Genomic DNA, 101,130 nt, shown 5'->3' with positions numbered 1-101,130 from the left:
TCATATTATAACGACAAATCAACTTCTCTGGAAAAAAAATCACTATCAAATATATATGTAACATGTAGGGATGGCAACGAATACCGATTTTGGTATTCGAATATTCGGTCATCCTTCCGAACAAATATTCGGATATTCGGTCAACATCTGTTGGAAAAAAATAAAGAAATCAACTTTGTTTACCGTACCATTACTCTATGTTTTTATGTCGGTTTTACCGAAAGTTGAACGGAAGTGACTTATTGTTGACACAGCGTTTCCGTCGCTAATTCGAAGTTGATTTTGTTGATTATTTGTTATTAGATGATGATCAAATATTCGTGAATATATGTTTAAAAGTTTGATCGAACAGAGGAATCGGACTTGTTTTATTGAAAGAGAGATGGGCAGGGGAATCGGCGAATTCGAAGGTAGATGGGTTAATTCTTGCGGGTATTGAACGGTAACGGCCACGTCTAGCTTTCAGCGTTAATAACGTCAACATTTTTAAACGTTCATATAAATTTTGATAATTTTGGGTGACTTTTGTTTATTTGATATTGAGACTGTTCAAAACAAGATGCAAATGTTAAAATTGAATGATAATTTTTTTTTAAACTTTTAATATTGTACATATTGGGCGAAATACCAAAAACATTTCTTTAAGCAAAGTATATGATTGAATATTGAGTAATTAATTAAAGTTTGGACCTTACGATACGCAAATACTCATTAGAGGTTGAATAAATTATTTTCTAAAAGGTTTTTTGATTGGACAGCGTGATTGTAACCATACAATACGCATTTACTCAATCTGATTAGAGCAAACAAAAACATTTTCGATTGGAGAACGCGATTTACGACAACAAAAATCTGTTGCATAAGTTCTTATTTGTTTTTTACACCAAGTCGGTCTTTCCTTTACTCATTTAATCTTTGATCATTTTAAATGTAATTCGAGTCATTAGATCAAGTGCGGGTCGGTGTTTTAATTTCCGATGCGATTTGCACCTATCATAATTTTGACACAAAGTGACTGTCTTTGGTCAATTAAACTTTCCTAAGTTAGGCAATTAGTGGGATTTATGACATGTGTACTGTCATCACCATAGCGACGCATTATCGCGACTACCGGAATAAACACTATGAGATGAGGAACAACTTTTTTAACAATGTTTAAAGCAAATTTCACAAATACAAAATCTTTGAAATAACTCGATTTTTTATTTCTTTCTTCCGAATATTCGAATCGGAAAATAATATTCGAATATTCGGTGCGGGACCGAATATTCGGATATTCGTTGACATCCCTAGTAACATGGCATTCAACTCAAAATAAATCGAAAACAGGGTGCACAGCTTTGCACGGCCATAACTTTATCAATTGTACAGCGATTTTCCATGAAATTGGTGTTATTAAATGCAGAAATGATTTTTTTCTTTATGGAAATATACATATCTTGCAATATGTTTACAAATACTGGGTCAAATTGAATGAAATAACACGATACACAAATCGAGTGACCTACGCGTCATCGATCAAACCCGATCCAAGACTGAAATCTGCACGGAGTAAAGGGCATTTTCGCTGAAATGTCCACGGACCTCAGTACGATAATTCAATAAAACCTATAAAAAACATTCTTACCGTTCTTGCCTTTACATTATGCATCAAAACTAACTTCCATCGCCTTCTTCTTCATTATTTTTTATCGAGTGCACCGGCATTGTCTCCCATATGGCCATCGCCCCCAGAAAGACGTGTTAGTTGGTTACGGGGGATAGTGCAAGATACAGGAGACACCCCGTTCCAGAGGTGACCCTGGGTCTTTTAGTGCCCGGTGTATAGCACCTAGTACACTGCACCTCGGTTTAACGTCTCATGCGAAAGACGAGTTAGTAGGTTAGGTGCAGCGGGGGATCGAACCAGCGATCTCTGGATTGTGATTGTGTCCAGCGCCGTTTGAAACCTGTGTTTACAAACATTTCAACGGGCCGACATTTTAAAAACACGAGTGATTTCATTGGTCCAACGCGAAAGTGTGTCTTTTCTCTTGAAGATTTCATACTTGAATCGGGTCTGATCGATTAGAAGAAGGTCACTCGAGTTGTGTGTCGTGTTATTTCTTAAAATTTTACCCAGCAAATTTTAAAATATTACAAGGTATTACATTTCCACAAAGGAAATTCATTTCTGCGTTGAATTAGACCGAGTTCATGGAAATCGCTGCACAATTAAGTTATGGCTTTTCAAAGCTATGCACCCTGCTTTCGGGTCAGTTTGAGTTGAATACCTTGTTAAACATGTATGTATATTATATTAGATAGTAAAATTGTTTTTTTCAGTGAAGTTGATTTTTCGTTATAATTTGTTGATTTTTCATCAAAATGATGTTTTTACTAATCAGTACCATAGCCACACGCTAAACACCTCTGTCTGGGATACTTTAAAGTTGTACTTCAGCCGACAACGACTAATTTTGCGTAAATAGGACGAGCACACGATAAATATAAAATGGTTTTTATGATTAATGACTTTATTTTCAGTTGTCTAATATTATTAAATTTGATCTGAAGAGAAGTTGTGAAATTGTGAAAACGATATTGACACGTACTTTAGGACTACAAAGTTTAAAGTTATTGCTATGTTGTTGTTGTTTTTGAAATCTGTAATAATGTTTATATTATTTTGTTATGTTTTTATAAAATGCACATATATTGTATATATTAAACATAACAATATGCATACTACTGAAATAAAAGGTTAAATTTAATGTATTTTGTTTAACTAACAATGACACTTATTCTTATATAGTATACCTATGACAGGTCCGAACTTTATGCTAGTAATCTACAAAGCGGCTAACTGTTGATACACCGATATGAAGTACTCTTCATAACAAACAAAATGGCGTCCTGCCGTAAGCAGAACCCAGCCGATAACGATATAAACTGTCCCATCATATAATATTGTAACTTATTTTGTGGATAAAATAACAACGGGTCGATGTGTGTTCTTTGATTTATTACGAATATTTTTTTATTTGAAGACAAAGGTTTAATACACCGATACGCGATATCCACAGGCTAATTAATAAAATCACATAAAAAAATAAAATAAAATGTTCTCCTTAACACATACACTACATGATATTTCATAAATCAGTATTAACGCGCACACACCCATGGGCACACACTATGAAGTACCACATAAATGAGTTACTTGAGCTGAACACTGCAGCTATTGAAATAGTAACACAACAAAAAGCGGAAAAAATATATTAAGGCAAACAAAAGACATACGCAAAACAAAAGCAAGTGTAACATGCATGTCAATCAAACGCTCAAAGAGAGATAGGCCTATAAGCTACATCAAACTTATTGATACATACTGTAAGAGAATAAATGAATTGAAATTTTAGTGATTATTTGAATGCTGGGAAATCTAGACTTTAAAATGGAAATTGTAAAAAAATGGAAATATTTAAGTATGCTACTAAAATAATTCGTTGGACATTTAACATCAAGTAACAAATAAAAAATGAATCAAGTGAACTCACACCGGCGAAAATAGGCATTGATTGCTATAATGTTTAGTGACTCGCAACCCTTTTTGCATTTCTCACAACTTTTATATGACAGGTAGTCCAACGTCATACAAATTCGCGATAAAAACAGCAAAATAAATGGTCGTAAAAAAATTTACGCGAAACGCATGTCAGTAACATATTTGATTAAAAATAAAAACCTAAATTGACACCTTATTTTAAAGTAATTCATAAGGTTTTGACAATATGTAATGTCTTTTAAACTTGACGATGTCATTTCCCATCAATGCCAACTTGCTCATTCTGGGACATTGTTTATTAATATGAAATAAGGCAAAGCCTCAAAGCGAGCTCGATTTATGTTAAATAGAAGAAACTAGCAAAAAACTTTAATAAAGATAATATTTGAATCAAAATATTAAAGTTTACCTACGAAGGTCAGATCGAGATTCGAACCCGAAACCACACATGAGCCATCTAATGATACCGGCCTGGGTTGCTCTACAATTAAGCTATCTGACCTTTTAAAAAAATATAAAGGTAAACTGCAATGCTGTATAATAGCATGATTACCTTGCTTAGGAGAATAAGGGATTCGCGGGATGGAATGAGTGGGGAGAACAAATCAAATTGAAAGCCGATTCTTTCTGTGCATTAGTTGATGGTAACTATAATGCTCGCAGAAATTTTTATTCTTTCGTGGCTGCTCGATTAGCTACCTTAAAAAGTAGAACTTCATTTCCCGTGACTATAATATTAAAAAGGTAAAAAGAGCAAACAACTGCAGTTTGTCGGACATCCCCACTTTTATCCAAAACACATTGAATAACACAAAGCCCTTTTCTGTATTTACAAACTTCATTGTATTTTAATGGAAACATCATCAATGAGCATACGTTTGCTTAAGATATTCATTTTATTCATTTTTAAATACCTTCAGCGCTTTGATTTTTTATTACGAAATGTATTATTTCGTAAATAGTAAATGTAGTAAATCGTGTGACGTCATTTCTGTGACGAAACACAATAGTTTTAGTTAGATTATCTGGAATGTATGTCATGTCGGACGTGGTGGTTTTTAACATTAAACTATTTGTTTAAAATAAAGCATCGAACGAATGCAAAACGTATTTCGGATTGTGTGTTTATCATGCATAAATGTAAACGTCGATAGGAATACCATAAAATAGTGTGGTTTAAACTAAGTTTCGATAAAGACAAAAATTCTATGACAATTTAAATGCACAGTTTGAATGTACACAGACACACAAAACGGAATACATTTAAAAATCCGGGTTATCTTAGTGTAATGATTATAAGGAAAATATAGTAATAATAAATCATCTTATTACATTTTAATTGACGTTTCGGCTTGAGTCTTTATTAAAATTTACAATTACGACCAGGACAAATGGATCTTTCTATATCATCTGCAATTGTGCTGAGGTATTTTAAGACGGCTTCCTTGATGTCAGCTTTGATTTTTTCATCTGCGCAGTTTCCCTTATAGATAAGCTCTGCAAGAAGGACCATATCGCCCCACGTCGGACCTGGAAGTATTTTGAATGTATTTGTCAAAGTAAAATATACTTAGCTATATTTATGCAACAACGTTTACTTCATTTTCGCAAGAAATGCCTCTTACAATGAACTCTCCTTAAAAGTGGACTTGCTGCAGACTAGCTTTTATGTTGAACGTATAATAGAGATATCCACAACATTTAAGTTTTTACGACGGTCGCAAAAATATAGTCAAAAATTAACAAATTAAACGTACGTTTGCAGTCTGGGAACTTATCCAAAGGATACCATTTTCCACTGTCCTGGCAGCTTAGTCTACCAGTAAAGGAACGACCCACGACTGGAATGTCAAACCCAGACTGACACAGCATAACGTAAAGTGGCCTGGAATTGATGCTGTCGTAGGTCATGGCGCCGTTAGTAGGGGGTAACAAGGGCGGACAACTCACAACTGAAATAGTTCGAATAAATGTGTTTTATCAATGTTTCGACATCTTACAGCTTTGAACTATATTAAAATTTGAAATACTAGGATTTTCAAATAACAAGAATAGTTGGATAGTGGGTTAATGGTTTACCCGATATTTGGCCAGAAAATAAGTGTATGCTATAATATGTTATACTGTATTTATTAATTGCAAGCAATTTATATAATAATTGTAGATCACACAAAACTGACGTCTCGATGTGTGATGATGTTGTTTTAAACGAATGTATAATTTATAATATATTACTGGACTTCATTGTACATGTATGTGTTGCTGTTGTTAAGATCTTTTTTTCTGTTTTTACTTGACCTTTATGATTTCTACAATTGTTGGTCGTCAGCCATTTGTACCGTGTTCTGAGTATATAATTTGTATATAATTAATGAAGTAAATCTACATACAAAGCCGTTGAAACAAATATATAACCTAGATTATTGATAAATAAACTTGAATTACGTGAGAAAAGTATTTAATTAAATGTAACTTTCTAAGGGACTACAAATGCGTCAAAATACGTATCTAAGTGGTAAAGGGTTAATGTATGTTACTATTTATATACAAGTATTAGCTATATAAATAATCGACTAATACAAACTTAAAATGAGTCTTAACAACGTTTTCAATATAATTATTTTATACTCATCAAGTAATCGATAATTACAAGTTAAACTTCTCTTATAATTCATTATTCAGTAACACCCTTCTATGATGTTATATATAACGTCATTCTTTAAAACAATCTGATTGTCGCATTTATTGCTTAAGCTATTTGGGCGAAAGACGAGTGTTTCTTATTAATTCTCAAATAAAATCAACTGTATTCAAATAAATATAATTCACATACGTTTTACTTCAACGGTTACGCGGCATTCTGACAATAGCGGATGGTAATTTCCAGCGGTGTCGGTCACTCGATATTGGATGATGTAAATACCCTCCTTAACCACATCTCCTTTATTAAATCCCGAAAGCTTAACAGCTTTCAGACTGTGATCAACGTTGTCAGTAACTAAAGGGTCCGTCCAATCCAATGGCGCGTATGATGTGCCTCTGACAGCGTAAACCACGTGATTTGTACACGTGATTACCGGCGGTTCATCGTCTTCATGGAATATAACCAATAGAATCGATTTAACTTAATATACACAGAACATGTAATGTATTTCTAATAATTATCTGAGCGATGCTCAACATCAAATACAATCCGAAATACGGTATCCGTTAAAACAGGTTACCTATGCATCTAGCAGCTTTCGTCGTGTTCGACCATTTTTCGTCCGATTGACAGATTATGACGGATGAGCCTTCCAGTCGGTAACCTTTATTGCATGAAACATAGCATTCGGTGTCAAACTCGTAAGTTTGACTTCTACAAGAAACATATCCGTTAGCGGGTGCGAAAGGTGCGGGACAACTTTTTTCTACAAATAAACAAATATATACTGAGCGATAAACCCCCCCAAATATAGCCAGGTGTTATCATGCAATCTGATCAAAATCGTATAACCGACGAAGAAATAAATAAAGCGATATTGATGCACATACGTTCACATTCCGGTAATGTGGTCCAGTTCATTAAATTACTCTCCCCCTTTTCGCATGTGGCTTTGACAGGTGCTCCAATTGGAATTCGGTAGCCATCTATGCATTCAAACGTGCATTCGCTACCATACAACATATTGTGTGTGCATTCACGTTTGCGACGAGTTGCCGACGACGAGGGCTCAGTACAAGCACAATCTAACGTGGAAATATTTGTAAGTATATAATTTATAACAAAACTGACTATATAGGTAATACGTTATATAGCATGATCGACTGACGCCCCTTAAGAAGAGTAACATACTCTTAGATTGAAATTTCGCAACAAATAATATACTAAGTTTATATATTCAATTCGATTAAGCACTTATATATAATGACATACTTTTAAATAAGGATTATGCGGATGTTCAACAAGGTAATACGTTATATGTTGTAAAACATAATTATACATGATTATCATTGGACTGGTTCCATCTATGTACGGAATATCCAATTATTTTCAGTTTTGCACATAAGTTTGCACAAACTGTTGCAGCTATGCCTTCCTATTCGATTATCTAAACATTTTTTTGTTCAGCGGTCAGCGTTTGAGAAAATGCACCAATTAGTAAACCAGCTTCAACCAAAAGTGTAATTCTAAATGTATCATAGAGTAAAAATGACAAATATTTATATCTATGCAAAATGTATCGAAGCCATATCCCTTTCTTAACTATCACCGAAATATTGTTATATTTGAAAATTAAAGGGAAATCAACAATTCATTTAAAATGAGTGCTCGTATTTTGAAGAATTTGCATTATGTAGTAAACATTTGTAGTGGCAAAAAGATACTATCTTCCAAACTTAATCACAGCAACTATGTGTTACTATAGCTTTAATCTTAAGATTATTCAGTTGTGTCAAGTAAAATTTACCAAACATAAAAAGTTGACCAAGTTGAACGATGATCTTTAATACCATGTACACTTATATGTCATTCATTTCTAAAAGTGTCAGTAGTTAAAGAGGATTTCAGCACACAAACGTTGGGACTTAGTGCAATGTTTAATGCCTCCCACTTAGTGTGGGACATAAAAACGCCTAGATTGTAGATTTGTTATACATCAAGAAAAAGTGGACACTGGTTTGTATTCTCGATTATAATAATAATGACGATGTAAACTGTATTTACGTTGTTATAATGAAGTTTTAATTAAACATATTCAGTTGATAACTCACAGAAAACTTTGAAACCAAAATAACATGAATCCTTCCGTCCGTACGAGTCTGTTATTGTGTGCGTACAATAGTAATTTTGACCGTCTATTGAGCCCCTGAAAGACCCTCCGTTCGTCATGTTACCGGAACAGATCAGACTCCTATAACAGGAATCATTTTTTTTACATGGAATTATCACCATTTCAAAATATCAATTAGAATGTAAATATGGGTTGCTTGTTTCCAAAGTCCGTGCATTACACTGCAATAAAGCATGGTATGTGTATAATAATTAACTATATGGTTAATTTTCATAACGAACTCAGAAAAAGAGGAATTCGAAATCAGATTGCGTCGTGAAGACATGGGTCAAATCAGAACACAATAACCAAAATTCACATGGCATACTTGTGACTTTATTTATGAATTATTAGCTAAGCTTGTCCATTAGAAACGCAAATTATAAAACCTCAATGATTTCCCAGGAAAGAGAGGCGTTCTTTACCATTGTGCTTTGTCTCCAAAAAGCCTGGAATAATTATTTGACAGAATTAAAAAAAACTTATTTTACATGAGAAATATGTGTTTCCTGAATATCAAACTCATGGAAGTATCCTTGCTTATGATGAAGTTATTACCTAGACATAATAAATACCTTCCCATCAGCACTGAATGTCAGTCCATGACCCTGAGTGAAGCACTTCCGATTACAATCTTACTTTATTGAAATTCACATTCTTGACAAATTGGCAGCGTCGTGAAAACAACGACGAGACAGTTAGATCGTCTTAAATTGTTCAGACAAAATTAGTGAGTAATGTTAGAATAATGCCACATGTTGCATAATCAAAGAAATTAAGGCAGCTTTAAGCTAATTGCTTGCATTTAACATTATAATATCATAGACTTGATAAACATTTAGTCATTTGTGTCATCTTCCGTTTGAAAATAAATGGCATTGAACATTACATCTATCCTAATATCGCAATAAGTTGACAGACACGTGATGGAAAATGAATTAAGCAATTAAAATTGAAGAGTTGAACTCATTAATTACATGTTTATTAGTTATTTACACTACAAGCAATATACCATTCGTCGGTTGCAAACATGTTCAATCATGGTTGTTGATGTTCGTTTGAAAATCAACGATTGGCATTTAACATATCACTTCGAAGCATGATATTGCTGCAAAACGTTGTAAACCGCTTGATCAAAATACAATTAATGCAATATAAATGGAAAAGTTTAATGTATGTATAACCTTCCTGTTAGTTTATGTTATCACAGTGAGTGTAGATTAAGTTCAATTCAAAGACCTTACCACTCATTCGTATCGAAGACACTTTCAAACACAAAAGGTGCACGTTTTTATGGTTTCGCGTTTAAGGGGCCTTTTCGCGTTTTGGTTTATTGACAAAATTTAAACAATTGTTTCAGATTTGCAAATTAGTTATGATATTTGTGAGGAAACAATAATACTGAACATATACCATGCTCTAAAATATCTATTATATGCATCTTTTGCGATTTTAAAACCTGAAAAATATAAAGCATCGCAACGCGAAACGATTGAATAATTCTGAGTTTTCTCGGATAACTGAATGGTCTAAGCGACAGACTTTTACTTCAGGGTCAGTTGTGCGAGCCCAGTTGAGGGTAACTTTTTTCCTTAATTATATTCTTGTCTTTTTAATGGATCTTTTTAGATCCAATGTTTACATTTATCAATATAAAGCATGTATTGACAAACTTCAATACATGTCAAAATCTGTGAAAAGGTCCCTTTAAAGCGTTCCTCACACTTTTAAACTGGCCGCATACATGTTTCAGCTAAGGGATTCCTAAATACACCCGTCACCAAGGACTGATGCCCCTATTGCAACTGAATGAGTCCTTAAATAACTTCGATAAGGACGTCAATATTGTTTGTTTCCAAAATATTTAAAACTGTCACACAGATGTATTCACCTTATATGAAACGTATCCCAACCGCGGTCAAGTTATACGCTTGTGTACGGCATTTGACAAATACATTAATTGATACGAAGAATTGAAAATTATATTCTAGAAACTAACGCGCTTAGAACATAGTGAGACCTTACACCCATGTCTGAGAAAGAAAAACGAAAAAGCAAAATGAACGTAGATCGGAAAAGCAGAGAATCAGTTAAACGTACAGCATGTAATTCGACACCGAAAGTCACCGCGACGATGTCTGCTTACTTCTATTGGGTAAAGAATACATTTAAGTATTTCTCAACGCGTTTTATGTCATTGTTAAGTTTTCTAGTGCGTACTTTATGGGTATACGAATTAATATCCCGGTGTTGTGTCGGATTACATTAAATGTGGTGTAGCAATTGAATCAGTAAAGTATTTTAGAGATCGCTTACCGAACGTTATGCATTACAACTAAATAACAATACGTCGTATGAAAGGCATGCTGATTTAATCAGTGTATATTCGTATAACGTATAACTGGAGATTGTTCTCTAAAATATCTTTAATTTTATTGCGAATTTTGAATCGGAAATCAAATAAATTAAGACTATATTTGCGGACCATTGAATTCTCAACACTCCCCTGATTTTACCGCAGTGTATCAATGAAACAAAAGCTTTTGGTAATGAAATAACACCAATATTACAAACTGGAATGTCTGCTTAGTTTAACTTCTACCAAATAAAGGCCGAATAGTCACATTGGCATAATACTCATGACGAAGCCCGCAGCCTTGTTAATATTTTTTATAATATATATATATATATATATCAGTTTAAGTAATGTATGTACTCTACACATTAACCGATATTTATATTTACTTTAAATTGATGCTTTACTTTAATAAATAATGGTATAATTAGCTTAAACATGCACTTCCAATTATACGGAATTCGTACACTGAGAAATGGTATAACATTTCTGATAGATATCGCCTCTACAATCCAATTCACTTGCACTAACATTAGAGTCACCTTATTCTGTATTTAAGTAGGCCGATTTCCAAACAGTATGGCACCCTCAAAATACACATAGCAAACACTTACAAACGGAATCAATTATAAAGGTGTTTTGTTGTGTATTCTGCTTATTACCTTCCTACCACGTTTCCAGTGCTGGGAGGCTCTGTCCAGGAAACCGTAACTGATGTCTGACGGCGTTCGGCGTAGTATTCAGCTTGTATTTTAGAAGGAGGACACTGAGTGTATGAAGGAGGTGGCCTTAAGTCCTGTACGTCTGATGTTTCTGTAATCAAAGGTAGCAACGTTACACATTAACATAGGCTCATGCCCCCTTTTTGTCATATGAATACTTTAAATAAAACTACTCTAAACAGAGGCGACTCACTGACTTTGCTATACTTCAGTAAATGTTTCCTTTAAATTTGGAATTTATAAATGTTAAACAATAATACAAATTTTAAATAGGACACTCGTAAGGTTTTGGAAAAATCATAAACCATTGGTATGATATTTAGGAATCCCGCTAAAGCATACCAACCTTTAACCACTCTTTCACAAAAAAATATTATATACTTTACCACGTTCCTTTCATCTTAAGTCTTTCTCTCAGTCTGTCTGTATATCTTTGTTAAAAATATCACAGGTCTCACCTTTTCTGAAGCAATTCGAAGCTATGCAGTACAGAAGCGAAGCCGCAGGTATCAAGAACCCGAAAAAGCCCCAGAAAAACCTAACTTTATTTTGATGCTTCAATTTGATCAACAGTGACATAATTTAAATTAAAATAAATTACCAATTATCCAGAATTTGTTAACTGAGAAAGTATATTATATTTCTGATAGATTAAACCTATAGAATCCAATACAGATGTTTTGTCCTGCACAAGCATGAGAGAGACCTTATTTAGATCTCTATTGAAGTTTGCCGATTTTCAATCAGAATGACTAAATCATAACACACGCAACTAGAACACAAAACGAAATAAATGACACATTCCTTTTGTAATGTATAATGCTTCTTACCTTCCTACCACGTTTCCAGTGCTAGAAGGCTCTGTCCATGAAACCGTAACTGATGTCTGACGGCGTTCGGCGTAGTATTCAGCTTGTATTTTAGAAGGAGGACAGTATGTGTATGAAGGAGGTGGTCCTAAGTCCTGAACGCTAGATTCTACAATCAAATATTAAGAAACATAATGCTAATGTTAAGTTGTGGGAAAGTTATCACCCATTGGTATTCTTTATGGGACACCCACTTAAGCAAACCTGCATACCACTCTTTCACGGCAACTATTAAATATGCATGAACCAATTATTTGTTTAAAAATACATCATTTCATGTAAAATGCTTGCATGAATAATATTTAAGGTTAAAGAAGGCATTTTCTTTTGTTTACATGGATTTCTTTGAAAATTATATTTTAATGAATCTTTAAGCAACAAGGGGTTACGAACTTTAAAATAATGTAATACATTTTCTAACCAAAAACGTATACCATGAGTAACATGAAACAATTTGTTTTTTAAACATAAGTAATTGATGACAACTGAGTGCAGATATCTTATTTAGGGTCGGATAAAGCATTTTATGTTTGTTTAAATAGGTTACTCTGAAAATGCTATTTGTATGATTTGTTTTGCAACAAGGGGTTCCAAACTTAAAAAAAATGTTATTGGGTTTTAACCCAAAACTGGTAATATGATAATACTTAATGACATGCATGAAAGCACCAAAACATGTATAATTGTATTGTTTATTCCTGAAAATTCATCTCCCCTATTCACTAAAAATACCAATTTATCAGAAAGTTCATAAAGAATGTTGCTTCCTTTTTTCAACAAGCATATAGCCTCTTTACCTTTTTATCCAGCCAGAAGTTCTTCTCAGCCACTTAAGAGTTTCGTTGCCTTTCTTTTACTTAATGAAAACATTTTCCACACTTTGAGGCATTTTATTAAATACTGCATGTCTTAACAACACCCAAAGATTAATAAATTTAGATATCAAGTACTTCCATACTTGCATGACCATTCTAGGCGGGCAACCTAGCCACCCTGATATGTTAATTTCTTTCTATCAATCTGTTTTATTTGTCATGAATCATTTTATCGGAACACAATTAATGTTTGTTATAATTTTTACATTTTTCAATGAACTGATATTGTTATTGACTGATGAGAGCGCCGAAGGCGTTGAAAGACTATTTGCAAGATACAGGGCAGTTTCTTTTAAAGTATATGTTCAGGGAACAGTTGACTGAATACAAATCAAAAAGGCTATCAAAAAACATTTTTTTTTATAGAAAAGATGCAAATAAATGAAACAAGAAGTGATGAAATATTTCAAAACATCCTATATCAATCAGGAAATCAGAAACACGTATCAAAGGAGCCTGGTATTTTGCGAGCAAGTAAATGACCGGATTTAAATGTTATTTCTGATTTGCTGGACGTGTATTTATGCTCTTGTATTAATTTGAAGAAAAATAGTTTCCTACACATCTATCTGTTGTTTGTTTTTTGAAAAAATGAAATAAATATTTCTCATAACTATAACACGCCATTTGAGATATTTGTACTGGGTGGTAATTAACGTTATCAATACATAATTATTATTTACCAGACTAAACGACTTAACATATTCGGAAGCTTAGGTCAAAGTTATATCTTTGTTTTTCGTGTTGTGTTTGTTACTTCTCATTATACAGTGACGATCGTTTGTTTTTCATTGAAGCAGAAAGGAAACATAACACATATAGACAACCTTGGTCAGTGAAACCTTCTTAGAAAAAATGTTCACAAAAAACGTATATTTTATATAAATTATTTTTACCATAACCATGATATTTTCTCTTTTTTTTTTGTCTCAGAAAGGTGACACGTTTCTTAAAATTTTCTAAGAGTTGCCGGATTTCACAAAAAGGTTAGACACCTCTAGACCTGTTTTAAACAGTTGTCGGCTCTTTCGGCACGAAGCTTTTTCGGCCCCAGTTTTTTTCAGGCTCATTTGGCTTATATAATTGTCTAAAAGACGATTTTTTTCGACAATGTTGTTGTGATTTATGAAAACAAAATTCCATTTTCAAGTCAAACAATAATAGGTAAGGTACAATTTAACTTGGTAAACAAGATGTGTTTGTGAAACACAATGTCCCCCTATATGACGTTTGACCTTGAAGGATGACCTTGACCTTGACCCTTTACCACTCAAAATGTGCAGCTCCATGAGATGCACATGCATTTCAAATATAAAATTGCTAGCTTCAATATTGCAGAAGTGACATTACATGAGCAATTTTGACCCATATATTTATCCTTGAAAGATGACCTTGACCTTGACCTTTCACCACTCAAAATGTGCAGCTCCATGAGATACACATGCATGCCAAATATCAAGTTGCTATCTTCAATATTGCAAAAGTATTCATAAAATAAGCGATTTGGGCCACATATATTTGACCTCTGACCTAGAAGGATGACCTTGACCTTTCACCACTCAAAATGTGCAGCTCCATGAGATACACATGCATGCCAAATATCAAGTTGTTATCTTCAATATTGCAAAAGTATTCATAAAATAAGCGATTTGGGCCACATATATTTGACCTCTGACCTTGAAGAATGACCTTGACCTTGACCTTTCACCACTCAAAATGTGCAGCTCCATGAGATACACATGCATGCCAAATATCAAGTTGCTATCTTCAATATTGCAAAAGTATTTATAAAATGAGCCATTTTGGCCACATATATTTGACCTCTGACCTTGAAGGATGACCTTGACCTTGACCTTTCACCACTCAAAAGGTGCAGCTTCATGAGATACACATGCATGCCAAATATGAAGTTGCTATCTTTAATATAGCAAAAGTTATTGCAAAATGTTAAAGTTGGCGCAAACCAACCAACAGACCAACCAACAGACCAACAGACAGGGCAAAAACAATATGTCATAACCTTAGGCTTGATTGGTCATTGTCGGACGGGTGACTACTTAAATGTTCGCCGGGTACTTTTAAGTAAACTTAAATGTACCCCGGGTAGGCGGGAACGCTGCATATATTAAAACGTACGCGGCCAATTTAGACTGTACTCGAGTTTTATTCCGGCCCGAAATCCGATGTCGTAAAATGTGCTAGGGAATACGAAACACATTCTATTTGAACGAAACCTGCCTAAACACGCTTCTTTAAGTGTGTGTTGGATAATTATGAGGCAATTTGACAAAAACATGTGAAATTAAGATGACCATAATAAATTTTAAAACAAAATACTTAGTAGCCCACAACGACTAATCTAGCGTTATAATTTCTGGGTACAGTTTAGTATATTCTCTGTACCCGGGGTATATCTAAGTTTACTTAAGAGAACCCGGGGTACATGTTAGTAGTACCCGAGCCGTCAATGACCAATCAAGCTAAATTCAGTAACCAATTTTATCAATACAATAAAATAATCGAACTGTAAAAGCATGAACCTTTCAACAATAAAGAAATACAGTTTATTGTGCTGTGTAGTGTTTAGTAAAATATACAACTGAAAATTAAGCCAAAGTCCATATATTTTTGAAGAAATGTGACACTAACTTAAAAGATCCCATTTATAACTGTATGAGTTTAATATTGTTTTCAACCATAATCATTATCTATATTATTTATTGAAATGCACAGTATTTGAACACATAATGTTCCGTATTGTTTTCCATTTACAAAAAAAGATGATTGCAATGTATTCTTTTGTTTGATGTAAATGATGCTAGTTAATTATACTATAGTAAATATAGTTCACTTGTTGAGAAGCATTATTAAAAACTGATTGATTGCTTATGAAAATTAATCTACACCAAATGTGTGATTATATTATGTATTAATGTTTTTGTTGGAAGTTTTAGGAACATATATTTTATTAAAAGCCAATAAACACTCAACATCAACAAATATTTGTAACAATATTTCGAAAAATAAAGTTAACACATAAAAAATCAATCTTCGTTATAGCAATAGCCAAAATGTCAACGCTATACGTTATAACATAGATTGAACAAGATAGAAAATGCTCTTTTTAGTTTTTCGTGGGACAACATATTCAACACATTTTAATGTACCGTGTTAGTGTTCATGTGTCGTATGAATAGATAAACTGTTGTTGGAAATTATAATGAAAATATATTATGCCACAAAAAACTATTACATATTTTGTTATGGGTTAACTTTATATTACCAAATATTTTTGCGAAATATTCGTTGATTTGGCACATCAAACAATTCCAAGAATAGGGCACTGGCAGATGTTTCTTTGGAAATATGTTTTCATGAATCGTATGTTTAAGTTAACAAATTATAATATTTGTTCTTCAAATCAATTGAGGTCCCTGTGGTGTTATGGCTAAGGTATCTGCCTAGAGACCGAGTGGTAACGGGTTCGATCCCCACTGTGGGAGCGTTCTTTAGATTTTCCACAAAGACACAAATTACTTATTCTAGGCCCAGGAAACGGACTCTACAGCGTGTCATAAGCCTGAGGTTTTCGATGCAATCGAGCTCAAATAAATAAGTTGAAACTAAATCAATTGAGCATTTTAGAAAATTCTCAGTTATGCAGAATTGTATGATTTTTTAATGCAGTGTGTTGTCACATTATGTTTTCAAGCAAATTAATAAATGCATCTGAACTTGTTTTATGAGTGTGATCATTAAAATGCCCAATCAATATAAAAAAAACAATCAAATTCGTTGAACCGATAATCCCTGCCAAATTTGTGTTTATGAATGGATGCAAATCTCTTGATATATGGTATCATCCTAAAATAAGGTAACTGCAGGGTAATTGTTTTTTATGCATTTCAATTCTCCTCATTGTTATCTATATGTCCATGTTGTTTCATGTTGAAATCTTATCTGAAATTTAGTCTTGAACATTTATATCATACAAAAACAACAAAGGGCAAATTAACTAAGAAATGAAAGTGTAGGGTTATGGTTCTTGTACATAGTACTTATTCCTATTGATTAAAACACACCCATGAAGTTTCATGTAGACATATTGTATCGTATCTGAGATAAAGCCCTACATATTACATCCTACAAAAAACAAAATGCAATAACTTTCATTTAAGAAAGTGTAAGGTTATGTTTTTGTGCATTGCACTTCTCTGGATTTATATCTATACGCCCATGAAGTTTTATGTTGAGATCTTGTATAGTTTTTGATATATAGTTCTGAACAGTTTTGCGACAGGCGGGCTGAATGACAGACGGACAACGCCAATTCTATACCGCTCCGCCCTTCGCGGGTGGTAACAATGAAAACAATAGGATACTGTTAAATGCTTTAAACTCGTAGATGATAAACACAGCTATAACCGACTGCACTAAACTGAAGCTGGTGTCAAGTGCCACTTTTCGGCCTCAGCATATATATATGGTTCCACTTTGCAATTATGTGTTGACTACCAGTCAGTGCATGACGCCATAAGTAATCTTAATACATCAGGAGGTGCTTGGCAACAATGTTCAGTCCTTGTTTCTTCGATTTTTCTGATGTTCTTTATTTGGATGTTTTCTTAATATATTCACCCCGGCCCACATTTGATTTTTTGTATGACTTATAACACCAGTTATTAAATACATTTATTGTATTCATTAAACAATTAATTTCAATAAAAATATAATTCAATGTTTTTCATTGCCTATATATGTAGAAAATAAAATAAATAAAAAGAGATTTTGATTCTTATGTATTATTAAAATTTACAAATAATTATGAAGAGATAATAATTAACTGTAAACATTTGTTTTCATATTCTGAGATTAGAGAGCATGCATCATTTTGGACCAAACCTTTCTTTCGATCATTCCAACAAATGCACGTTTATTAAGATCTTTATGAAATACTGTTAAATAAGTACTTGTTTATTAAAGTCCCCGTTCGCGATAATATATATGGGCAGAATCCTAAGAAAACGTGTTTTTATGGAGGATACCACTGAAAATCCGGTTTAAATCGGTTGAAAACAAACCATATAGCGATTTTAATTTTGGGGTCGAGTACGGTAAAGTACGAAAACGACCGAATTAATATTCATGATTCGACATGTTTATTCAAACCTATACAAACAAAATTGCGGATACGGGCGAATAAAGCGGAGAGAAGGTACGAACAAATGCAAATACATCTGTTACAGACGGAAACTGAGTTGCAACGCTACGTTTTTGCAAAATCTATGTATTTTTCTTCCATATGCTAATAATGTTAATCGAAGCTATATATAGATTTAATTTGCATAACTCGCGACGCTGCAATGATTTTCGCCTATTGCATGTAATAATGATGATTTATATATTATTTTATCGATTCAAAACCGATTTTGACCAGGTTTTCGATGTCAAACTCGATAAAAATATATTTCAATAAATTTATGTAAAGTTTATTTCTCGCTATACGATTTTTATGCAAAACAACGATCTATTCCGCGAACGCGTACAGAAACAACAGTATGTTCAATAGTGCAACTGCAAAATCTGCCAGACTCAAAACACTATTGACTATCTGTAACGATTGAACCAATTTCTTTGTTATTTAATGTTAATTACCGGGCCTCATTTGTATAGAACTTTACATTTGTCAAGTTATGTAAGTTTTCAGAGTTTTCTGTTTGGTGGTTATAATGGGGGTTTTAAGCAAGTTTTTGTTTGTCACATTATTCAGTGCGGTAGAAGATACATTTTAAGCCAAAACACGATTAAATACATTTAGTTTTAAGAAACTTCGATCTTCATATTCTTGTAAATTGTTATGTTTTTCTGTAAAGTAAGACTTACGGGCCTCAGTAATTCACGCTTGTAGTCGGACGATATCGGGTGATGTGTACATGATCGATTTATGTCTAATTTTTTTGGTCAGTTGAAGAAAAGTTGTTCAGTTCGAGTTCATGGAGAGCATGTTTCTCGATTTTTCGGTAAACGCTGCTGGGTGGTTACACGTTTACATCGACAGACTATTTGACATACACGACATTTACATTGCGACTAGAGCACTAGCTGGGAAGTAAGTGTCCACAGCATACGGCATTTGGGTCAGTTATTTTATTATCCATTACATTTTTTTGATACTCGTTTTGCTAGGTGAAATAAATTGTTGTTTTATTTCAATATTGCAATTTATGCTTATAGGAATAAAGTTAATTTTTGTTTGCATTTTTACAAGTAAACGCCGAAGTCGTGTTTCAATTTTTAAATATTTGTCAAAAGCGGAAACTTGCATTACCTGGGTAGTTGTTTGCTTGTGTACATAATCCTATGTACGCGAGGCATGTATAATAATGACTGTTTTAGTGTCTTTATATCATTTATTTTGTGTAGACGCTTTATGTATCCATTGAATTAAAAAAACATTTGAGTTTGATTTAATTCAATATTACACATAACGGTGGAGTATCACATTTAACATGTAGATGATTGTTGGTGAATTGTATTATATGTACAACGTTTTGTTGCACACAATGCATTTAATATATGCATTCAAGCGAGTAGCAATACTTTATAAGAAACTTGTGCATTTATGGAAGTAAACACATTTGTGACACATTGTATGACATTGTACCATTTATATTTATATGGTATGACTGTAAGACAGTCGTTGATGACAAAGTATTTACTAATGTCATTTATTTTAGCCGTTTCAAAGTGGTGAATCGTATGGCATGATAGACGTCAGGTCGTCAACGCACCGTTAGCGTTACGCCAGTGCTACATGAGCATCCACAAGTCTACAAGGCGTCATACTCGTTGACAGTACCTACGACACCTCGTTAAAAGGCGGCAATACAGGGAACCATTCGCACCGGTATACGACCGGTCACGTAATACGTCATCAGTACGTTCTACTTCCGGGCATAGTCTGCTCGGCGTTTGACAACGTTCTACCTACTTTCGGGCATAGTCTGTTCGGTGTTTGACAGAACACTACTTCCGGGCTTGATACAGCTCGGGTATCTACAATCTACTTCTGGGCTTGATACAGCTCGGGTTATCTGCACTCTACTTTCAGGCTTGAAACAGCTCGAAGTTTGCTACTTCGCAGAACACTACGACCGGTGATCAGTTCCGGTTCTGGTCAATGACGGCTGGACATAAGTTCAGGTCGTGACACTCAATATTACTCCACCGCTACATATACCGTTCGACTTTATCATCCACAGTTGGACTACGTCATCAGAATTTTAACTGGCCATTAACTTTGATACGTTGTTGTTTATTTCTTTTAATAGTCATATCATATTGTAAATCATTTATTTTAATGTTGTAAATAAATTGATTTATTGTTCACGTGTATTGGTATCTGGTTCTGGAGGGGTTATTGCGCTGGGTTATCACAGCTTCTGCAATCCTGACCGTTACACTATCATTTGTGATACCTTCGGTAAATATGTGGCGCATGCGGTCGTGGTTGCTTAACCCATACGAACAGGCCAAACCATACTCCTACCCCATCAAATTGCAGAGGATCAAACAGTCATCTAGCAAAAAAGTTTGCTATATCCTTTTTAGGTGCAGATTTTTTTAGCTGGTTGAAGTGTATTTGTTCAAGTAAAATGCTCGAACTCCAAATCTCGACGAAGGTGAATTGTTTCAAAATTACATAACTATGAAATATTTATGTATAATTACATTATTTCACACATACCATTGTGCAACCATCTGTTTTCTTTTCCGATTTGATACATTTCATGCTATCCATTGAATATTTTATAGACACAACACTTGTCGCAAATTCGCGCTCAATTCGATGCACATTGCAACACTGTTAACTCTACTCTTAACGTTTGAGCGATTTAGGTATTATTGGCTTTTTTCGCATAAACAAGGATTAGGTTCAATGTGCAGTTACAACTTACAATGTGTTTGAAGTTTCAAACACATTACTGTGTTTGAAGTTTCAAACACATTACAATCGAGTTTTGAAACATATTTTCAAAGTAGCAGCCATTTTAAAAGCGTTAAGCTTTTGGGCGGTCACTCAAACGCATACGGTAAAACGTTTCACGCGGAAACGACTCGGCTCCGACTGGGTCAAAATCTATTTTCAAAGCCACTTTTTTAACAAAACATAAATATTTAAGTATTATGTATTTTTAACGTCAAACATAAAAATTAAAACAACGAAACCGTAATAAACACCATACTTACGGACACTAATCACCGTCTGCATTTCCCTTCTTTGGTCATATTGTATGCATTTTTCAACGTTGTCTGCATTGTTCCGTATGCGTTTAATTGAGACCTTCGCTTTTGCCAATTACAGAATTGTTTCACGAACAAAATTCGTTGTATTTTCTAACAACGTTTTTTTGCACTAAAATGGCTTTAGAAAAATGAACTAAAAAGGTCTTAAAAAATTCTTAGAAGAAAATCTTAGAGAAAAGTGTTTTCAGTTAAAAATTGTAAAAATTAGCAAATTCAATGTTAACTACCATACATACTTCGTCTTCCCAAATTCTACGACATTCGAGCGTTTTAACTCATTTGTTGCAACCCTAGTCGCTTAATTTCGATTTGTGTGATATAAGAAAAGACTATTTGCTATTGCAATAAAAAATTCTAATAAAACCAACATACTGATTAAAAGGGAATATTTTCTAAAATATTTACATTTTATATTAGATATTTGCTTAAATGTTTTAAAGTATATATAAAATTGGCGACATTAATCTAAACAAAGACATTTATGTAATAGTATATAATAGTTATGTAATAATTATGTCATAATTTTCAATATAATTGAGTGACCGAGCTATGGGAATAAAAGGATAAAATGAAATACATGTGTATTGTGTATTTTTCAATATGTTATGCACTTAAGTTGAACCTAAAGGCAAATTTATAAGCATTTATAGACAGTGTTCCTCATCAAAATCAAGGAAATATTACATGTTATTAATGTTGAATAACAACAATTGAGTAGTAGAATATTTGAGGTAAACATAAGAAACGAAAATCTTTCAGCTGAAATTGTCCATGTGGTTACGGAAATTACCGATCGTCAGTTTCCGAAAAACAATATGTCGCGGAAACCGCAAAACATGATGGTTGCGCCCAAAGATTTTGGTGTTACTTAATATTTCTGGTTGATACATTAATGATTTTCATTCTCATTTGATCAATTGGTAATTTTAATGATAATAAACTTAAAATATGAAAGCTATTATGTCGTTTGGCAAGAGAGGTAGATCTACGTCTCTGGTTTGGCATATGTCTGTCGATACATCTGTACAATGGGTAATTTCCGTAACCACTCTTTAAATTGTAGCACACACAATTTGAATTCAAAAGTTTAAGTTTAACACATATATTCTACCACTTTCTTTCTAAATACTAATACATGAATGATTTAAAAGTAATATTTCTTTGTTTTCGGTTAGGAAAACTGTCTATGACTGCGAAAAAAACACCAAATGACAAACTGTTTTGGTTACGATATTCGTTTTCTAAAAAGTTTGCATGCCGATGACATTGAATGTTTTGAAAGATAAATATCTCGACTTTCTTTATTGTATGCTTTCGGACTGTTTATTCCAATCAGAAAAGAGCTTTTAAACGTTAGTTAGACCCATGTTAAGCGAGATAATAAAGTACCACTTTTTGTTCACTGCCGATTTGAGACATCACGAGTGTCCTCCCTTGTTGGTTCCTGCTAATTTAATACTTTGTCACGTCCTTTTCATCTTATGTCTGTTTGTTAGTCGGGTTGTCTACCTTTATTCAAATATCAAATGTCTTACCTTTTCTGAAGCACCTTCCATCTCTGCAGTACAGAAACGAAAACACCAGTACAGGTATAAGTAACCAGAAAAAACGTTTTGTTCGACCAGCTTCTAAAAATAATAAATATGCTTAATCATTCTATTGGACGTACAAATATGACAGCAAACTGACCGGATATATAAAACTTGAAATTGTATAACAACTTGACGGAAACGATGTTACACGTATAACCATTTTCATCTTGCTACATATATAATGTTTTCTGCTAATAACGTACAGTGTTTTGTTTTATGCGCGTGGTTTAAAGTAATTAACAAACTAATAACAGCTTACTTACCAATCTGTGCGTCCGAGCTAGTCCCTAAATCTCTCCCCCAAGCGCCCCATTCACACATGTACGTCTGGGTGGAATTATGTCCGCTCTCCGTCTTGCTCTTAACGTCACACCAATGGTGATAAGGAACTGATGTTCCATCACTGTTATCGCAGGAAGTGACGTCACCGCCTGTGGCATTCACAAGGTCAGACAAGAGACAACTCTCTCGTGAAAGAAATAACGGAATCTTCTGGTTATCCTGCAAACAGTAAGTATAAGTTATAATTATCGCAGAAACAAATAATTACTTAAAAACTGCACCTTTTTTTCTACATATATCCCATAATATGAAAACAACTATATCGCATTAATTAATGGATATTCGTGAAATTTAAATGAATATCAGATGTAAATGCCAGTGCTACGTGTCTTACACAGTCAGCTATTTATCAATACTCATATTATTCATTATATTGATGTTTTGCCAGTGGAAAGCATTTATTTATGTGTGAACATTTACCCAAATGTAAATTCAATTTTCAAAGGCATGACGTACTCCTCCTCGAATACGTTTTGCTTCTTTGTGAAATGTTATACAACAATGTTGCAAAAATTTAAAATGTAAAGCATACATACATTTTCATTTTTCCGATGTCCACTAATATTCAGGAAAAGAAACGCACTTATACATATATGAAGGTAGTTTATACCCATCCGTATATTGAGGAAATACGTGCGACTACAGCGTAGAGCAATACACAGCACTTGTGATAATCGAAAAGAGAAACCCGCCCTCAACGCATCACTGAAGCTAGTATACTTGGCATCCATCCAAGTTACGTATTTTCGAGCTTAATTTTTAAACTTCCTTCACATCGGTCTTATTGTGTACTCGCTGTCATATTGCAACCTCTTGTTTCGTGTTTATTTATAATATAATATTACGGTTGGATTCCCAACTGTATGTCATCTGAAAGAAAATCCTCATAAAACAGAATTCGGTAATAAATGAACCCATCCATGCACAACAGTGTTATGAAGAAATCGATAAATAACAGGTGCACATATTACAATGACAGTATTTGTGTTCATTTAAAATAAGTTTAAGACTCCGATATGAAGTCGTAGTGAACTTTCATATGTGTCTGTTCTATGAATCAATGAATCAATGAGTAGCTGTAGCGCCGTGGTTTGCTTTGTATGCCTTAATCTCCGTGCAACTAGCACTGTGAATGGTGAAGTAAACAAGGTCATGTTAGTCACTGATATAAAAAAAAATTTCATGCTGCTATTGCAACCAAAAGTTTGGGAATGTTCCAAAAGCAGCATAATAGTGAAACATAAATTAAAGCACATTTAAGAAGAAATCACGTTCAGTACAATCAACTAACGCACCTGCGATACATAGTTTGATAACAAGACATTGTAGTCATGGTCACATGTTGTATGCACACACTCGCTGAGTATCTTATACTCCTGTCTCCAATTTCTCTTCTTTCTCGCCCATGTGATAGGTACAATTATTTCATTCATGCTTCTTGTTTAAATCAATGGCACCAAATCTAACGTTTTGGTATGTTAGTATATCATTCAAGGTTCCCCTTTTTAAAAAAACGCATTTTAGCGGCAAACATGCTCTTGATTTCACTGGACAAACAATTTCAGGATATTTTTGAAATCGCACATACTGGAATTAATATCCAATCAGAAGTTCTAGACTTCCTGTTAAGTTCATGCGATTAAATCATTGACACACATTGATTGCATTTTATAACATGTTAATGAAAATGTATTTCATTATACAATCATTTATAATCTATTTGTAAACCACGTATTAAACTATCAAATGTATCACATATGGTAAATAATTACTTCAATTTTCCTACATGCCAAGTGTTTATCATACAAGGATAAAGTCAGTATTAATTTATATTTTGTTTTATTAAATATATATATATGTATATATAACGAAATACAAGTAATATACATTACATATTATTGTTAATATTTTTCACCCCGTGAAACATATAACAATTGTCGTGTTTTTCTTTTTCTGAAGATGTTTACTCTATGTTCTCTAGATTTACTCCAAATGCCTCCCACCCTATCATTTGTATAGAAACCATTAAAAAAAATACTCACATGATCTTTAAAATAAGACAGATTTAAATGCGCTTTTCTTATTTTGATTGAAAAGAGCTTTATGAAGATAAGTTTTGCAAAGTTTTTGTATACCAGTAAACATCTCGTTCGCATCAAAAGGCTTTCGAACATAACATGATATAGATAACTGACGCGGTATTCAAAGAACATCAATGATTTAGAGAAAACAATGAACCTTAGTGTTTCCTTAAGTTTGATTTTCAACAGTTTGTCAGTCATAGCACGTCGATCAGTTAAACAACATACACTTCACTTGGGTAAGAGATGTTTACCAGTACTAAGTGCACATACTAACGACAGTAATTGACGTTCGCAAAATAACAAATAACCCATAGCAAGAACGTATTTGGACTTTTATGTATGTTTTATATTTTATTTATAATTGTCATTTGGTGATTATTTCGGTTCTGTCAAATCTATATATACAACTACATGATGTACCAAACAACATTGGTCTCATTTTTGCCATTTATTAACATGATACCGTATTGAAAGGCTAGTTTTTTCTCTTTACAATTATGTTAGATTGATACATAACAATACATGACATGATCAATTATGCAGATATTTGCTTCTTGGAGTCATCTGGCCAGGAGATGAAGATTATCGACGTCTCACGGTCGCCTTCGTTCTAGCTGAGTGGATCCCATTGCGTTATATATGTATGACACGCCTGGCAAACGTCCCCATTCAGAATACGTATTGCTGAAATTATTATCAGTGTTTAGTTAGAAAATTCAACAAAATCGAATGTTCAGTCGCGACGACCATTTAACATATTGGATAGACATAATATAAATAGATGTACTTCATACAAATTCATGAAAGTTCATGAATACAATTATTACAATACTTAAATATTAAAGCACACAATATACAACATACTTTAAATCACTTTTACTACATTTTTACCTATCGGATAATTCGATATTGCCTTTTAATGTCTCTTCAGTATTAGCTTCTTCGGTACCATGTCTGCAATGCAAATCAATTTATGTATTATATCGTAGTATTTGGTCAACAAACTATCTGTTAAAAAATGCTGTAAAGTAATTCAAAAACGAGTATCTTTTTCCATTTCATAACGTAAGAGTACTAAAAGCAACGGTCAAACTGGTATACAAAAACTTTGCAAAACTTATCTTCATGAAGCTCTTTTCAATCAAAATAAGAAAATCAAATTTTATAGATCCTGTGAGTATTTTTTTATGATTTCTATACAAATGATAGAGTGGGAGGCAATTGGAGTAAATCTAGGGAATATAGAGTAAACATCTCGTTCGCATCAAAAGGCTTTCGAACATAACATGATAAACCGTTTGTTTTTGTACTGAAATGACAGTCGTTTTCTTTCAAAGGAAATGAATTATTTTTAACGGACAATGGCAGTAAAGATACTTCGCATTTCCTCAGGAATCATAAAGTCATTCGTTAATCATTATTTGTTGCCTCTCCTGTTAAATATGTGAGCATACAGCAGACGATTTATATTATCTGATATTATCGGTAAACAAATCCTTAAATAGTTTGTAGAACGACTTACCGGCGAGCATGTTCGCATCGTTGCTTGCAGCAATACACGAGAACTGCTATTTCCAATGTTATGGCAACAGCACATGATACGGTAACTATCCATATCTCACCTCCTGTAAAAATTACATATTCCGATTGGCTTAGAGCGGTAGCGTATCCATTGCATATTTTCCGTACACCCCGAATAATTTCCATACACCCCGAGTAAGGAGTAGTCGGTTTAGATATAATCGTTACACAGTTGCTTATGGACTATGGAAAATACACCCTCTACTTTCATACCATACTCTAGCTTCGCTCACGTATAGTATGATATTATTGAGGGTGTATATCCCATACACCGTCAGTTACTTACAGTGTAACTAATAATACTACAATGAACATAATACATTTTAAGTCGAGCTCATGGTATGTACGATAAAATGAAATTTTAAAACACAAATGTAAACAAACAATAAACTAATATATGTTTGTTCACGAATAAGTATATAGAGCGTGTCGATAACATTAATTAATTGATTAAATTAATTTTAATTAGAATATACGGTACACACATATTTCCTTTATCTTTCCTTTTGAAATTGTCATTAGACTTTTATTCTGTTTCATTTTTAATTTCAAAGGTTGTGAAATAACGGGACCTGACATACTGTTTATAAAATGAATATTTGTATTCGTTATTCGGAGCTTATTTAAAAAGTATCCAATTAAATTGTGATTAAGTAATCAAGGCCATTTGGGTGTAAATATTTTATATGTTTCTGTCTAGATGTTTTTATTTTTAAATGTGTTGATCAATAAAACCTAACATTCGACAGGCATAATGATAATAGCCCAACCTTGACATTTATGAGTCCTTCCGCGTTGTGTGTTTGTATCAGTAGTATGCTTGTTATTATGTTCGCGCTACTGTATACAGCATTTGCTACTAGAAAAATAATTTTACATTGACCATGTTCTTCGGGCCTTGATAGTTGAACTGAAACATATATCAGACATAATCTGTTAAATGCTTGTTTTCAAGAAATATTCATAACGTATTGGAAATCCTCACTTTTTACGAAATATATCAGGGAATATGAATTGGTTCATACCATTACTCAAGGATGCGTTACGAGTCTGCAGTCCATTTGTGGTCCAGCCTGATGGACAAGACTTACATTCTGGGCTCTTGAAGTCATCTTTGTAGGTACCACGTGGGCAGCGCTCACAGTAGTAGTCTACCGGATAACTTCCGGGGCCGCATTGTACTGAAGATGTTTGAGAACAAAACTTTATTTAACCCGTTTAGGTTTATATAACTCATTTAAGGATGTATTATGTGTTGCTTGAATGAACTGTTTTAAAGAAATATGAACCATGACTGACATTTTTGTCTTACCACAGAAGAAATCAATCTCCACAGTTTCTGGCGGGCATGAAACCTCTCCATCAACAGATGTGCCGTTGGAGTCAATGTCATATCGCGTTGATCCACCAGTATGGAGAATCGACTCTCGTTCACTAGTCGCTGGATAGTGTAGTAGGCCTCCTCGAGTTTATCATAGCACGACCGAGGATCTAAAATATAGAATTCATCGACCCAAAAATTGAATGTATATGTTGGAAGGAGAAAGTAGACATTTCATAATTCTTTCACGTCTAACATAGTTGATGTACAACGTCTTTTCATTTTACTTTGATTGTATATGTGTAAATTGTTCTCCATTTACCTTTTACAGGTTTGCACGATATTTCAACTTCGAACCCAACCAGTTGAGTGTTTCCGTGGCGTCGACTTTCTTTTATACCAGCCATCATACCGGTCACCTCCAGTGAACGCATACTGCATTGTCCGTTCTGAACGCAATGTAACCCGTCCACCACAACCTGAACGGTTGACCGTATAACAGTTGACACATTCGTCAAGGTGCTTACCGAGACTTCCGGTGTGAGGTCTTCGTACTCACCCGAGTAAATCAGAGTGTTTCCTTCGGCGAGCTTGATCTCTGAATTAACAGCAACATCTTAATGCAGTCGACAAAACATGTTTATATGATAAATCAACAATCGACGTGTGCTACTGAGTAGCGCATTTTCAATGTCCATCTTCATTTAGTTATTAAGGGCATGTTCATGTATCTATAAAATTATGATCTGTAATATAACCTGCACATTCGGGTTTTGATTATTGCGGATATTCCACTCAAAGCCTGTGTCTGGACCGCACACGATGTTGTCTAAAAACAGTTCCGAGTCGAAGGCATAGCCTTCATCACAGAACGGCAGACACTGTCGAGTACCTTGCCCCGTCCATGAGCAGTTCATGGACCCGTGAAGAGGGTCGGATGGATCGACGTCACATTCTTTAAAATAAAGCAACTGTATTAAAGGACGATAATAGTGAGCGGAAGTGTTCTTTAAAAACACATAACATACACATATACTTACATTATGTTATAACTTTTGGACTATGTACTTACGGATTGGAAAATATTTCTAATGGGACAAAGGATATGTATGTTAGTAAAGGTAATATAAGTTACCATAGACGCAAAGGTCAGACATAGTACACGTTTAAATCTCAGTATCGTTGCCTGTACAATTCGACCCGCCATTTTCAGGTGCCGGATCGGAGCACTCCCTGGCTCGCATCTGTTGTCCAGAGTCACACGTGACTGAGCACGATCCCCATGATCCCCAGGAGGTCCAACCGCCGTAAACTGTTAATAAGTGAAGCAAGTACAGAAAGCCAATAGTTTTCGAAAGTTCAATGCATTAATTCAAATAATTTCTAATTTATTAAAAAACACATCTTCATGTTATCGCATGATTTTAACAAACATAAACAAGGCCGTTTGTAATTAAGGCTACACATTTATACACAAATTACATCCTGTAATGGCGTACCAATTTGAATTTCGCAAAAAACGCCATTAAACATTGAAGTGCATTGACACGTGAAGGAATCTACTCCATCTATGCACGTGGCGCCGTTCTGACACGAGTTCCACTCGCAATCCATATTCTGCTACACCTGTCATCCGTGAAACCAGTCATGCACGTGCAAGTGACGATGTTGGGTCCATCTAGACATGTACCCCAATTCTGGCAAGGGGAACTTGCACAGTTGTCAACATCTGTTGATTGAAAGAAGATAAAGACGGGACGGTTGTATACGAATCAATTGTTTGAATTGCATTATCCAGCTCAAGAGATAACAACAACTGTACATGTCACTGTTATTGCTTAACTATACGGATAAATGTATCAGTTTATCTTGCCTCTGTTGCAAACATTGACCAAATAAAGCAGGGTCGAATAAATTGTCCTATCTCCGGTCAACATGAAATAGTGTATTCCTACGCACGCTGTGATGATTAACATGTTCTAATATCTGACCTTTGAAATTTATTTGGACGCATCATGCATGTTGTCGCTATATTATATATAATCCTTTTTTTTCTTCTTTAAAATATATAACCGAACCAGCTTTCCGTATTTATCATTTTTATTTACTTGATTACGCAATTTATGACGTATATAGTGTGACATCATTTCTCAGACGAAACATACTCTCTACTAATAATCTAGTTTCTCTCAGGATTATAAGGAGAACAGTTTGGACATGGTGGTTTTAACTGAATTTTTAATATATATTTTAAAGTATCGAACGAATCATAAACGTATTTCTGATTGTGTGTTTGCCAGTCATAATTGTTAACTTCGATAGGAATAAAATAATTCGCTACGGCAGGATTACGATTTCGTAAATCGGGTTTGTGGTCAGAGTGGTTAGCATTCGATACAAACGCTATACAAATTGTGTGGTTTAAAATACGTTTCGATAATAGGGACGGAAAACCAGAAAATGGATTTCGACAAAGGGATTGAAGAACAGAAAATGAATATGTATATCGTTGTTAATTTATTGTTATAAGCAATGGATTAAAGTTGTCATTAGCCTAAGGTAAATAACATTCAGTTTTTTTTTTACGGCAGCATTAATTTTTTTTTGTCACCCAAAAAAATATCACATTCTCGATTCGTGTTTTATTTCTTCTCATATTTTCAAAAGGAAAGTATTAAAAGGAACAGTTTAAAATAAAACTATTCTTTACGTGACACAATCGGTAGTTATTCGGTCGTAAGGAATGTTGTGTACATTAAGGAGGCCCTACAAGAATAATTATATTGTTATGTCGATTAATAATTTGTCTTTGATCAAATGTGTCAACGGCATAAAGCTGGATATATAGAATACATGTCCGGTGCCGAGATGGAGAAAGTTTATCCGGTTCGGCCCGAAAAAGAAAAATAGGGCTCGCTAAAGCTCGCCCTGTTTTCTTTTTCTAAGCCTCACCGGATAAACTTTCTCCATCTCGGCACCAACCATGTATTTTCTATGTTTGTTGTAAATAAAAAACGATATAATTGTATTTAGAACTTCAAGTTTTCAATTTTACCATCGCATTGACTGACGCTGCGAACGAAGGGGCCATCCACTTCTTCAAATTTTTTCCATGATAACAGAGTGCCTTGTGTATCATATGAACATTTCTTTACGGGAGACAACTCTACATCTTTAGAAGTTGCATCCCAGAGATTCAGTGCTGTCAAACTCCCAACGAATAATAACCCTAGAAGAAATATATCAATAACAACCTGTTCTGTTTGAATATAACAAAATAGACCTTGTCATTTTTAAAAGAAGAAATCTTTGTCAAGCAAAGGGACGGAACGATTAACTTTCTTTTAGTACACTTCCTTTGAACCTTGTATAAATGCTTGCTTTTCTTAATTACGTACCACCAATAGTCAAATCGTAGTCCTCCGGTTCTAACAATGTAGCAAATGTACATGGGTGGGGAGAATATAACTCTTTATCATCAATAGTCACCGTGACGTTACTGTTAGTGACACTTAGGCCGAGGTTGTGCCATTGAAGGTTTTCAAGAATACCAAATGATTTTACGGATGTTTGACATCTGTAAATATGATTGAAATTGTAATTAATGACACACTGCCTTGAACCGGTTTTTCATTTTGTTAATACTAATTTTGTTTTTGTTTTTTATGGGTATATAATAAAGTAATCCGTCCTAAATTTTTACAGGTATTTATTCATTTTACATTTAAGGTATTCAAAAATGAAGTAAATCAAATAAGCTCTAAATGAAGACCATAAGCAAAACATGCGGAGCTTTGATTAAATTTCTGGAAAATCCGTTTTCAAACAAACATTTTCAGGAAATCGTTTTCAACAATAGTTGTCTGATTCATTTTCCATACCCTGGCCTATAAAAAAACATCATATTTATGCAATTATAAACGTAATGAAAGCGTTAATACTATTTAATTTGAATAATTATAAACAGAATTCTGCGCCTTAGATATTAATGGACAATAATATATTGCATGATTAATATTATTTATATGATTTCTCAAGATAATCGTTTGACGAGCGCTAAAACGTGTACAAACATTTGAACACATACCCATGAAGTGTTACATCAATAAAACCCTTCCGAATTTCCAATCTAAACACTGGTTGCCCGTGCGCGTCTGTAATCTCTAAGATGCGGTCACATGTGCTGCAATGCATCCAGAGGTCCGGTAAGAGGTTCGTACAGTTCGAAGTGGGCGTAAATCGCACCGAGGCATTGCCGTATGAATATATATCGCTTGAAAACTCCAAGTCAAAATCTGAAATGTTCAGTATGCAGTACTGAGTGTCCTGTAGATTTGGAAAGAAACGCGCTGTATCCGCTAACAGTTCTTCACTGTGGCTTTAACTCTTTTTGACACAATTATGTCAAGTATTTCGAATTATTAGACGCTATATTATATGTACAAGATAAGCTAGATAAAGCTTATTATTAGTTTCATTAGTTTCAATATGTCAAGTGCATATCTAATGTGAAGTAGTTATGAACGCTAAACAATCGATAATCAAAAATAAACAATTTTACCATAACATTCTTCTCTTTCTGTAGCCGCCACATTAGCTCTCGTGGTTTTTGACTCTGTACACAACATGCATTGTGTTCGTCCGTACAGAGGTGAATATGAGCCAACATCACACGGAGAGCAAGGAATGGTTCCGGTTGGGGAAACATACCCAGGAGTACACGCCTCTATATAATTTGAGAAATTATATTTACTAACCATTTTGTTTTTTATTTTATTTTACTATTGTCACTGAAATGCATGTAAACAGATCAAAACAAAAATAACTTAAAAACAAGTAACAGTATTACTTTACTATAACACATAAGATTTCCTTACCAACGCACTGATCGGCGTCAATAGAGCCATTTGTCCGTGTGGTCGTACGTGTAGGGCATTCAATACACGTAGTTTGTCTTGAGATGGGTTGGTACTGACCCTTCGGGCATGGTCTGCATTGACCTGCGTCGATGTCATGGTATGTCCCGATCGAGCAATGGACTACAATAGTGTTGGCAATATTGTTATTTATGAATATGTACCAAAGTATATCCAACATAAGTACTTATTATTTGTCTTGGATATTTCCCTAAGACCAGATTGATATAATGTAAAAACAGTAGCCTCAGCGTCCAGAATTAAATTTAAAGCCATATATGTCCTTTTTAATTATCGGCTATTGCTTATGTCAAAATTATATCAAGTTTGTTCAAATAAATCATTACAGGCAGCGAGACTAAATGCTGTATACATCTGATGTCAGCTCACTATATCGTTGCTTTTTTAGATACATGCAAAAATGAGGGGTTAGACACACCATGACGTAAGACAAAGAGCACAGCTGTCCGTACACGTTATATTATGCAGAGATTAACAATTATGTGTGCAATTGGCGCACTGGCATTTTATTATAATACAAGAGTCATTTCCGGATCAAAAAACGTTGCAATTATTAATCGGTGAAATGACTTATGTAGAGGAGCTAACGTTCTCCTTACCACACGCAAGCATTACACTGTCCGCAATCGATCCCAGTGAGCACGTGACTTCGGGATTAGAAACATGCATAGAGGTTAATTGCATGTATTGTCCGTGACCTATCTCGAGACGTGCGTTGCTTTCAGCCCTTTTTCAATATATGTGTTTCTGCATCATAATGGCATCACTAGGCGAAAGATTGTTTTCACCTTCGCCAGACACAGTCAGAATCACAGATCCCGTCAGAGTCGTTGGTACTGAACGTCGTTCTCTTGCTTGAAGAGTTTCGTTGAAACAGTAAACCTAAGATAAACATACAGACTGTTTGTGATTTTGAGTTTTCAAGCCTTTAATAATATCCTGCTATCAATGTCAGTAGAACACGTGTCGTGAAATGGAGATGCAGAAAGTGCATTCTTTTGGTTCACTGTGCAATCAAACGGAAAAGGTATCGTATACTAGTATGCCTAAACATTTTTGTACTTGTTTTTGTTCTAAATAAAATTACGAAATAAGTATATCGCAACTACTTATTATGTATGAGTTCATTACACAAAAGCATTTAGTACTAATCATATTGGCGTTCATATTATTATTATTACCATATTTGCATTTCTACAATTCTTGTAATTGGCTGACACTGACATAAATAACTTTGAGATAATCCGAAATTAAAACTATGCTTTATTCTAGTGTGATACAAACATGTGTTGGGTAAGAATTGATAGACTGAAAAACATCTTGAATAATTTGGCCGCGCTCTGTGAAAATGGGGTTTAATGCATGTGCGTAAAGTGTCGTCCAAGATAAGCCCGTGCAGTCCGCACAGGCTACTGTGCAGCCCGCACAGGCTAATCAGGGACGACACTTTCCGATTGTTTGATATTATCTATTTAAAGGAAGTCCCTTCTTATAAAAGATCCAGTTCAGGCGTAAAGTGTCGTCTCTGATTAGTCTGTGCGGAGAGCACAGGCTAATCTGGGACGACATTTTACGCACATGCATTTAACCCCCTTTTCCCAGAGAACGGCTTATATCTTGAATAGCACACGATTAAGAGTATAGAAACCGAACATAGATATAAACTATACGTTAGTAATGTGAGAAGTGTGATGGGTTTTTAATGGTAGCAACAATGTTAGCATTTCTTTTGCACCTCACGCTTTGCTTATGGTTCCATAGTGTTCTATTCCTTCTACATATACGAATGCATATGAGTCGTGCTCTGTGGAAATGGGGTCTAAAGCATGTTGGTAAAGTGTCGTCCCAGATTAGCCTGTGCAGTCCGCACAGGCTAATCAGGGACGACACTGTCCACCTAAGCTGGACTTTAGCTAAGAAGACTTTCTTTTAAGAAAAACTATTATAAGAGCGGAAAATGTCGTCCCTGACTTGCCTGTGCGGATATATAATACTAGTAAATGATAACTTGATAGTCAGTTAATTACTTAATGATAATTTCAGTTAGTGTTATGATTGAAAATGCATTAAACGCATGGAAGACTTGCTCGAAACGGTTATGAATTTGATGACTTATTCTTGAATATCTTACATGTATACGTGTTTATTTATTTCATAAACCAATGAGTGTCTTGCTCGTATATTTCCCTTATTTTCTATTCATTTGCAATGTTATAATATGAAATTTAATTTATACTTGTATATGTCCTTGTCAATGTCAAATAGCTGAGGAAACATGAGGATCAGATGACAATTAAAACAGCATGACATGCAGCTAAGCATGTGCGAAAGTTTAATGGCCATTATGCGCAGACATTCGTTGGTATTTTGCATAAGTATAAATATTCTTATTGCGTAATATGCTGTATTGAATTTCCACAACGCTTACCCTCAACCGTAACAGTAAACCACAGGTCGCCGTGTTTCCTGTGTTATCTTTTGTCATGTACCTTATCGAATGCAAACCGACGTAAAACACTTGTCCTGAGCCGTTTCCTTCGATGCGTTGCGCACTAGAGTGTACGTGCCAATATTTGTAACAATTCACTACCCATTGACATACTTGTTTTGCCTATTAAAATTGTGTTGCTGTGTTAATAAATGAATGATAAAACGATGCATTTGTGATTAATTAATTGACCCTCATGAGCAAATTCACTAGCAATACAAATGCCGTTGCTGAATTTTTGTTCTTTCAATATTGATTGTGTTTTATTGAATGTTAAGATCTTCATTATGATATAACAACACAATATAATTAAACGCAACCACACAAGAATAATACCCAACACTGCCGTCGCTGTTGTCCCATGCCGTCGGTTGCGTCCATTCAACATGGGTGGAGTACAGCTTAAGGGGGTCCGTGAAGTAATGCAGATTCCCTGGACAGCCGGACAGAAAGGGCGGCGCCTTATCAAGCACTTGCGGAGGGCGTCTTCGACCACATGCGGTACAAAGCTCTCCAGAAAGAACCAAAAGAATCACACGTGAAATTATAGCATGATCTAAACAAAATATTTGTTAATCGCTTCAGTTTTGTTATTTGAGATAAATATAAACACTTGTATAATATGTGTCCAAAGCTCATAAACAAAGAAGTATAATCTCGACAGCAGAGTTACTTTAAGATGCACGAGTCATGTTAGTGTTCATGAAAGCGTACGATTCTGTATTCATGCGTGACACGAATAACTTTGAAAACGTTTAAGTAATAAAATGTCAAGCTGACGATATTCACACTGTGAAAGGTTTGATATATCCAATCTGAGCCATACATTTTGTAACATTTTAACAACGCAATCACTTCAGCTTCTGTACCTGAAGTTTCACTTCGTTTATACTCTAATTCGTACCACATTACACAATTGATGTCACTTCTTTGCGTGTCAACGAGGATAAGTTTCCAATTTTAATATAGCAATGCAACCTCAAGTTTCACTTCGTGTATATTATTATTCTTACCACATTACACAATTTATTTCAATTCTTTGTGCGTCGACGACGAAAAATTTGCAATTTAAATTCAGTATTTATGAAACCAAAACCAGGCAACCAAAATTGGTGGACAGTTAGACTATTTTCTTCTTTCTAAAATATTTCTGATTACTAAGATGTCAAAAAAAGAGAGCGAGATATTCAGATTGCAAACAACGCTTTACTGTGCAAAACAATTGAATCGAAAGTTTTCAATAGTTATTTCAATTAAACTACAAGTTACCTACTATAAAATGTGTAAATATATAAATTTGGACCATGCAAATAAGAACTTTGATCGTTCGGATGCATATATATGATAGTAAATTCCACCCCTTTTGCTCCCTTTTCACCAATGTTTTGCAGCTGTAATATATTTTTCAGATTGTTTTCTATTTAAAATAGGTTTTTAGAGCATGCATAAAATGTAGGATACTCTTCGAGTGTGTGCATACAAAATGTGACCATGACTATAATGTCTTGTTATCAAACGATGTATCACAAGTGCGTTAATTGTGTGCACTGAACGTGATTTCTTCTTGTTTACGTGTGCATTTATTTATGTTTCCCTTTAATGCTGCTTTTGGAAATTCCCTCACTGTTTGTGGCAATAGCAGCATGAACAAAGAATATTATTATATCAGTGACTCACATAACCCTGTTTTACTTCACCAGTCATAGTGATTGTTGCACGGGGACTGAGGCACAATTAGCAAACCACAGCGCTACAGCTTCTCATCGATTCATGGAACAGACACATATGGAAGTTCAAAACGACTTTATATCGGAGTCGTAAACTTATTTTAAATATACATAAATGCTGTCATTGTTATATGTTCACCTGTTATTTATCGATTTCTTCATAACTCTGTTGTGCACGGATGGGTTCATTTATTACCATATAATGTTTTATGGGGGTTGTTTTTCAGACGACATACAGTTGGGAATCTAATCGTAACATTATATGGATACGCTCAACACTCTCATATTCTGTTTTATGGCAAATATGTTTATGAACACATCACCATCGAGGAATGCTGGTTAGCTGTTGGGATTCCGAACGTAACATAATCCAGGTTTTTTCGTTTCACCTAAAAAATCTTACCTGTGCTGGTTGTATTGACTTAAAGTTTGCATTCACCAAGCCATTGTTAACAATTTTAAGTTAAGATACTGTGAACAATGAACATTCGAAGAAGAATTTGAACAAAGAATGTTGAGCTATATGCAAATGTATATTTTATTTTGTATGGAATTGAACTGCGAAAACACATTTCGATAAGAAATTAAAAATGTTCCTTATCATATATCATAATATTTAGGGGGGGGGGGGCCTTATTTTTGCATCATATCAATTTTATAATGATTTAATTTATTGTGTTTTTGTTCATTCTTATGTTTGACATTTACTTACTGCAAACAATGTTTCGAGTCTACGTAATCTGGTAAAAGGCAAGGTCATTGTGTGGTCTGCGGGGGGGGGGGGGGGGCTTCTTTAGCCTATTTCTGATCTTTTAATGTCAAATATGCATACAATGACGGAACGAATGAGTTTTAATCAAGGCCAAAAACCTCGAAGTTACTTTATATTTACGTTTCGTAGTATAAACATAATGATCCGAGGAGTATTAATCGAATAATGCATATAAAATGAAAGAGATGTACACCTAAACAAATAAAACATCATTGGTGACAGGTAGCATACATTCGGAATGAAATGAACATTTAATATATATGTCATTAGCATCATATTTTAATAATGTTCATTAGTATAACATACTTAAAAACAGGTAATCATGTTTTTTACGTAGCAAAGCGTCGTTCTCTAAAACAAGTTAATAAAAAAACTTCAATTTATCATTTTTATAACTTTTTAAGTGTTGTTTTGTAATAAAATTAGTTCAGTAATTCACTTTGTACATGAAAACTTGCATCAGAGGTTTATGGTCGTTGATGACGTAAATTAATTATAACAAAATGAAATCTGATAGAGCGAAAAACTGGTCAAAATTTCGACAAAGAATATCAATCATGATTTAAACAGTTTCCGGTTAACCATTACTAAAAAGTGTAACCGGTTTTTTATCATAAGAACAACAATAATACTATCATGACGGTTACATAAGACGTCATGTTAACTGTCTGTGCTTGAACGGCGGAAAAAACCCAGGTGTGTTCAACTGTCACTGTACACCCGTACCGATGAACTTCCTTCGCAGCCAGGATATATTTTGCAGAATTGGGAAATATCCTCATGTTTCATCATATGATTCAGATAGATGTCCCTGAATCGTGGATAGTCATTAATTCGCTCGTACATAAACTCAGCATAGTTGGGGTGATACAGCAACATATTAGTCTCATTTGTCAAGTGCACTGAAATCAAAATGAAATTGTAAGCGCCGTTTTCGTTTCTTCAAAATAACGACATAAGGAAGTAATAATTTTATCATACATAGTGCTGCCTGCAGGAACATAGGATATAAGTGCCTAGTTCAACAAATACGCTTAGAAGATTTTTTTTTAAATCGTCGTATTGTTTCCGCAAAATGACGACACAATGAAGTAATAATTTATAACATATATAGTGCTGCCTGCAGGATCATAGGGTATAAGTGCAAAATTCAATAAATCAACTTACAAGAGCAATCAGATGGTTGAGAGGACCATTTTCCGTCATCTCCGCAGATCACCCATGTGCCCAATCTCCCCGGAAGACTTGGTGCGAACGTTCTCTGGCAGGCTAGCACGCAAAACTGACCATAATCTGAACTCCAGTCATTGCAGAGAATAGTTCCGTGCTTTGGTACAGGCAGCAAATCGCATGGTGTTGCTGAAGAGTCAAACGCATTTGTTTAAACAACGTCATGTTTCTTACGGCTGTGTTTTGCGAAACGTCTTTCACAAAACAATATTAAGCAACTTAAGGTATACTTACGTCTCACTGTGATATTAAATGCACACTCAGTTCTTAAGGCGTTCTTTATTTTGGTGGCAGAGTAATGGATCGTGAAATCGCCCCAAGGGAAAGTGTGGCTAGGTGTCTCATAGTTGGAGACGAGATGTAACTCTGAACCCATAGGATCAAAGAATGTTGGTTCAGTCCAATAGACAAATTGAGACCTTTCTGTCGCGTTCACCCGAATATTATTAGAACAGTTCGAAGCAATTGGTGGTTGTTTATCTGAAACACACGTATTAAATCGTGAATCGTTTTTACAATATTGGATTTGCATTTTGACTCAATATTTTTAATCTTTTAAAATGCAAAAACATTGTAAACTAAAAATTTTATGGTGATAGTACCTTCATTGCAGGTTTTTCCCGCCCATCCAAGAACACATGTGCATTCGAAGTTTTCAATTAGATTTGTGCACGATGCCTTATTCATACACGGTGAACTACTACAGCTGCTAGCATCTGCAACAAAAACAAAAACAATAAGTGACCATATACCCAGTGTTTTAGGACTATTCAAGCATTAAATAAAGTTTTTCTTTTAAATAAAATAGTTTACCGATCGAATGCTACAAATATACAACAAAACGATACTTACATTTGCAAACAAGAGGTTGACCACTCCATTTTCCATCAGTATTACAGATCCGCTCCTTGTTCCCAATCGTTGCATTATAACCATCATTACATGAATATGTAGCTACATTTCCCAGGGTTGTTTCCGGAGCCGTCACGATACCATTGACAATTAAACCCGGATCACCACAATCTATTGCTACAAGAAAGTAATTATAATATTCATTATTTTAACGTATATGTATGTGACCCAGCATATTAGCAGTATAATATTCACTAGAAATGGCGCGGCAGAGGCCGACGCGTATCCCCACGCCACATGTTCGACCCAGGGGCGCCCCAGGGTTGGTAATGGGGCCATGCATAGTTGAGATTGACTGTATTGTCATAAGAGAAGTTCAGTATCAATTAGAAGTAAATCGGTGTAGAAATGAAGAAGTTATAGTAAAAGGCAATTTTGGGTGGGTGTGGTCTATGTGGATGGTGCGCCCCAGGGTTGGTAATGGGGCCATGCATAGATGAAATTGACCGTATTGCCATATGAAAAGTTCAGTATCAATTTGAAGTGAATCGGTGAAGAAATGAAGAAGTTATAGTAAAAGGCAATTTTTAGTGGGTGTGGTCTATGTGGGCGGGACGCCCCAGGGTTAGTAATGGTGCAATGCATAGTTGAGATCGACCGTATTGTCATAAGAGAGGTTCAGTATCAATTTGAAGTAAATTCGTGTAGAAATGAAGAAGTTAATGTAAAATAACCTAAACAAATGAAGAAGTTATAGTAAACGGCAATTTTGGGTGAGTGTGGCCTATGTATGTGACCCAGCATATAAGCAGTATAATATTAACTAGAAATGGTGCGGCAGGGGCCGACGCTTATCCCCACGCCTCATGTTTGACCAAGGGGCGCCCCAGGGTTGGTAATGGGGCCATGCATAGTTGAGATTGACCGTATTGTCATAAGAATGGTTCAGTATCAATTTGAAGTAAATCGGTGTAGAAATGAAGAAATTATAGTAAAATGCAATTTTTGTTGGGTGTGGTCTATGTGGGCGGGGCGCCCCAGGGTTGGTAATGCGACCTTGCATAGTTGACATTGATCGTATTGTCATAAGAGTGGTTCAGTATCAATTTGAAGTAAATTGGTATAGAAATGAAGAAGTTAATGTAAAATAATCTAAAAAATGAGTGAAAATCTCGAACCCGGTCCCACCCCAACCCCCATTACTTTTGACCCAGGGGTCAGATCAAAATTCCAAATAGTGCAAGGTCGCACATATGCTCATAGTTACCATGTGTGTACGTTTCAAGGTTCTTGTGCTAATAGTGTAGGAGGAGATAGTGGCCAGGACGGACGGAAAGACGGACGGACGGACAGACGGCGGAGATAACCACAATATCCCCACGCTTTTCAAAAAGCGTGGGGATAACAATGCATATAAATGAATGTATAATATACTATTGTACAAAAATATATCGCTAATGGTAAATTCATTCACTAGTGTTTCGAAGATTTGTTGATTAGCTAGTTGACGCTTCTTTTATGTTATTTATACGTTTATATCTATACATATCATCCGTAACTCACGTACGTGTATTACACGTTTGGCCACTCCATCCGGGTTTGCAGACGCACGTGTAGATTGTACCACCATCTTCGCATCGAACATAGTTGACACAGGGGTTGCGTGCGCAAACGTTAGCTTCTGAAGGGACAGTAAAATGTACTTAGAATGCTCACAATAAGACTAAAATAGAATATTTCATACTTAGATCCACTAAGATGATTTACCTTGCTCGCAATTGGTTCCTTTCCAGATATCAGGACAAGAACACATATAACTCTCGGGCTTGTTTGTACATGTGCCGCCATTCTTACAAGGGAAGCTGTTGCACGAATTCATATCTGTAGTATAGACAATGACAGCATTACCAAAGCATTACCAAAGAACATTCCAAACATACTTATCTAAATACTATGTTGGTAACTAAATTGTCTGGTGACTTATAAATACTACTTTAAGTCTAAATACCAAATAATACTCTGATAAAAGTTAAAGGATCTTCAAAGATATACACAAACAAAGCAGACTATATTTATTTGTCTTACAAACGCAAACTGGTTCGGTTCCGCTCCATTGAGCCGAGGACTGACACGTGCGTGTGAGGTCACCACCTGTGTAACCGTAACCAAGGTTACACGTGTAAGTGGCGATTCCGCCAAGCAGAGTTGACGTCACGCTAACCGATGCACCACGCACATTACCAGGCATACCGCAGTCGGCTAGAAACATGGTTATATATAGAAAAAAATAATAGGCGGAAACATGGTTATATATAGAAAAAGTAATAGGCATCTCATGGAAAAACGCGTCATATACACTTGCAGGATGTGTGTTGCAACATGCTTAGATAAAGAACAAATAAACGGTGTTTTGCAACTGTTGTGTCATTTATTTATTGAAGTACATTTTCAACATTTACGTGTGCGTATAATAATTTATTTAGTACCGGTAACTACTCAGAATTGCTAAGCTACTTACGTGGCGGTGGTGGGGGTTGGGGGTCCGGAGAACTTCTTCGACCACATGCGGTACAAAGCTCTCCCCAATAAACCAAAAGAATCACACGTGAAATTATAGCATGATCTAAACAAAACATTTTTTTAATCGCTTCAGTTTGTTATTTGAGATAAATATAAACACTTGTATAATATGTGTCCAAAGCTCATAAACAAAGAAGTATAATCTCGACAGCAGAGTTACTTTAAGATGCACGAGTCATGTTAGTGTTCATGAAAGCGTACGATTCTGTATTCATGCGTGACACGAATAACTTTGAATTAGTAATAAAATGTCAAGCTGACGATATCCACACTGTGAAAGGTTTGATATATCCAATCTGAGCCATAGATTTTGTAACATTTTAACAACGCAATCACTTCAACTGGTGTACCTGAAGTTTCACTTCGTTTATACTCTTATTCGAATCACATTTCACTTCTTTGCGTGTAAACGATGATAAGTTTCCAATTTTAATATAGCAATGAAACCTCAAGTTTCACTTCGTGCATATTATTATTCTTATCACAATACACAATTTATTTCATTTCTTTGTGCGTCGACGACGAAAAATTTGCAATTTAAATTCAGTATTTATGAAACCAAAACCAGGCAACCAAAATTGGTGGACAGTTAGACTATTTTCTTCTTTCTAAAATATTTCTGATTACTAAGATGTCAAAAAAGAGAGCGAGATATTCAGGTTGCAAACAAAGCTTTACTGTGCAAAATAATTGAATCGAAAGTTTTCAATAGTTATTTTAATTAAACCACAATTTACCTACTATAAAATGTGTAAATATATAAATTTGGACCATGCAAAAAGAACTTTGATCGTTTGGATGCTTATATATGATAGTAAAGTCCACCCCTTATGCTCACTTTTCACCAAAGTTTTGCAGCTGTAATATATTTTTCAGATTGTTTTCTATTTAAAATAGGTTTTTAGAGCATGCATGAAATGTAGGATACTCTTCGAGTGTGTGCATACAAAATGTGACCATGACTATAATGTCTTGTTATCAAACGATGTAACACAAGTGCGTTCATTGTGTGCACTGAACGTGATTTCTTCTTGTTTACGTGTGCATTTATTTATGTTTCCCTTCAATGCTGCTTTTGGAAATTCCCTCACTGTTTGTGGCAATAGCAGCATGAACAAAGAATATTATTATATCAGTGACTCACATAACCCTGTTTTACTTCACCAGTCATAGTGATTGTTGCACGGGGATTGAGGCACACTTAGCAAACCACAGCGCTACAGCTTCTCATTGATTCATGGAACAGACACATATGGAAGTTCAAAACGACTTTATATCGGAGTCGTAAACTTATTTTAAATATACATAAATGCTGTCATTGTTATATGTTAACCGGTTATTTATTGATTTCTTCATAGCTCTGTTGTGCACGGATGGGTTCATTTATTACCAAATAATGTTTTATGGGGGTTGTTTTTCAGATGACATACAGTTGGGAATCCAACCGTAACATTAAATGGATACGCTCAACACTCTCATATTCTGTTTTATGGCAAATGTGTTTATGAACACATCACCATCGAGGAATGCTGGTTAGCTGTTGGGATTCCAATCGTAACATAATCCAGGTTTTTTCGTTTCACCTTAATCTTACCTGTGCGGGTTGCATTGACTTAAAGTTTGCATTCACCAAGACATTGTTAACAATTTTAAGTTAAGATACTTTTAACAATGAACATTAGAAGAAGAATTTGTACAAAGAATGTTGAGCTATATGCAAATGTATATTTTATTTTGTATGAAATTATACTGCGTAAAAACATTTGGATAAGAAATTAAAAATGTTCCTTATCATATATCATAATATTTAGGGGGGGGGGCCTTATTTTTGCATCGTATCAATTTTAGAATGATTTAATTTATTGTGTTTTTGTTCATTCTTATGTTTGACATTTACTTACTGCAAACAATGTTTCGAGTCTACGTAATCTGGTGAAAGGCAAGGTCATTGTGTGGTTTGCGGGGGGGGGGGGGGGGGCTTCTTTAGCCTATTTCTGATCTTTTTATGTCAAATATGCATACAATGACGGAACGAATGAGTTTTAATCAAGGACAAAAACCTCGAAGTTACTTTATATTTACGTTTCGTAGTATAAACATAATGATCCGAGGAGTATTAATCGAATAATGCATATAAAATGAAAGAGATGTACACCTAAACAAATAAAACATCATTGGTGACAGGTAGCATACATTCGGAATGAAATGAACATTTAATATATATGTCATTAGCATCATATTATAATAATGTTCATTAGTATAACAATCTTAAAAACAGGTAATCATGTTTTTTACGTAGCAAAGTGTCGTTCTCTAAAACAAGTTAATAAAAAAACTTCAATTTATCATTTTAATAACTTTTTAAGTGTTGTTTTGTAATAAAATTATTTCGGTAATTCACTTTGTACATGAAAACTTGCATCAGAGGTTTATTGTCGTTGATGACGTAAATTAATTATAACAAAATGAATTCTGATAGAGCGAAAAACTGGTCAAAATTTCGACTAAGAATATCAATCATGATTTAAACAGTTTCCGGTTAACCGTTACTAAAAAAAGTAACCGGTTTTTTATCATAAGAACAACAATAATACTATCATGACGGTTATATAAGACGTCATGTATACTGTCTGTGCTTGAACGGCGGAAAAAATCCAGGTGTGTTCAACTGTCACTGTACACCCGTACCGATGAACTGCCGTCGCAGCCAGGATATATTTTGCAGAATTGGGAAATATCCTTATGTTTTATCATATGATTCAGATATATCTCCCTGAATCGTGGATAGTCATTGAATCGATCGTACATAAACTCAGCATAGTTGGGGTGATACAGCAACATATTAGTCTCATTTGTCAAGTGCACTGAAATCAAAATGAAATTGTAAGCGCCGTTTTCGTTTCTTCAAAATAACGACATAAGGAAGTTATAATTTTATCATACATAGTGCTGCCTGCAGGAACATAGGATATACGTGCCTAGTTTAACAAATACGCTTAGAAGAAAAATAAATAAATTTTAATCGTCGTATTGTTTCTGCAAAATGACGACACAATGAAGTAATAATTTATAACATAGTGCTGCCTGCAGGATCATAGGGCAAAAGTGCAAAATTCAACAAATCAACTTACAAGAGCAATCAGATGGTTGAGAGGACCATTTTCCGTCATCTCCGCAGATCACCCATGTGCCCAATCTCCCCGGAAGACTTGGTGCGAACGTTCTCTGGCAGGCTAGCACGCAAAACTGACCATAATCTGAACTCCAGTCATTGCAGAGAATAGTTCCGTGCTTTGGTACAGGCAGCAAATCGCATGGTGTTGCTGAAGAGTCAAACGCATTTGTTTAAACAACGTCATGTTTCTTACGGCTGTGTTTTGCGAAACGTCTTTCACAAAACAATATTAAGCAACTTAAGGTATACTTACGTCTCACTATGATATTAAATGCACACTCGGTTCTTAAGGCGTTCTTTATTTTGGTGGCAGAGTAATGGATCGTGAAATCGCCCCAAGGGAAAGTGTGGCTAGGTGTCTCATAGTTTGAGACGAGATGCAACTCTGAACCCATAGGATCAAAGAATGTTGGTTCAGTCTAATAGACAAATTGAGACCTTTCTGTCGCGTTCACCCGAATATTATTAGAACAGTTCGAAGCAATTGGTGGTTGTTTATCTGAAACACACGTATTAAATCGTAAATTGTTTTAAACAATATTGGATTTGCATTTTGACTCAATATTATTTATCTTTTAAAATACAAAAACATTGTAAACAAATTTTTTTATGGTGATAGTACCTTCATTGCAGGTTTTTCCCGCCCATCCAAGAACACATGTGCATTCGAAGTTTTCAGTTAGATTTGTGCACGATGCCTTATTCATGCACGGTGAACTACTACAGCTGCTAGCATATGCAACAAAAACAAAAACAATAAGTGACCATATACCCAATGTTTTTAGACTATTCAAGCATTAAATAAAGTTTTCTTTTAAATAAAATAGTTTACCGATCGAATGCTACAATTATACAACAAAACGATACTTACATTTGCAAACAAGAGGTTGACCACTCCATTTTCCATCAGTATTACATATCCGCTCCTTGTTCCCAATCGTTGCATTGTAACCATCATTACATGAATATGTAGCTATATTTCCCAGGGTTGTTTCCGGAGCCGTCACGATACCATTGACAATTAAACCCGGATCACCACAATCTATTGCTACAAGAAAGTAATTATAATATTCATTATTTTAACGTATATGTATGTGACCCAGCATATAAGCAGTATAATATTAACTAGAAATGGTGCGGCAGGGGCCGACGCGTATCCCCACGCCTCATGTTTGACCCAGGGGCGCCCCAGGGTTGGTAATGGGGCCATGCATAGTTGAGATTGACTGTATTGTCATAAGAGAAGTTCAGTATCAATTAGAAGTGAATCGGTGTAGAAATGAAGAAGTTATAGTAAAAGGCAATTTTGGGTGTGGACTATGTGGATGGTGCGCCCCAGGGTTGGTAATTGGGCAATGCACATATGAAATTGACCGTATTGCCATATGAGAAGTTCAGTATCAATAAGAAGTGAATCGGTGAAGAAATGAAGAAGTTATAGTTAAAGGCAATTTTGGGTGGGTGTGGTCTATGTGGGCGGGACACCCCAAGGTTAGTAATGGTGCAATGCATAGTTGAGATCGACCGTATTGTCATAAGAGAGGTTCAGTATCAATTTGAAGTAATTCGTGTAGAAATGAAGAAGTTAATGTAAAATAACCTAAACAAATGAAGAAGTTATAGTAAACGGCAATATTGGGTGGGTGTGGCCTATGTGGGCGGGGCACCCCAGAGTTGGTAATGGGGCCATGCATAGTTGAGATTGACCGTATTGTCATAAGAATGGTTCAGTATCAATTTGAAGTGAATCGGTGTAGAAATGAAGAAATTATAGTAAAATGCAATTTTGGTTGGGTGTGGTCTATGTGGGCGGGGCGCCCCAGGGTTGGTAATGCGGCCATGCATAGTTGACATTGATCGTATTGGCATAAGAGTGGTTCAGTATCAATTTGGAGTAAAATGGTGTAGAAATGAAGAAGTCAATGTAAAATAACCTAAAAAATGAGTGAAAATCTCTGACCCGGTCCCACCCCAACCCCCATAACTTTTGACCCAGGGGTCAGATCAAAATTCCAAATAGTGCAGGGTCGCACATATGCTCATAGCTACCATGTGTGTAAGTTTCAAGGTTCTTGTGCTAATAGTGTAGGAGGAGATAGTGGCCAGGACGGACGGACAGACGGACAAACGGACGGACAGACGGTGGAGATAACCACAATATCCCCACGCTTTTCAAAAAGCGTGGGGATAACAATGCATATAAATAAATGTATTATAAACTATTGTACAAAAATATATCGCTAATGGTAAATTCATTCACTAGTGTTTAAAAGATTTGTTGATTCATTCACTAGTGTTTAAAAGATTTGTTGATTAGCTATTTGACGCTTCTTTTATGTTATTTATACGTTTATATCTATACATATCATCCGTAACTAACGTACGTGTATTACAAGTTTGACCACTCCAGCCGGGTTTGCAGACGCACGTGTAGATTGTACCACCATCTTCGCATCGAACATAGTTGACACAGGGGTTGCGTGCGCAAACGTTAGCTTCTGAAGAGACAGTAAAATGTTCTTAGAATGCTCACAATAAAACTAAAATAGAATATTTTATACTTAGATCCACTAAGATGATTTATCTTGCTCGCCATTGGTTCCTTTCCAGATATCAGGACAAGAACACATATAACTCTCGGGCTTGTTTGTACATGTGCCGCCATTCTTACAAGGGAAGCTGTTGCACGAATTCATATCTGTATAGACAATGACAGCATTACCAAAGCATTTCCAAAGAACATTTCAAACATACTTATTTACATACTATGTAGGTAACTAAATTGTCTGGTGACTTATAAATACTACTTTAAGTCTGAATACCAAATGATACTCTGATAAAAGTTAAAGGATCTTCAAAGAAATACACAAACAAAGCAGACTATAATTTATTTGTCTTACAAACGCAAACTGGTTCGGTTCCGCTCCATTGAGCCGAGGACTGAAACGTGCGTGTGAGGTCACCACCTGTGTAACCGTAACCAAGGTTACACGTGTAAGTGGCGGTTCCGCCAAGCTGAGTTGACGTCACGCTAACCGATGCACCACGCACATTACCAGGCATACCGCAGTCGGCTAGAAACATTGTTATATATAGAAAAAGTAATAGGCGTCTCATGGAAAAACCCGTAATATACACTTGCAGGATGTGTGTTGCAACATGCTTAGATATAGAACAAATAAACGGTGTTTTGCAACTGTTGTGTCATTTATTTATTGAAGTATATTTTCAACATTTACGCGTGCGTATAATAATTTATTTAGTACCGGTAACTACTCAGAATTGCTAAGCTACTTACGTGGCGGTGGTGGGGGTGGGGGTCCGGAGACCTACTCCAACCCCAAAAAAATTTCTTCACGCGTTTATGTTTCCTGACGAGTAAAGATGCCTCGTCACCTTGAGAGAATAATAATGATGTTTTGTATTGCTAAATTAAAAAAAATAAATATATATATATATATATAAATTCGTATCAACACAAAAATATAAATAAATCATAACATAATTTTAGATTATGTTTACTTTTTCTTACAAATAAGTGGATCAATTTCGAGTCCATCGTCATTATGGGCGACATAAACCCAACTGCCGTCGGTACATTCGATATGTTGCAATGTGTTACAATGGGTGTAGGTACAGACTGTGGCATGCTCCACCATCCACGCCGAGAAGTCTGTGCTGAGTCCGCCCCTTTCGTCCACGCAAGTGTCCAGTCTTGATGTGTCGCGTATCGATAAATAACAACCGCGCTGATATAATGATTCCTGGTTGCGAAATATGTTAATGTTGTAAAATTATATGCTAAATGTTGAAGTAAAAATAATATAACACAATACACAACATATTGACCTTTTTAACAGAATAAAACAAAGCATTCATCTAATAAAGAAGAATACAACGCAGTAGAATATAATACAATATTTACCTTTGCTATTATTGAAAATAAAATAAAAACTTCATTATCGCATTATCCGGCGTTTATTACATAAAAAACACGAAACAAGAGGTTGTAATATAGCAGCGAGTACACAACAAGTCCAATGTCAAGAAAGTTAAAAAAATAAGCAAGACGATACGTAACTTGGATGGATACCAGGTATCACTCCTGCTGAACTACGTTACAATGAGAGTTGCGTTTGTACAACGCGATACGGCGTCATTACTACAACGGTTACGGCGTCTTTCCACAGTTTGTTGACGATACGGGACGTTGTTAAAATAAATGGTAAATGACGGTAATTTTGAATAGTTTTTGTATGTGTAAGCCAATGTTTATTTAAATACGGATATTGTGTTCCTCTTTCATAGCTTGCCATGTAATTTATTCCAAGGTTATCGATAAAATGGAAGTTTTACAGACTTGTATAGACAACTCATAAAATCATTCGAATATAATTCAAAGTCTGACATTAAACAGAAGAAAATACAAACAAACGTAAGCAAGAAAGAATATTGAATCAATCTTATCAAGATCGTTTTCAAAATTAACTGCATGTAAGTGTAACGAGATAAATGTTGAGGAATTAAAATGTTACGGCGTCTTACAGAGAGTGTTACAGTGCATTTACTACAATATGTTTAAGGTTACGGTATAGTATCGACGGGTACTAGAGGTTTCGGTAAATAACAAGTTCGGTAAATTGTATTTATATAGTAAATCTTGTGGAAGTTTCGGTAAAATGGTAAATCTTTATAGAGGTATATCTACAATGAGGTGTTAATGATACCTAATATTGGCTTACATCAGGGTCATGTATTTATTTGCAAACTGGTGATAAATTTTTACTTTATTAATTAATGCAATGCCTACAGATAAGAATTTAAGAGCATGTATGAGCTACCACTGAACTTTTAAAAAATAATAATTATAGATACCAAACCCAAAGATGTAGATTGAATTTAAAATGTAACTTTATTGAAAGTAAATTTACGATTTAAATAAATCAGACTTTCAACATTTCTTTTTCATAATAAGTCAAATGTACGTATTACTTGAAACTAGAAACATAATATTAGTTGTGTTTGTTTTCAGCGCAATTTAATTATTGTGAACGTTTTATGACATATGTTAACATATGTTAATTCTTTCAATCAAAGGACCATCGCTTCGATATGTCCAGCCTGCCAAAGACGTTCGCGAAACGGAAGAAGGGCACTGTGCCAGACAATGACAAGCCAGCCCGCGGGACTATGCCTGTCCGTCAATATCACAATGCTGATTGCTCGAAGATTTTGCCACATCTTCGCCATGGATTGCCAGACAATATTAAGATGTGTTCCGTTATGAAATTGTAAGACAGTGTACATACCGTTTGGTTAAGCATATTGAAGTGTGTTACACGTGCATATAAATGCGGGTTTGTCAGAAGTGATCAGGTTATACTTGACATTAAGAAATTTAGATTTTTGATGAGTTGATTAATATATATATATATATATAATAAATATACTTTTTACTCTTAGAGTGTTCATAAATAGCTTTTTTAGGATGACACTTAATGGTGGTATTGTATCCATCATGAAGACAGATGACAGATCAATGTAGCTCAGAAATTATGCAAAAAGCTCCCATATAAGTTTTTTGTTTTACTTTTGTGTTGCATTAAGCTGTCGCGTGTCTAACATAATGCAAATAACTCATCATTTGAGAGATTTGTGTACACATGTTAGACTTAAGTTGATTCGCACTGCAGTTGCTCACAACCTACTTAGTTTATTCTAGCATAATCGGAACTTGTTAACACATTAATGTATGTAATATGTACCTTTAATTGGATACGACCTTTAGCGCCTCGGTATCCGAACGTTATATGAGGGTGTACCATGGCGATTTAAAGCAGCATGCGGATGGTACAAAATAAAAATAAATGACAATATTCACTATAAGCGTGTTTTTTTTATATTTGAAAGCGCATTAATACACATCTCCTTTAAATATGCTTCTAGTGATTACAGTTAATCAAGTCTTAAGCGTCCAATTAAAAAAGAAAGTGCCATTCCAGACAGCTGAATGATAATATGTGGTGACATTAATATATTAATACTGCTTGTTTGCAGTGAGATTAAAGATTATAGCATCATCGGTAAGGGAGATAATTCGTTTTTTCATGAGCGCGTAGCGCGAGTGAAAGTGTTGAAATTATCTCCATTACTGGTGATGATATAATCGAATATGTTACGGTAAACAAATAAGTTTTCTATTTATTATATGCTATTGTAATTTTTGTATATCAATGTTTGACAATTTGAAGAGTTATTTCAACAAAACGTGTTTTGCGCGCCAAAGTGATGACGCCATTTGTAGCAATGACAAATAAGGATATAGTTAACGGATATTTTTTATTTGATTACCTAGCATATAACGAATAATTTTATTTATAATGTGCTAGGCAGTGAAATCCAAAAAGATCCGTGAAATATATCCTTATTTCTCACGGTTGTAAATGAAGTCATCAATTCCTCGCGAATCTACGTCATCTTGCAAACGCGCAAAATTAATTTCGTTTAAAACGCATCAAATGGCAAAAAATGAATAAGTTTATAACGATGGCATTTAAGAAATAGAACAAACAAATAGTATCGATAGATATTATTAGTAAGAAGGACACATTAAAGGGTACACGAGGATACATACTTGATTAAAATAAAAACGATTTGAAACACATGAATCACCTGATTCAACATCGCTAGTTTAAATAAAGCAATTCAAAACAGAAAACATTTAACCCAATCAGCACTATTGACGCCTTGATACGTTTTTTTGAAAATAAAGTATATCCAAATCAGGCAGCTCCTTTGCTTGATCAGAATGTACTTGATTTGCCTATGCGTTACCAAAGAATAAGCAGCTGAATAGTGCCAAATCAAAATGTATTAAATTGGATGAATTATTATTACATTTAGCTAATGACAATTCATGCCGTATGAATATTTGCTTGAATATTCAGCGCTGAATGTGTTAACTTAACAGTGTGGTAACTATCAAAAAACAAACACGATATTGACTAATATCCCCATAAATGAAACGAAACAATTACACTTAAGAATTTATCTACCGTCTGTTTTGTGGCAAAAGGCGTCGATGTACACTGTTCAGCTTTTTCCTTAGGCTCTTCGTTGTTGTTGCAAAATGCCGACCTCCATACTCACGCCCAAAATGCTACTATCGTGGGACGAAATCTCCATGGTTGTAAATTTGACTGCCTGCAGGCGCTGTAACGCTGTAAAGAAGACACCGTAACATGTCTTTACCAATAATTGTATACACATGGGCATGACATGTTTGTAAAAGATCGAACTTGATACAAATCATTGAAAATAATCATCGTGAAAGAAACTGAGAGCCAGAAACAACGACTTAAATTGGGTTGTCTATGTTTTGTGCTTGAACTACTGTCTTTTATCGTGATGTCACGCTAGAAAATGTCTCTTTAGCTTAGGTAGCCAGTAAAGAAACATTAACAAATGAAAATAAATGCCATATCCCGTTTGACATGTAAGTTTAAACAAAGAACTAAACAGTGTTAACGCGTGTGTATGTCTATAACTGTCAAGACGCTGTGACCGTTGTAGTTATGACGCCGTATCGCGTTGTCGTACAGACGCACCTCTCACTGTAATGTAGTTACGCGGGAGTGGGTATACTCGCATATGGGAAGCGCTGAAGGCAGTTTTCGATTTATTGGAAAACCGTTTATTCTTCTTTACTCTAGTCATACTGACTACCTGAATTGAAGGATGGGTATAAACTACCTTTATATATGGATAAGTGCGCTTCTGTTCGTGAATATTAGTGGACATCGGACAAATGAAAGCGTGTGTATGCTTTATATTTTGCAATTTTATTAACATTGTTGTATAACATTTCACATAAAAATACAAAACGTCTTCGGGGAGAAATCTGTAATACTTTGGAAAATTGAATTGAAAATTAGGTCAATGGAAACACATACATAAATTTGTCTGGTCAATATATAAAGAGAAAAAAACCTCTCAACCCCCCCCCCCCCACACACACACAAATTGCTACAAAATGTATTTTAACTGATCCTGGTAGGGTATAATGTCCTTTAACATAGTAAAAGTTAACCAACATCGGACTACCGAAAAGTTAATTATGGTTACTATGTGAGTATTCACTCAAATTTCATTATTTTGGTGTCTATACTTAGGTTTTGGGGTCAACTAACACATTCAGATAATAAATAATTATGTTAGTAAATAACGTAACAGAGAAATCCAGCATGACGTCCAAAATGACCGCTTATGCAATGACCGCAAGTGCATAACTATTGACTCAAACGAGTAATTCTTTTTGTGCGATTTCATAATAAAAAGATTTGCATGTTTTCTGTTAAATATTTATCCTTTGTATAACCTTGCATTCCGTTATTATAGCTCAAGCGTCATTAACAACAAAATATTCAAACAGATCAATACATATATTACCCCCGCATCACGGACGAATTTTCCGCAAAAACAGGCCACGGAGCGGAACACTAGAAATAAGACAAAATTCAAAATCTTGAATTACGGTTGGCAAGGCATACGTGTACTTACGTATTTGAGGACCTGTCGCAATTTTGGGATTATGACAAGAGAGTCGATATTTTGTGAGAAGTCTTCTTCAGCTTCAGGTAGGCATCATCGCATTAGCAGGGAATGATGAATATTTTGCATCAGGGAAGCCAGTACCCTTAGCAGTCGTCAGTCAAATTCTTGCCTATGACCATTTGTACTCTGGGGATAAGTCGTGAATTATGTCTGTTTGTAACCTACCATGAAGCACAACCTTCCCACCATTTTGACGTTTGACGAACCCTTGTATTGGAATGCTGCCGAAATTATCATGTATTTTATACAGCGTAGTTGCCTGAAAAGTATTGTTCTGATGTTGGGTTGTTTTCATAAACTTGATGGGAGCAATAGGATTCTTTATTGAAAGTACCAGCTCAAAAACATACTTGAGAGTTGAGACTGTTTATGGGAAAAATGCCATTGTGCCAATTATTACAGAGAAAGCTGTTCAAACGGCATTGAGGGGCCATTTTCGTGTTGACAAGTACCTACATGGCCAGCTCATATCAGAAAATTCCGAGATTCAGATACTGTTTGATCAGGCAAAGGAGTTGTACTCTTCCATTCTTAGGGACGAGACGACGCAGATGTTTTATGGTCTAATATTTAGATCAAACTCGAGACGGCTGCAGAGAAGAAGATGAACTTGCCCAAACCACAAAGACAAGCCAATTATTGCTGAATTATTACCTTATGGCGATCTGCTTATAACTATCTTCAGCCAAATTGAATGAGCAGCCAATATGATACGCACCCAGAAGTTTATAGAAAGTTCGTTAATGGTTTCACAATGCTGGTCGGAGTAATCAGTAATTGGCTCGGCTAAGCAGTGATTTTGCCATTGAGCAAACATTGATGAGGTCTCTTAAGAACACAGGTTGTCTTACATCACAAGTCCACAACACAAAGACGCAACTGAGGTCCGCATCAAAAAGAGTTGCTTCTGATCTCGAGAAAATGCAGATAAAGACTACAAACTGCCCACCCTACACAGCTGATCCTCTTTGAAAAACATTGTTAATTGGATAATGGCTGGAGCAGATGTGAATGTTCACGCATTTGGAGAGGTTGGAAACAAGATCATAAGAGATATCATAGGAAAGTCGACCTCTGTTTTAAAAATCTAAGTGAAACGATAAATACCAAAGTCATGGGAATAGCTCCGCTGTGAAGATTGCTAAAGACCGTGATATATATCCTGCCATTCTGTTTCAGCATTTGTTGGTAGTGTCAAAATCTGGAGATCTTTGCCTTGAAGATATATTGTCGTATAAACTGAGCCCCCATCCTCCTGCCCTCTTTGCAGTCAAGAACATACTTAATAAAGCAGACAAACCTCAGATCATTCAGTCAATGAGAGATCAAGCTGACAACGTATCAAGTGAGGCTGTGATGAACAGATTGTTATGTGCTTGATGGTGGCTCTTTGCTTCATCGTTTACCATGGAAAAAGGGCGACACAAACAACGCAAGAGCCGAGTCTTATTCAGATTACACGGACAAGCAACAGTGGTGTTCGATGATTACGAGGAAGGTCCATTCATCAAAGATATTACACACAAGAGCAGAGGACAAAAACGTGAACCCGAGTATGAGTTTCAACGAAGAGCAGAATGATCATGCAAAAATGAGGACTTTTTTCTCGTGACAAAAAAACAGGTATGCATGATTGCTCTGATCCGCATAGCTCTGACTAAACGGGGATGTAATGTCCTTGTGTCACCAGGGGATGCAGACAAGTGTATTGTTAAAGCAACAATGGAATGACCCCGTCCATAGCCCCACAACATTAACCGGCGAGGATACAGATAGTGTTAGGAGATAGTGGACAGGTGAATGTCATAATTTCGATTTTAAAATGAATCAACTGCTTACTGATATCAACACTTCAATCAAAATATTTTTTGTCTCCAAAACCATGACGTCGGACATAAAAATCATCAAATTTGAGTAAAACGTTATGAACTTGTGATCCTTCTCATTGTGGCGGTGGCTATTTTTGGAGGACATGTTGGATTTATGTGTATCATACTAAACTTACACTATGTCTGATGATCTTAAAGTGTTCTTTGGTCCTGAAACCTGGGTATAGACCCCAAAAATACCAAATTAGAGTGGATAGTTACATAGTTATGATCATAAATAGGTTTTTGCGGCCATCTTGAAAGAAAAAAATAATTCCGGAGGTCTGATTTCGGTAACCTTTTTATATGTTATAAATTACGTGCTATCCTACCAGGATCAATGAAAATACCTTTTGTAGCAATTTTTGGTGGGTCAAAGTGTATATTGACCTGACTAAATACCTTTCAGTGAATACTTGATAAACGTGAGTATTGACAAACTGCTGACTATAAAATATTCATAGCACTGTCATTAAAGCGTGATATTCATTTGAATTTCAAGACTATTCCTATTTTTCATATAGTTGTATTGATATTATGGTTTATATGTAGCAAACAAAACGTGCAGTTGTAATGTCATCATTTTATACGATTATTATAACTTATACTTACTTTGTGCAGGATAACCAGGAGGTCCCTTTATTTCTTTCAAAAGAGCGTTGTCTCTTGTCTGACCTTGTGAATGTGACAGGCGGTGACGTCACCTACTGCGATAACATTGGTGGTAAAATAGTTCCGGATCACCACTGGTGTGACGTGAAAGGCAAGGGTGAAGATAACAACATTCAGACGTACATGGGCGAAGGGGGCGTGTGGATGAGAGGGTTCGGAACTAGCTCGCACGAACAGAGAGGTGAGTAAGCAGTGATTAGTAAGTTTATCAATTTGAACCACACGTTTTAAACAAAACAGTGTACGTTACTAGCAGAAAACATTATACATGTATATGTAACAAGTTGAAACTGAAATGCATGGAACATCGATTCCGTGATGTGGTTAAACAAATTAAAGTAAGTTTAATATATTCGTTCGTTTCATTATTTATAATTGCAAGTAAACATACATTTTTAAGCTCCTGTATTATTTCAGGAGCCGGCCGAACTTAACGGTTTTTCTGGGGCTTTTTCGGGTTCTTGATACCTGCGGCTTCGCTTCTGTACTGCATAGCTTCGAATTGCTTCAGAAAAGGTGAGACCTGTGATATTTTTAACAAAGATATACAGACAGACTGAGAGAAAGACTTAAGATGAAAGGAACGTGGTAAAGTATAAAATATTTTTTTGTGAAAGAGTGGTTAAAGGTTGGTATGCTTTAGCGGGATTCCTTAATATCATACCAATGGTTTATGATTTTTCCAAAACCTTACGAGTGTCCTATTTAAAATTTGTATTATTGTTTAACATTTATAAATTCCAAATTTAAAGGAAACATTTACTGAAGTAAGCAAAGTCAGTGAGTCGCCTCTGTTTAGAGTAGTTTTATTTAAAGTATTCATATGACAAAAAGGGGGCATGAGCCTATGTTAATGTGTAACGTTGCTACCTTTGATTACAGAAACATCAGACGTACAGGACTTAAGGCCACCTCCTTCATACACTCAGTGTCCACCTTCTAAAATACAAGCTGAATACTACGCCGAACGCCGTCAGACATCAGTTACGGTTTCCTGGACAGAGCCTTCTAGCACTGGAAACGTGGTAGGAAGGTAAGAAGCATTATACATTACAAAAGGAATGTGTCATTTATTTCGTTTTGTGTTCTAGTTGCGTGTGTTATGATTTAGTCATTCTGATTGAAAATCGGTAAACTTAAATAGAGATCTAAATAAGGTCTCACTCATGCTTGTGCAGGACAAAACATCTGTATTGGATTCTATAGGTTTAATCTATCAGAAATATAATATACTTTCTCAGTTAACGAATTCTGGATAATTGGTAATTTATTTTAATATAAATTATGTCACTGTTGATCAAATTGAAGCATCAAAATAAAGTTAGGGTAAACATCAGTTCTTAATATATATATTTATCAGTATTAAAATCTTTAAAATTGCTCATTCATCAATAAAAAAAATGATGCGGGCTTTTTTCAAGAGAATTATACCAATGAGACAAAAGGTTAATGTTTTTTTCGGGTATAAGTCAAACTCAACAGAAATTCAAATATGTAAAATCTATGTTATTTTGAAACACACATATTTCGTTTATTCGATACCCTTGAGTTAAATCAGGTTAGTTTAAACACTTTATTTGTTCGCCAATACAGTCTTGATTTCTTGGCCGTATTTCTATTGCAATAACACATTCGCAATACAAATAATGATATTTCAAAAAAATTCTCCATAAAATAAAGCGCGTTTAAATCATTCTACTATCCATGCGAAACCATATCTGTGTCAATATCTCTTGACTGTGCCTTCACTGTGTAGGCTATAAAGACGATGTCCTGTCTAAATTTAGAGTTTTGTCGGTTAAGTGGGCCAATAGATTATTGACGCAATCGGTTTAACTTTAGGAAATAATCCCACTAATACGAGGGTACAAATTAAACTGTATTATTTTATCATACAAAAGAACATACCTTTTAAATCGTTATTATTTGAATTAGACTATGATTAATGGATAAAATGACACAGCGTTGTATGTACAAATGAATTAGATGGGGTTTCCAAAGTGGTTTAGATCAGATCATAAAACCTATTGTTACTTAATTGTTATGCATAAAGTTTAGTCAGCAAGCTATACAAATAACAGTGGTGTGTACCGTTTATGTAATCCGACCCAACATCGGAATTTGGTGTCTATACCGGTGAAGAACGCACTACAGAACTTTATACGCACATAAAACGCTTCAATACTCAACATCCGTCAGAAAGAAGATATGCATGTTTTCAAATGAATTGTATTTTGTCAGTAGAGGGGAGATAATGTTTACATTCAGGCAGCTCTCGTGAAATGAATAATTGTTTCATATGCAGACCACAATTAAATGTATTACCAAAGAAAGCCGAAGACGAAAGGTCATTTAAGGCAAATTTGTATAAACAGCAAAACATATATATACAAAATCGGCCTGGACTAACCGAACCATGGTCCCAACTCTTTACGTGGTAGCGTTCTCATGCAGCATCTATTTGTTGAAAGAAGATATACACCAATTATGCCTCAAGAGGGCGAGTCTTTCGAAGTATTCTCAAAGATTCATCTTCCAGATAAAGTGATGGATAGTACTCCATATTATCTCCTTAAGTTTCCCTTGTTGCAAAAGCAACGTAGTAAGAATCTATGCAAACGCGGTAGAGGACCAATTGAACTGCACAGGAAAAAAACGTTGACTATTCGAGACTCTAAGGCGATCCGACAGCATTAACATAATTTGCTGTTGTTTGCTTCTTTTCACAAACGTTCGCGCCTAATGAGTTCTAGCTGCGTTATGTGCTCGTTTTTTTTTCAATAGTGTGACTCTTGTTGAAGACCATAGGATGGTGACCAGGAGCATATGATCCACATTAATGTCGTTTCTTCGTTGCCCCTGCTATCCCATGTGTGTTAGTTGACACTTTTTTCCTAGCGCGTTAGTATCTGAACATTATGTTCACTTGCGAGAAGCTATTAATTTCAGCGTATAATGATGCAAAAATGCAGAGGACTTGATAAGGTAGCGACACCGTTTATGTTAGAAGAAAACATGCAATACCACTTTGTGACATTGTGCCATAGTTTGAAAAGATAAACAATATTGATGTTCCTATTGATGTCTTTCGTGACTCATTAAGGGACGTCAGACTGGGTTTCTAGGGGTATTAAGTAATTCCATAGCTGACCCATGTTTTCGGGCATGTGAACTATTTTTTAGGATCGCTCACAAAGCAAAATCCTAGAGATGTGCGTCTTTTGTGGTTGAACGTGTATGCCTTGCAAATTTGTAAACGATATTGGTCGTAGAAACACGGTGATTACATAACTAATTGGCAAGTTATACAAACTTTCAATTCAAAATTCAAACTTTCCATTTTATATAATGAAGTAAAACTTCAGCTGCTGGAGCAGTATTGCATTCTCATTATATACAATTAGTTTGTCCTTTATTTAAGGCAAGTAACCAATTGCCAAAACTTTTATTTTTCAACACGTAGCTGACATTTTTTGCAGCCATATTCTGTTTTAAATTAATGTACATAACAATCGTTGATTTTCAAACGAACTTAAACAAAAATGATAAAACATGTATGTAATTGACGAACATAATAATTCTGGTGTCAAACACTGATAACGACGTTAAAAATAAGTTCAAAGTGTCCGTTAAAGTGCAACATTTATTTTTCATAAAGTGGCTGACAACTTCATGCAGCGATATTTAGTATAGAAGTAATGTAAAGGCCGTTAATTGTTTAACGAAGTTTGCAAAGACGATTAAATATGTGCCAAGTATATAAAGTATTATATACTTATAATGTAATATGCAAGTACTGCGCTTTAGTTATGCAACAACTGACAGTATTTTGACATGATATTAATTAATTTTGTATAAAAAATTGTAGCATATGTAGCTGTTTAGTCGTTGTGTCTACGACGCTACTAATTGTGTCAGAAATGCGCATTTCAATAATAACGGACTATATTCTGAAATGCATCAATCAGGGTAATGGACTGACCATGAGTGCTGATGAAAATATATTCATACTGTCTAGGCAACATCTTGCGATAAGCAAAGATTCTGTCCGTATGTTTCATACCTAAAACATTCTTCTTTCTCATAATAAACGATCGTTTGAGAGTACAAATCCGAAGCACACATGCCGAGAAAACAATATTTGTTGACCCGACCCGAATGTTCATAGTCGCGCCGTTTAGTCGAGATCTTTGAATACTTTTGAATTGTAATATATTTCCCGAGACTTCATTGACGTTATGCACTTTTCCGTTCTTATGGAGTGTGAGCTTAGTTAATAATGCATAAATATACATACAAGTCAGGCTTTCGGATTAAGTAAGAGTTTTGTGATTTTTCATTTATCTTCACGGCTCATTTTGATTCCCAATTCATATTTTTCTGATTTCGCTATAAACATAAACAATGCAGTTAGTTATTATACATGCTACTTTATATATTGCAGTATTTATATACTTTCGAAAACACCATTTATAACATTTTCGTAAAAACATAAATGACTAATGTTGTAGGAGTTTTACCTGCTCCGGTAACACGACGAACGGAGGGTCTTTCAAAGGCTCAATAGACGGTCAAAATTACTATTGTACGCACACAATAACAGATCCGTAAGGAACGAAGGATTCCTGTTATTTTGGTTTCAAAGATTTCTGTGAGTAATCAACTGAATATGTTTTATTCATAGTAACAGCATTGTCCAAATAAACAGTTTACTCCTTATACTTTCAGAGATGAATAAAAGAAGAGTGTAGATGATATTAAAGATACTCGTTCAACTTTATGATTGTTATTTTAAAAATCATTGTATATTTATTTTCCTCTATGCAATATATAGTTCCACATAATTGTTTTACTACTCTTTATGTGTTCGGCAGATTTAATTTAAAATATCAAAGCTGAATTATCTGAAGGTGACGGATTATACTAAAATATATAAAAATGATCAAAGTTGGAAGAAGTTGACTTTTTCCATTACAAATATACAATTGATTCCTTGTTCTCACTAAAGTTTAAAGTCAAATATTTTAACCGAGGTATCTCAGACTGGAGCACATCGTTATGACCTGATTGTGTAGGAAATAATGAAGTGACGAATTGAAAATCCTGAATAGAATTGTAATAATTTTTACAAATTGTATTTTTAATACATAATACATAGTCTTCAAAATATAAACTATTAACTGATTTAAACTGACATGATGAAATCCCTATAATTCACTTATAATAATATTTTGGTGATAGTAAAGGAAGGAATATTTCTGCGACAAAGTTTACAGAGTTATGGCTGCAAGTCGTGTTACTCTATTATATATGTAGATATACAATTGTAGTGGCAGTTGTTGAACATGTTGGTGGATTTCCGAAAAAACTAACCGCTGATTTACAAAAATCTTAAGATAACCCAAAAGGACATCATTTCTGCTGTAACAGCTTGTGTGGAATTATGTAAAAAAAAACTGAAATTAATAAACTGAACTTAATTGGATATTCTATAAATAAACGGAACCATTACTCACATAATTTTTTATTAATTTTTAAACATGGGCCTTATAACCTTGCTTAAGATCTGGATAATCCTTTTTAAAAAGTGTCTTATTATATTTAAGTGCTTAACTGAAATTTATATATTATACGGTTTATTATTTGTAACGATAATGGCAACGAATTGTTAATGTAAGGGGTATGCTACTGTTTTTATGGGCGTCAATCGATCATGCTTATCAACATACATGTACTACCTACGTAGTCAGTTTTAATTGAAATGATATGTTTACAAAAAAAATCCACGTTAGATTTTGCCTGTACTGAACCATCACAATCGGCAACCCGTCGTAAAGGTGAATGCACATACAATCTTTTGTATGGTAGCGAATGCACGTTTGAATGCACAGATGGCTTTCGAATTCCTATTGGTGCACCTATCAAAGCCACGTGTGAAAAGGGGGAGAGGGATATCATAAACTGGACTTCACTACCGGATTGCGGAAGTGTGTGTATCAATATCGCTTTATGCAATTCTTCGTCGACTAAACTATTCTCATTTTATTGCAATAACACTTCTGGTTATATGTATATACTCGCCCAGCATATGTTTGTCTGTTTTAGGAAAAAGATGTCCCGCTCCTTTCGCACCCGCAAATGGATATGTTTCTTGTAGAAGTTCTTCTTACGAGTTTGACAACGAATGTTATAATTCATGCAATAAAGGCTACCGACTGGAGAGCTCATCCGTCATAATCTGTCAATCGGACGAAAAATGGTCAAACACGACGAAAGCTGCTAGATGCTTAGGTACCTTGCTTTAGTGGTTTCTGAATATCGGAAATATATTTGATTTTGATCGTCGCCCTGATGTTTTTATAATAAACTATATGTTCCTTGTATATTGCGTTTAATCGAGTCTATTGGTTTTGTGCCATGCAGACGAAGAACCGCCGGTTATCACGTGCACACATCACGTGGTTTACGCTGTTAGAGGCACATCATAGGCGTCATTGGATTGGACGGACCCTTTAGTTACTGACAACGTTGATCACAACCTGAAAGCTGTAAAGCTTTCGGACATTAATAAAGGAGATGTGGTTAAGGAGGGAATTTACATCATCCAATCATCCAATATCGTGTGACCGACACCGCTGGAAATTACCATCCGCTATTGTCAGAATGCCGCGTAACCGTTGAAGTAAAACGTATGTGAAATATATTTATTTGAAAATAGCTGATTTTATTTGAGAAATAATAAGAAACATTCGTCTTTCACTCAACAGCTTAAACAATAAATTCGAAAATCAAATTGTATTTAATAATGACGTTATATATACCATCATAGAAGGATGTACCTGAAAAAAATTAATTGTAAGAGTAGTTTAACTTGTAAATATCAATTACAAGATAAGTATAAAATTATTATATTAAAACGTTTTTCGTCAATTTAAAACGTTGTAAAGACTGATTTTTAGTAACAAGACCAAATCATTTAATGTCCTTTGGGTATGCGTTAAAACTCATTTTAAGTTTGTATTATTCGATAAATTATATAGCTACAACTTTTTATATAAATAGTAACATACGTTTAATAGTATCATACTGTTACAGTCGTAAAATGCGCTTCCGGCCCGACGGATAGTTTAAGCGATGCCCGTTTCATTAGATACAATTGTTCCGATTCCATCTAGACCAATGGTGTGGAATGTGAATTGTCTTGCGAACTTAACCTTGAACTGAACGGGACAAATACAATGTCTTGTGAACGTAATGGAACCTCTAGAGTTGGAGTTTGGAAATGGAATGGACCTGCGGAACCGCGATGCAATGGTGAGAATACTTTCATGGAGTCAAACATAATTAATGTATCAATAATCCAGGTTATATATGTGTTATGTCGGGGCCAAGTAAACGGCTTTGTATGTATATTTACTTTATTAACCACATAATCCAAACACGGTACAAATAGCTGACATCCAACATTGTAAAAATCATAAAGTTCAACTAAATACAGGAAAAAAAAATTAAACGACCGCAACGAATACATGTGCAATGAGATCCAGTTATATATTGTAAAATTATACGTTCTTTAAAAAAAAAACTCATCACAAATCGAGACGTCAGTTTTATGTGATGTACGATTATTATATAAATTTCTTTCAATTAATAAATACACTATAACATAAAATTATTTTCTGGCCTACAATCGGGTAGACAATTAACCTACTATCCAACTATTCTTGTTGTTTGAAAATCCTAGTTATTCAAACTTTTAACATAGTTCATGCGACATAGCACAAAAGCTGTAAGATGACGATACATTGATAAAACACATTTATTCGAACTATTTCAGTTGTGAGTTGTCCGCCCTTGTTACCTCCTGCTAACGGCGCCATGACCTACGACAGCATCGATTCCATACCACTTTATGTTATGCTGTGTCAGTCTGGGTTTGACATTCCGGTCGTTGGTCTTTCCTTCACTGGTAGACTAAGCTGCCAGGACAGTGGAAAATGGTATCCGTTGGATAAGTTCCCAGACTGCATACGTACGTTTAACACGTTAATTTGTTAATTCTTGACCATATTATTTCACTCGTCATAATACTTAAATGAGCTAGATACCTTTATTATACGTTAAAAAATACATGCTGGTCTTCAGCAATTCCATATATAAGAAAAGTTCATTTGTAAGAAGCATTTCTTGCGAAAACAAAGTAAACGTTTTGCGTAAATATAACCCAATATGTTTACTTTGACAAATAAATTAAAAATACTTCCAGGTCCGATGTGGGGCGATATGGTTCTTCTGACAGAGCTTATCTATCAAGGAAACTGTGCAGATGAAAAAACCAAAAACGCCATCAAGGAAGCCGTCTTAAAATACCTCAGCAGAATTAAAGATGATATAGACAGATCAATATGCCCTGGTCGTAATTGTAGAGTAGACAACATCAATGTCGTCTGTGGATCTAATCAGAAACGGCGCTCTACAGTTTATATACAAAGACTAGCTAAGAGACAAACTACCTACGCTCGAGTGACTTTTGACATCGCGACACTATTTGATTTATCAAAAACCTCGAGTCAGGAAGCATTCAACATTTCGTTACCACTGTTAACTGCAATAAGTGACAGATTAGCTAAAGATGTAGAAAACGGCAGCCTCGATATAAATGGTTTCACGTTAGAACGGGGTGCATACCAAACAAGTAACAATACACATTTGAAATGTCCGCTACACTATAAGAGAGATGGATATAAATGCAGTGATTGATTTTAATTATTGTCTTTAATAGTGAAAATTGTGATACATGTTAAGTTATGTCGATATGTTTTGTTTGAATCTTTGTTCAGGCATATAAAATACAAAATGTTTCAGTAAATAATACTGTTTTTCAAACATTTTTACAGAAACCAATATTTGCCCAAAAGGAACCTACATGAACTCGACAACGGGGAACTGCGAATTTTGCAACATTGGTGAATACAATGAAGATGACGGAAAAGCACAATGCAACCTTTGTCCTGTGAACCACACCACTTTAAGGAAGGGCTCAATGCGTCGTGAGAACTGTACCAGTAAGTGACTTATAATAATACAAACAAGACACGTAATTAAGATTTTTTGTGCATTTCACAGGAAACAAAATAGCACATATCTTGTTTACAGAACTGTGCGACCCGGGTTATACATCAAGTTCTAGAATGATTCCATGTTCGGCTTGTCCTTTGGGCACCTATCAACCAAGTTCTGGGAAGTCAGCATGTATATCTTGTCCAAAGGGACACACTACTCAATCAACAAACAGCACATCGGAAGACTCATATACACTGTTCGATATTAAGGTATGAAACCTGACAATGAACATAGAATATGAAAATCTGACAATGCAAATTTCATTTGAAAATCTGATACGGTATGTATTAATGCAATTGTGCTTACTGCCTTCATGTTTTTGAATTCTTCAGATAAACAATTTAAACGGACGTCAGATGCTTGGTATTGCAAATAGTAATATGTCTTCATCAATGATGTCACTTACTCTTTGGGCAAAAAAGAATGCTGCTACTTCGGAGGATCTCATTCTAGCTGTTTATGACGGTTTTAATGACATATTAACAATACGAATGGGACACAACCTAACAGTTTCGAGCGGGAAGGTTGCGACAAGTGTTATGGACAATATCATAATATATTCTTAAAACAAATATTTGGATTCGTCCCCACTTACATATGAAATAAAATGATAAGCTACCCTGGTCCATATAAACGTACTCCCAGAGCCTTTGATGATTTTTGCTTTGGCGGCTTTGGTTTATACAGCTGAGAGTTGAATTATTGCAACTTATGCTACCCAAACCAACAAATACATGTATCCAGACATAGTATCAGCCATAATTAACACTGTTAGCCATATATTTGAAATGATGGTCATCCAAATATTCAGTGACTAATTTATGAGACCTATTCACACACCCATGTGCAAGTATGTGCCAACAATATTATTCATATAATCATTAATTCAATTTATTAAAACAAAACTCACTTCTTATGTTGCTCTATGGATTCAATCATACGGACAATGATGTTAGCAAGTTCTTCCATCCTCGGATGTTCGGTCCACATTCTCCTAACATTCAGCGACAACGAATTAAGGGTAAGGAGAGAGTCGTTCAAAACATTCCTTCTTTGATCACCAAGTAGAATTCTACCGCATGATAAAATAATTTCTTTAGCTCTCTGAACGAATTGCGCCGCCATTTTCTTCGAATATAGCATTTACTGCGGGGTCAATATTTCTATTTCAAATTATTTTACTTAATAAAATCATTAAAGGACAAAAACATATGAACAAACACATGAATAAGCTTATTAAGTTTCTTTATTCTTCCGTATTGATTTTATTTAAATTTATTGTTAAATATTTAATTATTTTCTTTAAAAAATCTCGGTTTGTTGCGGCAAAAAGTTTGGTTGAAAACTGACCCAAACAAATAAATGTAACAGCAGGCATACAAATATACCAACAGTCATAATTTGTCACCGCTGTGACAAAATTGTTACCGCAGTGACAAAATATATATCACCGCAGTGATTAATTTATTACCGCAGTGACAAAAATGTCACCGCGGTGACAATTTTGTCACCGCTGTGATATCTATTTTTATTATGCCACGACAGCGCACTTACGTTGGAGACGCTGACATGATATTTTAAAGTGTTATCGGATACCCATCTGATAACAGTTTTAAGCTCCGCCCATCAATATCCGTTTTAAAACTCCGCCCATATTTGGTTTACTCAATGATTTTTTTTAGCGTTCCATGTTATAGCCCCGCCCATTCTGAGAACTACTTTTTGTAGGCGTGGTATGTCGCTTCTTTGATTTAAATGGAAACAAACAGCGATTTATATTTTATTCAGAAGTTAGAACATTAATAAACAATAAGTTGTTTTTTTTAAACTAAACTAACACTTTATTAAGTATATATCTATAGGGAAATATAAATTAAATGAGCAATGGAAAAAAAATTAACAAATACAAAGGTGCACCGCTACCATTCATTGGCTGCAGATGAACACAATTTAAAACAGTAATGATAAACATTTAAAACGTAACACAAATATACTTAACACGTTTTAAATAAAATATGACAAATTTGATCAGTTAAAGAAGAATTTATGACAAATATTCACTAAACATCTCGTCTAAGATTATGTAAAAAAAATTTACTAATTCTTTACAAATGCTTTCCTTTTTTGTGTCATTCATATAAAAAGCAAGGCAAACAGGTGAATTGCATACACAATGAATTAACATTGACAAAGTAAAATAATTAATAGTATGGCAGGCATTAGCAAAGCATCTCAATCAAGTATTAAATTAATACTTGATTGAGATGCTTTGCTAATGCCTGCCATGCCTAATAATACATGACAATTTCAATTTTTAAGTGTCTGAAATCAAACTTTCACAAAAAAATGATTCTATCTCCACAACCAAACAGGAAATTTGTGTGGTCAACCTGAAAATAAAATAAAGATTCCTTTAGAAAAAAAAACATCATCAAACATTCATTGCATAACTGCTTTAACCCTTTCAGTGCTGGAACCGAATTTTGAAGGCCTTTGCAAACAGTTTGGATCCAGATGAGACGCCACAAAACGTGGCGTCTCATCTGGATCCAAACTGTTTGCTATTCTGATAGTAATCTTTGAAAAAAATGAAGAAAATGCTTACTGCATATTTTACAAATTCAGCAGACGACATTTTAGCAGACGACAAATTTCCCAGCATGCAAAGGGTTAAAAATAAAAATCCAGATATATAATTTGTATTAAAATTGAAACTTTATAAAAAATAGTGACATATAGATTTATAACATGTTCAGATATAACAATTACATAAATACTCTCAAAAATAAATATGTCGACAAAAAAGTATTACAGTACCTTTCCGACAAATTAATTAGATGGGTTGATGTGAAGCTGTGCCGGGATGCAGTTGGGGGGGGGGGGGAATATCTCGAGTTGGTTAAGAGGCAGAGAAAGACTCGGACAAGTGCAACTGACGAGGGTAGAACTGTGCCGCCAAGAATTTTGGTAGATATCATCACCCATGGAATGTGTGGTCGCAACTTTCTGCCATTAAAAGAAAAACATTTCATATTATAATAAAATAAAACAAATCCAACAGGAGATAACATTTCAAAATAGAGTGTTTTAATAACATTTTTATGGCACAACTTGAACAAATTACAACTTTAATAGACACAATATTATTAATACAAAATGATATAAAAATAATTAAGAATTTCTTTTAACTTAAAATATTTTTATTATGGACTCGGGGCTTTTTTTGCTTATTAAAGAAATAGGTGTTTGTTTTCCTAATTTGAGAAATTTGCGACTCAAATTTTCACAATTTAAAGAAGTTCGGGACTCAAATTTTCACAATTTAAAAAAAGTTTGCAACTCATTTTTTCACAATGTTGATCTGTGGGCGACACAATTTTGAACAGTTTTCGACACATATTTTCAAAAAAGTTGCACAGCGCGCAACTCATTTGTTCACAGTTTTCAACAGTGAATTTTTTTATGAACAGTGCGTGACTCAATTTGTTCACAATTTTGAAAAGTGTGCAACTCATTTTTTAAAATTGTGAACAGTGCGCGACTCATTTTTCCACCATGTTGAATAAACAGTGCGCGACTCCTTTTTTTCCAAATTTTGAACAGTGCGCGACTCATTTTTACAAATATTGAACAATGCGCAACTCATGTGTTTTCACAATTTGAAGAGTTTGTGACTTATTTTTTTTGTAATTTTGAATGAACAGTGCCCCACAAAATTGTCCCCCATTTTTAATCAGTGCGCAAATGATTGTTCCAAATTTTGTACAGCGCGTGACATGATTTTTTCACAATTTTGAACAGTGCGCAACTCATTTTTCCACAATTTTGAATGAGCAATGCATGACTTATTTTTTTGCAAAAATTTGAACAGTGAGCAACTCATTTTACAAATTTTGTACAGAGCGTGACTCATTTGAAAAAAATTTATTTATGAAAAGTGTGCGACTCATTTTTCCACAATTTTGAAATCATAATGAACAGTGGGCAACTAATGTTTCCCACAATTTTGAACAGTGCGCGACTCATTTTTTCAAATTTTGGTACAGTGCGTGTCCCATTTTTTCACAATTTCGAACAGTGCGCAACTCATTTTTCCACAATTTTGAATAAACAGTTCGCGACAGTAGAACAACTGGCACTGATCATTGGTTCATCAGCATGAGAATGGTTGTTAAAAAATGGCACAAATAGTGAAACATGTGTGTTTAAGCATGCATACATAACAATGAAACTTACCAACCATTCGGCCAGGAAACATATGGTGCAGAAGCTGCGGGATTCAGCATGCTCTCCCACTGATATTATGCAGATCAGTGGTCAAACTGGCAGTCAACTTATGTTGGGATTTCCCAATTGTGAAGATATTAACCTCAGCAATCTCCAAACACAAACATGTTCATTTATTGTCACTCAAACAGCAATTAATACATCATGTCACCCTGACAGTCTCAAAACACGATGCAAAACCAAAGCATTTTCGTTTCGTCCAACACACAGCTGGTAACGTCGCTGAATATTGCACAAAAGCAGCTTCTTTATGAAGTTCCAGCGACTCGAAATACACGTTCCCCACCCACTTTGACTTCGCACGTGAAGGCCTGTTTTTTGGGGAAAACTGTGAATATCTCACAACTAAACGTATATTACGGAGATGGACAAGTTGAAAAATAAATCACTCTTATCACTTCCAAATTGCGCACTACGTTAAAATCCCGTTCCATTTGATTATTGTATTTATTGTTTGAAATTTTCACTCTACACATTCGCTTTGAAAATAGCGGTTGGTGTGTACTCTTGGAAGTACATGTCGAATGTGTTATTGTAAAAAATATTGGTATTGTGTTTTTAGTGCAGAAATTGTTCTTTTAAGTTTCGATTTCTCGCTTCAGTTTTTGTATTATGTGCGTTTAATTTTGATTGATTGTTGCTTACTTTCGAACTATTTTTTATGTGTAAATATATATGCATAGACGCTAGCGGATGTAATCAGGTTGCTACTAATTTGCATATTTATCAATGAATTTAGCGGTTGTTTGTTTTTGTTTGTTTTGTGAATATTTTCTTATTTACTTTAAAATGTGGCATAATAAATAGAATATATGGTTGGTGACTTTTGATATCATGTGATATAAGACTCGTCCGATATGGCGTGTGAAAAGGCTCGGCAAGCCTCGCCTTTTCCTACGCCATATCAGACTCGTCTAATATCACATGATATCAAAAGTCACCAACCATATATTCTCTATTTTGCTGTTGGCGTATCTGTACTTTTGACCCAAAGGATACGTCATAAAATCATACTTATCGCTAATTCAGTGTCAGTGCCAAACTCTCTTCGCCATACACCTTCTACACATCGGTACGTCATGTGGATATTATTTCCGCTCTCTGCATGGTCCGTGACATCAAACCAGTGGCTTTTAGGACAGTTGAACCATCGCTGTTGTCACAGTAGCTGATGTTACCGCCTGTTCCGTTCACTAGGTCAGACAGTGCGCACGTCTGTGTTGACAGTAACAATGGAGCAGACTGGGATCCCTATTAATGCAGATCATTTTTAAAGTGAATATCGTTGTTGTTGTGGCTATCACAACCCTTTTCTCAACAAATAAATATGTGCAGAGTCTAAAACATTGAGAATATTGCATTGAACGGGAATCAAATGAGTTAAGTAAAATATAGTGAACTTAATATGAATTTACCACAGCCTTGACAAAGGTCACACAAGTGACTCAAATTATAACTAGAATATATTTTATACAAACATTAGTTCAGGTGTAAGGATGACGCATGCTCCTATTGAGAGTAGCAGTATGCACAATTTATTATTATTTATGGTCGATTCGAAAATACTATATGGTATATTATTCATAGATACTTATTTGAGTAGAATCAATTAAAAATAATAACTAAACACTCGTTGACTAGCGTTTAGCATATTTGATGAGCTTGTTTTAATCGTGTTCAATAAACCCGAGCGTAAGGTAAAGTCTGGCAATCTTTAAATTGGGTCCGGGTTTATTATTTGAAATGTTGACAGTACAAACGTTTAACAGAAGCTCAGATATAAATACCTCTACTAGAAAGCTGCTTTGACCAGCGAAGAATGACTCAATTTATTAAGTTTTTTTGGTATTCACGAACACTCCCGTATTAGCAGCTTTGTTTACATTACATGACCTGTGCCAACGGCTACTTCACTTTCAAATTGTATCTTTTAATTGCTTTGATTTTTCATACTTGTTATAAATCGTTTGCGTTTATTTTTAGTCGAACATGAAAAAAAAAACATCATTATATAGTGCATGTAGTAGACGATATCAAATAGTTTTAATTCTTTGCAAATTAAATGTAACAAAGTTACTTTATGTAAAAGCTTGCATCTAATACTCTCATTAAACAACATCCTCGAGTTTATATTTACCCCATGAACGCTACTGCATGCGGCGATATGTTAACGCGTAATCTTTACCTTGCTGATTTTACATTACGAAATACTTTCGATATTCGTTGAAGTAACGTACGCAATTATTGTTTATAACCGCATCTTTTTCGAACTCCTCGACGCGGTTACGTCTCCTCAAACTCCCAAAAGAGAAAATGAAGACAACTTTTCGAGCCGCCTCAATAGTAAAATGCTCAAATATATAATTCAAATGTCATTCAAGCGTTAATATCAAGCCTGAACTAATTGACTTAGTAATATTATCACGAATCACCTGCGTGAACTTGTTCAAGGACGTGATACACTGAACCAGATGCCCGCCATTTTACTCAACTTCTATGAGAAGGGCTAGTAGTACCGTCCCTTATATACTATTATAGTATTTGTTGGTCTATCTAACTATTTCTTAAAATCCGAAATCAAACCAGCCACAAGTAGGCTTAGCGTTTTTCACTCAAGAGGCTATCTCCAATTAATTTAAACTGTCCATTTATTTTATGTGGTTGTCATTTTAAGTATTTAAAAAGAACTACGAAGTAATTGTAATCATAAGTTTGTTCAGGAGTTACCCTGTCCTCATATGCGACCTTGAAACCATGCCTGACTTTACAGCGGATAGGATAGCATTTTCGCATGTCGCGGCCTTAATATAATTGTTGTATCGCCTTAAATTAAATTATGTTATCACAAATTACAGTTTAGTCATATTGAAAATTAATATTAATGTACTTGTATAATTATATAACATATTAACTCTTATTTGCAATTCTACCTATAAAAGATAATCAAATTCGAAATTAAAAAATAAACTTACGTCGTCCTCTATGTTGAAAGACTGAATCAAGAAAATGTGTCCATGCCATGGCATCAAAATGCACACCAGTGCCAATAAGCAAGTCTTCGTAGCGTCCATCCTTGATTGGAGCGCTAACCATCGGTGTATGACGATCGCTTGTTTACTGTTTGATTTTTATACATGTTCAATAAATGTAGATTATTGGTAATTCCGTGTAGCGGCTTCGTGTTTTTATCCTTGTTCGTCGCAAGTTGGATTTCAAAGCAAGCTTCGTATATTGAATTATTGATGGCCTGCGATTTATACGAAATACAAACCTCGGTGCTCTTTTAAAAGGACATAAACGCACATAATTAGAGGTAAATGTAATCTTACCTTTCAATGGCAAATACGCACGTTGTTTATTTAATTATTCAAACGCAGGTAAGCAAATAAAATTTGTAAATACTTAATCATAGTCTTTTGTAATCCAAAGCTTTTTATTTGAATGCCTTATGTATCAAATATGGATTTTTATAATCTTTTATTACATCAGCATGCAATATTGTTTTCCTTATTTCGATCGTTCCTCGTATTCCGTTATGAACGAAGTATTTTCCCCTTAAGCAAAGCGGATTTTTGAATATAGGACTGGCGGTCGTCGGTCCAACGACCGTCAGTCTGTCTTTCTGTCATTCCGTCACACTCTGTTTCAGCTCCATATATCACTTTTGATGGACTTTCATTAAATGTCAACGCTATTGAGATAATGTGCAAATGATTTAAGTCAGCAAGTGTGGCACAAGGTCATGGTTGAGCCTCAATTTTCTTGTCCGCTCCACATCTCATATACCCTTGAACTGATTGTCAGGAGAACTGGCTTAAATATAAAAATGTTATTACACAATTTGTAGAAGGCATGAGTCAGTCCTGCTTGTTCAAGATCAATGTCAAACTTCAAACTAAATAATAAATTTTTCAATTCAATACCGGTCACCTATGAAACTTGACGCAATCTGGAAGTTGACTTGCGCGTATAAGTGGGAATCCTTTTATAGCGTTTACAGTTTCAAGCACTTCAAAGGGCACATGGACACATGCAGGCGTCTTGTGTTTCAAATGTATGACTCATGGCTATACATTGAGCTCCCCATGTTGTACTCGTACTCCAAACTATAGACCGGATTATCGACCGAGCTTTCCTTTAACATCTCAGTAAAACGTAATAATTACATTATATAAACAAAAGGTTGCTGGTGCTGTTGTTGCTGGACGGTTATTGAGTCAATCATATTTTCGGCCACCATATTGTATTATAGGTGAAGGGTAAATCAATATTAACCCTATGATACTGCTTTTGTACACACTGCTTATCTTGTTGTTTTTCTTTTCAACAACACCGACACGTAATGTGAATTTACTCGTTTACAACAACTTAGAGGCAGTCAAAATATTGAAACATATACATATACAAGGTAACCAGTGGTTACCTAGAATACAGACTGTTATGACTTTGTGACCTCATATAAATATCGTGGATATATTAAATGTACATGTGTAATATAACGTTTTAAACAATGAATTGTTTCGTTTAAGTTTTCTTTATAAATTGGAGATTTGAAAATATTTGTGATTAAATGAGTCGTGTTCTGAGAAAACTGGGCATCATGCATGTGCGTAAAGTGTCGTCCCAAATTAGCCTGTGAAGTCCGCATGACTAATCAGTGACGACACTTTTCGCCTAAATTGGATTTTCGCTAAGAAGAGACTTCATTTAAACGAAAAATGTCAAAAAAGCGGAAAGTGTCGTCCATATGGGACGACACTTTACGCACATGCATTATGCCCAGTTTTCTCAGATCGCGATACAAATGATCATAACTAAATCCACATGTATATCGTTTGATTGAATCGAATTATCATATATATTCAGGGTATTATAACAAAGCGTAGAATGTCATACTTCAATTGAATCAATAACTTGTATTCTGATTTAAATTATGTTATTGTAATGGTTCTTCACATAGAAACCTCAAGGCTATAATGGAACATTTGTTTTATTGACGCTCTTAATGTATCAACCAATATTACCAATTAAGAGCATGATTATTGCATTTAACAATTGTGAATGTTTTTGCAATCGCGTACAAAGATCTTAAGTACAAATTCTCATTGGCATCAAACGATTTGAAGTGACTCATGTGCACATAATATCATGTTTGAGACGTTTTTCGTAGTTAAATAATACATTCGTTACAACATGCTTTTGTAATACTTTTGTGTTTTGTTTTGCCTTTAAAATTTGGTTAACATTCACAAGTTCCTCTTGCAGTTTTAACTTAAGAGAACTTGACATTTTGTTTACATGAAACATAATACTCCCTCTTGCCGTTGAAACATGATAAATTAATAGTCATAAAATGTTCATTTATAGAATGTATCATGCTAATTTAAGTCATAAACTTAATTTAATGTATTATGCGTGGTTAGCAATTTCGTAATATTGTAAACATACAAAGAACATACCAATGAATTGTTTTCAAAAAAATCTTTTCATTAATCAAGAACATGTCATGCAATACTATCCTTCTTTTAATCAAAATCATCCAATGCAACAATCTTAAGATCTTCAGGGTGGTGTATCTTGTGTACCTATTTTGGTTTTAAAGCGGGTCATAAGTATCCGTTTTTCTGGGTTCCAGTTTCGGGTCTGAACTAATTACAGGTTTTCCGTGTTTCAGTTTCGGTCCTGAACTAATTAAATAAAATGTACCCATTTTGGCTCATAAAGCCGGTAAGAAGTACCCGGTATTGCGTGTTTCAATTTCGGGCATGAGCTAATTCAATGTGAATTATACCCATTTTCGACATTCTTAATCTGTAATTTAATCAATTGGAACGTGGATAATATCTGCATGGTTCAATTTTGAAATTGAAAGTTTGTGCATTTTTAAATGTACACAACAAATAATGAAAAGTATGCGTCAGAATGTGCTCATTTAACTCACTATGCAATGTAGACTGCAAGTCATTGTTTAATGTATGCATTATTTAGTAGGCATTATATTTTGCGGTGATTGCATGTATAGTTGCGTGTTAGATATTCACAGCAATTTTACAATTATAATGTATCAACGTTGATCTGAGCGAGACTGGTCGGCATATTTATGAATTAATATTTGTATTAAACGCAAGTGACATTTTATTATGGGCGTATAGGATACACCCCAAATCAAAGCGCTGAAGGCACTGAAGTGGTTCGCTATTGTATAATCTTAGACGTAACTCAGTTTTCAAAATTATGTTATAGCTTTTTATATCGTTAGTTTAAAATGAACATAAGCCACTCAAATTTATAAATAGTGTGTCTTAAAGCACTGGTCGAGATGTGTTTCTTTTTTCAAATCATTAATAAAAAAATAATTTAAGCTTCATTTTGGGAAAACAGGGCTTAATGCATATGCATTAATTGTAATCTCAGTACCAGAGACTCCCTTTTGACAAAAAACACCATACAATTAAAAAGTGTAGTCCTTGATTAGCTTGTGCGCATTGCACATGCTAATCAGTGTACACAGGTTAATCTTATTTGACATGCATTAAGCCCCGTTTTCCATGAAAGCAGCCAATATGTACAGATTTCAATGATAAACTGGCCAATATCGTCGCACAAGTTGGTAAACAATAGACTGGCCAAAGTCGTCTTACAAGCTGTTTTACACTATTGTTTACATACACACACTGCATTGTACCATTGGTGAACTATAAACAGGCAGATGCGGTTGTTATCGTTCCTAGCGTAGTAGAGCAGATGCTATCGTTGTTAACCTCAGACTGACTTGCAAAACTCGCTCACAACTAAGAACTGAATTACGATTGGGTACATATTTTGAATGCCACTACAACGATTTAAAGATGACACGTGGCAATGACAAAATAGTCATGTTATAATACCTAATAATGCAGTAATCCAGGTTTAACTGTCTCGACGATTATCACACTGACTTCAAGAAATTTGGACATGTCATGCACTAGATCATGAACTTTTCATTATAGTTAGAAATAATAATAAAAACTTAAGACAATAAATACATACTTTTGTTCTTGATGAGAACAAGGCCATGGGGTGTGCTTGCAAATATAAATATTTGTTATGTAAATAAAGACGCGTGAATACATACAATCACAGTTCACATTTTTATGTGAGGGGTAAGGATGGGGAGCTGTGACATTAATATTTTATCCAATGCATTTTTAACGATTTTTATTGTCCTCGCTAATACTGTAATGCACAGGGTTTTTGTATCAGTAAAAGTAAGATTTATTCCTTTGAATGTGCTTAGGTAACACATACATTTCATTTTTATGTGTTTTACGCCGTTTGTATGATGCTTGATTGTTATCTAAACACGTTTTCTGTGTGCTTACGCATTTGATAAAAACAGTTATGTTGTAAGCATGATTCTTTAATATGTTTATTTATTTTAAATATGTTTAACTATTTAAAAATGCAGCCAATGCCATTAAGTTTTGAATATTTTAATAAACGAAAAAAAAAAACACTTACATATTTTATCAAGGAACAAGTTTTCATGACACAATTACAAAAACAACAAGGAGCACATGTTATGTATTACCCAATGATTTAAAGCAATGCGAAAATATTTATGAAACGTCGGTAGAAGTTAGTATTTTCTTTTCGAATTAATCGGGAATACACGTGTAGTGCACAACACGAATAAACACATTAAAAAAACACGGGGTTCCCTTTTGTATCACGTACATATTTTTTCGGATTTTTTATACGAGATAATTAGTATTTAACAATGTTAATATCAAACAAAACACATCTGCACTATTTGTGTAGCGTAGTTCGATAGACGATGACGTTTTATAAAGATTTTGCTTATTGCCAAAAATTAACCACCTATGGGTGCTTAAGTTCCCGTCTTAGTTTAAATAGCAAGTACGTATTCTTTGATGAAATAAGCCGTGATTAATTTACTTTGTAAAACACATAATTGTGATCTTAATTTTTTTTCAATATACACAATCAGTATGCCCATCACAGTAACGTTATCAGAAGTGCAGCAATCGTTAATTAAATGTTGAATAATAAAATAGGAATTGGAATCACGACAATAACGGCGTCATCAGCGAATAGCCGGAATCAGAGATAAACACAATTGACAGTGATAGTGGAAAAGCAAACTATCGTGCCAATCACCGGAAATACTGTCTTTGCATGATATGTAAACACCATAATGCCAAGAATTGTTTTCAGGTAATGACAAAAAGTAATTGGATACTATAAAGTCTTAAAGATCTTGGTCTTGTGGGAGCAGTGGTAGGACGCTGGCTAAGGGATCGAGAGGTTCCGGGTTCGAATCCCGCCTTTGAGCAAGAAATGTATCCCACATCTGCTCCTCTCCACCCAGGTGTATAAATGGGTACCTGTGAGGAAAATAAGCCAACGTGCCGTGGCTGCATATTGCGCCAAGATGTTAACGGACGACTTATGACTTATGATCACTGGATCAGGGGAAAAAAATGTAAATCGCCTTTGAACACACTCTCGTGTATGAAAAGGGCGCTATATAAATGTGGTATAATATATAAATATATAAAGTTCCTATGATCGTAAATGTACATGTATGTGTGAGCGTATTTTTGATGTTGCTTTAAATCTGACTATGTAAAAATTGATGTTAACATGCTTATGACAATTCATATTTAAAACAAAGTTTTTCAAAAGACTGACTATGCAATCTTTTTATAGAACTAGGATCTTTCAAAACAATAAAACAGAATTTGGTAATAAATGAACCCATCCGTGCACAACAGAGTTATGAAGAAAGTGATAAATAACAGGTGTACATATTACAATTACAGCATTTGTGTACATTTAAAAAAAGTTTAAGACTCCGCTATGAAGTCGTAGTGAACTTTCATAATTATGTGTCTGTTCCATGAATCAATGAGTAGCTGTAGCGCCGTGTATGCCTTAATCTCCGTGCAACTAGCACTGTGAATGGTGAAGTAAACAAGGTTATGTTAGTCACTGATATAATTATATTCTTTTTTCATGCTGCTATTGCAACCAAACGTTTGGGAATGTTCCAAAAGCAGCATTATAGTGACACATAAATAAAAACACGTTTAACCACGAAGAATTCAAGTTCAGTGCAATCAACTAACGCACCTGCGATACATCGTTTGATAACAAGACATTGTAGTCATGGTCACATTTTGTATGCACACACTCTATGAGTATCATATACTCCTGTCTCCAATTTCTCTCCTTTCTCTCCCATGTGATGTGTACAATTGTTTCATTCAGGCTTCTTGTTTAAATCAATGGCTGGTTTATAATCCAAAAGAACCAAATCTAACGTTTTGGTATGTTAAAGTATTATTCAAGGTTCCCCTTTTAAGAAAACGCATTTTTGCGGCAAACAAGCTCTTGATTTCAATGGAAAGACAGTTTCAGGTTTTTCGTGTCCCCGTAATTACTGGAAATTACAAAGAACACGAATGATTTAGAGAAAACAATGAACCTTATTGTCACCTTTAGTTAGATGTTCAACTGTGTCAGTCATGCCACGGCGATCAGTTAAACAACATACAATTCACTTAGGTAAGACAGGTTTAGCAGTACTAGGTGCACATACTTACGACAGTAATTGACTTCGCAAAATAAAAAATAACCCATAGCATGAACGTATTTAGACTTTTATATATTTTTATTTTATTTTATTTATAATTGTCATTTTTTGGTGATTATTTTGGTTCTGTCAAATCTATAGATACAACTACATGATGTGCCGATATTGGTCTCTTTTTGCCAGTTATTAAAATGATACCGTATTTAAAGGCTAGTCTTTTCCCTTAACATGTATTTTTAATTGATACATAACAATACATAACATGATCAATTATACAGATATTTACAGATATTTGCTTCTTGGAGTCATCTGGCCAGGAGATGCAGATTATCGACGCACGGTCATACTCGTTCTAGCTGAGCCCATCAAACTATTGAATGAGGCTTTCGCTGAATCCCAATATCGACTTGGGTTATATATGTATGACCCGTCTGGCAGACGGTCTGCCATACGTGCCATACGCTCCTATTCAGAGTTATGGCTGACCTGGAGAGTTGTGGCTGACCTGCAGGAAGCGCGTTGGAACATACGCAGTGACGAGACACCCGGAGCTAGACGAACAGTTAACGAACTCTCAGTGCAATTAGTTTTGTTATAATAGTTAATAAATTGTGGTATATTACAAGCAAGTGTTGAGTTATACGGGGAAAGTAGATATTATACAACAGTTCATATACTGAAAGTATTGTCAGTGTTTAGTTCGAATATTGAACACAATCAGTCGCGACAAAAATTAAACATATTGGATAGACATTATATGAATACGCGTAATAAATATACATACATGGAAGTTCGTGAATATAATGATTACAATACTTCAATATTAAAACACACAATATACTACTAACTTTAAAACCGGAAATTCCGGTATTTCTAACACCTCTACAGTATTATTTTGTTTGGTAGGATGTCTGCAATGCAAATCAAGTGATGTATTATATCGTACTATTTGGTCAACACACTATGAACACACTATCTGTATAAAATGATGTAAAGTAATACAAAAAACGAGTATCTTTTTTTCCATTTCATAACGTAAGAGTACTAAAAGCAACAGTCCGACTGGTATAAAACAACTTTGCAAAATGTATCTTCATGAAGCATTTTTCAACCAAAACATGAACATGCGCACTAAAATTGTTCGAATTATAAAGATTTTGCGAGTATATTTTATTGTTTCTATACAAGCGATAAGGTGGGATGCCTTTGAGTAAATCTAGAGAATACAGAGTATACATCTCGTTACAATCAAAAGGCGTTCAACAGGCGTTCGAACATAGCATGATTAATCGTTTTAAAATATATTTTTACTGACATTTAAGTCGTTTTCTTTCAAAGGGATTGCATAATTTTGAATGGACAATTGCTTTAAATATACTTCGCCTTTCTTCAGAAATCATAAAGTAATTCGTAAGTCATTAATTGTTGCTTCTCCTGTTAAATATGTGAGTATACAGCACACGAATTATGAAATCCGAATATAATAGAAATCCCCCAAAAGTTTGTAGCACGACTTACCGACGAGCATGCTTGCAGCGTTGCATGTAGCAATAAACGAGAACTGCTAATTCCAATGTTATGGCAACAGCACGTGATACGGTAACTATCCATACTAAAATGAAAAGAATATGGTAGGCGAACACATGGTATGCACGATCAAATGAAATTTATAAACACACATGTAAACAATCAATACACTAATACATGTTTGGTCACAAATAAGAACAAGTCGGAAACGTCGTTTCGCTTTAAATCAAAGTGCCAATCAAAACAAAACATAAGGTACACATAACTTTCCTTCATCTTTTCTTTTGCAATTGTTATTAAATGTTTATTCGGTTTCATTTTTTATTTCAACGGTTGTTATAAAAATAACGGGACCTGACATACTGTTTATAAAATGAATACTTGTATTCGTTATTCGGAGCTTATTAAAAAAAGTATCAACTTAGAATAGTAATCAAGACCATTTGGGTGTTAATATTTTATATATTTCTGTCTAGATGTTTGTATTTGAAAATGTGTTGATTAATAAAACATACCATTCAACATGCATAATGATAATAGCCCAACCTTGACATTGATGAGTCCAACGGCGTTGTGTATTTGTATTAGTAGTATGTTTAGTATTATGCTCGCGCTACTGTATACAACATTTGCTTCTAGAAAAATAATTTTACCTTGACCATGTTCTTCGGGCCTTGGTAGTTGAACTGAAACATATATCAGGCATAGTCTGTTCTATGCTTGTTTTCAAGAAATATTCATAAAGTACTCACTTTTTACAAATACATCAGGGAATATGAATTGGTTCATACCATTACACAAGGATGCGTTACGAGTCTGCAGTCCATTTGTGGTCCAGCCTGATGGACAAGGCGTACATTGTGGGCTCGTGAAGTCCTCTTTGTAGGTACCACGTGGGCAGCGCTCGCAGTAGTAGTCTACCGGATAGCTGCCTGGGCCGCATTAAACTGAAGATTTTTGAGAACAAAACTTTGTTTAACCCGTTAAGGTTTATATTACTCATTTAAGGATGTATTACGTGTTGATTGAATGAACTTGTTTAAGAAATATGAATCATGACTGACATTTGTTTCTTACCACAGAATAAATCAATCTCCACAGTTCCTGGCGGGCATGAAACCTCTCCATCAACAGATGTGCCGTTGGAGACAATGCCATATCGCGTTTGATCCACCAGTATGGAGAGTCGACTTTCGTACACTAGTCGCTGGAGAGTATAGTAGGCCTCCTCGAGTTTATGATCGCACGACCGAGGATCTAAAATGTAGTGTTCATCGATACAAAAGTTGAATGTATATGTAGTAAGCGAAAAGTAGACATTTCATGACACTTACACGTCTTACAAAGTTGATGTCCAACGTCTGTTTATTTTACTTTGATTGTATATGTGTACAATGTTCTCCTTTTACCTTTTACGGGTATGCACGATATCTCAACTTCAAACCCAACCAGTTCAGTGTTTCCGTGGCGTCGACTGTCTTTAATACCCGCCATCATACCGGTCATCTCCAGTGAACGCATACTGCAGTGTCCGTTCTGAACGCAATGTAACCCGTCCACCCCAGCCTGAACAGTTGACACATTCGTCAAGGCGCGTACCGACACTTCCGGTGTAAGGTCTTTGTACTCACCCGAGTAAATCAGAGTGTTTCCTTCGGCGAGCTTGTTCTCTGAAATAACAACAACATCTTAATGCAGTCGACAAAACATGTTCATATGAGAAATCAACAAAACAATCGACGCGTGCTTGCGCATTTACACTGTCCATCTTCATAAAGTTATTTAGGGCATGTTCATGTATCTATGAAAAGTCAGGCCTGTAATATCACCTGTACGTGTGCCAATGTGCACATTCGGGTTTTGATTATTTCTGATATTCCACTCATAGCCTGTGTCTGGACCGCATACGATGTTGTCTAGAAACAGTTCCGAGTCGAAGGCATAACCCTCTTCACAGAACGGCAGACATTGCCGAGTACCTTGCCCATTCCATGAACAGTTCATGGACCCGTGAAGAGGGTCAGATGGATCAACGTCACATTTTTTAAAAGAAAGCAACTGTTTTTAAGGATGTTAATAGTGAGCGCAAGTGTTCTTGAAAAACACATAACATACACATGTACTTACATTATTTTATTAATTTCGGACTATGCACTTACTGATTGGAAAATATTTCTAATGAGACAAATGACATTAATCATAGAAACGGTAATATAAGTTACCATAGACGCAAAGGTCAGACAATGTATACGTTTGAATCTCAGTATCGTTGCCTGTATAATTCGACCCGCCATTTTCAGGGGCCGGATCGGGGCACTCGCGGGCCCGAATTTGTTGTCCATAGTCACACGTGACTGAGCAATTTCCCCCCGATCCCCATGCGGTCCAACCGCTGTCAACTGTTTATAAGTAAAGCAATTGCAGAGTCAATAGTTTTCGATAGTTCAATGAATTTATTCAAATAATTTCTTATTTATTATAAAACAAATATTCATGTCATCGCATCATTTTAACTAACATAAACAAGGCCGTTTGTAATCAAGGCTACGCATTTATTCACAAATACATCCTGTAATGGCGTAGCATTTTGGATTTCGCAAAACACGCCATTAAACAATGAAGTGCATTGACACGTGAAGAAATCTACTCCATCTATGCACGTGGCGCCGTTCTGACACGAGCTCCACGCTCAATCATTCAAATTCAGCTCACACCTGTCACCCGTGAAACCAGTCGTGCACGTGCAAGTGAAGGTGTCGGGTCCATCTAGACATACACCCCCATTCTGACAAGGAGAACTTGCACAGTTGTCAACATCTGTTGATTGAAAGAAGATAAAGACGGTGGTATACGAATTGTTTGAATTGTATCATCCGTCACAATAGACAACAACAGCTGAACTTTTAACTGTTATTGCTTAACTATACGGATAAATACATCATTGTTTGTTCTTAATAATAAAGGATATAATTGCATTTAGAAATTTAAGCAAATTTTACCATCGCATCGACTGACGCTGCGCACGAAGGGCCATCCACTTCTTCATATTGTTTGCATGATAACAGAGTGCCTCGAGTATCATCTGAACATTTCTGTACGGGAGACAAATCTACATCATTTGAAGTTGCATCCCAGAGATTCAGAGCTGTCACACTCCCAATGAATAATAATCCTAAAGGAAATATATCATAAACAACCTGTTCGGTTGAATATAACAAAATAGACCATGTAATTTTTAAAAGAATAAATCTTTTTCAAGCAAAGCGACGGAACGATGACCTCTCTTTAAGTACACTTCCGTGTGTGTGTGAACCTTGTATAAATGCTTTCTTTCTTAATTACGTACCTCCAATAGTCAAATCGTAGTCCTCCGGTTCTAACAATGTAGCAAATGTACATGTGTGGGGAGAATATAATTCTTTGTCATCAATAGTCACCGTGACGTTACTGTTAGTGACACTTAGGCCGCGGTTGTGCCATCGAAGGTTTTCAAGAAGACCAAATGATTTTACGGATGTTTGACATCTGCAAATATGATTGAAATTGAAATCAATGACACACTGTCTTGAACCGGTTTTTCATTTTGTTAATACTAATTTTGTTTTCGTTTTGTTGGTAAAGTAATCCGTCCTGAATATGTACGGGTATTATTCATTATACATTTAAGGTATTTAAAAATGAAGTAAATCAAGCTAGCACTAAATGAAGACCATAAGCAAAACATGCGAAGCTTCAAATAAAATTCTGGAAAATCCGTTTTCAAACACAAATTTTCAGAACATCTTTTTCAAAAATAGTTGTCTGGTGTATTTTCCATACATTGGCCTATAAAATGACATCGTATTTATAAAATTATAAACGTCATGAAAGCGTTAATACTATATAATTTTAAAATACGTGAACCAAACCATGTAATAGTTCGTGAGACAAAAGCAACAAAGAGGCTGCTACAAAGGAGATAATAATTTTTTTATTCAATATAATACATAAAATGTATACATGCATATGATCATACAACGTAGTGATTGTACAAAGCAATAAAGTTCAGACATGTTATACAAGATATGCTAATATATTTTTTAAAGAGAAAAGAAAAGATCAACAGAATAATAGTTATGAAAAATGATGAGTTGTGTAAAGTTGGAAGAAAACATACTGGACTTGTGTGTTTTGTTATATATTCACAATGATCTTATAAGATAAAAAAAAATATATACAAAAATATTTAAAAAAGATAAACTAACATTAGAGTGAAATGTATATAAGTGGACAAACATTATGAGAATTTAATCCGATTCCATTTTTGTTCAAAGATTTGTAATGTGTCATTACTGAGGGCTATTTCTTTCTCAATCTGGATTTTTAGTTTAAGACTATGGACAAAACAATAAAAATGTGGTACTTGTTTTTTGTACTTCATGTTAAAGATAAAATATTTCATCAATATAAGAATAAAATTCACAATATTATTACAGTCTATTGATTTCAATGCGTAAATTCCGAAACTTACATTTAAGAAAGATAGTTTAACGTTTAGTTGCTGTTGTTCAAGAAAAGATACTAATTGATTCCAAATAGGCTGGATGTGTTTGCACTCCCAAAAAAGATGTTCTATAGTTTCGATGTTTTCACCGCAGATGTCACACAGATTTGAGTTAGATAATTTGCATTTGAAGAGATATTTATTTGTAGCTATAATTCTATGGATGTATTTATATTGAAAATTTCTCAGTGTGCTTTCAATAGTTGCTTTATATGGCATGGTAAATATGTGTTTTCAATTAAGTTCATGTTCTCCGAAAAGGACTTGCCATTTATTTCGGGTTTTGGAGTTTTCTGTAGGGTTTTTGATTTGTAGTGTGTAAAAGAAACAATTATACCATAACATTCTTCTATTTCTGTAGCAGCCACATTAGCTCTCGTAGTTTTTGACCCTGGACAAAACATACATTGTGTTCGTCCGTACACCGGTGAATATGAGCCTACATCACACGGAGAGCAAGGAATGGTTCCGGTCGGGGAAACATAACCAGGAGGACACGCCTCTATATAATTTGAGATAATATTAACGTACCACTGTGTTTTTATATTGTATTTTACTACATGTACAACAGCGACGGAAGTGTTGGGTATTGATCTTGTGTTGATTTTGTTTTATCATACTAAAGATGTTAACATTCAATAAAACACAATAAATACTGAACGAAAATTAATCAGCAACGACATTGGTATTGCCAGTGAATTGCTTATGAGGGTCAATTGATTAAACACAAATGCATCTTTTTAATTGTATTCATTAATGCTACAACACAATTTTAAAAGGGAAAAACAAGTATGTCAAATGGGTAGTGAATTGTTGCAAATATATCGTAACATTCACTCCAGTGCGCAACGTATCGAAGGAAACTGTAGTTAGCTATGGCAGGAATGGTAGTTGTCAGCGTCGTCGTGTCAAATTACAAATAAACCAACATATATTTCGTTACATTTATTTAAAACAACTTAATATTATGAGTTAAACTCAGATGATATAAGCGTATTACGCAGCTACATGTAAGTGTACAATTTATAGGTTATTGTCCCTAAAAGATAAATGATGAGTTAATTCTGCATACTTTCAATACAATCCGTACAATACGTCTGTACCCTGGCAAGGATGTTGACAAAAAAAACTCAGCGTTCTTAGTATTTATTGAACGTGCCAGAGAACTTACGAACATTTTGACTTGTGTGCCGCGGTCGATCTGGCTTGCACCTCCGGGGTCGGTCTGCTCTGCTGGGAATGCTCTAGTGTTAAACTGCTGTTCATATTTCCCCCTTGGTGCCTCAGCTTCCAGATAGTGTAGCATTATAAAGAAGTGAAACTCCAGCTGCTGGAGCAGTATTGAATTTTCATTAAAAACAATTAGTTGGTCCTTTATTTAAGGCAAGTGACCGATTGCCCAAACAGTACAAAACAGCACAATACAAACCAACATAAACACAAAATATGAATAAAGCTGGGGTCACCGCCTTGGAACGGTCAATGCAAAGCATTGGGGGTTTAAACCTGGTTATAGAGCGCTCAACCTCACACTTGGCCCAGCAATATTCATAATACATTCAAGTGTAAATAAAATTTAACGTCATAGCATTGTAACTCAAATTAAACAATAATAAAAGGGAATTAAAACGCATTCAATTTAATTACTATTTAATTACTCAATTGCATTGAAGATACAAGAGTAACAGAATTACAACTTTTTGACGAACGATCAAATAAAACTATTAACAATTGTCAACTACATTCCTTCTTTATAGAAAAGATTTGAGAATGTAGAATCATAGAGTTAATATCTCAGATAATCATCGCGCAAATACAGGAAGAAGCAGCAATAATGGGTGTAAAAATTCCATATTACATAGCTTGGTTGTTTATGTGACTGCTAAACAAATTAAAAATAATTAAATCAAACAAGAAACGCCTATCAGAGAGAAAATATAAATAAAATGGAACGTTATAAACCCAATGACCTATGCATGTAGATTACAACTGGGAAAGTCGGTCGTATGACGTCACAAAAATCCATAATGACATAATGACGTGAACAAATTCCAAGGGCAGTACTAAATAAAAATATTAATCGGGCTGTGCTACTAATAAAACAAGTTTACGTGATTTAATATTAAGAAGCAAATGAATACAAATGGTAATTCCATTAAAGCGACAATATAGGAATCAAACAGTATATAGGTGTTTTGACAACTGAAGACAGAAATGATTTGATGTACGATTTGAGTCCAAATGTAGTTTACATGCAGATTTGTTCATACGACACAATGACACAATTTTATTAAACAGTGACAAATGCCTATAATGTAGTACTCATGCAGATTTGTTCATACGACACAATGACACAATTGTATTCAACAGTGAAAAATGCCTATAATATCACTAATGATTCCAAATTTTAAGGGAAGAAAGATATAGTGAATCGAAAACCATCAAACACGTGTTTTTAAGTACATAAGCATCGTATCCTTTTGATAAAAACAAGTTAATTAAATTGAAAAGTTTAATATGAACATTTGGTTTAACATATTTTAATTTGCGGACACGCTTCAAAACATCTCCGTAAAATGATGGATGGGAGATTCCATTATTTAAATGCCATTTTAAAGAAACATTACATTTTGAAATTAAATCACCATACTTAGAGCAAAATCTAGCAAATTTATTTCTTAAGTTATGATACAAAAAGCCTTGTTTTAGCAATTTTTTAGTTAATATTAGATTACGATCATTAAAATCTTTAATACACGAACATGCTCTGGCATAACGTACCAACTGCGAAATGTAAATACCATAGGAAGGGCCTTTAGGGATGTTGCCATCTAGAAACGGAAAATTCACAATTTCAAAGTTAAAATCGTCCCGTTTGTCGTATAAACTAGTTTTGATCAAATTATTATTAATAGTTAAATGTAAGTCTAAATACGCAGCGTCTGTATTGGATATACGCGATCTATATAAGACTAGTTCTAATGGGTAGATTTTGTGAATATATTGTTCAAATAATGGATTATCTAAATTAAGTATGTCATCAATGTACCTACTAGTAAGGTTAAAACAATTAATCAAATCTACTTGCTTAGTTTTAGATAATTCTAACATAAATTCGCTTTCATAACAATATAAAAGAGGTCAGCTATAAGTGGCGCACAATAAGTACCCATAGGAACGCCAATAATTTGCTTAAATATTTTACCATTAAATTCAACAAACAAGTTATCCAAAAGAAAAGTAAGTGCTGCACAAAAGTCAAGACCAGTCCAAATGATGTAATTATCTAATATCTGATTAGTAAAAAAAGCTGTTTTAGTGCTTAAAGCTAGATACAAACATTTTTCTCTAGCAAAAGTTTTTTCAATCAAAGAAACAAGTTTGGATTTTATTAAAGCGTGAGAAAGCGTTGTATAAAGTGTCGAAAAATCATAAGTATGTCTTATATTAAGCCTGTGTTGCCTTTTGCATGGTGTTGCTTATAAGATCAACGGATACGATTTTAATAGAGAACTACAATCCATATTTGTTTAACAGGGAACATTTAAAGAAAATAGCAACATGTTGATCAGGAGGCGTTGCGACTCTTATTAAAGACACGATTGAAAAGCAGAACGTTCGAAGGCATCCTAAGCCTAAAGCTTAAGAATAAACTATCATCATTTGAAATTATTATAACAGTATGTTATCTACCCCATGCAGGCTCAGAACGAGGCCAGCATGTGGACGAATTCTTTGATCACCTAACGGGCATTGTATACCTACACTCAAATGCGGACTGCTTATTGTTTTGCGCTGACATAAACGGACGAATCTCGGATTTAAACGACAACATCGTTAATATAGATAATGTGAATGTCAGAAAACCAATGGACTTTACAAAACATAGGCACGGTGAATCAGTTGTATAATTTTAAGAGAAGCGAAACTGTGCGTATTAAATTAACGCATTTCTCCGGAATATGACCATTTCACGTCAATTTCTATTAAAGATTAAAGTGAAAGCAGTGGTAGACTACATATTCACTCGAACATCGGTCCATTTAACAGATTCGAGGTACATACCGTTAAAGACCCCAGCCATAAGTACGACATTAAACCGGATTGCGCAATGCCTGACCACTATGTACTATGTTGTATATTGACTGTGAAAACGTTAATCAATAATGAAATAAACAAAACCAACGGTACGTGCACTGACAATTATAATAATCCAAAAAATCGAAAGAGGTTTAATTTCGACTCAATACCAGCGCAGTTTATCGAAAACAACGGGCTGGTAGAAATGATTGATAGAATACAAACGTGTAATTTGCGCCAAAGTGAAATCGATAATTTATATAGAGAGGGCTGTGACTTATATAATGAAACACTCCTTGCAAAAGTAAAACGATAAAAAAAACGGCTTCCGTCATCAGTCGAACCCGTGGTGTAACAGTGACCTTGACTCTCTCTTCAAAGATGTGTTAAAGTGAACATGTGTTTCTGAAGTGTAACAGTAACAAACGCAACAAACTTGAAGACAGACGCCTGTATAAATTAAAGCAACGTCGTTTCGATAGGGAAATTAAACGACGTAAGCGGCAGTTTGAAAGGAAAAAACAAATTGAACTGGAAACTATATGCACGGTAAACCCAAAAGAATTTTGGCGCCATATTAAGGCGCTAGGCCCTCGACGAGACTCCAAAATACCCATGGAAACATTCGACGAAGATGATTACATAGTAACCGACAATAAAAGTGTCCTTAAAATTTGGGAGAGAGAATTTCAAAAACTGTTTGACAACTGAAAGCGGAAGCATGACAAGGCGAAAACTTTAATGAACAATTTTACGAAGAAATAAAGAAGTTTAAGTTGGAACTCGAGCAACAGTTCTCAGAGGCTGAACGTGTTAATGACGCTTACTCTAACCCGATGCTTAACGCAACAAAAAGTATAGCGGAGGTGATAAAAGCGTTATCAAACTGCAAAAACGGTAAAGCATGCGGAGAGGTCTCACTTCCGTACGAAGTCTCTAAAAATGAAAGTCCCTACCATCTGCTCTGCGAACTGTTTAACAAATGTTTCACTTCTGGGATAACACCCTTTATGTGGCCTGCGTCAATAATCAAGCCAATCCCGAAGAATAACACGTATACCACTAAATTATCGCGGTATTAGCCTACTTCCGGTCGTGAGCAAAATATTCGCGAGTGTTCTTAACAATCGTTTGACACAATACCTTGACCAGAACGAAATAATTGTCGATGAGCAAAATGGCTTCCGCAAACTTAGATCTTGCACCGATCACCTATTCACATTGTGCTCCATCATTCGCAGCAGAAAGGCAGTGGGACTAGTAACATATCCATGTTTCATTGATATGATCAAAGCATTTGATATGGTGGACAGGGATTGTCTGTTAGCCAAACTATTAGCAATAGGTGTGAATGGACGCTTCTATCACGTTCTACGTCATCTTTACAGCTCTTCGAAAGCGGGGGTGAATATTAACAATCACTTCACAGACTATTTTAACATCGAATGCTCGGTCGAGCAGGAAAACATAAGTTCACCGACGTTATTTGGACTCTATATAAATGATCTGGCTCTTGAATTGAAGGAAATGAACTGTGGTATAATGATCAACGGTGAAAATATATTTACCCTATTGAACGCGGACGACATTGTAATTTTAAGCGAAAGCGAGCAAAATCTTCAAAAGATGCTGGATAAAAACAATACATGGTGCAACAGATTGCGCATGAAAATACATCCTTCGAAAACAAGCGTTATGCATTTCCGAAAACAATGTCAGCAACAAACAACGTGTACCTTTAACATTGGAAAACACGCTTTAAACATAACGAACAGTTATTAATACCCCGGGAGCATGTTATCAGACACGTTTGACTTCTCCGTTACCGCTAACACACTAGCGGATAGCGGAATCGACGGGCAGGGCTCTCGATGGGATTTTAAATAAAGCTAAAATAATAAATGGACTTACGTTTACCGTATACACCAAACTTTTTAACATCAGTGTAATGGATTATAGTTCAGGGGTTTGGGGATACAAAACATACTCGAAATGCGACACGATACAACATAGGGCGTTTCGAGCCTTTCTTGGTGTTCATCAAGTCGCATCAAATGTTGTAATTAACGGCGATGTGGGGTGGCAGATTACTACCGCAAGACAACATATGGGGATGTTGCGTCTGTGGGACCGCCGTGTTAAGATGCCCGACGATAGGCTAACAAAGAAGATATTTAATTGGGACTTCTCTCAGAATAACGGCTGGAACTCCGACATTAAACACATCTTTGACTCACTGAACCTCCAGCACTTATTTGCATCCAGATCGATGGGCAGCATCTCACTAGATAGTCTTCTCAGTCGGGCCACCGAACACTAAAAGAAAAAAGAAATCAACAAATGGACACAGGGCCTAGAAACCCAGCCGAAACTCAGAAACTCGGCAGATAAAACATCAATATGAGTGCGAAAACTACGTGATAATGTGCCTCCCCAAACATTTCAGATCGATTATTGCACAATTACGAGCTGGAACCTTGCCAATACGCATTGAAACCGTGAGATTCCGACACCTGAAGCCCGAAGAGAGACTGTTTTTACTCTGCAAGGAACCAAATAAAATCGAATCTGAGTACCACTTCCTATTTGAATGCTACTGTTATACAAGCCTCAGACTTATGTTTCACAACTCCATCATAACGATAATACCAGACCTGATTCGTATGGATTATAGTGACAGACTCAAATGCTTAATAACGGACAAACGAGTAATAAATAAATTTTCTTTGTTTATATATACACGATTGCTATTTAAAACGAGAAAGTATACTGTGTGTGACGATATGACTTTATCATTGCTACTATACAAAATGTTCATGACACTTATTAATGCTATATCCTATATCAAATCAGTGATAATTGTACTATATACTCTTTAGCAGACATTAGACGGCTACACTTATCCATGTCGAATTAGTGACTCGTAAGCCATTTGCATGGCTGGGTAGTACTGTTTGATTTGAAATTTTATATAATAATTATTATATGTATGTACTATGTGTCACTTAAATAAAATATGAAACTACTATATATATGTGTGTGTGTAGACATACCACATTATCAGATCTCATATGCCATAGTCTCTCTGTATGCAATCAATCGCTAGTCATATGAAGATGCTTATATTTAAATTTAAAATTGACTAGAGCTATGTGCTGTTATTAGGTCTGCAAATCATGACTACTGCCAATCTGCTTCATGTGCCAAATATATGTGTGTTTCTTACTGAAGATTCTTTTACAGTCCTTTTAATTTTTTTAATTTCTTATGTCATTCTTTGGCTAATCTAGATAGTACTCCCATAAAGGGACTGTCAACCACGACGACGAAGAAAAGAAAAGTTGTAAAATACCGTATTTTTTACAATTATTAGTTTACATTGATTTATATTGCAAACTGTATAGGCCACATTTATTTGCGGTTCCTTGGAAAACATGGGCACCAGAGGGCAGGGCAGTTTTCCATAAATGGCTATTGTTAAATACTGTTAGAACTGTAGAAGTCACAATTTCTGTTCAATCTTCATGAAACTTGGTGAGAATATTTAATTTAAAGATACTTGGGTCGAGTTATAAATTGCCCCAGGCAGTTGAAAACCATGGCCGCCAGGGGGCGGGGCAATTTTCCATATATTGCTATGGTAAAATGTTTTCATATTATAGTATCATATAACTATTTTTGTATGTTAATAGGTTTGAAATTGCTAATTATCCTCTTACACCCTTGTATTTCAAGATAGAATACTTTCCTTCCCAGAGGAAAGAGGTCTGGGTTTGAATCCCCGTGGGGGCTTCAGAGAATGAATCATTTAGAGGAAACTCTCTATACTCTCTAAAAAAATCAAAAGCATTTGTTTGAAGAAACAATTCTCTGTATGGGCGCTTGCTATGACGTTATTATCCCCCGCCATAGGTGGAGGGATATTGTTTTCGCGTTGTCCGTCCTTCCGTCTTTCCGTCCGTCCGTCTTTCCATCCGTCCGTCCGGCACTTTTGTGTCCGGAGCCATATATTGGAAGTGCTTTTGTGGATTTCATTGAAACTTGATATGAGTATATATATGAATAAGAGGATGATGCGCGCCAAATGGCATTGTACACCATCTGTTTATAACGGAGTTATGGCCCTTTGTATCTTAAAAAAATGTTTTTTAGTGTCATATATAACACTTTTGTGTCCAAAAGCATATTTGCGGGGATATCAATTCAACAAATTTGCTTGTTTTGTACTATTTCTGTGTGCATGTGGTAGGAAACACGTTGTTGTGTATTACATAGTCACTGTTCGTCTTGAAGGTTGGAGACTACATCATACCGATTGTCTCCCTTAGATAAATCAAAGGACTGCACGCGAGCCGTTTTTACATGTTCATATCTATATTAATATTGCATCGTCACTCGTGCGATTTCGAGTAAAAGAAGAACACGTTTTTGTATCAATTCCGTTTTGATTATTTTAAATAAATGTATTTCATTTTCAATTTAAAACAGATTGCACATGCTAATCTTGGACGACACGTTACGCATTAAGCCCCGGTTTCCCAGAGCGCCGCTCAAATGACGTCACACAATATACGTCATATTTTTTTAATTTAAAATCAAAGCGCTGAAGGTACTTCAAAATGAAAAAAACACATCTTTTGCAAAGTTATGAGGATGTTCCGAATAAAAAGCACATAATTTTGAATATACGGAAAAATGTGTTATTGTTATGGCTAAAAACGGAGAAATAAATGTTTAAGTACGACAGAGAGTCGGTGTCACTGTTTGTTTCCAGGGATTTGTGAATATGCGTTTTTGTATTCGAAATGGGAAATTGTTTTCACTAAACTAATGCAGTACATATATGTTCTTTGGAACTGGAATGACATAGTATTGGAAAGATGGTGTTTTACGTCCTTGCTTCAGGAAAGCTAAAAAGTGTATATGATCTCCCCACTCATTCCATCCCGCGAAATCCTTAAGGTATCGCAACTCTAGTACATTTATATATATATATATATATATATATATATATATATATATATATATATAATTTGCATTTGATATTGTTGATCAATGAGGATCTATAATGCAACAGCGCAAATCCAGTTATACTAATAATAATTATTATGTTTCTCAAATAAGGAATGGAACAGTACATGATCCTGGATAAGTGCAGAGCAAATTTATGTCATGTAACTGAATATTTAGAAGTTGTTTTAATGAAATTTAATATAAGTATAATCCAAGGTCTCATAAAAATAACTTGTAAATTAATAAGTATATCCGAAAATCCTATATGATAGGAACTCCTAATGAAAAGTCTGAGCTTTCAGAAGTGCCGTGTGGGGGATGTGGTGCTATGCTGCACTGTTTAGATCCTGCCATTCCCGGCTATGTTCCACAAGAGGTATACAAAACAAACATATTAGAAGAAATTAAGTGTCGGAGGTGCATGTATATAACCTGGAATGAAAATCAGAATGTTGTACAAGAAGTTGATATAAATGTTTATAAAAGTATATCGAATAAAGAAAAAAATCCCTAGTATTAATGGTGGTTAATGTTACTGACCTAGTGAACAGTTTGGACACTTTAAAATAAAAAATAAAATTGTGTTAGAAAATCTAGATACATACATGTATAAAATAATTTTTTTAAATACAAGTGTCTGAAAATTAAGACGATGGGATGCGGTTTTGAAATATGTAAAATATCCATTGCATTTTCAACTATTAAATATCGCGTGCTTGTTAAATACCACACTGTTTCGTATAATTAACGTGTACATACATTGTATAATTGCACTACAAATTAAAAATATCAAAAATAATTTCTCATGCTATTTTGTATCTAAAGTTACTCCCATGCTCATTTTTGAACAAATGGTTTAAAGATGCAATTTTGATTCACCGGTACACTGGTATAAACCTGTACCGTTAAACGTTTTGTATAACACGCATTTATGTATAACGCGCATCTACTTTTTGAAGCTAAAAAATCGGGAAAAAAGATTTTGAAGCAAAAAATCGGGGGGAAAAATTCCGTACCGCAGGCTAACTGAAAATCGTTATATTTACATTGCCGATCTTACGTGTTCTTTTATTGTTTCAATTATTTATTATTTTAAAGACGATAACGATACAACTTGTTTGTGTGATTTTTTAATCATATTATACGTAAAAATAAATGTTTCCATTTAAATGAATTATTCATAAAATGCACACTTTCCACGAGGATACCATCAAGGTTTTCATCATTAGTCTCCGAAGTAACTGTTCACGATTTTATCGTGGATGAGTACACATAACGGATGAATTAGTTATAACTAAGACACTGACATTATCAATTGGTATTGTAACGTGGTTATTCATGCATGACTAATTCACAACACGCGTTTTATTTACATTGCCGATCTTATGCGTTCTTTTCGAGTGTCTATAATTGACAGGAGGCTTTAACGACTCAAACTTCTCAACACCATTATTGACATTACCGGCGATAAACAAACAATGGAGGTGTGAAGACATTTGCCGGTTCGCATATTTTGATAATAGCCCAGCTACACAAAACTTGACAGGTGACGCAAATTGCTCGATAATCACAACCTCAATCTTGAAAATGTGTAAACAAACACAACATCAATTTTATTAACACATTTGAAAAGCAAGAAAAATAATCATAAATATATCGGGAAAGACCTTGTCGACATACTTTTGAAAATCGACAAGTGCCCCAAAATAAAGTGTGTAACCCTAGTACAGTAGGGTATAATATTGTGGGTATAAACAATAAAAAAATTTTAGTTTCTTTTCGATTTATTGACTAAACAAGTCTCGTTATCCATATGCTTTGCGTTAGCTGTAAGCAATGCTTTTGACTACCAGTGCATTGCGCATGCGCGAAAATCAGGAATCAAAACAATAACAATGAACTGGTCTTATAATAGATTTCAATGCCCTATACGTACCTGAAAAAGATATTAATGTTAACTTTATAGTGTTTGTCCATCTATATTCAGATCGTAAATATAACACAATTATAAACATAGTTACAGTTAAAGCAACAGGGAATAGAATTATGCGAGTCCCCGCAACTGGGTAACTGACAGGGAAAAAATGTCTTTGGGTGGTTGTAGTTGCGACAGGTTTATGGACGTTTCGTGCCACTACCAGTTCGTGCCACTGATATTTGTGTTGAAAAGAGGTAGACATTAACTGTCGTCGTGATAATATTATGTATTAGATAATACTATTATTTAAATATTACTTTTTTTTTTTACTGTTTTTGTATAAAATTTTATTAATCATAAAATATCCAATTCTTGTTTAATTTTCTAAAAAGTACTTTACCTATTAAGCAAGGCATAACTTCAACTGAGCGTTTTTATGGAGCATTAGTAACAAAACATCAATTAAATAAGAGGTTTCCACAACTGCAAATAATTTTCATATGTTCAACATTTACAAAAGATATGTACACTGTTCGGAAATTACAACTTATTTGTGCAGTTTTGTTCTTACGATTCGTAAACACGTTGTTTTGTTCTGAAAGAAGTACAAGTAATTGATTCGTAACCGGAGTAATTGATCCGTTATGAACTTCATTGAAGAACAATCTGATTCACTGCACGTTCATTAAATAGTTCATTAATTTTATTAAGTATCTGGTATTGCTTGTTCTTGATAATGTGTTTTCTTTAAAAATGACGAAAATGAAATGCAGGCAGAAAAATCCTATACATGTATGAGTACTCGTAAATACAAGACTAGTGGGAACATCTATTGGCTAACAGCCTGCCTTTTACGAGTAAAGAGTTCACATAACCCCAAACCGGAACTCCTGTTTTTAGGGTTACATGCAGTCAGTTTGATACTTAGCACAATTGTTGAGTGCATGCTGCCTAGGATTTGTAAAATACATTGAAAATGGTTAGTTTTGGTATCAACTTGAAGGTATATTTGTAAGCAATAAGAAAATAAGCCATTTTTGTGCTCTACTTTTTGTGTTGATGGTTCCCGGCTTTGAAAGTAGGTCATACTATTTGAGCCCAAAATGGTTGTCTGCACATCTGTCAAAACCGGTTTGCCTATTCTAAGGTAAATATTTTGAGTTAGCGCGTATAGAATTTAATGACATGCATTTTTTTTAAAAGATTATGCATTTATCTTTCAAATGATGTATGATGATATAGTGGGTATGCGCTTGATCATGGTAAAAATTGATATCGAACTTCAACTATTTTATATGTAATATAGAAGGAAATTAATCGCGCATGCGTAACCTAAAGACAGAAGACAGTTCTCTATATTTTAAAAAAGAGAGAAGTATATCGTTTATTTTTGGATGTACGTTATTAACGCATTATTTTCCGAAGATTTTCAATATATCAAAACAGTTCATAATTAGAATAGTTAATATGAACTGTTAAATTGTATACATTTATACAATATAAAAACTTTACTATTACAGTAACCCAAGAGCCAATAAATATATACATGAATATACCAGCTCTTTAATGAAATAAAAAACATCACACAATATCAGTAACTGCTTAAATAAAACGTTAAGTTTACTAAATTGTTTTTAACACAACACAATATATGCGATGTTTTAATATATACGCAATATAATAATATTAAGGACATATCACTTTCTGAAATGGTCATTGGGTGGGGTAATGTAAAATAAAAATTCCTTATATAAGCATTCTATATATAGTTTGGAACTGCACAGGCTAATCAGGGACGACACTTTCCGCCTAAACCAGATTTTTGGTAAAAAGGGACTTCCTTTAAACGAAAAATAACATAAAAGCGGACAGTGTCGTCCCTGATTAGCCTGTGCGAACTGCACAGGCTAATCAGGGACGACACTTTCCGCCTAAACCAGATTTTTGGTAAAAAGGGACTTCCTTTAAACGAAAAATAACATAAAAGCGGAAAGTGTCGTCCCTGATCCGCCTGTGCGAACTGCACAGGCTAATCTGGGACGGCACTTTACGCACATGCATTAAGCCCAGTTATCTCAGAACACAACTCATATAATATATACGGACAATATTTAAACTATAATTCTTAAACATTAGCATGTATACCAATGAATTTATAATAAACTGCTATATGATACTCGATTTTTTAACCGATGCCTCGATGGAAAAACCGCTAAATGTGTCCATATCCACCCTGTCAACATCACTGCAATCACGGACTCTAGATGAGACGGATATGAAACGGGGCCGTATCGGCAAATAGCTTGTCGAAACTTTGTCACGTGACCGGTAGCTATCGATTAACGTACATCGAAGCGCCGAGGTTATACATTTTGATGTATCCACTCACGTCTTTTTTTTTAAACTTTACTTTCATTTCTCGGCCGATTTTGACAAATTATATATCAGAAAGCCTACGTTACATAGTTTTCTAATATATAAATATATATTATGTTTTTCTTCAGATTTTGGCAGCCCGGCGAGTTATAACTTTAACTTTTGCAAATATCACACCGTTTTAGAATCTAGATTTACGGTTGACATGTTCGTACTTTATACCGATTTGTAGCATTTATAATTGGAGTTAAGTTTTAAAAATTACATCTTGCTTAGGAGAATAGAATTCTGTATACGAAAGGAAAAAAATGGTTTTAAAAATGACATTTAGTAAGGAATGAAGGCGAACGAAAGTATCGCGCGGTCCTAACGCAGAGAACTGATGCTACGGTCTTGGCGATGATGCTTTTGTTTAGATACCGGCCATTTAATTTTCTTTGTCATGATTATTATTAAAAAAAGTATGGAATATATTGAAATATTTTGTTCACAAAACATTTCAATAAAGCTAATTATTAATGAAGCTTAATAAATTTACGATTTCAGCTCCTGTTTATAACACAGACAGGGTGTTAATTTTATTACGAGACAGCGCATATAGCGGACCCTCTTGATATTTTCGGCCGGGAATTTCAAGAATCTTAAAATAATTTTAATTAATTGATAATTTAAGGTAAATAACCTTTCATATTATTATACATAATAACCTCTTTGAAAATAAACAACAAACGATGAATGTTTTGACACTCATTTTATTTGAAGTATGCAAAGCCGAAAAATATCAAGAGGGCCCGCTATATACGCTGTCTCATTATAAAATTAACATTACAAATCTGTATATTGAACGACCATGTTTACCATAAAAAAAAATGTTTATTTCTCGTGTTTAACTCGCTATAAATCCATTAATAACAACGGAAATATACTAAAAGTTATATTTGTTGAAAAAGGAATTAATAAGAAACAAGATAACGTATAAACCAATAAAATCGGATGATTAGTTTTTCGCATAAAATCGAATTAAGGGTCAAATACTCGATTAAACACCTGTCAATAGACGCGCCGTGCTGCACGTAGCTAGCAAGACATGCTAATTGAAATGCTTAGTCGTCCATCATGTCATACAAAACCTTTGATGTAGATGTCATAACTAAATAAAGAGCGGGTATTGTTTCACCATATCCGTCCATATATTAGATATTAGATAATTAAAACGGGAAACGTGAATTATGAAAATGTCGCTGCAGGCCGTTTTCGTTACAGCATAGTAAGGTGATGACTTATGTGTCTGGCAATGTTTTCGATTGGTAAACAAACAGCACATTGGCAGCTTTAGACTGT

At 34.8% G+C, this 101,130-nt stretch overlaps 3 protein-coding genes and 6 long non-coding RNA genes across 9 annotated transcripts; 1 reads left to right on the top strand and 8 right to left on the bottom strand.

The window, feature by feature from the left end:
• Nucleotides 1–2,989: 2,989 nt before the first annotated feature.
• Nucleotides 2,990–12,367, bottom strand: LOC127841001 (P-selectin-like). Its single transcript, XM_052369481.1, has 7 exons — nucleotides 12,270–12,367; nucleotides 8,303–8,442; nucleotides 7,082–7,276; nucleotides 6,772–6,957; nucleotides 6,381–6,638; nucleotides 5,305–5,499; nucleotides 2,990–5,077 (listed from the first exon to the last, which is right to left on the bottom strand). Exons 2-7 carry the CDS (start codon nucleotides 8,418–8,420, stop codon nucleotides 4,911–4,913), a joined length of 1,119 nt encoding a protein of 372 aa, XP_052225441.1. The 5' UTR covers nucleotides 8,421–8,442; nucleotides 12,270–12,367; the 3' UTR covers nucleotides 2,990–4,910.
• Nucleotides 12,368–23,025: 10,658 nt separating this feature from the next.
• Nucleotides 23,026–24,080, bottom strand: LOC127840987 (uncharacterized). Its single transcript, XR_008030660.1, has 3 exons — nucleotides 23,961–24,080; nucleotides 23,346–23,583; nucleotides 23,026–23,118 (listed from the first exon to the last, which is right to left on the bottom strand). It is a non-coding gene; the product is annotated as an uncharacterized LOC127840987 (long non-coding RNA).
• A 5,835-nt stretch (nucleotides 24,081–29,915) lies between these two features.
• Nucleotides 29,916–31,935, bottom strand: LOC127842135 (uncharacterized). Its single transcript, XR_008031496.1, has 3 exons — nucleotides 31,809–31,935; nucleotides 31,466–31,639; nucleotides 29,916–30,139 (listed from the first exon to the last, which is right to left on the bottom strand). It is a non-coding gene; the product is annotated as an uncharacterized LOC127842135 (long non-coding RNA).
• Nucleotides 31,936–32,527: 592 nt separating this feature from the next.
• LOC127842134 (uncharacterized) lies at nucleotides 32,528–33,396 on the bottom strand. Its single transcript, XR_008031495.1, has 3 exons — nucleotides 33,296–33,396; nucleotides 32,972–33,136; nucleotides 32,528–32,705 (listed from the first exon to the last, which is right to left on the bottom strand). It is a non-coding gene; the product is annotated as an uncharacterized LOC127842134 (long non-coding RNA).
• Nucleotides 33,397–38,664: 5,268 nt separating this feature from the next.
• On the bottom strand, nucleotides 38,665–42,989 carry LOC127842118 (sushi, von Willebrand factor type A, EGF and pentraxin domain-containing protein 1-like). Its single transcript, XM_052371463.1, has 9 exons — nucleotides 42,935–42,989; nucleotides 42,502–42,675; nucleotides 42,184–42,297; nucleotides 41,984–42,097; nucleotides 40,417–40,593; nucleotides 40,167–40,280; nucleotides 39,799–40,044; nucleotides 39,502–39,693; nucleotides 38,665–39,236 (listed from the first exon to the last, which is right to left on the bottom strand). Exons 2-9 carry the CDS (start codon nucleotides 42,662–42,664, stop codon nucleotides 39,037–39,039), a joined length of 1,320 nt encoding a protein of 439 aa, XP_052227423.1. The 5' UTR covers nucleotides 42,665–42,675; nucleotides 42,935–42,989; the 3' UTR covers nucleotides 38,665–39,036.
• A 2,095-nt stretch (nucleotides 42,990–45,084) lies between these two features.
• Nucleotides 45,085–46,892, bottom strand: LOC127842132 (uncharacterized). The gene is made up of 4 exons (XR_008031493.1): nucleotides 46,794–46,892; nucleotides 46,425–46,670; nucleotides 46,128–46,319; nucleotides 45,085–45,860 (listed from the first exon to the last, which is right to left on the bottom strand). It is a non-coding gene; the product is annotated as an uncharacterized LOC127842132 (long non-coding RNA).
• Nucleotides 46,893–48,754: 1,862 nt separating this feature from the next.
• Nucleotides 48,755–49,515, bottom strand: LOC127842137 (uncharacterized). The gene is made up of 3 exons (XR_008031497.1): nucleotides 49,470–49,515; nucleotides 49,072–49,245; nucleotides 48,755–48,869 (listed from the first exon to the last, which is right to left on the bottom strand). It is a non-coding gene; the product is annotated as an uncharacterized LOC127842137 (long non-coding RNA).
• Nucleotides 49,516–63,435: 13,920 nt separating this feature from the next.
• LOC127840395 (uncharacterized) lies at nucleotides 63,436–66,084 on the top strand. The gene is made up of 5 exons (XM_052368807.1): nucleotides 63,436–63,615; nucleotides 63,748–64,013; nucleotides 64,420–64,638; nucleotides 65,162–65,356; nucleotides 65,591–66,084. Exons 3-5 carry the CDS (start codon nucleotides 64,563–64,565, stop codon nucleotides 66,082–66,084), a joined length of 765 nt encoding a protein of 254 aa, XP_052224767.1. The 5' UTR covers nucleotides 63,436–63,615; nucleotides 63,748–64,013; nucleotides 64,420–64,562.
• A 2,617-nt stretch (nucleotides 66,085–68,701) lies between these two features.
• Nucleotides 68,702–70,853, bottom strand: LOC127842133 (uncharacterized). The gene is made up of 3 exons (XR_008031494.1): nucleotides 70,684–70,853; nucleotides 69,265–69,453; nucleotides 68,702–68,837 (listed from the first exon to the last, which is right to left on the bottom strand). It is a non-coding gene; the product is annotated as an uncharacterized LOC127842133 (long non-coding RNA).
• Between the last annotated feature and the right edge of the window lie 30,277 nt (nucleotides 70,854–101,130).

The sequence above is a fragment of the Dreissena polymorpha genome, chromosome 8 (assembly GCF_020536995.1).
Source record: "Dreissena polymorpha isolate Duluth1 chromosome 8, UMN_Dpol_1.0, whole genome shotgun sequence".
NCBI lineage: Eukaryota > Metazoa > Mollusca > Bivalvia > Myida > Dreissenidae > Dreissena > Dreissena polymorpha.
Note: the sequence above shows the minus strand (reverse complement) of the source record. Positions and strands in the feature narration are given on the sequence as shown.

What these genes read in the sequence shown, in the direction of transcription:
- LOC127840395 (XM_052368807.1), top strand. Translation starts at nt 64,563, where the DNA reads ATGTCTTGTGAACGTAATGGAACCTCTAGAGTTGGAGTTTGGAAATGG. An exon ending in TGCGGAACCGCGATGCAATG is followed by an intron (nt 64,639 to 65,161) that starts GTGAGAATACTT and finishes GAACTATTTCAG; the next exon opens with TTGTGAGTTGTCCGCCCTTG. An exon ending in TAAGTTCCCAGACTGCATAC is followed by an intron (nt 65,357 to 65,590) that starts GTACGTTTAACA and finishes AAATACTTCCAG; the next exon opens with GTCCGATGTGGGGCGATATG.
- LOC127841001 (XM_052369481.1), bottom strand. Translation starts at nt 8,420, where the DNA reads ATGACGAACGGAGGGTCTTTCAGGGGCTCAATAGACGGTCAAAATTAC. An exon ending in CACATTACCGGAATGTGAAC is followed by an intron (nt 6,958 to 7,081) that starts GTATGTGCATCA and finishes GTTTATTTGTAG; the next exon opens with AAAAAAGTTGTCCCGCACCT. An exon ending in GAAAGCTGCTAGATGCATAG is followed by an intron (nt 6,639 to 6,771) that starts GTAACCTGTTTT and finishes TATTCCATGAAG; the next exon opens with ACGATGAACCGCCGGTAATC.
- LOC127842118 (XM_052371463.1), bottom strand. Translation starts at nt 42,664, where the DNA reads ATGCCTGGTAATGTGCGTGGTGCATCGGTTAGCGTGACGTCAACTCTG. An exon ending in AACCGAACCAGTTTGCGTTT is followed by an intron (nt 42,298 to 42,501) that starts GTAAGACAAATA and finishes TCTATACTACAG; the next exon opens with ATATGAATTCGTGCAACAGC. An exon ending in AGGAACCAATTGCGAGCAAG is followed by an intron (nt 42,098 to 42,183) that starts GTAAATCATCTT and finishes CTGTCCCTTCAG; the next exon opens with AAGCTAACGTTTGCGCACGC.